General features: G+C 34.8%; 4 protein-coding genes, 1 long non-coding RNA gene and 2 pseudogenes across 5 annotated transcripts in view; 3 read left to right on the forward strand and 4 right to left on the reverse strand.

Moving 5' to 3' along the window:
• The first annotated feature begins 2,030 nt into the window (after positions 1-2,030).
• LOC113715929 (TMV resistance protein N-like) lies at positions 2,031-8,629 on the forward strand. Its single transcript, XM_072064162.1, has 5 exons — positions 2,031-2,717; positions 4,836-5,922; positions 6,049-6,324; positions 6,456-7,538; positions 7,683-8,629. Exons 1-5 carry the CDS (start codon positions 2,194-2,196, stop codon positions 8,205-8,207), a joined length of 3,495 nt encoding a protein of 1,164 aa, XP_071920263.1. The 5' UTR covers positions 2,031-2,193; the 3' UTR covers positions 8,208-8,629.
• Positions 8,630-14,522: 5,893 nt separating this feature from the next.
• Positions 14,523-50,564, forward strand: LOC113704686 (TMV resistance protein N-like; annotated as a pseudogene).
• A 6,276-nt stretch (positions 50,565-56,840) lies between these two features.
• Positions 56,841-60,403, reverse strand: LOC140013258 (uncharacterized). Its single transcript, XR_011820339.1, has 4 exons — positions 60,296-60,403; positions 59,403-59,465; positions 58,362-58,425; positions 56,841-57,093 (listed from the first exon to the last, which is right to left on the reverse strand). It is a non-coding gene; the product is annotated as an uncharacterized lncRNA (long non-coding RNA).
• A 4,297-nt stretch (positions 60,404-64,700) lies between these two features.
• On the reverse strand, positions 64,701-99,450 carry LOC113705979 (TMV resistance protein N-like). The gene is made up of 5 exons (XM_027227877.2): positions 98,765-99,450; positions 67,219-68,305; positions 66,816-67,091; positions 65,889-66,692; positions 64,701-65,744 (listed from the first exon to the last, which is right to left on the reverse strand). The coding sequence occupies exons 1-5, from the start codon at positions 99,265-99,267 to the stop codon at positions 64,869-64,871; spliced, it is 3,546 nt and encodes a 1,181-aa protein (XP_027083678.1). The 5' UTR covers positions 99,268-99,450; the 3' UTR covers positions 64,701-64,868.
• Positions 99,451-106,879: 7,429 nt separating this feature from the next.
• Positions 106,880-107,425, reverse strand: LOC140013466 (toll/interleukin-1 receptor-like protein). The gene has a single exon (XM_072062752.1). The coding sequence runs from the start codon at positions 107,423-107,425 to the stop codon at positions 106,880-106,882; it is 546 nt and encodes a 181-aa protein (XP_071918853.1).
• A 19,288-nt stretch (positions 107,426-126,713) lies between these two features.
• On the forward strand, positions 126,714-134,578 carry LOC113705978 (TMV resistance protein N-like; annotated as a pseudogene).
• A 6,230-nt stretch (positions 134,579-140,808) lies between these two features.
• LOC113705977 (TMV resistance protein N-like) overlaps positions 140,809-144,179 on the reverse strand; it is a 6,427-nt gene continuing 3,056 nt past the window's right edge. The window contains exons 2-5 of the mRNA XM_027227876.2: positions 143,204-144,179; positions 142,799-143,074; positions 141,579-142,667; positions 140,809-141,435 (exon numbers count right to left, since the gene is read on the reverse strand). The exon at positions 143,204-144,179 is cut by the window's right edge and continues 111 nt beyond it. Of these exons, the coding sequence (XP_027083677.2) occupies positions 140,809-141,435; positions 141,579-142,667; positions 142,799-143,074; positions 143,204-144,179 (2,968 nt within the window). The remainder of the gene's footprint in view (positions 141,436-141,578; positions 142,668-142,798; positions 143,075-143,203) is intronic.

Below are 144,179 nucleotides of genomic sequence, written 5' to 3' on the forward strand. Positions count from 1 at the left end.
CACATTAAAATTAATTGTTGAATCAAGAGCAGAGTTTGATGGTTGAATCAAGAATCTCACCATCATGAATAAGCAAGTAATTACTGCAAGTTCGAAATTTCTCCACTAAAAAAGAGGAAAGTAAACACGAAGAGATTGAAAGGAGTTTGATGGCTTTTACCTCATCTTTTTCCCCACTTCTTTCCTCTGTCCTTTGATAAGTAGGGTATCTGTGTTGGCAAAAGTTGACAAGTCACTTTAGTCCCTCCCCTCACATCAAGAAAGACTAAAAAATGTAGCAAAAACAAGAAAAGGTTAGAAGCGACTGTTTTTAGGCGGTGTTTTAAAAACCGGACAGGATCGGCCGGTTCAATCGATCGGACCGCAAATCGGCCTTAACTCCGGTCCGATTCATAGTTTGGGTTGATTATACTTAAAAACCGGATTAAACTGTTCAAACAGTGTGAACCGAATTGAACCGTTGAACCGATAGTTTTTTGTTTTTGTCTATTAAATTGAAATTTTTTTTAAAAAAGAATATATTTTCCTTAATCCTAAAGACTAATTATTAAATGTCACATTCACTTACTTTCTTCTCATTTATTGTCTCTTATCAAGTTTGCATTTTTATTTTCTATTTTCTTGACTTTCTCCAAACTCTAAACTTCTTTTTTTTTAAGTTGCAATATCTAAATATAAAAAATTTGAATTAAAATTTAATCTCGCAATGTCTAATTCTCATAGACGTGAATTTTATATAATTTCAAAATATTATAATATTTTTGAGTTGGATTTAAGATTAATTTTTTGGTAAATTCAATTAAGATTGCGATGAAATTTATTTATTTCAACTTATAATTTAAAAAATTTATTTGTGAAAATCCAAGTTCTTTGAAAATATTAATTTTTTTCATCATATAAAGTCTTAAATTAGTCCAATGCATGTCTTATTTTGTGCATTTATATTTATATAAATTATTTTTTAAAAAAATCATTGAATCAGGGTTGAACCGATCCGATCAATTGAATCTCGACCCGAACACCTTATCAATTCAATTAACGGTTCGAATTTCAAAACATTGCTTTTAGGACGCTCATAACCAGGAAAAGCAAAATTGCAAACGGAAGAAGATTTAATTGACTTTCTGGTTCATTTCATTGAACTTTCTAGTTTCTACCCCACATCTACAGTCCATTGTCGTACTGCATACTGCGTAAAAGGAACCGGTAAACATTGCCCTCTTCTTCTTCTTCTTCTGCTTCTTCAACTCCTAAATGGATTTGTGAAGTTTTGTTGAGCAAGAAATGAGAAACATTGCCTCTTCTTCTTCTTTTTCTCCTTCTTCTTCTTCTGCTTCTGCTTCCACTCCTAAATGGACTTATGATGTTTTCTTGAGCTTTAGGGGTGAAGATGTCCGAAAGAACTTTGTCGACTTCCTTTACAGTGCTCTACAACAAAGGGCAATTAAAGAGTTTCCCCTTTAAGAAGTTTGGGACATTTTTTTCCCTTTTTGGCTGCAAATATAGGATTGAGAAATTTGAAGATTGATGAATGATAAAATGACAACAAAAAAATTTTGGTCTTGAAGGAAGACTGCTCTTTATATGCAACGGATGGGGGCATCTTCATTAGAAAATTTTAACATTTTAATTGGGTTCCTTTAGTCTACTGAAGTGTTTCACCGGATTGTCAGAGGGGATAAATTGCTAAAAAGTTAACATTGCGGTAAAATTTTAACATTTTAATTGGGTTCATTTAGTCTACTGAAGTGTTTCACCGGATTGTCAGAGGGGATAAATTGCTAAAAAGTTAACATTGGGGGTAAAGTGAAAAATGGAGTACAAAACTTGCGGGGAGTTTTCGTGATTTTCCCTAAAATTTACTACAAGTTCCGAATGTCAGCCATAACCAAAATAAATAAATATATAAATAAAAGGAAAGAAACGAGAATACATCCGCTTCATAGGAAAGCAGAGGGATATCTGTGTATTTAGTGGCAAAAGTTGACTGGTCACTTTAGTCGCTCCCGTTAAGAAGGGCATCTTAGGATCAAACGTAGAAAAGAGAAATTAAGAGCCACTGCTTTTAGTACGCTCATAACAAGGAAAAGCAGAATTGCAAGCAGAAGTTTTATTGCATTGAGTTTTCCACCCCACATCTAGAGTCCATTATTGTACTGCATCCTCTTCTTCTCCTTCTTCTTCCACTCCTAAATGGACTCGCGAAGTTTTGTTGAGCACGAAATGAGAAACATTGCCTCTTCTTATTCTTCTTCTTCTAAATGGACTTATGATGTTTTCTTGAGCTTTAGGGGTGAAGATGTCCGAAAGGGCATTGTCGACCACCTGTATAGTGCTCTGGAACAAAAGGGAATTCACACCTTCAAAGACGATGAAAAGCTTGAAAGAGGAAGATCCATTTCACCTACACTACTCCAAGCTATTAAAGAGTCAAGAATTGCAGTTATAATATTCTCAGAAAACTATGCCACTTCTTCATGGTGTTTAGATGAGCTCGCAGAGATCATTGACTGCAAGCATGTGTTGGGACAAACTGTTCTGCCGGTTTTTTATTACGTGGATCCATCTGTGGTACGGAGACAGAAAGGCAGCTTTGATCGAGCTTTTGTCAAACATGAAGACGAAATAGAGGACAAGGAAAGGATTCAAAAGTGGAGAGCAGCTCTTACTGAAGCTGCTTCTATCTCTGGCTGGGATGTTCCAAAAACTGCTGATGGGTAAATTCACTGACTCTGATCTTTAAAAATATGAACTAGCATCCCTTCTTTTTGGGCAAATAGTTGGCTATTCCGTTAAGTATCATTTTTGAATTGTAATAAGCTGTTAGCTTCTCTCTCTTTCGGGTATTTGTTTTCCTATGGGTCAACGATCCTTTTCTTGGTGCTTTTTTTTTTTTGTGGTTAACTACTCTATCAATTTGGCGGTTTTAAGTGGATTGTTAATGATCTTGGCTAAAAGAAATTAGATCTGAGGTTGACTTGACCAATCCCATGACACCAATCCTGATACTGAAGTACCTCTGACGCTATTTATAATTTATTTCTTGACTGTTTTCCTCTAGCACTAAGTTTTCTTGGAGGGGTTGGGGAACGGGAGAAAACAGGATTCTGAACCATTAACTGATATATAACTGCATCGATTTCTCTATCAAAGCAATGTGTTATTCAGAAAAGGACAAAATTATACAGAGAATTCAGTAATAAAGAATAGTGACGACCACACAAAAATGTTTAGTATCTTGTCTTTTCAATTGGTGCTAGATCAATTTTGAGGGTTCAACTTGAAATTGATCACCTGTTTTCATGCAAACTACTTTTCAATTGGTGCTAGATCATGTTATGGATAAATTGCGAAGAGTTTTTCCAGAAGTAAACAACCAAGTTGGTATAGTCATAAGTATAATCTATTACCCTGAAGCGTGGATGATTGTTTATAGTTTTCGTCATAAGAATAATCTATTACCCTGAAGCGTCTAACGCCTGAAATTTCGCCAGAGCAGTGTTTTTTTTTTGGTTGAATTTTTGTTACATGCATTAGCACGTTTTCAGAGAACGTACTATATACTTGCTTGTCACACGTCATGCTTGGTTGAATTTCTGCAGCACGTCATTTTGTATTTTGTGGGATGTGTGTCAATAAAATTGCCATCAGTTTAACATTCTCAATGAACCGAGCAAAATTATTGTTTTATTATCATTTTTTTAAAAAAATTAAATGTATCTATTTTTTAGCTTGCATTTTAAGCTGACATGTTCCAAGCTTTAGCTTTTCATATAACCAAAATTAGATATGTATCATGTGAATATATTCATGCTTTCACTCCGGCAGAATTTGGCTAGTGTTCTTTTCAACTTTTCAGTTTAGTTTTAGAAGGATCCTTCCCATTGATTCTTGAGTTTTTTCTAAGAAGGATCCTTCATTAAATGCTTGCAATCCAATTATTGACTTCATGTCATTTCTTTCTGATTAGATGCGTATAGGATTATGAAACAGAAATGAAGAAATAACAAATTCCGACCTTTAACTTTTTCTGTACTATCATTGATGTCTGCATTCCTATGAGGAGTTGATAGTACACAAAAGAAGATAAGTAGCAACCAGGTGACTCAAGTCCTGTTATCATATCATGTCAAACTTAGGATTCAAATAAATCGAATCCTTCTCATTTAACTACATGAAATTGTTTTTAAGAACTTAGTAAGTCACCCATAGTGAATAACAAGAACATATTTGACCACTAAACCAGTCCATAATGAATAAGTCAAAAACTATTGGTTTCTATCAGTACATATATGTTGTCTTTGTGAATGTTTCTTTCCCATGAGTTCTCACTTTTGGAAAGGTTTTATCCATGCTATCATTTCTTCTGCATTTGACATGTTTCCCACACATTTTTTGATCAGTCTTCCTTTCTGAAATTTCCTTTGTTGCAGTTCTGTTACTTTAATACCACCCTTAGTGGTCTTTGTCTTGATGATATGTGTCCATATGTTTATCAATTTCCCAAGGAACATATTTTTCTGCTTTCCATGTATTGCTATTTTACTAGTAACATCCTCAATACTTGTGGTTCCGAGGCCAACATATTGTATCAAAAATCCAATATTGAGAACATAGAGGCGAAGACAGACAATGATGTTGTTCAGTACTGCAGCATATATCCCATTGAAGTATCTAACTATCATATTGAGGCATCTATTTTGTAGAAGCATTTATTAGTGTTTTTTTCAAAATTAGCATTTGTTAGATCTATCTATTTTGAGAATATGGTTAACAAATGCATCTCCTCGTGCATGATTTTTTCTTACCTTTTATTTTTCTTTTTTCATGGATAGGCATGAGTCTAAATGCATCCAAGAAATTGTTGAATATGTTGTGACTAAATTGGAGAGAGTTGTCGCAATTGAAGCAAAAAACCAAGTTGGTATTGATTCTCGAGTTCAGAGAGTAAATGCATTGCTGAATTTGGGGTCTGGTAAGGTTCAGTTTATAGGGATTTGGGGAATGAGTGGAATAGGTAAAACAACCATAGCATGGGCTGTTTTTAACCGAATATCCACTCATTTTGAAGGTGCTATCTTTCTCGAAGATGTCAGAAAACAATCAGAAAGTCTGAAAAATTTGCAAGAGGAGATTCTTTCAAAAATCCTTTGCTTGAAAGATTTGAGAATCAGCAGTGTTCTTGAAGGGTCAAAGATGATTCAGACAAGACTATGCTGTAAAAAAGTCCTTATTGTTCTTGATGATGTTGACCACCTAAGTCAATTAGAAGCTTTAGCTGGAATGCATGAATGGTTCGGTGATGGTAGTAGAATTATCATAACCACAAAAAATAAGCATTTGCTTGTTACACATGGAGTAGATAAAATGCACAAAATGAAGGTGTTGAATGAATATGAAGCTAATCAGCTGTTTAGTTGGCATGCTTTTAAGAAGGACTATCCTGCAAAAGATTATGAGGAGCTTTCGATTGAAATAGTGCATTATGCAGGTTGCCTTCCCTTAGCTCTAAAAGTTTTAGGTAGCTTTCTGTATGGCAGAGAGATGGCTGAATGGAGAAGTGAAGTGGAAAGGTTAAAAAGAATTCCAGAAGATGAAATTATGGAAAAGCTCAAAGTAAGTTTTAATGGACTCAAAGAAGTTGAAAAAGAAATTTTCTTGGATATTGCATGTTTCTTTGAAGGGAAGAAGAAAGACTACATCAGAAGAGTACTTGATAGTTTCAATTTCTGTCCTGATATACACATAAATGTTCTCATCCAGAAATCTCTGATAACTCTTTCCAGAGGAAGGATTCTGATGCATTGTTTAATACAAGAAATGGGTTGGAATATTGTTCGCGAAAAGGCTCCAGATGAGCCAGGAAAGCACAGCAGGCTCTGGGTAGCAGAGGAAATTTGTGACGTTTTGGCTAGAGACAAGGTTAGCAATCTCCCACCTCTAAGTTAATTTCATTCCACCTTGAAGAATATTTCAATTATATTTCTCGAATATGTGTTTATGCAATTTCTTCTTTTCTTCTTCTCCTTGTAACCTGTTTCCTGGCAGGCGACAGAAAATATTGTGGGCATGTGGCTGGACTTGCCTTCCCCGCAAGATGTTGTAATTAAGAATGAAGCCTTTGAAAAGATGAAGAAACTAAGGCTACTCAAAATCAATAATGCTTGTGTTTCTTGTTGCCCAAATTGCATACCAAATGAGATACGGTGGCTTAACTGGCATGGGTACCCTTCAAAATCCCTTCCAGAGAGTTTCCAACCTGAAAAACTCGTAGGACTCAAGCTGCAATATAGCCGCGTCATACAACTATGGAAGGGGATAAAGGTACCACCTTGAACTCTGATTTATTGTTGTTTCCTGATGAATCTTTCTTGAACCTGTATGATGTCCCCCCCCCCCCCCCCCCCTCTTCTTTTTTGTGTCATTTTCTTCATTTTGCCAAAAACCTTTGACAGTTGCTGGACAAATTGAAATACATGAACCTGAGCTATTCCCAGAAGTTAATAAGGACGCCAGATTTCACAGGGATACCTAATCTTAAGAGATTGATCCTTGAAGGCTGTTCAAGTCTTACTGAGATACATCCATCAGCTGGGTATCTGAAAAGGCTCCAAAAATTCAATCTGAGGAATTGCACAAATCTTAGGAGCCTTCCAAAAAAAATTATCTGGGAAAGTCTCGAAGTAATGATTCTCTCAGGATGTTCAAAAGTTGGAGAATTTCCAGAAATCTTGGGTACTATGGATCATTTAAAAGCGGTGTATTTGGAAGCTACTGCCATAAAAGAACTACCACCATCAATTGAGCACCTAACAAGCCTTGTTTTGTTAAATCTAAGCTACTGTGAAAGTCTCACAAGTCTGCCAAGTGGCCTCTGCAGATTGAAATGTCTTGAAGCTCTTGTTCTTTCTGGCTGCTCAAAACTTGACAGGTTACCAGAAGAGCTAGGACATGTACTGAGCTTAGAAGAGCTTTATGTTGATGAAACTGCCATCTCCGAGCCACCATCCTCTATCGTACTTTTGAAAAACCTAAAAACATTGTCTTTCAGAGGATGTAAAGCAATGGCATCTCGTAAATGTAGAGCATCCTTGCCCTCTTGGTTGCTGGGTCAAAAAAGTCAAGATTCAACTGGCTTGGTTTTTCCATCTGTTTCAGGATTAAATTCCCTAGCAAAACTAGATCTTAGTGATTGCAATCTGTCAGACAAAGGATTACCTTGCGATTTAGGGAGCTTATCCCTAGTAGAATTAAATCTTGGCAAGAACAACTTTACTAGTATCTCTGCCGCAAATATCAAGAACCTCAGTCGCCTTCGAATCCTTGAATTAGTTGGCTGCAAGAGACTTGAGATACTTCCAGAGCTTCCACCTTGCATAGAAGAAGTGTATGCAGATAATTGTACATCATTGCAGAGTGCAACTGATTTGACAAAGCATGGGTTGTTACACAGGATTTCATTCAGTAATTGTTTTAAGCTGCTTCAGGATGAACGAACTTCCAGCATGATATATGCAACTTGGAACCACATGCTAAAGGTATTTTCTTTTTTACAATATACATACAACTCCCAGCGCCCAAAAAACTTTTTGTGACGGAGGGACTACTAGTTTAGATGTGCTTCACAAACTAAAACTTCTTGTTTTGTTACTGAGAGAGAGGCCTAATTTCTTGCTGTGTAGGAATTTTCACTTAGAAATGGTAGCTTTAGCATCTGTCTTCCTGGAGGGAGCATTCCATCCTGGTTCACCCACCAGAATTCAGGGCCTTCAATAACAATTGAGCTTCCTCCAAATTGGTACAACAATGAGTTCATGGGATTCGCAGTTTGTGTTGTTTCTGATTTGATAAGGACCCCATTTTTGTTGGAATTACTTCAGAAAATTCCAGGTTTTCCTGTCCAGTTTACTCTCATAGATAAGGAGATGAATCTCTTTTGCTACGTATTCACCATGGCTTTTGTGGGGGCCGAAAACAACATTGGTTCAGAACATACTTGTCTAGGATATCTTCCATTTCATTATATTTTGGATGTGCATGCGTGGTCAATAGAGCGTAAGAGGTCTTTGTGGGCAAATAGCGTACGCAGCCCAAATGATTGGACTTGCATTGAGGCGTCTGCTCATGTTGATGTTAAGGAATGTTTGGTTTTCAAAGAATGGGGAATCAGTCTTGTATACAAGAACGATGTTAGGCAGAATTCCTAAATCGCCTGGAGGTGAAGCCCAGCTGTTGGATCCAGTGTGGAGATCTACGTGCTTTAAGGATCCGCCGTAGATGGCTTCTTGTGCTGCGGCAACGGTGGTGGAGCTCCGGTGACTGTGGCGGTGATAATATTATTGGTGGTTTTGCTTCTGCTTTGGACAGGAGATTATTTAAAATATTTATTTGAAATAATTATAATAATTTTATATGATACGATAGATAAAAAAGTGATTAAAAAAATAAAAAATATGTTGAAATTTATGTTTATAATGCGCATAAATTATTTTTTTTTCAAATCATTCATATCCAAACAACTTCGACGCTCCTAAATGGACTTTCGAAGTTTTCTTGAGCAAGAAATGAGAAACAATTTGTTTGGATGGATAGTTATACAGTATGTTGAGAGTGACCTTTATTACAAAAATGTTGGCCTTGTTTGGCAGTCAAATTTTTTGCCAAGTTTGTTTGTTTAAAAAAACTTTAACTACAGTAATTTCAAAAAACTTCTCAAAATTTTTAAATTATACATTTCAAAATACTCAAAAAAAAACACACTTTAAAAATTTTTTTAAAAATTTTTATAGTAAACTACAATAAAATTTTAAACAAACATTCAAAAAACTCACTTGTCAAACAGGATTAGACTGACAAAACCACTTATAAAAACAGTCACTTGAGACATATGTTAATGTTAACTTAGTCACGTATGTCTAGAGACATGTTGGTAAACTTGGCCCATGTTTATTTGTGTTTGAAGTCCTTTTCTTTTTGGGTTGTACTTAACAAATTCTTTTTTTTTTTATAAAATATTATTTTATTTTATTGATAGGAGCAAATTTTACACACTAAGAAAGACCAATTCGAAGTACAGCAATCGACTGAAAAGGTAATAAATCAAACACAAAACCTCCATGTCTCATTCAACCGCATATTAGCTCCAGTTGTCCTTTGTTCTCAGCCCTTCATACGCTTACTTTTTCGAATTGAAGGCATTCCTAATCTATCAAGTCGAATGGCCCCACGAGCCATAGTTGGGAACGAATTAAAGGCCTCGTAAAGCTTGACTTGATGCTCTGGTGATAGAACGGTTATTTGGCATATTTTGCACTGTTATTTTGTCCTAATTTTGACTAATCACGGTGCTAAGAATTGGAATTTCACTCATATTCGATATTTGTGTGAATTGTAGGTGGTAGGCATGAAAAATGATCTCGCAGGGTAAATTTCCAGAAGACTTTTGGTCTCAGGGCGTGGCCACGCCTTAGAAGGTGGACGAAACCGAAAGCCGGATTGCGGTCCACGTGAACCGCGAGAAGCACAGGATTAAAACTCCAAAGGCTTCAATTAAAAAGCAAAGAAAGGGCCAGACGTTTTTGGGCTTCTGCTTGACTTTCTTGGGCGGCGCTACAAATACAATAGGAAGAAGCGAGATTCAGGGGATCGACGGTAGCGATAGTTTTAGTTTCATTTTTGTTCCCTAGCCGTCAGACGTCAGAGACCCTTTTCGTTTTCGCTCTTGGTTTGGGCGCTTTTGACTCTTTTGTTTTTACTTTGGCTCTGTACAATTTCCGTTGGCTTGTGCGTATACTTTTGGGGTTTCAGTACAAACATCAGAGCGGAGACAAGGAAGACTTTTTCCTTTTTCTTTCTTCGGTACTTCAGCGTTTCAAATTCTGTGATGTTTGCGCGGGTGTTTTCAATTAAACCACGCGGGATTGACACGATGAGGAGCGGCTAATTTCCTCCTCTACCCAAAGGTTAACGCGAAGGCGCGGTCCATAATATCTGTGAGATCTAATCGAATCTTCATTATTTCTTCCATTTTATTGCTATTCGTGCGTTTCCTGAATTAATTGTTCATGGGTATTTTATTAATTGAATATCAACGGCCGGGTATTTGATTTAATTTAATAGCCTACTGCCACGTTAATTAAATAGAATCCGTAATTGTTCATTTAGTTAACACCCCGTGGCAACCACCATAATTGGCTTTATGATGGGGTAACGCAATATCTAATTTAAATAAACCCTCTTAGCGTGTTTATTGGTTAGGGTTGGGTTCTTCTAGTTTTAATGCAAGTGGGTAATTAAATTCCTACGGTCGTACCTAGGGTTGTTATCTGGTTAGAGAAGCAGTCAATGGTCGTACCTTGACTGTCGAAAAAGTAAGGAAGAACTGATTGTCAGAGCTTATTGATAACTATAACCAACCTAGCAAGGAATAGATGAAATATCTTTGCATCGATGATCATTTAATTGGACCGTGCCTGAGCAGTTGATCCTTTGGGTAGAATTCTATTAATTGCTATTTTTAGTGAATTGTGCTTTGTGAGTTAGTTTTGAATTTTGTTTGTTTTATTTTTATTTTTATTTTTATTTGCCTCCCATTGAAAATTCCCCAATTTCGTTCTGCTAATTTGGAAAGAAATAATTTCCTACCCGCTCCCTGTGGAATCGACCCTACTTGCCATTGTATGCAAAATTAATATTTTTATAGACAAATCTGGTATATCGGATCAAGCAAACTCTTCGGGAACAGGGTGAATCAAGTAACCCATTGCACACCTAGGGTCCCTGCTCCAGTGCTTGGATTTGTTTTATAATCATTTAATTGAGGTGGTAATTAGGACTTTTTAGTAATTATTATTGTACATGTTCGGCACCTGTCATCTGGATGAAATACGCCCACATTGGACAGCGCATCAGCAACTTTGTTAGCTTCCCTATAGCAATGCGAAAAACGATCAGGATCTTTCACCAACTGCCAAATCTGCCTAATCTCTCGTCGAATCTTCCAGGGGCATTGAATGCGATTCTGAAGAATTCCAACTAATAATAAAGAATCCGATTGAACATAGAGATTTTGAAAACCCCTATGTACACAAGTTTGAAGACCAATAAGGAGTGCCCGAACCTCTGCACATAGACTTGTAGTTTCCCCAAGATATGCCGAAAAGCCAATCAAAGGTATACCATTTGAATCCCGAAGAACCCCACCGCCTCCACTCACTCCTGGATTGCCCTTAGAACAGCCATCCGTATTTAATATGAACCGATCGGATTCCTTTGCTTCCCAACGAACAAGTTTGTATGTAACCTCAGTATGAGAAGAATATGACCAATCATACAAATGATGAAATGACTGTACTCTGAACACTTGTTTGAAATGAATTCCCACCATGGTCTGGATTTCCGAGAAAATGGCACGACAAATGGCAAGCGGCCTCATCTGAACATCCTCAAACATTGCTTTATTCCTTGCTTTCCAAATCTGCCAACAGACAATGCTGGGTAGAATGTGCCCAATAAATCGTTGTATTTCAGAATCATATGAGCTGAGACACCAACCCACTATACGGGGCCTCAAAGATGACCCTGGAAAGGACAAACCACATGAAGCTCCAAAATAGTGCCAAACTGTCGACGCTATATGGCCATTAGAAAATAAATGTTCAATTGATTCCTCAGATGCCGAAGCACAACAAAAACACTTTGAGGGTAAATGTAAACCAAGTTTACATAACCGATCTGGAACCGGCAGTCTCCCCAGCAACAATCGTAGCATGAAGAATGAAACTTTGAAAGGGAGCTGAGAATGCCAAATTGTATTAAAGACCATAGACTTGTTGCGGGCCTGCCTAATATCCCGAAATGCCGAAGCTATAGAGAAGTTTCCAGATGTTGTGAGCGTCCAAATGACTTCAGATTCATCCCCTTCTTCTGGAATCGGGTGCTCTAAAATAGAGGGCACCATTTCCCTCGGCAGTATTGTACTTAACAAATTCTTATTAAACTACAGCTTATATTTTAAAGTTGTAACAAATACCTAGTTATATTACATACATTAGGGTTAAAAACTGACAAATTACAAACATAGCTTTGTTTGTCAGATTGATCGAAATTTAGGAGAATTATGAATAAAAAAATGTTGAGTTACTGATATTTGTATGGGACATATAGAAGACCAAATTATTATTGTAATTTTACTACTATTTATATGGTTCATAGAATAACATAAAATTGGATTTGTAATAACCAACCAAACCATATTTGTCAACCACATTCCAAATAAATAAAAGTGTCCTATGAATTGGTTTCTGTGAATAACGATGTCAATAAGAGGATGTCAGGATCAAACACTTACCATTACACCAAAAGCTATAGCTGTTAACGAAGGCGCAACTTTATTTTCTTAACCACAATGGCAGCGCAAAGCACCGTACCATGCTCGGCTAGCATGAGGGGCTGCACGCCTGGGTGCCACGGGGTGGGCGGTTAGTCTCTTCGAGCCGGGATCTGAGGGATGTTACTAATTAGGCCAACAAAGGATATATTAAAACCTTTGAGTGACAATTACTAGTTTGTATCTATTAAAATCCTTGACCCTTGAGTTTGTATGTATAAAAATCCTTGATTTAATTAATAATGTTTATGAAGGTTATAAATATTAAAAATGGTAAGTTAACCTTATTACGAAGAAACTGCAAAATCAAGGGGACTTTGGTCATTATAATAGCAATCCTATTTTTCCTAATTCCCAACCAAACACATTATAGCATTTTTAGAATTTGATAATTTGAAATTGGGTATTTGGTAATTTGGTACAAAAGCGGTATTTACCAAATTGACCGAAATCTAATATGGTACGAAATAGGTAATGAGATTATGAATTTGGTAATAGTCGATTTCGAATTCAAATTCGGTAAGATGAAACGGGGTATCATATTCACACATTCGAATATCAAATCGGTTTATAAAATCATATAATATATAGGTAAATACTATTTAGTATTGATATATACTACTAATATATTATTATATTATTACTATGGTAAATGCTATTAATAATAGTGAGTACATGGTATTATCATGTACTTATGATGATAAAATATATAAAGATGTACAATATACCATTTTAGTATTTGTTAATTATTATATCACTATAATAATACAAATATACAACAATACATAACATAACTGTAATACCTATCATTTTATACATGACTAGAATTAGATAGTAATTAAAAAGTATAGGTTTAATACTAAATATTAAACAATAAACATAATTAGTAATTGAAATTTAGATATTGACAGTTTGGTACATCATTCATGTTTGAATTATTAAATATTTGAATGCATAACTTGTAACTTGCAAGTATTGATGTGCTCTGATATTACATTACATATTTAATATGAAAATTCTTATTCTCTATTTACTAATTTTAAGGGTTTAAGCATAGAGAACAAATAAACTAAGCAGTTTAAGTGAATGCATATGAATTGCACATCAACATATTAGTGCGAGTGATTTCACTATTAAAAGCAATTAAGTCACTATTGTAATTTGTAACTAATATTACTTATTATTAATCATTGTAAACTATAAACTTGAAACTTATCACTAATTATTGTATAGTCTAAGGTGTATTGTAGTTTAAATTAATCACTTTTTACTTGTTCCTTAAATCATTGATTAAGGATTCAAGATATAACTAGCTATACGTGATCAAATGAATACCAATTAAAGTACAAAATGATTAAAACATGAGTACTGTATTAACTTATAAATAAAGTTGGGGATCAAACCAGCAATAAAATTTAAATAATTGAGGAGCATAATGAATGTATAATAATTTAGTGCCCCAATTCGACAGTGAAATGAATTTAGGTATCTCCAATTCAAATTTGAGAGCGATTTATGTTTCAATTGAGTCCAATAACAGAATTTACCGAATTCATATATTGAAGAATTACCGCATTTGCACAATTTGCTGACCCCTATGAATGACGTCATCAGTAAGGGGATGTATTAAAACCGTTAAGTGACAATTACTAGTTTGTATATATTAAAATTCTTGATTTAATTTTTAATGTTAACGAAGGTTATAAATATTAAAAATGGTAAGCTAAGCTTATTAGGAATGCAGGTTATAAATATTAAAAATGGTAAATTAACCTTATTAGGAAGAAATTGCAAAATAAAGGGTTCTTTGATCATTATAATAGCAATCCTATCATACCCGAATTCCCAACCAAACACAATTATAGCATTTTTTTTGGGGATATATCCTATCTACTCCTTAACCAACCAAATATTAGATAACCTGCAATATACAATTCCGAGTATCCCCCATTGTTTTACTAACTTCATTTTGATGTTGACTATTACATAGTATCAATTTCGGCCTCTAGTTATATTTCTAATGACAATGGTAAGTACGATTTGTCTATTTGATTTTTGGGTATCTAATTTTGCTTGTATTCCAATTCAAATTTGAATAACAAAGCCATACTAGAATGAGTTATTATCAAATCAAATGCTCACACCACTTAAGAGAACAAATAAAACGCAAGTATCCATTGTGGATCCATCTGTAGTGAGAAAACAGAAAGGCAGTTTTGGTAAAGCTTTTGTCAAACTTGAAGATGAAGTAGAGGACAAGGAAGGGGTTCAAAAGTGGAGGGCAGCTCTTGCTGAAGCTTCTTCTACCTCTGGCTGGGATGTTCCCAAAACTGCCAGTGGGTAAAGTCACTAGCTTTGTTCTTTAAAAATTTGAACTAGCATCCCTTCTTTTTTGGCCAGTGGTTGGCTATTTGGTTATGATTTTTTCATTGTAATAATTAAGGCGTTAGATTTTTTTTTTTTTTTTGGTTTGGTATTTTTTTCCTCTAGGTCATCGATCCTTTTGTTGGTGAACTTTCTCTGGTTCACTCCTCTCTCAATTTGGTGGTTTTAAGTGAAGTGTTAATGATCTTGGTTAAAAGAAATTAGATCTGAGTTTGACTTGACCAATCCCATGATTCCGATCCTGCCACCGATCCATAAATCAAGCACCGCAGAGGATATATATATATATATATATATATATGTATGTATATAGACACGCACATACACACATTTTTTCGAGAAAAAAAAGTTCTGTACCATTAACTGATAAATAACTAAATCGATTTTTCTATGAAATCAATGTGTGTCTCAGAAAAAGACAAAATTGTACACAGGGTTCAGCAATAAAGAATAGTGACGACCTCAAAAATGTTTGGTTATATTGTCTTTTCCATTGGTGCTAGTTCCAACCTGAAATTGATTACCTGTTTTCATGCAAACTACTGGTAATGGAGCTCAGAGGCGTGGATAATTGTTTCTAGTTTTTGTCAAAAGTATGCTCTATTTGAATTAGCTATTTTTTAGAGTGTTTTTAAAAAATTTAGTAAAATTTTTTGAAAGTTTTGATATATTATATGGATAAGATGTTTTTTGAGTTAGTATGTATTACTGTATCATTACATTTAAAAAACTTATTTTTTAAAACTTTCATGAAGTGTCTAACGCCTGAAATTTTGCCAAAGTAGTGTTTTTTTTAGGGGTTGTCACACCTGAATTTCTGTGGCACGTCATTTTGTGTTTGTGGGATGTGTGTCAATAAAATTGCCATTAGTTTTAATTTATCAATGAACCCAGTAAAATTATTGTTTTATCATCAGTTCTTTTTAAAAAGTTTTCCTTTCTCTTTCTTCAGAATCTAAATGTATCTCTTTTCTAGCTTGCATTTTAAGTTGACATGTTGTTCCAAGCTTTAGCTCTGCATATAATCAAAATTAGTATCATGTGAATATATTCATGCCTTCACTCTGGCAGAATTTGGCTTTCAACTTTTCATTTTAGTTTTATAAGGATCCTTGCCTTCATTCTCGAGTTTATTCTAAGAAGGATACTTCATTTCATGCTTTAAATCGAATTATTGAGTCATGTCATTTCTTTCTAATTAGATACGTAAAAGGTTATGAAACAGAAATGAAGAAATAACTAATTCCAACCTAAACTTTTTCTGTACTTTCATTGATGTCTGCATTCCTGTTAGGAGTTAAGTCATTGTACACAAAAGAAGACAAGTAGCAACCAGGCGCCTCAAGTCCGATTGTCATATCATGTCAAACTTAGGATGTAAACAAATCGAATCCTTCTCATTTTACTAAATGAAATTGTTTTTAAGAACATTGTAAGTAACGCATAATGAGTAACAGACCATATTTGACCTCTAAACCAGTCCATAATGAGCAAGTCAAAAACTATTCTTCTGTATTTTTCAACAGGTCAAACACTATCATCTGTCATCCTCGTTCTCTATCAGTATACATATGTTGTCTTTGTGAACGTTTCTTTCCCATGAGTTCTCACTTTCATTTCAATTTTGGAAAGGTTTCATCCATGCTATCTTCTCTTCTGCATTTGACATGTTTCCGACAATTTTTTTTCTTTGTCTTCCTTTCTAAATTTTCTTTTTGTCACCTCTTCTCATTTGGCAATGGTTTTTCCCACAAAAAACAAAAGTACTCTATGTTTCATTTATTACAGTTCTGTTACTTTATTTACCACCCTTAGTAGTCTTTGTCTCGTTGATATCTATTTGCTATCGCCTTTGGCCCGGTGGTCACCACCAAGCCTTTTTTTGATGGTGCGGAAGGTCAATGGTTCAATGGTCACCAAAAAGTTGCCTTCCATAAAAAATTGTCACAATATACGATGACCTTAATTGGTCATTTTCGATGGAATTTTTACTTACATCGAATCCTCCTCCCACTCACCTTAGATTATGCTAGATTAGGTTATAGAAATTCTATTGTTGCGACAAAAAAAAATCTATTCATCTATTTATCAATTTTCCAAGAAACATGTTTTTCTGCTTTCCATGTACTGGTATTCTACTAGTAGCATCCTCAATACTTGTGATTCCGAGGCCGACATAAGTATTGTGTCAAAAATAAATATTGATAATGTATGCACGATGACAAACATGATGTTGCTTATTATTGCAGCATACATTACATTGAAGTATCTATCTATCAGATTCGGGTGTGTGCTCTGTGGGAGCATTTATTAGTGTTTTTTCCAAATTAGCATTTGTGAGATCTATCTATTTTGAGAATATGGTTATGCAGCTCTCGTGCATGATCTTTTCTCACCTTTTATTTTCTTTTTTCATGCATAGGCATGAGTGTAAATGCATCCAAGAAATTGTTGGAGATGTTATGGCTAAATTGGGAAGAGTTATTGCAGTTGAAGGAAAAAACCAAGTTGGTATTGATTCTCGAGTTCACAAAGTAAATGCAATGCTGAATTTGCGGTCTGATGAGGTTCACTTTATAGGGATTTGGGGAATGAGAGGAATTGCTAAACAACCATAGCAAGGGCTGTTTTTGACCGAATATCCATTCATTTTGAAGGTGCCATCTTTCTCTATGAAGTTAGAGAACAATCAAAAAGTCTGGAAATTTTACAAGAGAAGATTCGTTCAAAAATTCTTTGCTTAAAAGAATTGAGGATCAACAGTGTTTTTGATGGGTCAAATATGATTAGGAGAAGACTGTGCTATAAAAAAGTCCTTATCGTTCTTGATGATGTTGACCACCTAGATCAATTAGAAGCTTTGGCTGGAAAACATCATTTGCTTGTTACATGTGAAGTAGATAGAATGTACAAGGTGGAGTTGTTGAATGAATATGAAGCGTTTCAACTGTTTAGTTGGTATGCTTTCAAGGAGGACTATCCTGCAGAAGATTTTGAGGAGCTTTCAATTGAAATAGCACGTTATGCTGGTTGCCTTCCCTTAGCTCTAAAAGTTTTAGGTAGGTTTCTGTATGGCAGAGGCATGGATGAATGGAGAAGAAGTGGAAAGGTTAAAAAGAATTCCAGAAGATGAAATTATGGAAAAGCTCAAAGTAAGTTTTAATGGACTCAAAGAAGTAGAAAAGAAATTTTCTTGGATATTGCTTGTTTCTTGGATATTGTAACTGTTTCTGGAGGAAGGATTGTGATGCATTGTTTAATAAAAGAAATGCGCCAAAAGGCTCCAGAAGAGCCAGGAAAACACAGCAGGTAAATGATCTTCCGCTTCTAAGTTAATCTCATTCCAGCAAGAAGAATATTTCAATTATATTTCTCGAATATGTTTCTCCTCCATCTAACATGTTTCCTGGCAGGCGACAGAGAATGGTTGGACTTTTCTACCCCAAAAGATGTTGTAATTAAGAATGAAGCCTTTGAAAAGATGAAGAAACGAAGGCTACTCAAAATCAATAATGCATACCGAATGAGATACAGTGGCTTAACCAGTTTGGATACCCTTCAAAATCCCTTCCATAGAGTTTCCAACCTGAAAAACTTGTAGGACTCAAGCTACAGTATAGCCACGTCATTCAATTATGGAAGGGGATAAAGGTACCATCTTGAACTTGGATTTATTGTTGTTTCCTAATGAATCTTGCTTGAACCTATATGATGTCTTTTCTTTTTCCCTTTTTTCCTGTCATTTCTTCATTTTGCCAAAAACCTTCTGACAGTTGCTGGACAAATTGAAATACATCAACCTTAGCTATTCCCAGAAGCTATTCACAGGGATACCTAATCTTGAGAGATTGATCTTTGAAGATTGTTCAAGTCTTACTGAGATACATCCGTCAGCTGGCTATCTGAAAAGGCTCCAACTATTCAATCCGAGGAACTGCACAAGTCTAAGGAGCCTTCCAAAACAAATTATCTTAGAAAGTCTCGAAGTAATGATTCTCTCAGGATGTTCAAAAGTTGGGGAATTTCCAAAAAACTTGGGTGCTATGGATCATTTAAAAGCTGTGTATTTGGAAGATACTGCCATAAAAGAACTACCACCATCAATTGAGCACCTTACAAGCCTTGTTTTGTTGAATCTAAGCTACTGTAAAAGTCTCACTAGGACATGTATTAAACCAAGTAGCCTTTGCAGATTGAAATGTCTTAAATCTTGTATTCTTTTTGGCTGCTCAAAACTTGACAAGTTACCAGAAGAGCTAGGACACGTACTAAGCTTAGAAGAGCTTTATGTTGATGAAACTGCCATCTCCAAGCCACCATCCTCTATCGTACTTTTGAAAAACCTAAAAGCTTTATCTTTCAGAGGATGTAAAGCAATGGCATCTCGTACATGGAGAGCATTGTCATCTTCTTGGTTGCCAGGTCAAAAAAGTCAGGATTCAACGGGTTTGGTTCTTCCATCTGTTTCAGGATTAAATGGCCTAGCAAAACTAGATCTTAGTAATTGCAATCTGTTAGATGGAGGATTCCTTTGCGATTTGGGGAGCTTAAGCTCCCTGATAGAATTAAATTATCATTGGTCTATAATTATCATTGGTGACTTATTTTTATCCAATCGGATATTGCCATATGTCACGTACACTTGGAAAATTGGTTCTTGAATGGCCAATTGTACTTTGCCACGTGTCAAGTTGAGGTGTTCAAAATCAACTCAAATTGCTGGGATATCTACACCAACTAAATCATATCATGTTACATGTCTATTGGATAAATACCTAAGTATTTATTTCTTGTTAAAAGAGATAATATTTAGAGTCGTTTAATCCATATATACTTCTTATATATTACAATAGCGTGTCAAATCAAATGGCGCTACGTCATGTGTCCCTACAAGTTCAACCACTCAAGGAGTTACTTATTGGTATTATCTCTTTATTAGCAAATATAAAATAAAGACATAATATTTAGCCGGCACAGTCCTAATATGACTGTACGTCTTGCAAGGCAAGTAGAGTGGTATCCATGCTTTCAACCTCTACCTCTTGCTATAACTATAAATAGAGGTCTCTCTACCAAATCAAGGACACACACACAGAGATACACAGAGAGACTTCAAGAGGTATCTCATACACTCAAGTATTGAAACTTCAAGCTACGAAGGGTTGGATCTTCAAGTTCTCCAAATCTTTCGCATATCAAGGCTTGAGCTTCCAAATATTTTCAAATTCTTCAAATCTTCCATATCAAGATTTGAAAGAGTCGGTGGTGGATCCAAGAACAAGCTGCAAAGCCCTTGGATTGGCGTTCGAGGAGAAGAATCGAAGGAAGCTCTCCATAAGCTCGAGAAACTTTCAGAGATTATACCTACATATTTTTCTAAATTTATATATCACATATTTGTCGTGTATTTGTTTTTCTTGTTGTTTTGCAGACTTGAAAAATTTATCGCGTACAAATTTTTGGCACGCCTGGTGGGACCATCTCTGCCTTCCATCTTTTCTCCTCGAATATTCAACTACGTATATCACCAATGGCACCAAAGAGCAACAAAATCATGATTGCACGTTCCAAGGCTACTGATGCTAAGCCTGTGCAGGAAGCTGCACATGTTGCCACCAATACCCGGGCTATTGGTCCGTGACAAGGAGTATGATGAGAGCCTCCACCCAAAGTAGCATGGAAGCTCCATCGGCGCCAACTCCCGTCTTCGGATCAACATCACCAATGAGCTATTCTTCCACGATGGGAATCCAAGACGGTCCTGCATCGATTGAGAAGGCTCTTGCCATGCTTGAATTTGGATCCGAATCCAAATTTTCTAAGCATGACAATGATTCATCAAGCACTGGATCAACCTCTTCACATGAAACTCTTCATTCAAGATTTTCTATTGAAGATTCTGCTGCTTCTTCTATTGCAATGCCTGCCATGATGACAAATATTTTAAGTCTCGAAAAACAAGTTTCGAACATGTCCAAGATGATGGAAACCGTGATGAAACACATCAAGGACCAAGATGCTCTCATTGCTCAACTGCTCACTCAGAAAGATCACGCTGCTGAAGGAAGTCATGTGAATTCTAAGGAGCACCAAGAGCGTGAAATTTCCTCATCTAAAGGTAAGGACAAGGTGAAGGAAGTATATGTGACTGCCGATGGAACTATCCCCGTGGAACAACTGAAGGAACTTGTTGAAGGCGTAATCAAAGATAAAAGGGAGGGTGGTTCAAAGTCAAGTTTTACCTATTGTAAGCCTTACACTGCTAGAATCGACAACCTCGCAATGCCTGCTGGATATCAACGCCTAAATTTCAACAGTTCGATGGGAAAGGTAGTCCAAAGCAACATGTGGCTCATTTTGTCGAAACCTGCAATAACGCTGGAACCTATGGTGACCTGCTAGTCAAACAGTTCGTCCGATCCTTGAAGGGCAACACATTTGATTGGTACACTGATCTCACTCCGGGGTCCATCGACAGTTGGGAACAGCTAGAACAAGAGTTTTTGAATCGCTTCTACAGCACTAGAAGAACCGTTAGTATGTTGGAGTTGACTAACACTCGTCAATGGAAGGATGAACCTGTGGTCAACTACATTGATAGGTGGAGAAGTCTGAGTCTCAACTGCAACGATAGACTGTCTGAACCCTCTGCCATAGAAATGTGCATCCGAGGAATGCATTGGAGCCTGAACTATATTCTACAGGGTATACGTCCAAATACGTTTGAAGAATTAGCTACTCGTGCTCATGATATGGAGTTAAGCATCACGGCCAATGCAACTGATGGGCTTCCCATTCAAGCTCCGCGAGTACAGCCGCCTCATCAAAGTAATGAAAGGCAAGAAAATAAAAAGGGGGCAAACCTCCTTCAAAATTCATTAATAAAGAGTCCATGGCAATAAACACAGCTCCCATGAAGATTGCTACCAAGGTGAGTCGAAAAATCACCGAAAAAGTAGACTCTCCTCAAAATAAGTCGGTAAGAAGACCTGCTCTAAAAGAAATGCAAGAAAAGGAATACCCCTTCCTCGAATCCGATTTACAAGGAATGTTTGATGATCTTTTCAAGGAGAAACTCCTTGAACTTCCCGACATGAAGTGCCCAGAGGAAACTGGTCAATTCAATGATCCAAATTATTGCTGTTATCATTGCTTAATTGGCCACCCTCTCACTAAATGCTTTGTCTTTAAAGACAAAATTATGGAATTGGCCCGTCAAGGGAAAATCCTTCTCGAGAAAGATAAAGCATCGACAAACCAAACAACAATAATGTTTGGATCTGTGTGTTGTCCGATAGAAGTTTTATCCACAACAAGCAGTGCTTCGTCCAAGGAGTTTGAAAAATCCTCAATTAAAGATGTTATTGAAGATGACAACGAAGGATGGATTTTAGTCACTCAAAAGAGGACTTGCAAGCCAAAAATAAAGAAGTACATCTTTTCGAAAAGCATTCGTTCGACAAATCCTGAAGTGACAATGAAACGACGAAATGCAACAAAAAAACAAAAGGGAGTGGCCACAAAACCAATTCCTTCAGATTTTCAGCTCTTTCAAGAGGTTCGACAGCCCGTGACACTGAGAGAATTTATGCCTAAGGGGTATTTAAGTGACGATACTGATAACTCCACCTCTTGTAATGTCGTCAAAACTGAAAATTCTCAAGTCACACAAATTGACACGGAATTTGAGAAAAAACTCAAAATCGATGATAAATCACCAGTGGATTGCGCAACGACTATCATTTTTGATGATGACGATTTAACTGTTGAGTTCAAAACCCACAATCGACCTTTGTTTATTAGTACGTATGTCCGAGAGCAAAAGATGAATCGGATACTCATTGATGGAGGATCTGCTGTCAATATCATGTCCGTGTTTGCTATGAAAGAGTTAGGAATCTCAACCGATAAACTCTCCCAAAGCCGTCTCATGATCCAAGGATTTAACCAAGGGGGGCAAAGAGCAATTGGTCTCATAAGGCTTGAATTGCTCATTGGCGAATTGTCTTCAAGTGCATTATTTCATATCATTGAAGCCAAAACCTCTTATAACATGCTCTTGGGAAGACCCTGGATTCACGAGAATGAAATTATACCATCTACGCTAGATCAATGTTTCAAATATTGTCGAGACGGTATAGTTAAGAAGGTTGTTGCCGATGATAAATCTTTCACTGAGGCCGAATCTCACTTTGCCGACGCCAAATTTTACCTTCAGAAAGAAGCAAAAAGAAAAAAATCAGTAAAAGAATAAAATCAAGATTTCAAGGTACCCATTTTGCGGTATATTCCAAAATCAAAGAGAGAAGAAGGTCAATCCTCTTTTATCAGGAATGATACATTAATTGTTCTGCTCACCAAAATAAAGCCTATTAAGGGTGAGAAAGTAAGCTTGCAAGGATTTGTTCGTCCCAAAGAAGAACCGGCAGTAGAACATTACTCACTACCAACTAATCGGACTCAAGAAGATTTTGATCCAAACGCATATAGATTTCTTGTTAAGGCCGGTTATAACCCAAATGAGAAGCATACATTGGGAAAACTCCCTCCTGAGGTGACTGGCGAGAAAACTCATGGATTAACACCTACGCAGAAAATGTTGAAAGAAAAATGCTATAATGTTGAAAGTTCATCAATGGGTATTGGTTATCAACCACCTTCTCCAGTGCGTATAATGATCAAAAGGGCAAGTTGTAACTACGTGAACGAAGAAATGGAGGTTACAAGCCAAAAGAGATCTGTGTTTGATAGGTTAGGGAACAAGTCAAAGCGTACTTCTGTATTTGACAGGTTTGGCCCGCAGCCGAAAATTTTGAAACCGCCTGTCTATAAGAGATTAAGTAGTAAAAAGTAAGAGTTCCAAGTTGCCAAGGAAGAAAGTCTTACTCTAATAAGGAAGAACGGACCAAGAAAGTGAGTCTCCAATTTCTTCATGCACTATGGAGAATTATTCAATGTAAGAATTGAAACTATTTTTGAAGAACAGGGTCAAGTATGGATTCCTGTCATCATATTACGATCAGTGATCTTGAAGAGGAAGAAAAAGATGCAGACGACGCTCCCGCTGAATTTGAACAAGGAGTAAAGAATTCAGTCGATGCGCTAAAGGAGATTAATCTTGGCACAAGTGACGACCCTCGCCCAATTTACATAAGTTCTTGTATGACTCTTGAAGAAGAGAAAGAGTATGTTGATTTGCTGCTCGAGTTCAAAGATGTCTTTGCCTGGAATTACTCAGAAATGCCCGATTTGGATCCTAGAGTCGCTGTTCATAATTTATCTGTCAAGCGAGGAACAAAACCTATCAAGTAAATTCAAAGGCGCTTTCGGCCCGAATTGATCCCTCTTATAGAAAATGAGATAAATCGATTGATTGAAACCGGATTCATACGAGAAGTAAAATATCCAACATGAATTTCAAGTATTGTCCCTGTAAGGAAGAAGAATGGGCAAATTCGAGTTTGTGTTGATTTTTGAGACTTAAATGAGACTTGCCTCAAAGATGATTTTCCTCTCCCCATCACAGAATTGACGGTAGATGCTACAACTGGGCATGAAGCACTATCTTTTTTCGACGGATCGTCTGGTTACAATCAAATACGTATGGTGCCTGAGGATGAGGCACCATACCCCCAAGGGAATTTACTGTTATAGAGTAATGTCGTTTGGCTTGAAAAACGCTAAAGCAACATATCAAAGGGTAATGCAAAGAATTTTTGATGATATGCTCCATAGGAATGTGGAGTGCTACGTCGATGACCTTGTGGTGAAATCAAAAGAGCGAGAGGATCATATTCAAGACCTTCGAAGAGTTTTCCAACGCCTTCGAGGATACCAATTGAAGATGAATCCTTTGAAATGCGCATTCGGAGTCACTTCTGGCAAGTTTCTCGGTTTCATCGTTCATCAACGGGGAATAAAGGTCGATCGATCTAAAATCGATACCATTGTGAACATGCTTGAATCGAGAAATATTCATGAATTGAAGAGCCTTCAAGGGAAGTTGGCATATATCCGGAGATTTATCTCTAATTTGGCCGGACGATACCAACCCTTCAGTCGACTGATGAAGAAAGGGGTGCCCTTCGAGTGGGATGAATCGTGTAAGAATGCCTTTATAAGTATCAAAACGTATCTCATGAATCCTCCAGTGTTGGCTGCACCCATCCCAGGAAAATCATTGATTCTCTATATTTTCGCTCAAGAACGGTCGGTTGGGGCCTTACTTGCTCAAGAAAATGATGAAAGTAAGGAGAATGCGCTGTATTACTTGAGTCGGATAATGACACCTAATGGGTTGAATTACTCACCCATCGAGAAATTGTGTTTGACACTTATATTTGTCATTCAGAAAGTAAAACATTATTTCAAGCATACACTATTCGACTCATATCTAAATCAAATCCCATTAAATATGTCATGGCAAAACCTGTACTGTCTGATCGACTCGCGAGATGGTACCCCCAGTTCCAACAATTCAAAATTATTTATGTACCTGCAAAGGCCGTCAAAGGACAAATATTGGCAGACTTTTTAGCCGATCATCCTATACCTGTCGAGTGGGAGTTGACTGATGAGCTTCCCGATGAGGAAGTGTTTATGGTCGAATCCCCGTGGTCGATGTATTTCGATGGAGCTGCTCACCGTGATGGAGCTGGTGCGGGAGTTGTCTTTTATACTCCCGAAACAGATATATTGCCATACTTTTCACTTTAACACGCCGGTGCTCAAACAATGTGGCCAAATATCAGGCGTTAATTCTTGGTCTTGAAACGGCTGTTGACATGAAGCAGTTGCATCTTAGAGTCTATGGTGATTCAAAATTGGTGGTAAATCAACTTCTTGGTATTTATGATGTCAAGAAATCTGAATTAATCCCGTATTATAAGTATGCAAGACAACTCATGGGATATTTAGATAGTGTCACTATAGAACATATTCCTAGAAATTTCAACCAACAAGCTGACTCTTTAGCAAGGCTGGCGTCCATGATCACTCTACCTTCTCATCGAATTCAAATTTCAATATGTCAAAATTGGGTCATACCTCCGATTTTGATGAAAAAGATGATGGTGAGGGAAAAAATACTTATCATATTTTTGTCCATGAGATCGAAAATGAGGATTGACGTCACCTCATCATTGATTACCTTAATCATGGGAAGTTACCAGAAGATTCTAAGAAAAGAGTTGATATACGTCATCGAGCACCACGTTTCATTTACTACAAAAGGACGCTTTACCGAAGGTCATTCGATGGGGTATTTTTATGATGTCTTGGAGAAGATGAGACCATGCAAGCAATGGAAGAGGCTCACTCTGGGATATGTGGTGCTCACCAGTCTGGCCTGAAATTACATTTTCTGTAAGGATCGAAGACAACCTAAGAGGGGGGGTGAATTAGGCTTTCAAAAACCTGCTAGTAAATATTCAACCTTTTTGGACAGACAGCCCTTCTTTTTCAAAATGCTTCTCAATGAACAAGATAATATAGTAGCACAGGTATTAGTGAGATGAGAAGAAGAGCAGTTTATATAGAAAAGCAGTAAATGAGAGTTAAGAACCAAACCAAGCTTCAAACACAACTGATGTTTGAACACCTCTATTATATACCAAGTTACTTCAAACTGAATAGACTTGCAACCAATCTTATGTGTACAAGGAAGGGATCACTTCCTTCTTGCCCCAAAACACACTTGGTCAAGCAAGGAAGTTTTACACACACTCGCAAACCCTTTCTATGCTACACTATTGAAGAAGCTATGTCACACTTGAAAAACAGCTGCACGAAGATTGCACATGCAAGGAATACAAATGTTTTTTTTGAGTATTCTACCACTTGAATCACTCACAATCTGATGTAGGCTTGATGTACAAAGTTATTCTGAGGTGATTGACTTTGTTCCTTTTATAGGAGACCAGAGAATTCCTCAATTAATGCTGTCAACGGGTAGAAGGCAGCTGAAGAGTCAACTAGCCGTTGGTGCTGTCGGACGTCCGATGGTTGGATTTTATGCGTCCGAACGAGATCAATGAGTTCTGGAAGTTTTCTTGAAATCCTTCGGACGGCCGATGCGTTCAGAGTGTTGTGTCCGAAGAGCAGCAATACTTGTCGGACGTCCGATACACAGATGTTGAGCGTCCGATCATGATTAGTAGTCATCGAACCTCTGGCTTGTCTTCTTCGGACGTCCGAGTCTGAGTTCTTTACTCGTCCGAAGATGCTCAAAGGATATCGGACGTCCGATACTTTCCTTTTGTGCGTCCGACATCATCCTCAGCAATCTTCATACTTTTTGATCTCCTTTTTCTGCTTTAAAGCCTCAGACCTGTTTGGTTCATTTCTGAAAAGGATTTCTACAAGAGCTATTAGAAATATCCATTTGTTTTGTAATCATCAAAAGATATGAGTTAAGATAAACAATCTCCCCCTTTTTGATGATAACAAAACAATTGGATAGAGCAAAAAAAAATATAGCAACTCCCCCTGAGACTGACTCCCCCTAACGAGGTGCATAAGTAAATTTAACACAACTCCCCCTGAGACTGACTCCCCCTAACTAGTTGCTCTACACCACCAGTGTTAAACCAAATCCAATTCCAATTCTCCCCCTTTTTGTCATCACACAATATACAGAAGCAATATTAGAATCAATATCATCCCATCAGAAGCAATATCAGTATACACAGTAACAATATTCAACACAATTTGGAATCAATTAGAAACATTCAAACATAAACACATAACCAACTATAACACACATTCATAACAAAACAGAAAATATTGCTAGATATTACAGACCAGGTGTTCAGCACTTGATACAAAAGTGCAATGCAAAAAGATGAACCATAATCCTAGATAAAGGTGCAGTGACCTAGTAGTGCCTAGATGGTGATTTTAGATGATCCAGACCTTCTCCTGGCCAGACGATACTGTGCAGGATCCTCTTCTTCCTCAGTTTCTTCATCACTATCTTCAGATGCTTCCTCAGTTACTGGAGCCTTGCCTTTATCCTTGGGCTGAGAACTAGAAGCTGGAGTAGTCTCATCACCAGTGGTTGGCCTTGTGGGCTCAGTTCTTGGTTCTTTCTGATGAGCAGCTTCATTTGTTTCAGGTATAGGGGGCACAAGAAGATTCCTTTTTTCAAGAAAGGAGGATTGTTGGGCAGAGGTCATGGTCATCATGAGACCATCTTCAAGAAGCATAACATGCTGTTTGAGGTCTTCAAGCAGGGAGATGACCTCAGAATTGGAAGAGAAGGACTTACTGGCAGACTTTCTGGGATGAATGGTGAAAGGAGATATATACCATGACTAATCATGGGGAGTTCTAGGAGTGACAGGGGTTTCATGCAAATTTTTTCTTCTAGACTCGGCTACAGTCTCTTTGTAGCACTAATGACCCTCAAAAAATTTTAGATTCTTTCTTTCAAAGTAAGCTTTGGAGAAAACTGAAGATGCACTTTCTTTTGGAGATTTGCCAGAAAAGGGTATGTCAAAATGAGCAAAAATGGGGGTCAGAAATCTGCCATAGGAAAGCTTCCTACGACTATCAGTGCTGATTTTGAGCAAAAATTTGCACATTACAAATCCAAAGTCAATGCGGATTTTTTCAACAAAGCAGTAGAAAAGATAGAGTTCCATTTTATTTGCATCTGTTCTGTGGCCATCAGTTGGCACCAACAGATTCGAGATGATAGTGAAGATGATCAGATTCTGAGGACTGAGTTCATCTAATCTTGCCTCAGCAGGGGTGTTGAATTTGGATTGAAAATAAGTCATGAGTTTAGCATTGTAAAAGTGATGATAGGCAGAAGGAAATTCCTCATATGAAAAGAAGTTTGCAATTTTTCCTTTGAAACTGGGTTCAATGCTGGTTTTCAAAATGGAGTTCACAATGTCAGGAGTTAACATGATGTCCACAGAATTGACCCTAGAGATGAGTTCAGTGTGTGATTTACCCTTTCTAAGATTAGCAAAGAATTGATATAGCATGTCAGGGTAAAAGACATTAGGAATGGTCAGAATATGGGTCCATTTCTGGAATTCAAACAGTTTGACAACAGATTCAAGATCAAGTTTACGGAATTCATAGGGAATGATAAGTCTTTGGGTGATAAAACCTTTTTGAGAGACCATCTCAAATCTGTCTCTGGCTTCATCATCAATGAATTTCGGAAGAGGAGTGGGTTCTTCAACTGGTTGAGACACAGGATCCTTTCCAGAGCGTTTCTTGCTTGAAGTTTGTGTGGCAGATGCTTCCACATTTTGAGCCTCAGATCTAGTCCTTGGAGACTTCCTGGTGGAAGGTTCAGGAGTCTTCTTACTCCCAGTAGTGTTCTCTTCATTCTGCTGATCATCAGTGGGATCAGCAGACTGTTTTTTCTTGGATTGAGGAGTGCTCTTCCTCTTAGCAGACCTCTTTCTTTTAGCAGAGGATTTTGTGACAGTTTTATCTCCCTGGTCAGCCTGTTCTGGTTCCTCATTTCTACCAACAATGTTCTCATCAGAGTTCTGCCCATCCAACTGTTCATCAGATGATTCAGCAGTTTGGGTATCCAGTTTTCTTTGGGCAGTCTGCTTCACCTTACCACTACGGGTTGCAGTCTTCTTTTTGGGTGCCACAGGAGGTGGTTCCAAAATTTCAATATCTTCATCCCTAAGCCTAAAGGATCGTCCGACACTAGAAGATCCTCCTCTCATTCTAACCATGATGCAATGTGGATATGTTTTTGGATAAGGAGTGTGGTGTACAAAGAAAGAGTGCAGTAAGAACCAACTGATGAATACTGAGAAGTCGCAAGGAGAGGGTTATATGATTTTAGGGTTTCGTATGTAAATTAGGAATTTTGGGGTAGTTGGGTGTTAGGAGTGCCTTTTATGAATGATTAATGAGCAGGAGAGGTGTAATGGAGTTGGTTGAGTCAATTTCTCGAAACTTGGTTTGAGGAGAGAGGAATTTGAATTTCAAATTTTAGAGAAACTGAAAGGTCGCGTCCGAGACTTATGAAGGAAAATGAATTGAGAAGAGTGGATAACTGTCTTATAGGACTCATTTTTTGAGTGTCGGACGTCCGAACGAAGTGATGCGTCCGACACAACTGTCCGAGCCAGGGATTTTCTGGACCTTGGATGAAGAACACTGTCGGACGTCCGTTCCAATTCATCGGACGTCCGATAAGGATTGACTGGAAATAAGACTCAGAACATTTTTTTCTGTAACACCCAATTTAGTTCTCAAAGACACAAATTGATCTAGCGGAAGAGCTTTTGTGAGTATATCAGCGATCTGTTCTTTAGAACAAACAAACTCAACACGGATTATCCCTTTTGAGACAAGATCGCGAATGAAATGATGCTTAATATCAATGTGCTTAGTCCTAGAGTGTTGAATGGGATTTTTTGTTAGATTAATTGCACTGGTGTTGTCACAGTACATGGGTACACATTCATACACTAAACCGAAATCATTTAGTGTGTTTTTCATCCACAACAATTGAGCACAACAAGCACCAGCAGCAACATACTCAGCTTCAGTAGTGGACAGTGAGATAGCATTTTGTTTTTTACTAAACCAAGAGACCAAGCAATTTCCAAGAAAGTTACATATACCAGTAGTACTTTTTCTATCTATTTTACAACCTCCAAAATCAGCATCAGAGAATCCACACAAAGGAAGTTCATAACATTTTGGATACCACAAGCCAAAATTTAAGGTTCCTTTAAGATATCTCAAGATTTTTTTTACTGCATTCAAGTGTGATTCCTTTGGACAGGATTGAAATCGAGCACATAAACACACAGCAAACATGATGTCAGGCCTACTAGCAGTTAAATAAAGTAAACTTCCAATCATACCTCTGTACTTCTTCTCCTCAACTTTAATGCCTTCCTCATCTTTGTCTAGTTTGGTAGAGGTGCACATAGGTGTCCCAACAGGCTTTGAATCCTCCATTCTGAATCTTTTCAGCAACTCCATGGTGTATTTTGTTTGATTTATAAATGTTCCATCATGGGTTTGAATCACTTGGAGTCCAAGGAAGAAATTCAGTTCTCCCATCATGCTCATTTCAAATTCTTTTTGCATGATTATGGAAAAATCTTTGCACAAATTTTCATTAGTAGCACCAAATATGATATCATCCACATATATTTGCACTATCAAAAGATCTTGTGAGCTTTGTTTTGTAAAAAGTGTAGTGTCTACAATGCCTCTTTTAAAACCATTTTCAATCAGAAATCCACTCAGACGTTCATACCATGCTCTAGGAGCTTGCTTTAATCCATATAAAGCTTTTGAGAGTTTAAACACGTGATTTGGATAAGATGCATTTTCAAAACCAGGTGGTTGGTCAACATAGACTTCTTGATCTATAAATCCATTTAAGAAAGCACTCTTAACATCCATTTGAAATAATTTAAAATTCTTGAAACATGCAAATGCTAAAAACATTCTTATGGATTCCAGCCTGGCTACTGGTGCAAAAGACTCATCAAAGTCTATTCCCTCTTCTTGAGTGTATCCTTTAGCCACCAGTCTAGCCTTATTTCTAACAATCTCCCCTTTATCATTCAATTTGTTTCTAAACACCCATTTTGTGCCAATGATAGGATGGCCTTGTGGTCTGGCAACCAGAGTCCAGACTTTGTTTCTTTCAAATTGGATTAACTCTTCTTCCATAGCTAAAATCCAGTGCTCATCATTCAAAGCATCAACAACATTTTTTGGTTCAATATGTGATACAAAAGCAAGATTATCTACCAGGTGTCTAGAGGAACGAGTCCTGACCTTTTCAGAAGGATCACCAATTATGAGCTCCCTGGGATGATTATGAGCAAATTTCCAGGCTCTTGGAAGATCATTAGGAGTAGTGGTATCTCTATTATACACTTCTTCAGCTGGACTGATCTGAGCATCATTATCCTTTGAATCAGTTTCTGGTGAAGCAGAGTCATGGTCATTGATTGCTAGTTTCTTTAGTCCTTCTTGAACACCTGTGTCATCATCTTCACCACAACTCATAGAAATGTCACCATTAGATTCATCAAAAGTAATGTGTATAGCCTCCTCTATAATCAATGTTCTACGATTATAAACTCTGAAACCTCTTTTGTTTTCACAATATCCCAAGAAAATTCCTTCATCAGATTTCTTGTCGAACTTTCCAAGATGTTCCTTGATATTCAAAATGAAACATTTACAACCAAATACTTTGAAGTAGCTGACTACTGGCTTTTTATCATACATGAGCTCATAGGAAGTTTTGTTCAAAATTGGTTTTAGAAGAAATCTATTCATGGTATAACAGGCTGTGTTTATGGCTTCAGCCCAAAAATATTTTGGTAAATTGCATTCACTAAGCATGGTTCTAGCAGCCTCTTGGAGAGTTCTATTTTTTCTTTCTACAACTCCATTCTGTTGAGGAACTCTAGCAATAGAGAATTCATGGGTAATACCATTGTGATCACAAAATTCTGGAAAACCACAGAACTTAAATTCTGTCCCATTATCACTTCTAATTCTAACAATTTTCAAGCCAAGCAGATTTTGTACTTTAGCAAATAATGAGGTAAAATTCTTAAAGGCATCATCTTTATGAGCAAGGAATAGTACCCAAGTATATCGAGAGTAGTCATCAACAATCACAAAACAATATCTCTTACCACCAAGGCTTGCAGTCTGTGTAGGGCCAAATAGATCAAGGTGCAGAAGTTCAAGTGGTTTTGAAGTGGAAACACATTTCTTAGGTTTAAAGGAGACCTTGACTTGTTTTCCAAATTGGCATGCATCACAGATTCTGTCTTTTTCAAATTTGATTTTTGGAAGACCTCTAACAAGTTCCTTTTTAGAAATTTCTTTCAGCAAGTCCATATTGAAGTGACACAACCTTCTATGCCATAACCATGGGTCCTCATTTGCTACTTTGAGACATTTGAGATATGAGGAATCAAAATTTTCAAGATACACAACATAGACATCATTAACTCTTTTTCCTTTGAAAATAATGTTGAACTTTGAGTCAAATATAAGACATTCAAGCTTTTTGAATAATACAAACAGATTCCTATCACACAATTGGCTAACACTTAACAGATTGTAGCTCAAATTATCAACAAGAAGAACGTTATGGATAAAAGTTTGATCATTCTTACCAACATCGCCAATGCCAACAGTTTTAGCTTTGTTATCATCTCCAAAAGTTACCTTTCCACTTGCTTTTTGCTTGAGTTTAATAAATTGTGATGCATCACCAGTCATATGTCTTGAACATCCACTATCAATGAACCATTTTGATCCTTTAGCACTGTAATTCTGGTTCACCTACACACAAACCCACAAGATAATACTTGGTACCCTTTACATGTTGGGTCCTTGAGAGTTAGTCTTATGTTTGACTATCCACATGCATCTCATCCCATTCCTCATATTTTTCTTAACATGACAGTTGCTGTACATGTGGCCAGATTGATAACAAAAGTTGCATATTGACATAGGATTAATCAAATGAACAGGTTTAATGAATCTGACTTGCCTTCTTCTGTGGATAGCAAACTCGTTTGTATTTTGGTTCAGTCTTATTCGATGAGTATTAACATAAGGTACAGTGTCAATTTTTTGAAGATGATTCTGTTTCACATGATGTAACAATTTACATAAATCATCCATCCTTTTTCTCAGGCTGCATTGCTCACTTTTGAGTAAGTCACAGTAATTTTTCTTTTTGTAAAGTTCAGCAAGCACATCAGTTTCAATCCTTTTCAGGTTATCATTTTCATGCTTAAGGCATTTGTTTTGTCGAAAAAGATTTGCATTGTCTTGTATTAGAAAGCTGGTTTTTTGCTTCAGTTCTTTGTTTTTAGCATAGGATTCTTTCAAGCTGTCATGCATTTTTTCTAGAAAAGAATTGACATCATCATCAGATTCACTATCACTATTGATTTGAGAGTTGCATTGTGTTACCTCTTCATCTTCAATGGCCATGAAAGCTACTTGAGCAGATTCCTCTTCTTCTTCAACTTCGCCTTCTGAGTTGCAATCATTCCAGGTAATCTGGAAATTGTTGAACTTTGGTTTTCGTTCAATCTTGTTTTCCTTCTTTTTCTTCATTGGACACTCATTTGCATAGTGTCCAGGTTGGCCACATTCAAAACATTTATCATTCTGCTTCTTGTTGAACTCTAGTTTCCCTCTATTCCTGAAGTCATTAGTCTGATTCTGGAAGGAGTTGCTGGATCCGCCTTTCCTGAATCTTCTCTTATTGAGAAATCTTTTGAAGCCTCTTGTGATGAGTGCAATGTCACTATCATCACCTTCCAAGTCATTTTCATCCAGTGAGGCTATTTCATCTTCATCTTGTGAAGTTTTCAGAGCAATACTCTTCCTTCCTTTTGTGTCTTCTTCTTCCTGCAACTTAGATTTAATTTCAGTTCGTAGGAGGTTAGAGAGTTAATCAGAGATTCAATGGATAAGGAATTTAAATCCTTAGCTTCCTCTATAGCAGTCACTTTGCTTTCCCAATCTTTTGATAGAGCATTCAGAATTTTTCTGTTCTTTTCACCTAGAGAGTATTCCTTCTCGAGTACCTCTAAATCCTTGATCAGATCATTGAATCTACAATACATTTTGTCGATGTTCTCATGAGGCTCCATCTTAAAAGATTCATACTTGGTGACCAGAATGGACTTTTTCTGTTCTCTTACGTTGTCACTGCCCTCATGGATTTCTCTTAACTTATCCCACATTTCTTTGGCAGATTTACACCCTTTTACTCTAATTGATTCATTTGAGTCTAAGGCATTGTAAAGAACATTCATGGCTTTGGCATTCAATGTGAGATTGGTTCTGTCTTGAGCATTCATCTCAGCTCTCGTTTTTGGCCGCAACAAACCTGTTTCTGCATCAAGAAAGTTAGCATCATGCGGTCCTTCATTCACAATAAACCACAGCTCAATATCAATGGATTGCAAGAAGATAATCATTCTTTCTTTCCAGCTAACATAATTGGAACCAGTAAACATGGGAGGCCTAGTAACAGATTGCCCCTCAACAAACATAGCATGACTGGTTGTCATCTTACTCCAAGCCGCTTGAGCTTAATCTCTAGGAGACCAAGCTCTGATACCAATTGTAAGGATCGAAGACAACCTAAGAGGGGGGGTGAATTAGGCTTTCAAAAATCTGCTAGTAAATATTCAACCTTTTTGGACAGACAGCCCTTCTTTTTCAAAATGCTTCTCAATGAACAAGATAATATAGTAGCACAGGTATTAGTGAGATGAGGAGAAGAGCAGTTTATATAGAAAAGCAGTAAATGAGAGTTAAGAACCAAACCAAGCTTCAAACACAACTGATGTTTGAACACCTCTATTATATACCAAGTTACTTCAAGCTGAATAGACTTGCAACCAATCTTATGTGTACAAGGAAGGGATCACTTCCTTCTTGCCCCAAAACACACTTGGTCAAGTAAGGAAGTTTTACACACACTCGCAAACCCTCTCTATGCTACACTATTGAAGAAGCTATGCCACACTTGAAAAACAGCTGCACGAAGATTGCACATGCAAGGAATACAAATATTTCTTTTGAGTATTCTACCACTTGAATCACTCACAATCTGATGTAGGCTTGATGTACAAAGTTATTCTGAGGTGATTGACTTTGTTCCTTTTATAGGAGACCAGAGAATTCCTCAATTAATGCTGTCAACGGGTAGAAGGCAGCTGAAGAGTCAACTAGCCGTTGGTGCTGTCGGACGTCCGATGGTTGGATTTTATGCGTCCGAACGAGATCAATGAGTTCTGGAAGTTTTCTTGAAATCCTTCGGACGGCCGATGCGTTCAGAGTGTTGTGTCCGAAGAGCAGCAATACTTGTCGGACGTCCGATACACAGATGTTGAGCGTCCGATCATGATTAGTAGTCATCGAACCTCTGGCTTGTCTTCTTCGGACGTCCGAGTCTGAGTTCTTTACTCGTCCGAAGATGCTCAAAGGATATCGGACGTCCGATACTTTCCTTTTGTGCGTCCGACATCATCCTCAGCAATCTTCATACTTTTTGATCTCCTTTTTCTGCTTTAAAGCCTCAGACCTGTTTGGTTCATTTCTGAAAAGGATTTCTACAAGAGGTATTAGAAATATCCATTTGTTTTGTAATCATCAAAAGATATGAGTTGAGATAAACATTTTCGCATTAAAAGAATGGGATACTATTGGCCAACAATGGTGAAGGACTGCATTGACTTTGCTAGGAGATGTCAAGCATGTCAATTCCATGGGAATTTCATCCATCAACCTCCTAAACCATTGCACCCAACTGTGGCTTCTTGGCCTTTCGATACTTGGGGTTTGGATATAGTTGGACCACTTCCAAAGTCTTCTGGCAGACATATTTTTATTTTGGCGGCGACCGATTACTTTTCAAAGTGGGATGAAGCGATCCCTCTAAGAGGGGTCAAAAAGGAGAATGTAGTAGATTTCATTCGCTTGCACATCATTTATCGGTATGGAGTTCCGTGTTATATTATCACCGATAATGGTAAGCCTTTTTGCAATGTAGCAATGAGCAAACTTTGCGAAAAGTTTCATTTCAAACAATACAATTCGTCCATGTACTACGCTGCCGCAAATGGATTCGTTGAAACATTCAATAAGACCTTATGTAATCTGTTGAAGAAAATCATGAATAAATCAAGAAGGGATTGGCATTTTCGAATTGGAGAAGCACTTTAGGCATACCGAACTACTTTTCGAACTCTTACGCAAGCAACCCCATACGCGCTTATTTACGATGTTGAAGCTGTTCTTCCACTTGAGTGTCAAATACCTTCGCTAAGAATCACAATTCAAGAAGGGCTCAGTGAAGAAGATAATGTTCGTCTTCGCCTTGAGGAGTTAAAAGTACTTGACGAAATAAGATTGGAAACTCAGCAACGAATTGAGTGCTATCAGGCTCGCCTTTCAAAAGCATTTAATAAGCATGTTCGGCCACACTCCTTTCAAATCGGAGAGTTAGTACTCGCTGTTCGGAGACCAATCATTCTCACTCATGGCGGACAAAGAAAGTTTACTTCTAAGTGGGATGGTCCATATGTTGTTCGGAAAATGTATACAAATGGCTCATACAAGTTGGTTGCTGAAGACGGATTAAGGGTTGGTCCCATCAATGGCAAGTACCTAAAAAGGTACTATGCGTAATCGGAACCGCGCAAGGCTCCTGGCCCGCATGAGCTAAAACTGTGGATGACAACCACCAATAGTGTAGTATGTGGTTAAACTACTGAAACACTCCACCAAATCTAAGGTGGTAAACAAATAATACTCCTGACCCGCATGAGGTTAAAATGTGAACGGCAGGAACTACGTGTGACTTGATTCCCTTGTTGGGATACGTAGGCAGCTTGGAGGGCAACTTTTAAGTTCAGTTACACCACTCCAAATCAAATCCTTATCCCTTGCAAAAAAAAAAAAAGAAAAAAAAGGGAAAAGAATTTTCTTTCCAAAAAAAATATATATAAATAAATAAATAAAACGCTCCATTTGAGTTCTTTTCTCTTAAAAAAAATAAGAGATAAGAAATGAAAAGCGTTTTATTATTAAAAAAATTCATTACATGAAAAAAATGAATGACAAAAGAATTCAGGAAAAAGTAGAATATGGTGGAAAGCCTAAATATCAAATTTGTATTCCACTACAGCTACTTTATATGATTCAAGTGCAAACTTCATGTCTTCAAGTTCCTTCACAGCGTCATCAGTCAAGATGCTGATATTTTCAATGGAAGATAGCTCATCATGCGCTTGGGTTATTTTGATCTGGATCTCTTTGAAAGTCTCATACTTTTGATCGATAGTCGAGCTAATTTCCAGGCTTTGTTTCTCCAAATTGATAAGTTCCTGTTGCAATACTTTCTTCCTGTCTTCGATAGACTACAACTTTTCTTCAAGACCTTGCAGATGACAAGTTAGTTTTCTTCCTTTGCCTTAACTCTTGATAGCGTGTTAATTGTTAGTAATTTTATTGTTAATTTTTCCCTTTGTCCTTGCCAAATATTGTTTTAATTATTAATATTTACTTATATTTGGTATTGAGACTTAATTTCAGGGAATGGAGCAGAAAATTACGAAAAAGGGGATAATTTCTGGAGAAAAGGGAGACTTCTAAAACACTTCACAAACCTGGCCTAGGTTGTTGAGAAGAAACAGACTTTCAGCTCCCTTTTGCTGACTAGGAGTCTGACTATGAAGAAGAAACGAAAAAGAAGGACATTCCGACTTTTTGTCTTTTCTTTTCCTTATCTTCGGCAGAAACGAACGGAAATAATGGGAGGCTGAGTAGCATTTGGAAACGAAAAGAATAGGGAGAAAACAATTCGTCAGAGCCCCATTTTTCCTTGTACTCTTGCTCAATTCGGTAGGGACTCACGGGCTAGGGAGCATTAGTGATTCTTTTGGCTTTAAAAAGGGGAAGAAACGTACAGACGACGCTAGTTTTAGCTTATAGTTTAGTTTTTTTTCTTTCTTAGTTCCTTTGATGGCCTGAATCTCAGTTAAATTACTTGGAGATTTTCTCATGAGGTGTGGCTAAGTTTCTTTTCTAGTCGAAGGCCAACTTGAAGGATCGGTTCCAAATATCTGTGAGATTGAATTAATTTTATTTATTTATTTTATTTATTGGTATTTGTGCGTTTCCTGATTTAATTGCTTATGCTTATTATGTTATTTGAATGTCAAGGGCCCGATATTCGAATTAACTTAATGATCTAATGCCAAATTAATTGATTGAATCTGTAATTGTTCAATTGATTAACACCAGTGGCGACTAGCGTGATTGGTTTCATGTTAGAGAAATGTATGATCTAACTTAAATAAACCCTCGTAGCGTGTTTGTTAGTTAGGGTTGGGATTTTCTAATTTTTAATGCAATCGAGTAATTAAATCCTACGGTCGTATCTAGGGTTATTTCTTGGTTAGAGAAATAATTAACAGTCGTACCTTAACTATCGAGAAATTAAGGAAAGGCTGGTTGTTTATCGCGTGTATGACAACGATAACCAATATAGTAATGAGTAATTGAATTATCTTTGCATCGATGATCAGTTGAATGGACCGTGTCTGAAAAGTTACACCTTTGGCTAGAGTCATATTGGTTATTGATTAATTTCTATTAGTTGTTTTATTAGTTAGTTAATTAGTTACTTTATTTTCTCCAAAAACCCCCCATGCGTTGAATTCTAGAAGAAACGAATTATCCCCACTCCCTGTGGATTCGACCCTGCTCACCGCTATATACATAATTTATATTTTTCTTGAGTAGGTAATTATTATTGCACAGGCTCGACACCCTGTCAATTTTTGGCGCCGTTGCCGGGGACTAGTGCCAGATTAATTTGTTTCTTTTTGAGTTCATCTTGTTTTATTTTTTTAATTTATTTTTCTCTTATTTTTTTATATAGTTTATGGCTTCTAACACTCCGTATTTTGGTGATGGACTGGATTTTGTTTCCAGGGAAGGCAATGAGGCTTATTTTTTTGCTAAGTTTGCATATTCAGAGGCACTAAACTCTATTAGAGAAAGAATGGCTACTGTAACCTGTAAAATTTGTTATGCCAGGGATCATTCAATCGGTATGTGCCCTGAATATCAAGATAATCTGAGTGTCCCACTCAATAATTATGGAGATTTTTCACTCTGGTCTCAAACGTGGTACCTAATCCAAACGGGTATGATCAAGGATGGTGTGATAACTCCAGTTATAATTATACAACAGTGCCAATGAATTTTCAGCAGTATGAGTCTCAAGAATCATCATTTATGTCAGGTATGTCTCTTGAAAAAATAGTTGAATCAATAGCTACTAATACATATCAATTCCAACAGGAGACACAAATGAGAAATGGGATGATGATGGATGCAATGAGTAATCTGGCAGATCAAATATGTCTATTGACATCCAGAATAAATCGATTGGCTTCTCAAATTAAAGAATTGCCCTCGAAAACCATTGTTGATTTTGAAGAAAATGAGAGTGCAATTTGCTTGACTAGTGATGAGGAGATGCAAGAGTGTCAAAATGAGAGATCTACAGATGCAGTTGAAAAAGAAGCCGAAAAGGAAGAAATGGAACCCCAACCGCAACCCATTCAAGTGAAGAATCATCAAATGTGGTGGCACCACCTCCATTCCCTAACCCGCATTTTCCTAACTCTTACTTTATGATTTCTGTTAATGAGATTGACTTTGTTATACCGAAAGTGTTTGAGTCTCATTGCAGAAATGAATTAAGAGTAGCTATGATCAAATATCTTGAACCGTTGAGTGCTCTTGATGGAGGAGTGGATGAAGAATTGAAATCACTGCTTGATTATTTGGCGCCATCTACTAGTCCAAGGAAAACCGTAGCTCGTGTGCTCAAGGATTACTATATTTACGAGGGTTATCAGGACTATATAGAGGATGAATCACTGAAACGAGCCACAAGATTTTATCCTCCATGAATAAATATGGCAATGTCTAGCCAAAGACATTAAAAAAAGGCGCTTTTTGGGAGGCAATCCAAATATTGATTTTATTATTTTTCGTTGTTCATTTCTTTCGTTTTTTGTTTCTCGGTTGAGTAGTAATCGGTCTGCATGTTTTTATCCACTGTGGCAGGAAGTGCAATCTTGGCGTGCCCACGCGGTGTTTGTATCTCCTGAGATCAGCGGACGTTTATCAATCTTGGCGTACCCACGTGGTGTTTGACGACCCAAAAACAAAGGAAATAATTTTTCACTTTTAAAAAAAAATAAAAATTTAAAATTTAAAAAAATAAAAGTAATTTCCTTTTTCATTTTTAGTTTTGGTATTCAAAAATCAAATTTTTCAATCTCAATTCTAAAAAAAAAAATCCCAAAAAAAAAATTTTTTTCTTTTTTTTTCTTTCTTCCTTCTTCCCCGCTGCCCCTATTTCCCTTTTTCTTCTTTTTTTTCTTTCGGCTGCCGATCTTTCTACGCACACCGTCGCTGTCCGCCGCTCAGTCGCCCGGTACGCTGTCCGTCTCTCTTCTCCACGCCGCCCACTATCATCGCGCGCCTCAACCTTGTGCGCGCGTCACCCTCGCGGCCAAGCCGCGCCTCCAGGCCGCCGTCGCGCGCCACGAGCTCCACCACGCGCGACCACCACTAGCTTTCCTCCAGCTTCGTCCGCGACCAGAGCCACCGACGCGCGCTGCTCGCGCGCACGAAGCTTCGTCCACCGCCTCTTCACCAGCTCGCCACCTCTCCGCGCGCAACTCCAAGCGCGCCGCTGCCTCCTGAGCTCGCGCCACCAACAGTTCGCCCAAGCTCCGCGAACTGCCACCACCTCCCTCTGCTCTCTCTCCACTTCGTCACCAACTCACGGCCAACAGCTTCTCCGCTGCTCCACCACCCATGGCCATCTGCTTGGTGTCTCTGGTATGAAGCGGAGGTATTTGTTTTTCCCAATTTATTGGCCCAACTTTCTAAGGTAAATTGCTTATATTTGGAGTACTATTTCCGGGATAGATTTCTAGATTGAATTTGGCACAGACTTTGGGTTCTATGTTGAATTTTGGTTTTCGGGGCCCTGCTAAATTATTTTGCTGAATTCTTGATGCCCTATGACTGTTGATTTAAGTAGCTAAAGTATTTGGGCCTCTGCTGAATTGTAGTTGGCAGAGTTGTGCATTTATTTGTTCAATCCAACGACTATAATACTTCGTGCATTGATTGCTGATTTCATGGCCATAGTTACTATCCCAATTCATTTGTTTGGGATTTCTTTTCGCCCTTGAGATTGATATTTTCTAGACCCTCTGATAGCTATGTAATTTGAAAGTTATTGGGAGTTGATTTTGGGGGTTCGCTGCTTTCGTTGGGCGTTTGTTGCAGTTTTGGGTTGGGCATTTAGGTGCCACTTCTGTGTAACATTGGTTGCAATTTGTAAGAAGTTCTTGTGGCTGCTTTAATTTTTGCTCTGCTTTAAGTTTTTGTTATGCACCATTGACTGTTAGGCTTTTGTGCTGAAAGTGTTGCTCCTATTAGTCTCCGAACTACTGTTGCTGGAATTTCCCTTTTCTTGGGTCATTTACTGATTCTGGTAGGTTGAGTTGGGTATTTGACTGTCCAATTGGAGACAGTTGTTGAGTCTGTGGGTGGAATTGTGTCCAATTGCTGAAATTTGTTATTTTGATTAGCACTAGCACCGCTCTTAGTTTGTTCGACTTGTTGTTTTGGTGCATTGTTGGGAGCTGTGCTCTGGTATTGTGGGGTACTTTCTGCGTCTGTTTGTTGAATTGGAAGGCTACTGTGTCCCTTCCTTTGCTTATTGCTGATCGATTGTGTCTAATTGACTTGTTGGGAGTACTCTATCTATTGATTTCAATTGCTAAATCTTTGGAGCATTTGTTGCACTTTTGGCCTGCCTTGTTCCTGCATTTGACCTAATTGGGGCCACCAGTGAGTATTGATTAAAATTGCTGTATTGTTGGGATATTTGTATAGTCTCTAGGTGCCTGGGTTGTGCATTTTGTTGATTGGGTTGTCTACGAGGGAGGCACCAGTGGCTATTAAATTGTTATTGTTTTGAATTTGCTAAGTGGCCTCTCCCACCGATAGCCTCTGATGCTAAGTGGCGCCACTTCCGAGATCAGGTTCACCACGCGGATGAGCGAGTAATGCATATCGCCAACCAGGTGGCGCCAATCCCTAAGAACCTGGCGGCGTACTTCCACCATGTCTGCTTCACTCCCCCGTTCCCGCCTATCCCGTGGCCACTTGAGAGCGAAGTTTCGATTTTCTCTTCGCTTTAATTGCTATATTACCTCCATCGAGGGCAATGTCGGACTTAGGTGTGGGGGGGACAGCTGTGGTACAGCTAGTATTTCTAATTTTTAGTTTTTACATGTTTTCCTTTATTTTTGTTATTTGTTCTATTTTTCATTTATTTCCTTTTCTTTCTTTTTAGTGGTCAGCTCTTCTTTTTGTTGCCTCTAATTCTGCTATTGCCAAGTTTTATTAATAAAAGGGTATTAAGTTAATGTGGTTGAGTTCAGGAATATCTCTTTGGTGAATATCGGTAATTGCTTGACTTTTTCAATTTTTGGTTAACTTTTCTAAGTATAGGGAATGATTGTTGGCATTTTTCATGTGAATTGGTCCAATTATTAATTTTAATTCTCCATGTTTGAAAATTTGAGGCTGGTTGCTATTATTTTTTTTGGTGTTATTTTTAGTTATTGTGCTATATGGTTGTAAATAAGAGTTGACTGTACTCCGCTAGTGGTTACTACTGAGTAACCGGGGATTTTCACCTAAAGTGTCGATTTTTGCGTCATAAGGTAGTAGTTGCTATGAGTGCGTGGTCTTGTAGCGATTGGAGCTGAGTAACCGGGCTCCTCCATCTGTCAAATGTTGGAGTTCGCGTCAAAAGGCTCTAAGGGCTATAGACTAAGTCTTTTATTATTCAAAAAAAAGAACAAAAAAAAAGGGAAAAAAAGAAGTAAAGTAAAGATTGTGTTCGTATATGAAAAGTCAGCTTGCCGATTTGTGATCTTAATATCGAGATTTTGGTTAATAGTTGGACCGTTTGCTGATAAATGTGAGCAACCATTCCTTTTCTTAGATTAGTTTGCTTTAAATTGGAGGAGTTGGTGGTTGGGAAGCTAACCGGGGTGGTTTCTCTTGGATCTTAACTTGTGATACTTGATATATGTTTTTCTGGGTATCTTGGCAATACGGTAGTTGGAGCAACGGCCAGTGTCAAATTTTGGTGTTCAATTGCTATTCTCATACTTGAGAGCAAGCATGATTCAAGTGTGGGGAAAATTGATAGCGTGTTAATTGTTAGTAATTTTATTGTTAATTTTTCCCTTTGTCCTTGCCAAATATTGTTTTAATTATTAATATTTACTTATATTTGGTATTGGGACTTAATTTCAGGGAATGGAGCAGGAAATTACGAAAAAAGGGATAATTTCTGGAGAAAAGGGAGACTTCTAAAACACTTCACAAACCTGGCCTACGTTGTTGAGAAGAAACGGACTTTCAGCTCCCTTTTGCTGACTAGGAGTCTGACTATGAAGAAGAAACGAAAAAGAAGGACATTGAGACTTTTTGTCTTTTCTTTTCCTTATCTTCGGCAGAAACGAACGGAAATAGTAGGAGGCTGAGTAGCATTTGGAAACGAAAAGAATAGGGAGAAAACAATTCGTCAGAGCCCCACTTTTCCTTGTACTCTTGCTCAATTCGGTAGGGACCCACGGACTAGGGAGCATTAGTGATTCTTTTGGCTTTAAAAAGGGGAAGAAACGTACAAACAGCGCTAGTTTTAGCTTATAGTTTAGTTTTTTTCTTTCTTAGTTCCTTTGATGGCCTGGACCTCAGTTAAATTACTTGGAGATTTTCTCATGAGGAGTGGCTAAGTTTCTTTTCTAGTCGAAGGCCAACTTGAAGGATCGGTTCCAAATATCTGTGAGATCGAATTAATTTTATTTATTTCTTTTATTTATTGGTATTTGTGCGTTTTCTGATTTAATTGCTTATGCTTGTTATGTTATTTGAATGTCAAGGGCCCGATATTCGAATTAACTTAATGATCTAATGCCAAATTAATTGATTGAATCCGTAATTGTTCAATTGATTAACACCAGTGGCGACTAGCGTGATTGGTTTCATGTTAGGGAAACGTATGATCTAATTTAAACAAACCCTAGTAGCGTGTTTGTTAGTTAGGGTTGGGATTTTCTAATTTTTAATGCAATCGAGTAATTAAATCCTACGGTCGTACCTAGGGTTATTTCTTGGTTAGAGAAATAGTTAACGGTCGTACCTTAACTATCGAGAAATTAAGGAAAGGCTGGTTGTTTATCGCGTGTATGGAAACTATAACCAATCTAGTAATAAGTAATTGAATTATCTTTGAATCGATGATCAGTTGAATGGACCGTGTCTGAAAAGTTACACCTTTGGCTAGAGTCATATTGGTTATTGATTAATTTCTATTTATTTCTATTAGTTGTTTTATTAGTTAGTTAATTAGTTATTTTATTTTCTCCAAAAACCCCCCATGCGTTGAACTCTAGAAGAAACGAATTATCCCCAGTCCTTGTGGATTCGACCCTGCTCACCGCTATATACAGAATTTGTATTTTTCTTGAGTAGGTAATTATTATTGCACAGGCTTGACACCCTGTCAACTCTCTCGAGTTGGACGGTCGCTTTGGAAAGAAGTTCTGCATGTGTTTCTTTACTCATCCTTTCCCACGATGAAGGTGCCAGAACATCATACGCCTCCGCCTTGGCAAACAATTCCGTCAAGTGATCTTTTAAAGGGAGACCATTGGTGGGATCCGTTCTTGTGATTTCTGCAATGATTTTCTCAGCACACTCTTTTAAAGAAGAGATCTGCTCAATTGGAGTGTCAAGAATCTGTCCTCGAAAATCCACCCACAAACTCTGCAAGTACTTTCTTCGATGTGCCTGAATCAACTTTTGGCCATGAAATTCTGAAACCAGTACTACCTTAGGTCTTTTTCGGATTTCGTGTGAACTAGTCAGCTCTTTCTTATGCATTGACGAGGTATCTCCACTGGGGGCAGATTATTTTGGGGTACTAATAGCTATTTCGTCACTTTGATTGTTTGAAATTATATCATCAGTTTCGAGCTCGGGTGGTGAGTTGTTACCAACACCTTCTTGATGGAATTCAAGGAACGGGGGCTGAAAAAGGGAAAACAATTTTACAAAAAAAATGGAGATATGATTACCTTAAGTGGCGACACTCCAACCGATGGTGGTGTAAAGGAAACTACCTCCAAATCAGAAGATGTCCTCTTCTTTGATTTGTTTCAGTGACGGTCTTAACTACTACTACCACTAGCCAACGAATGTGCTCCTCCTTGGGTAGATCCGACGCCCTGAATTTGAGTCCCTTCCTTTTCTATAGCCTCAATAGAATCACGATCATCCACCGTTTCAATTTCGACATCTTCTTCAGTGCGAGTCGCCGATACGGATTTTGAAACTTTGGGCGGCGTTTTCTTTGTTGGAATCACTGGCTGCACCTCATTGATGGCTTGTCGAGAGTCCTTGGAAGACTTATTTCTTGCGACAATGTTTTTCGAGGGACTGCTAGTAATTCTGTTCTTTCGAAAGGTGGATGAGGTAAGACCCGTTACAATCTCTATAGCTCCATCATGATGCACGGGCTTGTTGGCAGGGGTAATCCTACCCTTCTTCGATGATTGCTGAGGGATTTTAACGATGAATTTAAAGGAAGTTGAAGAGACACTATTTGATCAGGTCGACCACCAGACGTCATAGTCTTTTGTGATCAATGGATGCTTCCTGTGCGTAGGTATAGTCATCCGAGATCGCGTCTGCCTGCGAACTGAGGAATCCCATAGTTGAATAGCCTCACCCAAAGTATAAGTGTGAGTGATTCCTTTCAGGTTGTTGGGAATGTCTTGACAAAAGCCGAATTGTCTGCTCAACCTGCAAGGATTATATTTCTCAATGATGAAAGTATTGTCCTTACGTAGAGTTAAATGGCAAGAGCGTTGGCTAATGAAGTAGCTCGTGAGTCTTGATGATAAGGATCCATCATCGATCAACACTTTTTCTTCATTCTCAGTCCAACACAACTTACGAAGCATCAAAGGATTCACCTCCTTGAAGATTTCCTCAGCTTCTGATCGGCCATAAAATATTGTCATTTTCTCATCGCTAAATCTCGTCATGTGCGTATGGTGGCCACTCACTTGATTATTCTCGTGATATGCGTCAAAATATTGGCCAATCCAAGCATAGACGTAATGGATTGAAAAAGTTACCCCGCATTCTTCAAGGTTAGGGGCGTGGACGATCTCCCTCAACTCATGATATATGCTCGCAAGAACGGGAATTGCAAGGCAAAATCTTTTTCCTGTGGCCATTAAGCATGCAACCTTGAAGACACTTGGGCGAATACGATCGACCTTTTTGCTTGGCAAAAGGAACTTGCAAATCCAACACGCTATGAATGCCGCAATATAGGTTTCCTTTCTTAAAGACCCTGGGATACCTAGTGTGTCGAAAGGGACGTTGAAGTCCTTTGTATCAGCAAGGTCGTGAGGCTCTACGTTTCCAGAAGGGTTGAAAGTCATTTTCGGTTTAGATGCGGTCTTTCTTCTATTCGCTCTGCTTGGAGGGGCCCTATACCTAGCATCTCCTTTGAACCAGAAACGGATCCAGTCTTTCATCCACACACCTTGGTCATTCGTCCAAAGGTGGTAGTAAGCGGAAAAGAGGTGCCGGCAGCTCTCAGGGAGAAATGGCTTCCCTTCTTTGTCACGAGTAAGAAGCTCCTGCGCCGAAGGAACAACTTCATCAAAGAACGAGCCATCGATCGAAAGGCCGCCAAGTCGATAAAGGTCCCAAAGTGTGATGGACAACTCCCCGACGGGCGTATGAAGTGTGTTTGTCGAGGGACACCAATATTTGAAGAAGTCTCGCAAGATATTTTCACAGCGGTCGTAGGAATATCTTGACGCGTAGACAGCTTCAAATATGCCAGTGCGTGTGAGTACCTCTTTATACCTTCCAAGAATGTCCTCGACCCACTCCCAATAATAGGAGGTGAAGCACGCCTCACCAAAGAAGGACGAAGGGATCTTCCATGTAGTTTTATCAATATTGAATTCCACGAACGGAAGTGTGAATTTGGCTATTTCTGGGTCTCCATTATGGAGTGACGAGTTTAGTACGACCACTTCCTCTTCCCTCGACGTAGTAGAGAAAGTCGATGGTGCCACCACTTCCTTAGTACACTTGCTAGTCCAATTTTCGAGATGAAAGCATCCTTCAAGGGGTATAAAAGATTCGGCGAGCGCCCCGATTGCTGGTTTATACATATGTAGCGACAAACTCTTTGATTGAGACCCTCCCCTTTCATCAGTCAATGAGATATGGGGCAATGGCGTGGCGTAGTCCTTGATTTGCATGCTTGCTGAAATTGTGTAAGATAAAATATTAGGTGACGAAGGGAAATCCTTACAAGACTTTGGTAATTAAATTACCTAATTGGTTGCTTTCTTCAAATCCCCAAAATGGTTTCAAGCTCCTTTTCAGGCACGAGGTGGGTTGTCTACAAGAGGGCAAGTTGGTGAAGTTGGGATATTGACATGGGCTGGTGCAAAAAAAAAAAATGGGTCGGAGTTCTAGCAAAAAAAAAAAAAAACTTTTGCTCAAATATCATATTTAGTGTTAAGGGAAAAAAGGGGGGGTTCAAATATCATATTTGGTATTACCCTAGTAAATGAGCAAAACAAAAAAAAACAAACAAAAAAAACAAAACAAAAAGGGCTCAAATATCATAGTTGGTGTTATCCTGGTGGTTGGGAAAAAAAAGTGTATCCTCAGGATGTGTATAGCAGGTGGCATCAACCTGGTAGAATCAGCCGTCAAATATTCCTACTCTGAAGCAAGAAAAAGGGGTGCCATCGATATGAAGGGGTACGAATATTTATGAGCAAGAATTGGAGGTAATTACCTTCAAAATTGTGGTGGAAGCAAAGACCAGATTTTGCAGACGGCTTGCACGAGGACAATGCAGAAGAAACAAGTCACGAGGAACGAGCAGTAGCCTGATAACACTAGCAGAAAAATAAGAGACGGTTCGCCTTTGGAGTGTGGGTAAATTAATGCCTCAAACCATCAGGTATATATAGCAGATATGCGGTCCATATTCAAGGAGGATTCTGGTAAAAGGTGTTTCAATTTGAGGTGACAAAGGGCTTGTTATTTGCTGCTCAGCAAGTTATTATGTCAAAGCCGAGAGAGTTGACTCACAAAAGAAATTGGTTTCTTCCTGTTTAGTACAGTGGGACAATGAGAAAGAAAGGGACGTACAGTTCCGACTCAAAAGGGCTTTGGAGAAGAATTGTTTTTGCAATAAACTTCCTCTGCGAGTTGGGTTTCTGAATAATTGTGTCAAACGGTTCCTCGGGTTTCGAATGTGTTCAGTGGGGAAGTTAATTGGTTAGTCCATCAATGATTAAGTACCACAAAAGTATGAAATTGGTCTAAGATAGCAAATGTGAAGCTACTACGTAAATTGATTCGGCCTTGGGAAATTGAAATCACTGGAGCATGCAATCATCATTCTATGTTATCAATTAAGAGCTGTGAAGCTTCATACATTAGTGGGTGTGAGTTGGAGATTAATAGGACAACCGAATTAAGCCAAGAAGAAACAAAGAAATCGAAACTCGTTCACTCAAAGCCTGCTTTAATTTTTTTTTCGTGAACAAATTTCGAGGGGGCATTTGTAGACAATGAAATTTTAATTAATTGTTAAAATTATCATTGGTCTATAAATTATTTTTGGTGACTTATTTTTATCCAATCGGATATTGCCATATGTCACGTACACTTGGAAAATTGGTTCTTGAATGGCCAATTATACTTTGCCACGTGTCAAGTTGAGGTGTTCAAAATCAACTCAAATTGCTGGGATATCTACACCAACTAAATCATATCATGTTACATGTCTATTGGATAAATACCTAAGTATTTATTTCTTGTTAAAAGAGATAATATTTAGAGTCGTTTAATCCATATATACTTCTTATATATTACAATAGCCTGTCAAATCAAATGGCGCTACGTCATGTGTCCCTACAAGTTCAACCAATCAAGGAGTTACTTATTGGTATTATCTCTTTATTAGCAAATATAAAATAAAGAGATAATATTTAGCCGGCACAGTCCTAATATGACTGTACGTGTTGCAAGGCAAGTAGAGTGGTATCCATGCTTTCAACCTCTACCTCTTGCTACAACTATAAATAGAGGTCTCTCTACCAAATCAAGGACACACACACAGAGATACACAGAGAGACTTCAAGAGGTATCTCATACACTCAAGTATTGAAGCTTCAAGCTACGAAGGGTTGGATCTTCAAGTTCTCCAAGTCTTTCGCATATCAAGGCTTGAGATTCCAAATATTTTCAAATTCTTCAAATCTTCCATATCAAGATTTGAAAGAGTCGGTGGTGGATCCAAGAACAAGCTGCAAAGCCCTTGGATTGGCGTTCGAGGAGAAGAATCGAAGGAAGCTCTCCATAAGCTCGAGAAACTTCCAGAGATTGTACCTACATATTTTTCTAAGTTTATATATCACATATTTGTCGTGTATTTCTTTTTCTTGTCGTTTTGCAGACTTGAAAAATTTATTGCGTACAGACAAGTTACCAGAAGAGCTAGGACATGTACTAAGCTTAGAAGAGCTTTATGTTGATGAAACTGCCATCTCCAAGCCACCATCCTCTATCGTACTTTTGAAAAACCTAAAAGCTTTATCTTTCAAAGGATGTAAAGCAATGGCATCTCGTACATGGAGAGCATTGTCATCTTCTTGGTTGCCAGGTCAAAAAAGTCAGGATTCAACGGGTTTGGTTCTTCCATCTGTTTCAGGATTAAATGGCCTAGCAAAACTAGATCTTAGTAATTGCAATCTGTTAGATGGTGGATTCCTTTGCGATTTGGGGAGCTTAAGCTCCCTGATAGAATTAAATCTTGGCAAAAACAACTTTATCAAGAGCTTCAATCGCCTTCAAATCCCCGAATTAGTTGGATGCAAGAGACTTGAGATACTTCCAGAGCTTCCACTGAGTATAGAAGAAGTGCATGCAGATAATTGTACATCATTGCAGAGTACAACTGATTTATTGACAAAGTCTGGGAAGTTACACTGGGCTTCATTTAGTAATTGTTTCCAGATGCTTCAGGACAAACAAACTTCCAGCATGATATGTGCAACTTGGAATCATCTACTAAAGTTTATTAAATTGTTAAGTACTAAATCTGATACATTTAAGTGTATATCACATTAAATGATAAATGAATAGGTTATTACTTATTTTTAAGAACATGTTTTACCTCAAAAATTCAGTATTACTTAATTAATTTAAATGTTTAATTTTTGGTTATGCAACGCATCTGAACATGTTAAGATATGAATCCATTAACTTTAAGTGCTAAATTGAGTTATCAAACAATGCATATTGTGTTGGGCAAAAATAAATGCACTAAAGTAGCATTCATGAGAAAAGTTTTAAATAATATTAGCAAAACCAATGTTTTAAATAGAGATGTCAAAATGGGTAAGTTGGAGGGATTTGAACGGATTATAATTAGATAATTGGTATAATTAGGTCAACTCATTTATACTCATTTAAATAAATGGGTATAAATAGGCATCCATTTATACCTATTTAATAAATGGATATGAATATAACCAATTACCCATTTATGAGTCACTTAAAATTCTACTTAATTTTTTTTATTTTTTCGCATGTTGTTTGACAAGAAATAATGGTATTTTATTGTTATTAAATTAGTAAGAAATTCATATTTATTTGCTTAACACTCACTAAAAATTGAGTTTAAATGTATAATTATTTTTAAATGATTATAAATGGGTGAATCGGGTAAACCCACTATCTACCAATTAAGAAGGCGTTTGGTAAAAGAGTTTCGGAATGGGGAATTGGAATAAACTCCATGATTCATGTTTGGTTCACTACTATCGGAATTGAAATTTTGGAATGATATCTAAAAATTTAGCATTCCACCATTCCTTAGTAAATTGGTGGGTTTTGGGGTGATTCCCAAATCTTATAATTACATAATATTTAGTATAATTAATATTTATATATTATATATATATATTATATATTTATATTTACATTATAATATATACATATATAATATATTATAATTATAATATTTTGTTATAATTATATATTTTATTATAATATTAGTATATTATATAAATATATATTATAATTATTTAGTTAAATATAATTACATTTATATAATATATATTATAAATTTATTAGTATTATATAATAATATATTTATAATATATATGTATATTTATAAATGCATATTATATGTGCGTATAATTATAATATATACATGTATATAATATTAATAAATTATATATTTATATTTATATTTATTATAAATATAATTATAACTATATTTAATATGTAATATACATTATATTTATATAAAATATTAGTATAATTAATATTTAAATATTATATAATTATAATTATATATTTATATTATAACATTTGTATAATTATATTTAATTATATATATAATATTTAATTTAATTAGTTACAAACTTATAATAATGATATTATTATATTTTATATTATAATTATTTAGTTACATATAATTATATTTATATAATATATATTATAAATTTATTAATATTATATAATAATATATTTATAATATATATGTATATTTATAAATGTATATTATATGTGCATATAATTATAAAATATACATGTATATAATATTAATAAATTATATAATTATAATTATAATTATTATTTTAAATATAACAATATATAATAATAACTATATTTAATATGTAATATATATTATATTTATATAAAATATTTGTATAATTAATATTTGTATATATTATATAATTATAATTATATATTTATATTATAACATTTGTATATTTATATTTAATTATATATATAATATTTAATTTAATTATTTACAAACTTATAATAATATTATTATTAGTTATATGTATTATATAATGTATATTAATCTATGTAATATAATTGATATTATCAATTATACTAATAAATATACATGTTTACTAATAGAAATTATTAATTAGTTACACTAAATTTACTAATACATTTATACTAATATATTTAATTAGTGAAATTTCTCATATTCCATTTACAAAGAGCCAACGAACCAAACATCAACTATAGTAATGATATATATTCCTGGTACTGAACCAAACAAATGTATTGTAATGATTGATTCCATTTCAAATCCAGAATGCATGATTTCGAATCCGAATCCGATTCCAACATGCGAACCAAAAATGAGTTTAATTAGGTACGCATTTAGACTCACTCAAAATTAATGGGCAGGTTTGGGCTGGTTATTGGTGGTTGGATTTCGGCGAATTAACAGAATTGGATTGTGATTGACACTCTAGTTTTGAAGACCAGAGTCAGATGTCACCATAATACATCAGTTGTAAGAAGGTGGTCTTTTCCAGTTTTGTACTATAAGCGAGCTAAGCATATTAGATCATGAATGGAGGTCATACTGCAGGTAGCAATTATGCAGAGGCAATATAGTAGATGCAAGTATTCCCACAGTTTGCATAAGATAGCAAAAATTTTTGTTTTCCCGCTAAATAGCAACAAAGCAGTTGCCTCCAATTTGATATCTTAAATCAAAATTCTCTAAGGAATTGCTCATTAGTAGTGGAACCATTATATTGGACAATAATTCTCATGAGGTGAAGACGTATTTTTTGTTACTCCGATGCACTACATATACGAATAAACTTTCTTTCTTTCCCGATTTTCAACACATTCAGACGGCACATAAGAAAGAAATTGCAACAACACTACTTTTGCGAGAGACAAAAGAATAAGCTATTAGTTAGCCAGCACCATAACCTCATGAAATAATTGATCATAGCTATTAGTTTTAGCATTAGACTCATTTTTTTCTTTTTATCTTCGCCCAAATGCTGTCTAATACTAACCCATACTCAAAACACCAGAGTAACTGAAAGAGAAGTCATGCAAAATATAAAAGTCACAGCACTAATACTGAGCAGAGAAGAGAAAGACAAAACCCAAAGTTCTTTTTCCTATTGTTTTTGCTAAAAGGCAAGCCAAGCAATATTCCTGACGAAATCTACATTATATCATGTCGACAACAGGGTGGGAGGAATCTATATGTTTCCTCCCTGGATCTCTTACCTTAAAATTATTCGTTAAGGGGAAAAATTCACTAAGAAATGTTTAAACTCTCATCTTCATCACCAAATCACGTTCACGATAATTAATAAATACAATAGCAAGCAAGTTCACATACATACCATGTTTAAACCCAACCCAAAATCACTTAGTTGGCAGAAAACAAAATAATAACTAAAAAAAATGGCCATATTGACATCTGGATGCCTTAGAACACTGGAGACCACACATTGAAAGTTGCACTTAATACTAAGAAACATCACCAATAGTTTATCATAAAAAGTAGAGAAAACATTATACACCTGAGGCTAAGAAAAACTAACCTCCAGGGAAATTCCTTTCTTAAAGCTTTTCTCCTTCGGTAAGAAGCTCTGTATCTATGTTTCTCCTCTTTTGTTTGGTCATATGTGAACCTCTATTTTTACAGATATACTGGACAAAATGAAAAAAAGAAAAGATGCTAAGAATTTCTCAACAAACAGTAGGAAAGGAAAAGTGAAAGAACTGCTCATCAAATCAAATCCTGCCAGCTAAAATTTCAATGATGGGTTTTCTGCAAAAATCTGATGGTTACAAATTCAATGATGGGTTTCATCCCCGCAAGTACAATCACTAATGCTCTATTTGGTTCTAGGAAACCAGTAAGGAAAGTAAAGCGAGCAAATGGAAGGTAAATTCCTTGTGAAAACCTAATCCTTTCTCTTGTTTGGAAACAAAATAAAGTAGTAGGGAAATGGAAAAAAATTCCACAGAAATTCTTTTCTTTGAATCATGGATTTTGTGAAAGAAATGGGATTGGAAAACATGAAAAGAAAAGAAAATTCATCTTAAATCAATCATAATCAATTTTGTTGAACCTGCACTTGGATGAACGATGATTCTCACTCTTAAACTTGCCTAACAATTGTATCGTACTTTAATTTACTTTAATTAAAGTGGACAACCATGGTTAAGTTCTAAATGGTGGACAACATTGAGAATTCATTTGATTCTATAAACAATTCTATTGTGACTAAGCTAGTAAGAGAATTGTATTGTTACAAAACTAAGTTCAAAAGCAAGCTTGAATCCCCAAAACTCCATAAAATTGAAACGAGTAATGGATTCATAAAACTGAAAAACAACCAATATTTTAATGCAAAGAATTCAAAAAAAATAAAAAAATTGTAAAATTCACCTAAAAAAATAGCTCTCTTTATTCCCAAAAAAAGGCCTAATAATCTAAAATTACATCAAAATCCACTACCTCATATATTTATGGTAAAATATCAACCGAATAATGGTCTATTTGCTTTTTGGAGAAACAAAAGAATGAAAAGTAAACTTTGTAGTTGCAACTACTGCATAGAAGGCAGTTTATATGAACTATTTCAAAGTTAAAAGGTTGAAAAAAGATAAAGGGTACAACTTTTCTATGCATAATAGTAATGCTTTTTATTACTGAGTCATTTGCTATTGCAGATCTATAACCATATCCTAGTCTGAAGCAGCAAGGCCACAAAAGACATTTTATTAATACATTGGCTGCTCAATTATGCCTCCAACATTTAAACAGATACATTTTGTCATTATGGCATGGGAGTACACTTCAGAGCCTCTATTTGCGACTAGTATATCTTCTTAGCACATTCGATTATCTTAGGACAGAAGATTCTACTAAGGGAAAAGAACCATGTCTTCCATTATGATTCTGTCACATACCTATCTTCTTGGAACATTGCATTCACTTTCAATTTTTTGCACATGCTCTAGAAACTCATCATTGGCATCTGATCAACAATAGCATGAACAACCACATTTTAACAAAGAAATCTCATTTTGCAGTAACATTGCTGAATTTTTGTTGAAACTCAAATATCTTACGCTAGCCATGGTCGAAATTACATAAAATGAGATTGAGTCGAGGCAAATTCAGGAGTCCACTGGACAGAATTCAACCATGAATAGCTTATAGAAATCCAACCTGCAATACCCTTATAAACAATAAATAATTGTCAGTTTGGTTATTTAACATCACAAATATCTTAACTTTATCGATGTCATGAGTTAGTTAGAGGTTTCAAGAATTTCACATACCATTCCTTGTAGATTACACAATATGATGACATGTCACATATGGTTGGTTCCTATTTCTGGGCTAAACTGATGAAGTTCAGTTCTTTTCTGTATCTTAGTGATAATGACAAATATTTTCCTAAGGTTAAACTGCTAATTTAATAATATTCTAAAAGGATTCTGATCATCCCCGTTTTACTCCTGATGGCCATGTATTGTTAAGAATCTCTAACTTGCCTGCAAGGTTGTGATTCAGAAAATTCAAAGAATATATCAATTAAATGTTGGTAAGATCAAGATTAGCTGTGACTTTAGTGCTTATTTGTAGGTAACTTAAGTTAGTTTGAACAGATACAGAACAAGTTAAAATTCATCTCTTGATACAACCAATGCATGTATCATTTAATAGACATAAAAATTTATGCAGACTCATATACAAATTCCTAATGCCATGAATCAGGAATACTATACATACCAACCTGCATTACGGGTATTCCCACGAAAATCATCATCGTCAAACGGTTTGAGGGATTGAATAGTTTGGAATGGTACTAACATAGTCTACTCGCAACACCAATGCGAAAAAATAAAAATCAGTTAACCTTAATACAAATATATAATAGGTACAAAATCTCCTGAATGAACAGAAAAACCAGTTTCTATGTGAATCGAAACAGAAGAAAAGCAACAGAATTAAAAGAAAAAAGGGCTCAAAGTCTCCAAGGGGCAAACCTATGCCAAAATAGAGAAATTCGAGGTGATTTTGCACTTCCCCAGAGCCTTTCATCACCCTTGCTCTAAAATTGGCAACGACGACTGCCGGAAGCCATGTCGGAGAAGATTTAATTTGACCCGATTTCTCTTATAGCCCCGTTTGGATCTACATTTTGTCCGGTCCTTTGATATTTTTATCCAAACTAGGAGAGGATCACCGCACTATGTGCGGTGTGAAGTTACAAGTTCAATATGCCCAGTGGAATTTTACTTGGCTAATATGCCCATAGCCCTCATTGGCTGTATTTTTCCAATCAAAAATTATTTTTTTTATCATTTTCTATATGTGGTAGATAATGAAGCATTTTGTCGATATTTCAATTAAGAAAAGAAATAATACTAATAAAGTTGAAGAGCATAATAACATATAATTGAGGTAAACTCTCCAGTTGTACGATGTATCTCATTACCTGTGAAAAGTTACAATTAAGATATAAGATACATTCATCCAAAAGTACAGACTACTATATCTATAATTGCCTCTCGTCTTTTCTTATCTAGCGTTGCGTTCAATCAGCCAATTCTAGTGGAACTATGTATTAGTGGTGAAGAACCAAAAAAAAAAATCATCTATACTATAACAAGTGGCTGTTGAAGTAAATAAAACAAAGCATCAAGCATTCATGACAAAACTCCATGAGCTTCCATTTGCTTCCAAGTTGCAGCTATCTAAATATCAATCAGATCTGCCAAGAATGAATTATATTAGGATTTAATAACATTTTGTATAAATAGTAGAATGGCAATCTTGTTAAATCACAGGTCACAGGTAATGTACCCGCAGTTTTTGCCACACTTCATTGCAAAATTTTAAGGAAATACTAAAGCATGAAATATAAAACAAAGTTGTCAAGAACACATTCCCTACTCCTAAGTTTGAGCCACCATTATATTTTGAATAATACCTCTTGCCATCCAACTTTTTCTCAAACATTAATGTTGGATATATAAATAAAGAATAGAAAGCTAATAAACAACAGATGCATTCTGAGCCACCATCATATTTGGATAAATACCTCTTGCCAACCAATTTTTTCTCAAACATGAATTCTAGGTAAATAAATAAAGAACAGAAAGCCAAAAACAACATATTCATTTTAGCCTATAAATCATGTAGATATATTTCATTCATGCCACATTTTCACCCAGACAACATGAATGAACATAGGACATCAATTTAAACTAAAAGAAAATTTTCTCTTCTTTCTTAAAAAGCACCAAAACATTCAAGCAAAAGCTACAAAAAAATTTTAATATATTAGTTTGGCATTTGTTAGAGTTTATTTTTTAAATCCTGAAAAGCAATTTTATTCTCTTTGTAATTCTGAGATTTTAATTTTCTTTTTTACATAAAGGTGTTGGAAAATTCTAGTTGTCTAATTGAGAAAAGGTGGAGAAGCTAAGGGGTAATCACCACCATTTTGATCATTCCCCAGTTATACACAATTGGGCTAGAAATTTAGGGCGGCACTATTTAAACTTACAACTGCGATGCAGCACATGAACATTCTTTTTCTATATACAAAGAACTTATCTTAGAGGTTCTTTTAGCCATTTCAGTTACATCATTCCGAGGATAGGACAGGAGTAACAAAAGCTACAATCAGTCAATGTACATCATTTTCTTAGAAATTACTACGTCTAAAGAGTAATTCAAAAATGACACCATCAAAGCAGAGAAAAAATTTATAATGATTTCATCAGTAATCATAACTTTCAATGAAATAGGGTGAAAGCAAATGCTATTAAACCTCGACTTGCAACCTCTTATTGATGAATTTACTAAAATCGGTAAAATATTAAAGAAACTGACTCTAAATCTAAAGGAAACGTGGTGCCTTCACAAAATTTCATACTCCGAGAATGGTAATTTAAATATTGTAATGCGGTCAATGACCACTCCAAGCATAAATGCATAATTTAATACTTCTAAAAAAAATGGTACTTTACTTACCCCTTCCTAGCCTGTACCAAAAATCTAATATTTGGTACTTCTCCTTCGGCAAATATTTTACTACCTACAAGCATCAAAACCATTTATATTAGTCGTATTAAGCAAAAACTGCCCTTAGGCAGAAAGCAATTGGTTAGTTTGTACAACAAAGATTCATAAGATAGATATTGATAAGTCCTATCAAGAAAAATACTAAATCAAATTAGATTAACTTTTTCTCAGGGGGTGAAAACAAAGAACCTAAATAAAGGTGCACTTTGAAAAAAGAATTTCTCCAATCCTTTGTACTTTGTTGCATATCTTAATATCTTGTAATAAACATTTGGAACATATTAGAGCATAAAAGATAATTATAATTAATATATTGGACCATCAAATTTAGCATAGGGTATGTGAAAACACAATATGAAGCAAAACAATAGCAACAAAGCCTGAGGATTAGCAGGAACCGAAGAATTTGTTATGCCAAACCATAAATGGCATTAAGCACTAAACATATGAATGCATTTCCAAAGTTTCACATCCAGTTCATATCAATGCATTAGGGCAACCCCTAGTCCCTAATGTGACTTTTAGAAGTTACCAAAAAAAAAGTAATTTGCAATGTCAGAAGACATAAAATGATCTAAAACTCAAAATAGCAAATAGTTAAACTCAAAAAGAAAAACTTTTAAAGCTAATTTTATTGCATGCCAGGTGAATCTGAGAAAGGATTTGGGCCACTATATGCTGTCTACAAAAGGAAATATACAATCACATTGAAATAGGTAATATGAAGTCATTCATTGGTCTTTTTCTCAAGCATGGAACTATATCTGCAATCACAAAAGATTGAAATAGGTAAGATGAATTAAATTGAAATAGGTCAGCGAAGTAAAGATAAGATTTTAATTCACTTTTTAATGGAAGCAAAAGTAAGAAATTATCCAGCTAATTAGTGCAAAATAACAAGGGGCAAAACTATAGCTATGCAGTAACTTGATCCATTTTCTAGTTAATGATATGATTTAAAGTCTTTAATCAAATTGTTAATTTACTCACTGCTTCAAGCCACTGCCCAGCATCTGATAGAGATTTTGTATCCTTGGGCAAACCTTTGACTGCCTACAAACACAAAAAATCAATTAAAATTGCTATTATAACCAAAAAAATTGCAGAAAGAACTTCGATCATTTATCAACTTGAGATTCACTATATAAACTGTCAACAAATTTTACTAACAGACTTATAATTTTTTGTACTATAAGAACAATTATTAACAAATAGTCATTAAAATACGTACCATCACAAGATGCCTTTGGTAACTCGAAACTTTGACCAATGATCAATTTCACATATGAGTTCATGATTGTTCAAGAAGACATGCAAATTGTATTTAATTAGCATAAGATAAGCAAATATGCACTACAATAGACATGCATGCATGCACTATTAGTCTAGCTTAATCAAGCAAATTGATTAAGAAACCAAAATTAAAGAAAACGCCAACTGAAAAAACCAGAAAAGGGAAAAGAAAAACAAATCCAGATTTTTTTATCAAAAAAAAAAACCATCAAATTCTGCATATGATGAATTCCAACCAGCTAAACCTCTCTTTCTTTTGGATAGTTCTGTCTAAACAGTATGCAAAACATAAAGGAGGACCGAGATTGGAACCTGAACTATTAAAATCTCTAAAAACATCAACTGGAAATGCAAACTGCATATTCGAACCTGAAATATAATGCAAATGCATCAAGTACACTATGCCCAGATTGTTAAGAACACGTTTTGGAACAGATTGGTAGATAATTTTTTTACCTAGAAACAAAGAATAACGGAGACATGGGGTTCCAAGATTTTTTTTTTCCCAGATTTTTTCTGAAAGATCCTAGATCTCTTGGAGCATATTAGTTAAAACATCAAGACACGAGATGGGGTTCCAAAATTCTAACCTTAGGATTTATGCAAAATCTTGACGGTAAGAGCTTCTTTAGATCTCAAAATCTAACCTGAAAGCTCTTCCAACATATACATTCCAGAGGATTCCACTAACAGTTGCTGAAAAATCAGGCAATAACTTAGGAAGAAAATAGAAAAACAAAAGAGACTCACTTTATAAAAAAGGGAAAAAGGTTACACAACCTTACTCTCATTGAGATGCCGGAGGCTGAAAGACATTTCCAATTTTTTGCACCTGCAACATCAAAGATATATACAAATTAATATATAAAAATTTGACTGCTAAACCCCTCACAAAAAAGGATCCAAATGGCTAGAGAGAGAAAGAAGAAGAGATTACAAACCCAAAAAAAATCCCAACCATCCTCCTTGTTGTAGTTGTTCTCAGTCAAAAGCGAAAAAAGAATAGATGAAAACGAAGAGAAGAGAGGATGAGCGTTTTCTGAAGAAAGAAAAAGAAAGAGATGACGATTGAGAAAGGAGATTGACGGACAGAGAGAGGAAAGGAAGTTCCTCTGAAGCATCGAGCCCAATGCAATTCACGCGTGGGAATTCACACGGGCTGGAGGGCTGGATGACCATCGATTCGAAATTCCCATGGGCCGGACGACCACCAATCAACCAATGCAAGCAAGCCACGTCAGCAATTGAAGCCCAATTGAAAACTTCTCCATTCCCCAATAGACTAGATATGTTAATAAAGTCCGCTGCGTTGACCCGGTTTTCAGTGATTTCTTCCATTTCCTCATATTTTAGTAAGGAAATGTGTTGTAATTGAGTCAAGATGAACAACAATTTCCTCGCTACTTTCCCGAAATTGCTTTCCTTTGTGGCTCCTTTTAAAGAACCAAACAGGGCCTAAGTAAAGCAAGAATTCTATAGTAGAAATGGGAAGCAAATTTCTCGGATTGTCAGCCAAAAATGAGGAAGACTTCTCTGTCTCTTTTGATTTCTTTTGTTTTCTTTTGATAATAAAATAGAACAATTTTATTAACCATGAGATCAAATTATTCGCAACAAGTGCAGAACTAATAAAAAGATTGAGAAAAGTTTTTCTTTCTACAAGAATCTAAAAAATTAATAGTATACTACACAAGGTTATGAGCAAAAACATTAAACAATTTAAGAATCCATGAAACTTCCCAACACATGAAATCTTGACATAAGATAATAGCATTTTTAATCAACAAACCACGTGATGAATCATCAGATGAATTTTGTGCAATTTAGAAACACATTTAGTTATAGTTATAATCCAAAAAGGTCCTTCGGTCCTAAATTAACCAAAGATCCAAGCATTTAGTTATAGTTATAATCTAAAAAGATCCTTCGGTCTAGAGTAATTGGTCCTAAGTTCACCGAAATCCAAGAACAAAAAATGTGACACACAAACTCCATCCACGCTAAAACAATTCAGCCATCAAAACAAAATTTCCCTCATGAGCAGGAACTATTTAACCACTTTGGTTGTAAATTGGAGGTTCGAACAATATCTGTAATGAAAAAAATTTAAAAGAGATGTCAGAATACCCTTTTAGTTTAGTCGAATCTGTATAGTTGTTAATTTTTTATACATGCTCTTTAGACTTCCCTCCCAGTAATAAGATAGATTATGTCATAGTAACATTATCGTTGTGACAGGAAAAAAAGAGAGTAAGGAATTGTTTGGACCTTTTTTTAACGCTTAGGGGCTAAATACGAACCTACCAGTGCTAAAGACAAAAATACCTCTCAACAATTACTTACTATTTGGAACAAGAGTGCAAACCTGAAGGACGTAATTGACAATATGTACATTTTTAGCATAGCTCCTCCCTTCTCCTTTTGATATGTGGCGCAATGTGAGTTAAGAGGGTTGTATTTTTATCTATTTGGTAGTTATTGGAACACACTTCTAAGAAAAGTTTCTCATTATCTCATGGAAAAATTGGTTATAAATTACAAACATTCAAGGAAAAACTGGGGCAAGTGACATAAAATTTTGAATCAAAAGCAGAGTTTGACAGTTGAATCAATAATCTCACCATTATGAATAGGCAAGTAATATAAGATTTACTGCAAGTTCCAAATTTCTCCAATAAAAAAAAGAGGAAAATAAACGTGAAAAGATTGAAAGGAATTAAAATCTAGGACGATCTACACTTGATAAGTAGAGGTATTCGTGTTGGCAAAAGTTGACAGCGACAGGTTACTTTAGTCACTCCCCTTACATCAAGAAAGACTCCAAAAAATGCAGCAAAGACAAGAAAAGGTTAGGAGCGACTGATTTTATTTGGTAAATTCTGTAGTGTATTCAGCTAATTCAAGACAGGTATGGAAAGGTAAAGAATATGGCAAAGAAGTTGGCACGTTGCAAGCTGACATGTACGGACGATGAAGGGAATATTTCTACAAAAGCAAGTGGTGACCTATAACAGACGCGGGCGGTTTGGAAATGTTGCGTACTGCAGAAGCTGGAAATGTATTGGGGTGTCACGGAATTAACATAAATATAATGGGTCTAGGAATAAAACACCGAAGAGGAAGCATAAGCAGTACTAAACACAGCAATGCTTGGCTTTGAAGCAACATATGGTCATTATTGAATAACGAGTTGAGAGCCTTTAAGAAGTGAAACTTAAGAAAATAAATATTTGAAATATTAAGTTTTTTAATTATGTAATCTATTTTGATTATAGTTATTCTAATATATAGTCATTTGGAGGACTTCTAAAGCTGAAGTACTGAATTCTTTTTAGACTTTTAAAAAATTTGATTTATTTTTCTTTTGGTTTCTCACTTTTCTACCAACTTTTATCAAACCTGCTAAATTTGAATTATTGAAATTGATTTTAATTGTTATATTAGCAAAATATTAACATTTGTGGAAACTGGGTTCATGGGAAGACAGATTGTTGCCTGTTTCACATTTAATTCAATACAAATATCTCTACTTTACATAAAGCGTCCAAGGCTGAGGAACAGTGGATTCCAATTGATTCTCTCGATTATGGGCATTACATCAACAAAATACTATCTATTTATGGGCATTTTACTCTGAATCATTACATTTATGTAAAATATATAAATGTTTGTAACTAAAATTGAAAAACTGTTACACTAATATTTTTATGAAAGGTAAACTGATTGTCCTGTATTTAACATAAACTGATTTTTGTGAAAGTAAAAAACATATTGCCCATAACATACCTGCTCTTTATGATTTTTTTTTTTTTACATTATATCCACAAAATATTAGTTATTTATGGACATTTTACTCTGAATCATTACATTTATGTAAAATACATAAATATTTGTAACTAAAATTGAAAAAGTGTTACACTAATATTTTTACGAAAAGGAAACTAGTAAATTTTGTATTTAACAAATTTTAAATATGTGAAAGTAAAAAAGTTTTTGCCCATAACATACCAACTCTTTATGTGTTTTTTGTATTACATCAACAAAATACTAGCTATTTATGGACATTTTACTCTGAATCATTACATTTATGTAAAATACATAAATGTTTGTAACTAAAATTGAAAAAGTGTTATACTTATATTTTTACGAAAGGAAAACTGGTAGATTTTGTATTTAACAAATTTTAAATATGTGAAAGTAAAAAAGATTGTGCCCATAACATGCCAGCTCTTTATGGGTTTTTTGCATTACATCAACAAAATACTAGCTATTTATGGGTATTTTACTCTGAATCATTATATTTATATAAAATACATAAATGTATGTAACTAAAATTGAAAAAGTGTTACACTTATATTTTGTGTCGAGGAAATTCACTCCAACAACGTATGCAATCATAGCATACCATATCCAAGCCATCCAAGCATGTAACATGTTCAAGCAAGCAAGATGTACAAGTGTTCAAATTCAAGATGTTCATATCGGAGAGAACGAGTGCGATAAAGTACACCCTCACTTGGCATTGGGGTACGTCACGGCGGTCACGATTGACATGGGGTTTTTGGTGGAAGCACAGTCGGGAGATGAGTTGCCGGAGAAGCTGTTCGGGGCAATGGAGATGTCGTCAGCTACTTACTCGGAGAATAGTAGCAATGCGGTGTCGTTTAAGAGGGTGCTCCACAGTGGGCACGCTAACGGTCGTAATAGTAATAGTAAGTGGAGTAATGAGTAAAAGTAAAGTGCAGGCTGACGAGGGCAGTAACAATTGAAATCTGGGCTGCTTGCGCTATTTGGGCTCCGAACACTTCCAGAGACAAAAGCGAGTTTATTTTTATAAAATAATATAGTTTGATTACAATAGCGACAATAGCCCTAATGATATGCATATTTATACACTACAAAAGTTTAAACTAAAATGGAAACAAATAACATTGCAAACTTCTAAACAAACCCAACGCATCCTTGTGCTACACTTGGGATTCTCGGTGACATGTTTTCTATGCCAACCCAATGTCACCTATAATATTGTGCCAAGTGTCATGTTATTATTTACATTTGTGTTAAACCAAACCAAATTGAATTATTAAAAAATTAAAGTGTAAATAATAATGGGACACTTAACGTAATACTATAGGTGGCATTGGATTGGCATAGAAAAACATGTCACCAAGGATACCAAGCGCCTTGTGCTAGACACAAATAACGCCCTGGGTTTGTTATTGTATCGCATCCTCCAATGCTTCCATGTACGTGATGTACATTAGACATTAGGCTGGGAAGATCAGTCGCTACTGTGCTAAATAGATGGACACCGTCAACGCGGATGGGTCTCCGAACTGAGGGGTCCCCGATCTGAGTCAATTCTGATGGAAAACTTGGCAAAGCTTCAGGACCTCTTCTTCTCCTCCTGCTGGATTTCAGTCTATTGACAATCACATTGGATGAGAATCTCCTTTCTCCCAACTCAGAGCTTTGTGGGATCATCAAAAGTTCGGAATTCTGCCTAACATCGTTCTCGTATACAAGACTGATTCCCCATTCTTTGAAAACCAAACATTCCTTAGCATCAGCATGAGCAGACGCCTCAATGCAAGTCCAATCATTTGGGCTGCGTAAGCTATTTGACCACAAAGATGGCAAAGACCCATTACGCCGTCTTGTAAACGCAAGCGCATCCAAAATATTATCAAATGGAAGATATCCTAGACAAGTATGTTCTGAATCAATGTTGTTTTCGGCCCCCACAAAAGCCATGGTGAATACGTAGCAAAAGCGATTCATCTCCTTATCTATGAGAGTAAACTGGACAGGAAAACCTGGAATTTTCTGTAGAAGCTCACGCCATTGTAATTCCAACAAAAATGGGGTCCTTATCAAATCAGAAACAACACAAACTGCGAATCCCATGAACTCATTGTTGTACCAATTTGGAGGAAGCTCAATTGTTATTGAAGGCCCTGAATTCTGGTAGGTGAACCAGGATGGAATGCTCCCTCCAGGAAGACAGATGCTAAAGCTACCATCTACAAGTGAAAATTTCTACACAGCAAGAAATTAGGCCTCTCTCTCAGTAACAAAACAAGAAGTTTTAGTTTGTGAAGCACATCTAAACTAGTAGTCCCTCCGTCACAAAAAGTTTTTTGGGCGCCGGGAGTTGTATGTATATTGTAAAAAAGAAAATACCTTTAGCATGTGGTTCCAAGTTGCATATATCATGCTGGAAGTTCGTTCATCCTGAAGCAGCTTGAAACAATTACTGAATGAAACCCTGTGTAACAACCCATGCTTTGTCAAATCAGTTGCACTCTGCAATGATGTACAATTATCTGCATACACTTCTTCTATACAAGGTGGAAGCTCTGGAAGTATCTCAAGTCTCTTGCAGCCAACTAATTCAAGGATTCGAAGGCGACTGAGGTTCTTGATACTTGCGGCAGAGATACTAGTAAAGTTGTTCTTGCCAAGATTTAATTCTACTAGGAAGGATAAGCTCCCTAAATCGCAAGGTAATCCTTTGTCTGACAGATTGCAATCACTAAGATCTAGTTTTGCTAGGGAATTTAATCCTGAAACAGATGGAAAAACCAAGCCAGTTGAATTTTGACTTTTTTGACCCCGCAACCAGGAGGGCGAGAATGCTCTACATTTACGAGATGCCTTTGCTTTACATCCTCTGAAAGACAATGTTTTTAGGTTTTTCAAAAGTACGATAGAGGATGGTAGCTTGGAGATGGCAGTTCCATCAACATAAAGCTCTTTTAAGCTCAGTGCATGTCCTAGCTCGTCTGGTAACTTGTCAAGTTTTGAGCACCCAGAAAGAATAAGAGCTTCAAGACATTTCAATCTGCAGAGGCTACTTGGCAGACTTGTGAGACTTGAACAGCCTTCAAGGATCAATCTCTCAAGATTTGGTATCCCTGTGAAGTCTGGCGTCCTTATTAACTTCTGGGAATAGCTCAGGTCGATGTATTTCAATTTGTCCAGCGACTGTCAAAAGTTTTTTTGGCAAAATGAAGAAAATGACAGAAAGAAAGGGGAAGAAAAAGACATCATATAGGTTCAAGCAAGATTCATTAGGAAACAACAATAAACCAGAGTTCAAGATGGTACCTTTATCCCTTTCCATAGATGTATGATGCGGCTATATTGTAGGTTAAGTCCTACGAGCTTTTCAGCTTGGAAACTCTGTGGAAGGGATTTTGAAGGGTATCCATGCCAGTTAAGCCACCGTATCCCATTCGGTATGCAATTCGGGCAGCGAGAAACACAAGCATTATTGATTTTGAGTAGCCTTAGTTTCTTCATCTTTTCAAAGGCTTCATTCTTAATTACAACATCTTTTGCGGTAGACAAGTCCAGCCACATGCCCACAATATTTTCTGTCGCCTGCCAGGACACAGGTTACAAGGAGAAGAAGAAAAGGAGAAATTGCATAAACAAAATATTCGAGAAATATAATTGGAATATTCTTCTAGGTGGAATGAAATTAACTTAGAGGTGGAAGATTGCTAACCGTGTCTCTAGCCAAAATGTCACAAATTTCCTCTGCTACCCAGAGCCTGCTGTGCTTTCCTGGCTCATCTGGAGCCTTTTGGCGAACAATATGCCAACCCATTTCTTGTATTAAACAATGCATCAGAATCTTTCCTCCAAAAACGGTTACGAGAGATTTCTCGATGAGAACCTTTATGCCTATATCAGGATAGAAATCGAAACTATCAAGTACTCTTCTTATGTATTCTTCCTTCTTCCCGTTAAAGAAACACGCAATATCCAAGAAAATTTCTTTTTCAACTTCTCTGAGTCCATTAAAACTTACTTTGAGCTTTTCCATAATTTCATCTTCTGGAATTCTTTTTAATCTCTCCACTTCACTTCTCCATTCAGCCATGTCTCTGCCATACAGAAAGCTACCTAAAACTTTTAGAGCTAAGGGAAGGCAACCAGCATAATGCACTATTTCATTTGAAAGCTCCTCATAATCTCTTGCAGGATAGTCCTTCTTAAAAGCATGCCGACTAAACAGCTGAATAGCTTCAGATTGATTCAACAACTCCACCTTGTGCATTTTATCTACTCCATGTGTAACAAGCAAATGCTTATTTTTTGTGGTAATGATAATTCGACTACCAGCACCGAACCAATGATGTTTTCCAGCTAAAGCTTCTAATTGATCTAGGTGGTCAACATCGTCAAGAACAATAAGGACTTTTTTATAGCATAGTCTTCTCAGAATCATATTTGACCCTTCAAAAACACTGCTGATCCTCAAATCTTTTAAGCAAAGAATTTTTGAAAGAATCTTCTCTTGCAAAATTTCCAGACTTTTTGATTGTTCTCTAACTTCATGCAGAAAGATGGCACCTTCAAAATGAGTGGATATTCGGTCAAAAACAGCCCTTGCTATGGTTGTTTTACCAATTCCACTCATTCCCCAAATCCCTAAAAAGTGAACCGCATCAGACCCCAAATTCAGCAATGCATTTACTTTATGAACTCTAGAATCAATACCAACTTGGTTTTTTTCTTCAACTGCAATAACTCTTCCCAATTTAGCCGTAACATCTCCAACAATTTCTTGGATGCATTTAGACTCATGCCTATGCATGAAAAAAGAAAATAAAAGGTAAGAAAAGATCATGCACCAGAGATGCATAACCATATTCTCAAAATAGATAGATCTAACAAATGATTATTTGGAAAAAAACACTAATAAATGCTCCAATAGAGCAGATGCCTCAATCTGATAGATAGATACTTCAATGTAATGTATGCTGCAGTACAAAGTAACATCATTGTTTGTTATCATGTACACGTTATCAATATTTATTTTTGATACAATACTTATGTTGGCATCAGACTCACAAGTATTGAGGATGCTACTAGTAAATACCCGTACATGGAAAGCAGAAAAATATGTTCCTTGGAAAATTGTTAAATAGATGAACAGATATCAACGAGACAAAGACTACTAAGGGTGATAAATAAAGTAACAGAACTGTAATAAATGAAATACAGAGTTTTTATTTTTCGGAGGGGAGAGGGGAGGGGAAGGGCGGAGAGTTGGGGGGGGAGAGAGATAGGAAAAACCATTGCCAAACGAGAAGAGGTGACAAGAAGAAAATTTTGAAAGGAAGACAAACAAAAAAGAAAATGTCGGAAACATGTCAAATGCAGAAGAGAAGATAACATGGATGAAACCTTTCCAAAATTGAAATGAGAGTGAGAACTCATGGGAAAGAAACGTTCACAAAGACAACATACATATACTGATAGAGACCAAGGATGACAGGTGATAGTGTTTGACCTGTTGAAGTATACAGAAGACTGGTTTTTGACTTACTCATCATGGTCTGCTTTAGGGGTCAAATATGGTCTTATTACTCATTACGCGTTACTTGTTAAGTTCTTAAAAACAATTTCATGATATGACAATCAGACTTGAGTCACCTGGTTGCTACTTATCTTCTTTTGTGTACAATTAACTTCTAATAGGAATGCAGACATCAATAAAAGTACAGAAAAAGTTTAGGTCGGAATAAGTTATTTCTTCATTTCTGTTTCATAACCTTAAACGCATCTAATTAGAAAGAAATGACATGATTCAATTTAAAGCATGAAATGATCCTTCCTAGAATAAGGTCAAGAATGAAGGCAAGGATCCTTCTAAAACTAAAATGAAAAGTTGAAAAGAGCACTAGCCAAATGCTGCCGGAGCGAAAGCATGAACATATTCACATGATACTAATTTTGATTATATGCAGAGCTAAAGTGACAAGGGTTTATTTTACGTATTTTTAGTGTGTTTTATTAGTTAATTTTGGTTTGATTATTTAGTTTTATAACTAAAATAACTAAGGTTTTGGTAAAAAACTACATTTTATGTTAAAATAGCTAAACATTGCATTTTATTGATTTTTATGGTAAAAACTTCATATTTTGTAGGTTTAATGATTCAATCATCAAATGAAGTGCATTGAGAAGATATTTGGATGATTGAAGATGGATTAAAGTGGTGAAAATAAAATATGAAGTGTAAAAGGAAAAATGCAAGAAATATCAGCTTTGACAACTCTGACACATTTTGGTATTTTGACTATATCTGGAGCTAAACAGGTCGGATCAAGGTGATCTTGGTACCATTTTGAAGCTAAGAGATAGATCTACATTTGGTATGAAGACATCAAAGTCCAATTCGGCCGTTTTCAAAGTCCAAAAGTCGAAATACCATAATTCAACACTGCTGTCCAAAGTTGAAAACAGGGATTTGACCAGGTGTTAGTATTTCAGTCATATCTCAGGCTACAAATCTCCAAATTAGATGATTCTTGAAGAATTGGAAAGCTAACTCGAAGGGCTACAACTTTTGTGTTTTGCACAAAAGCCAGTTCGGCCTTTATGATAGAGAAAATTGCAGATAAAGTAAGGCCAAAGTGAATACGCGAGTACACAAAACGTGACTTGTAACCGCGTTTTGTGTAGGCGCGTTTTCTGGCCGAAATTCTGCAATTTGTTCAGTCAATACTCTTGTGTTCAGACTACTTTCCAGCTATAAGTTGCAAGTGAATTCGGTGCACATGCTTCAGAAGACAAAAAGAGCATACAATATGGCTTATTCCAAGTCAAAAGTCATTGTTTTTGACTTCCTTAACAAATGGAGAATTGAGAATCATTAGAGCAGAAATTTTGGACTAGAGAGGAGATTTTCATCAGCTTATATGCAGAGACATTTGGGGAAGTCTGATATTCATTCATTCATTCATTCATCATACGGGAGAGAACTTGAAGTGCAGAAATGTAGTTCTTTCATTTCCTTAGTGTAGGATAGTGTAGTAAGTGTAGTTAATCCATTCTTGTATAATAGCTAGATTAGGATGAAGATGGAGATGAAGAAGGAGGAGTTGAAGCTAAAGTGACATGGGTTATCTCTACTCCAATTCTTTATCTTTTGTATTGGATTCTTAACTATGGTTATAATGCAAGTTCTGGAATTTATGTTTATTATTTGTTTCTAAAGTTTATGCCTTGGGTTTGGTTGAACTTCCTATGATTGTTAGTGTTTATTATTTGGCTATTTGATTGCTAGTATTTGAGCAAGTTATTTAGCACTTTGGCTCTTTAAATCATGATTAATCTGGTACCATTAATTGTGATTATCTAAGGTGTTATTTCTGCAATGAAAATTGAGATTTAACATTAGTTCAATAAGTGCTAAACATGGGGAGTACACTCACGAGAGTAGAGGTGCACCTATGGGGTTTTGGTGATTAATTTCATGTAATTTCATTGAAGAAATGAACTTGTAACTAATTTCATAACCATGAGAATAGGTATGGATTGGTTATTAGTATAATTGATTCACTACGAAAGTAGGATTCAAATGCATAAGGAAATTACACCATAACTAGCTTAGATGTAGTACTCAATGATCCAAATATAACACTTGCATGAGTAGTTAGGGATACCACAACCTAAGGAGCTTTTATTTGTTATTTTGTATAATTTCAGTAGGTTAAATTTCTTATAATTCATTGATAGTCTAAATAATAGAGAAGCTTTAGTAATACCGGTAATTGTTCACTCTTCCTTGTGGGATCGACCCGATATATACCCTAAACTACTAGTTGATCTGTATACTTGCAGTGAACGGGTGTAATTCGGTATTTTTTAGCTTGCACGTATGTAAAATACCCGTCAAGTTTTTGGCGCCGCTGCCGGGGAAGATTTGGCAATATCGGTGTGAAGAGCAACTTTATTAGTTTAGACATTTTATTAGTTATAGTGTGAATGTTGTTTTCTGTTATTTTAGTGTTTTAAATGTGTATGTGTTTTATCACCTATTCTTTTTACTAATCTTGCTCTTAAGTTGTTTAAAGGCAATTTTAGGTGATGAGGAGGATAGGTCAAGTTGGAGGACAATGCTTGAGAAATGGAAGATTGGCAATGGATGGTTACCAAGTGCAAAACTCCTTCAATAGAGATTACCAAGAAATTACCAAAGGTATGTCTTTTGAAGATGGTTTGAAGTGCTTAAAAACTAAATTTGATGTTATGATGTTGCAAGTTCAAATGGATACAATTATGCATGAAATTGAGCAAGGGAGGAATTTTAATGCTTTTAATTCTTATCATGTGATTTGTGACTTGTGTGGAGGTTATCATGCAACTAATACATGTATGCAAGCACAAAATGTGGATTACTATGATGAATTAGAGCATTACAATCCTTGTTTTGATCAACATAGTGCTAATGGGAGCAATTTTTGTGCTTATGGTTGGGATAATCATGGTACTTATAGTGATTCTTCATATTTTTATAATTACCAACCTGCATGTGTCCAATATGAATCAAAACCATCTTGGGAGTTGGCAATTGAAATGGTAGCTAATGATTCTAAGCCATCTTGGGAGTTAGCTTTAGAAAAATTAGCTAATGCAACTTCTGACCATTTTGATAGGATTGAGGAAAGAATAGATGAATTAGCTTCTCACTTTGGTAGAATACAAGAGAAAGTGCATGCATTGTGTGAAGTTATTTCCTCTAATAAATTGCAAAATGATCCTAGCATGAATGGTGGGAATGTTGTATGTGAAAATGGGTTGCATTTTGATAAAAATGATGAATCTCAAGTGTGTTTTAATGAGCAAATATCCATTTCACATGATAATATCTTTGGAACTAACTTTGAGTCTCAAGAGGTGAGTTTTAATGACTCATTTTTCACCCCTCTTGAGGAGTGCATTGAAAGTATAGGTTCTAAGGGTATTGCTGCCCAAGATACTCTCATGACATTTCCTTTGGTAAGTTCTCAAGTGATGCATATTCAAGGTAATATTTATGAAACACTTGGAATATGTAAGTCACTTTCATTTCTCACATCATTAGATTATGTGGCTTTCGCGATAAAGCCACCTTTTAATGATCCACCACGACCTAAAATGGTGGATTATTCTTTAACCAAACCTCCTTGAAAAATGAGGTACAATAGTCGAGCCAACGACTATAAATAAAAGCGCTTATTGGGAGGCAACCCAATGTTTTGGCTATTTCTGTTATTTTTGTGTGATTTTATGTTTGGAGTATGTGTTTGAGTTATTTCATTATTTTTCATTTATAGGTATCGGAAATGAAAGCAAAAGTGACCAAATGAGGTGAAAAAGACGAAATTTGATCAAGGAACTCAACCCCTCGATTTGAGTAATTGTTGTTTTTGATTCGTTACAAGGGGTTAAAATGCACATTTTGATCATTTTACATGTGCATGCATTGAGAATTTTAGCAAACAAATGATCTATGATGCATTTTGGAAATTTGGGGTATCATTTGTAATTATTCTTAAGTTAAATTTCTGCTAAATTTTGCAGCAGAAAATGCGTTTTTTCTAAAAAAACGCGCCACTGAATCGCGTTTTCATAGAATCGCGTTTTCAATTCTGCGCCCATAATGAAGAAAACGCGCCTTCAAAACGCGACTGGAAGTCGCGTTTTCTACCAAGTCGCGTTTTCCAGCCTGTTCAGAAACTAGGAACGCGCCTTCAAATACGCGACTTAAAGTCGCGTTTTCTCACAGAACCGCGTTTTCAGTACTGCAACTTTTGGGAAGAAACGCGCCTTCAAAACCGCGAGTTAAAGGCGCGTTTCTACTCACGTTTTCTGAGCATTTTTTTTGAAAGAAAAAATGCAGGTTCCTTGGTTCTCTTTTTCTTCTTTTCCTCATATATTTTCTTGTACCTTGAGTTGCTTATTGTGTATTTTTTTATAGGTACATCACCAAAACAAGGGCTTGAAGTTACGGATAGCCGTTTTGATGTCTTAAGCCTTTGTTATCACTTTGGTTTCTCATTTTCCATTCTTAGGTTTATATCACTAATGGTTATCCAATGGAACTCATGAAGTGATGAAGACCGGCGAACAACATACCTTGAAGCTTCATATTCAATCACAACAATAGGGGAGTATTATTTTTCTTTATCTTCATTTTCCTTTTTACACATTGAGGACAATGTGCATGTTAAGTGTGGGGGGAGAATTGAGATTATATACATTGTATGTGATTAACTTATTAGTTGCAAATATTGGACTTGTGTTAAGATTCAAATTTTTCTACAATCTTGTCCAAAATTGCAAACTTGCCCCAAAAAGTTTCAATTTTTTCGATTTTATCCAAAGGGGTAACAAGTTTCGTACCATTAGTAGTTCAAATTTCTTCTACATTTGAGATAAATATATGTGATTTAAGCACTTCTTTTCTCATTTAACTTGGAAATGACTATTATGTGATTATAATTTTTGCATTTGTAGGAAAGTATATCTTTTAAAGTGGAGAAAATTATGCCTATATTTTTTTGCATATTTGATGAAATTTCTTCGCTTTATTTGATTTTATAAGTTAAGTGATAAATATGGTCAATAAGTGCAATACTCTTCTCATGATTATTCTTTTGAGGAATTTATTATTATCTTTGCTGTAAAAAAAAAAAAAAAAGTGAAAAAAAAGAAGAAAAAAAAATTTTTATTTATTCTACTCCAATGATTCTTGTACTTAGTAACCGGGAGTCTTCATCTACAAATGTCGACTTTCGCGTAAAACGGTACTTGAATTAAGAGTATGCAAAGCAACTTGAGTATGTGAAATGTTGAGTAACCGGTGATCTTCATCTAAAAATGTTGATCCTCGCGTAAAAATATACTTTCACAACTTAAGTAATATTAGCTATATTATATAAATAAATCCCTCTTTAAGTTAAATAAGAACATGATCATGGGTTTAGAAAGCATATTATTGACCATATGAGTTACTTACTAGTAAGATTGGGTAAGGATGAAAAATGGATTTGAACCTGTTATAATTACGGTATAATTGGCTCTCCTTTACTTGATATTATGAGTACTTGAACTTAATTGAATAATTGCATAATGGTTATTTACTTTGTTTTGAGGAAATGAAGTTGAAATGCTACATATGTTTATTTTCAACTTTTGGATCATTGTTGGTTTGTATTTCTTATTGCTTGAGGACAAGCAATGATTCAAGTGTGGGGGTATTTGACAAGGGTTTATTTTACGTATTTTTAGTGTGTTTTATTAGTTAATTTTGGTTTGATTATTTAGTTTTATAACTAAAATAACTAAGGTTTTGGTAAAAAACTACATTTTATGTTAAAATAGCTAAACATTGCATTTTATTGATTTTTATGGTAAAAACTTCATATTTTGTAGGTTTAATGATTCAATCATCAAATGAAGTGCATTGAGAAGATATTTGGATGATTGAAGATGGATTAAAGTGGTGAAAATAAAATATGAAGTGTAAAAGGAAAAATGCAAGAAATATCAGCTTTGACAACTCTGACACGTTTTGGTATTTTGACTATATCTGGAGCTAAACAGGTCGGATCAAGGTGATCTTGGTACCATTTTGAAGCTAAGAGATAGATCTACATTTGGTATGAAGACATCAAAGTCCAATTCGGCCGTTTTCAAAGTCCAAAAGTCGAAATACCATAATTCAACACTGCTGTCCAAAGTTGAAAACAGGGATTTGACCAGGTGTTAGTATTTCAGTCATATCTCAGGCTACAAATCTCCAAATTAGATGATTCTTGAAGAATTGGAAAGCTAACTCGAAGGGCTACAACTTTTATGTTTTGCACAAAAGCCAGTTCGGCCTTTATGATAGAGAAAATTGCAGATAAAGTAAGGCCAAAGTGAATACGCGAGTACACAAAACGTGACTTGTAACCGCGTTTTGTGTAGGCGCGTTTTCTGGCCGAAATTCTGCAATTTGTTCAGTCAATACTCTTGTGTTCAGACTACTTTCCAGCTATAAGTTGCAAGTGAATTCGGTGCACATGCTTCAGAAGACAAAAAGAGCATACAATATGGCTTATTCCAAGTCAAAAGTCATTGTTTTTGACTTCCTTAACAAATGGAGAATTGAGAATCATTAGAGCAGAAATTTTGGACTAGAGAGGAGATTTTCATCAGCTTATATGCAGAGACATTTGGGGAAGTCTGATATTCATTCATTCATTCATTCATCATACGGGAGAGAACTTGAAGTGCAGAAATGTAGTTCTTTCATTTCCTTAGTGTAGGATAGTGTAGTAAGTGTAGTTAATCCATTCTTGTATAATAGCTAGATTAGGATGAAGATGGAGATGAAGAAGGAGGAGTTGAAGCTAAAGTGACATGGGTTATCTCTACTCCAATTCTTTATCTTTTGTATTGGATTCTTAACTATGGTTATAATGCAAGTTCTGGAATTTATGTTTATTATTTGTTTCTAAAGTTTATGCCTTGGGTTTGGTTGAACTTCCTATGATTGTTAGTGTTTATTATTTGGCTATTTGATTGCTAGTATTTGAGCAAGTTATTTAGCACTTTGGCTCTTTAAATCATGATTAATCTGGTACCATTAATTGTGATTATCTAAGGTGTTATTTCTGCAATGAAAATTGAGATTTAACATTAGTTCAATAAGTGCTAAACATGGGGAGTACACTCACGAGAGTAGAGGTGCACCTATGGGGTTTTGGTGATTAATTTCATGTAATTTCATTGAAGAAATGAACTTGTAACTAATTTCATAACCATGAGAATAGGTATGGATTGGTTATTAGTATAATTGATTCACTACGAAAGTAGGATTCAAATGCATAAGGAAATTACACCATAACTAGCTTAGATGTAGTACTCAATGATCCAAATATAACACTTGCATGAGTAGTTAGGGATACCACAACCTAAGGAGCTTTTATTTGTTATTTTGTATAATTTCAGTAGGTTAAATTTCTTATAATTCATTGATAGTCTAAATAATAGAGAAGCTTTAGTAATACCGGTAATTGTTCACTCTTCCTTGTGGGATCGACCCGATATATACCCTAAACTACTAGTTGATCTGTATACTTGCAGTGAACGGGTGTAATTCGGTATTTTTTAGCTTGCACGTATGTAAAATACCCGTCAAGTTTTTGGCGCCGCTGCCGGGGAAGATTTGGCAATATCGGTGTGAAGAGCAACTTTATTAGTTTAGACATTTTATTAGTTATAGTGTGAATGTTGTTTTCTGTTATTTTAGTGTTTTAAATGTGTATGTGTTTTATCACCTATTCTTTTTACTAATCTTGCTCTTAAGTTGTTTAAAGGCAATTTTAGGTGATGAGGAGGATAGGTCAAGTTGGAGGACAATGCTTGAGAAATGGAAGATTGGCAATGGATGGTTACCAAGTGCAAAACTCCTTCAATAGAGATTACCAAGAAATTACCAAAGGTATGTCTTTTGAAGATGGTTTGAAGTGCTTAAAAACTAAATTTGATGTTATGATGTTGCAAGTTCAAATGGATACAATTATGCATGAAATTGAGCAAGGGAGGAATTTTAATGCTTTTAATTCTTATCATGTGATTTGTGACTTGTGTGGAGGTTATCATGCAACTAATACATGTATGCAAGCACAAAATGTGGATTACTATGATGAATTAGAGCATTACAATCCTTGTTTTGATCAACATAGTGCTAATTGGAGCAATTTTTGTGCTTATGGTTGGGATAATCATGGTACTTATAGTGATTCTTCATATTTTTATAATTACCAACCTGCATGTGTCCAATATGAATCAAAACCATCTTGGGAGTTGGCAATTGAAATGGTAGCTAATGATTCTAAGCCATCTTGGGAGTTAGCTTTAGAAAAATTAGCTAATGCAACTTCTGACCATTTTGATAGGATTGAGGAAAGAATAGATGAATTAGCTTCTCACTTTGGTAGAATACAAGAGAAAGTGCATGCATTGTGTGAAGTTATTTCCTCTAATAAATTGCAAAATGATCCTAGCATGAATGGTGGGAATGTTGTATGTGAAAATGGGTTGCATTTTGATAAAAATGATGAATCTCAAGTGTGTTTTAATGAGCAAATATCCATTTCACATGATAATATCTTTGGAACTAACTTTGAGCCTCAAGAGGTGAGTTTTAATGACTCATTTTTCACCCCTCTTGAGGAGTGCATTGAAAGTATAGGTTCTAAGGGTATTGCTGCCCAAGATACTCTCATGACATTTCCTTTGGTAAGTTCTCAAGTGGTGCATATTCAAGGTAATATTTATGAAACACTTGGAATATGTAAGTCACTTTCATTTCTCACATCATTAGATTATGTGGCTTTCGCGATAAAGCCACCTTTTAATGATCCACCACGACCTAAAATGGTGGATTATTCTTTAACCAAACCTCCTTGAAAAATGAGGTACAATAGTCGAGCCAACGACTATAAATAAAAGCGCTTATTGGGAGGCAACCCAATGTTTTGGCTATTTCTGTTATTTTTGTGTGATTTTATGTTTGGAGTATGTGTTTGAGTTATTTCATTATTTTTCATTTATAGGTATCGGAAATGAAAGCAAAAGTGACCAAATGAGGTGAAAAAGACGAAATTTGATCAAGGAACTCAACCCCTCGATTTGAGTAATTGTTGTTTTTGATTCGTTACAAGGGGTTAAAATGCACATTTTGATCATTTTACATGTGCATGCATTGAGAATTTTAGCAAACAAATGATCTATGATGCATTTTGGAAATTTGGGGTATCATTTGTAATTATTCTTAAGTTAAATTTCTGCTAAATTTTGCAGCAGAAAATGCGTTTTTTCTAAAAAAACGCGCCACTGAATCGCGTTTTCATAGAATCGCGTTTTCAATTCTGCGCCCATAATGAAGAAAACGCGCCTTCAAAACGCGACTGGAAGTCGCGTTTTCTACCAAGTCGCGTTTTCCAGCCTGTTCAGAAACTAGGAACGCGCCTTCAAATACGCGACTTAAAGTCGCGTTTTCTCACAGAACCGCGTTTTCAGTACTGCAACTTTTGGGAAGAAACGCGCCTTCAAAACCGCGAGTTAAAGGCGCGTTTCTACTCACGTTTTCTGAGCATTTTTTTTGAAAGAAAAAATGCAGGTTCCTTGGTTCTCTTTTTCTTCTTTTCCTCATATATTTTCTTGTACCTTGAGTTGCTTATTGTGTATTTTTTTATAGGTACATCACCAAAACAAGGGCTTGAAGTTACGGATAGCCGTTTTGATGTCTTAAGCCTTTGTTATCACTTTGGTTTCTCATTTTCCATTCTTAGGTTTATATCACTAATGGTTATCCAATGGAACTCATGAAGTGATGAAGACCGGCGAACAACATACCTTGAAGCTTCATATTCAATCACAACAATAGGGGAGTATTATTTTTCTTTATCTTCATTTTCCTTTTTACACATTGAGGACAATGTGCATGTTAAGTGTGGGGGGAGAATTGAGATTATATACATTGTATGTGATTAACTTATTAGTTGCAAATATTGGACTTGTGTTAAGATTCAAATTTTTCTACAATCTTGTCCAAAATTGCAAACTTGCCCCAAAAAGTTTCAATTTTTTCGATTTTATCCAAAGGGGTAACAAGTTTCGTACCATTAGTAGTTCAAATTTCTTCTACATTTGAGATAAATATATGTGATTTAAGCACTTCTTTTCTCATTTAACTTGGAAATGACTATTATGTGATTATAATTTTTGCATTTGTAGGAAAGTATATCTTTTAAAGTGGAGAAAATTATGCCTATATTTTTTTGCATATTTGATGAAATTTCTTCGCTTTATTTGATTTTATAAGTTAAGTGATAAATATGGTCAATAAGTGCAATACTCTTCTCATGATTATTCTTTTGAGGAATTTATTATTATCTTTGCTGTAAAAAAAAAAAAAAAAGTGAAAAAAAAGAAGAAAAAAAAATTTTTATTTATTCTACTCCAATGATTCTTGTACTTAGTAACCGGGAGTCTTCATCTACAAATGTCGACTTTCGCGTAAAACGGTACTTGAATTAAGAGTATGCAAAGCAACTTGAGTATGTGAAATGTTGAGTAACCGGTGATCTTCATCTAAAAATGTTGATCCTCGCGTAAAAATATACTTTCACAACTTAAGTAATATTAGCTATATTATATAAATAAATCCCTCTTTAAGTTAAATAAGAACATGATCATGGGTTTAGAAAGCATATTATTGACCATATGAGTTACTTACTAGTAAGATTGGGTAAGGATGAAAAATGGATTTGAACCTGTTATAATTACGGTATAATTGGCTCTCCTTTACTTGATATTATGAGTACTTGAACTTAATTGAATAATTGCATAATGGTTATTTACTTTGTTTTGAGGAAATGAAGTTGAAATGCTACATATGTTTATTTTCAACTTTTGGATCATTGTTGGTTTGTATTTCTTATTGCTTGAGGACAAGCAATGATTCAAGTGTGGGGGTATTTGACAAGGGTTTATTTTACGTATTTTTAGTGTGTTTTATTAGTTAATTTTGGTTTGATTATTTAGTTTTATAACTAAAATAACTAAGGTTTTGGTAAAAAACTACATTTTATGTTAAAATAGCTAAACATTGCATTTTATTGATTTTTATGGTAAAAACTTCATATTTTGTAGGTTTAATGATTCAATCATCAAATGAAGTGCATTGAGAAGATATTTGGATGATTGAAGATGGATTAAAGTGGTGAAAATAAAATATGAAGTGTAAAAGGAAAAATGCAAGAAATATCAGCTTTGACAACTCTGACACGTTTTGGTATTTTGACTATATCTGGAGCTAAACAGGTCGGATCAAGGTGATCTTGGTACCATTTTGAAGCTAAGAGATAGATCTACATTTGGTATGAAGACATCAAAGTCCAATTCGGCCGTTTTCAAAGTCCAAAAGTCGAAATACCATAATTCAACACTGCTGTCCAAAGTTGAAAACAGGGATTTGACCAGGTGTTAGTATTTCAGTCATATCTCAGGCTACAAATCTCCAAATTAGATGATTCTTGAAGAATTGGAAAGCTAACTCGAAGGGCTACAACTTTTGTGTTTTGCACAAAAGCCAGTTCGGCCTTTATGATAGAGAAAATTGCAGATAAAGTAAGGCCAAAGTGAATACGCGAGTACACAAAACGTGACTTGTAACCGCGTTTTGTGTAGGCGCGTTTTCTGGCCGAAATTCTGCAATTTGTTCAGTCAATACTCTTGTGTTCAGACTACTTTCCAGCTATAAGTTGCAAGTGAATTCGGTGCACATGCTTCAGAAGACAAAAAGAGCATACAATATGGCTTATTCCAAGTCAAAAGTCATTGTTTTTGACTTCCTTAACAAATGGAGAATTGAGAATCATTAGAGCAGAAATTTTGGACTAGAGAGGAGATTTTCATCAGCTTATATGCAGAGACATTTGGGGAAGTCTGATATTCATTCATTCATTCATTCATCATACGGGAGAGAACTTGAAGTGCAGAAATGTAGTTCTTTCATTTCCTTAGTGTAGGATAGTGTAGTAAGTGTAGTTAATCCATTCTTGTATAATAGCTAGATTAGGATGAAGATGGAGATGAAGAAGGAGGAGTTGAAGCTAAAGTGACATGGGTTATCTCTACTCCAATTCTTTATCTTTTGTATTGGATTCTTAACTATGGTTATAATGCAAGTTCTGGAATTTATGTTTATTATTTGTTTCTAAAGTTTATGCCTTGGGTTTGGTTGAACTTCCTATGATTGTTAGTGTTTATTATTTGGCTATTTGATTGCTAGTATTTGAGCAAGTTATTTAGCACTTTGGCTCTTTAAATCATGATTAATCTGGTACCATTAATTGTGATTATCTAAGGTGTTATTTCTGCAATGAAAATTGAGATTTAACATTAGTTCAATAAGTGCTAAACATGGGGAGTACACTCACGAGAGTAGAGGTGCACCTATGGGGTTTTGGTGATTAATTTCATGTAATTTCATTGAAGAAATGAACTTGTAACTAATTTCATAACCATGAGAATAGGTATGGATTGGTTATTAGTATAATTGATTCACTACGAAAGTAGGATTCAAATGCATAAGGAAATTACACCATAACTAGCTTAGATGTAGTACTCAATGATCCAAATATAACACTTGCATGAGTAGTTAGGGATACCACAACCTAAGGAGCTTTTATTTGTTATTTTGTATAATTTCAGTAGGTTAAATTTCTTATAATTCATTGATAGTCTAAATAATAGAGAAGCTTTAGTAATACCGGTAATTGTTCACTCTTCCTTGTGGGATCGACCCGATATATACCCTAAACTACTAGTTGATCTGTATACTTGCAGTGAACGGGTGTAATTCGGTATTTTTTAGCTTGCACGTATGTAAAATACCCGTCAAGTTTTTGGCGCCGCTGCCGGGGAAGATTTGGCAATATCGGTGTGAAGAGCAACTTTATTAGTTTAGACATTTTATTAGTTATAGTGTGAATGTTGTTTTCTGTTATTTTAGTGTTTTAAATGTGTATGTGTTTTATCACCTATTCTTTTTACTAATCTTGCTCTTAAGTTGTTTAAAGGCAATTTTAGGTGATGAGGAGGATAGGTCAAGTTGGAGGACAATGCTTGAGAAATGGAAGATTGGCAATGGATGGTTACCAAGTGCAAAACTCCTTCAATAGAGATTACCAAGAAATTACCAAAGGTATGTCTTTTGAAGATGGTTTGAAGTGCTTAAAAACTAAATTTGATGTTATGATGTTGCAAGTTCAAATGGATACAATTATGCATGAAATTGAGCAAGGGAGGAATTTTAATGCTTTTAATTCTTATCATGTGATTTGTGACTTGTGTGGAGGTTATCATGCAACTAATACATGTATGCAAGCACAAAATGTGGATTACTATGATGAATTAGAGCATTACAATCCTTGTTTTGATCAACATAGTGCTAATTGGAGCAATTTTTGTGCTTATGGTTGGGATAATCATGGTACTTATAGTGATTCTTCATATTTTTATAATTACCAACCTGCATGTGTCCAATATGAATCAAAACCATCTTGGGAGTTGGCAATTGAAATGGTAGCTAATGATTCTAAGCCATCTTGGGAGTTAGCTTTAGAAAAATTAGCTAATGCAACTTCTGACCATTTTGATAGGATTGAGGAAAGAATAGATGAATTAGCTTCTCACTTTGGTAGAATACAAGAGAAAGTGCATGCATTGTGTGAAGTTATTTCCTCTAATAAATTGCAAAATGATCCTAGCATGAATGGTGGGAATGTTGTATGTGAAAATGGGTTGCATTTTGATAAAAATGATGAATCTCAAGTGTGTTTTAATGAGCAAATATCCATTTCACATGATAATATCTTTGGAACTAACTTTGAGCCTCAAGAGGTGAGTTTTAATGACTCATTTTTCACCCCTCTTGAGGAGTGCATTGAAAGTATAGGTTCTAAGGGTATTGCTGCCCAAGATACTCTCATGACATTTCCTTTGGTAAGTTCTCAAGTGGTGCATATTCAAGGTAATATTTATGAAACACTTGGAATATGTAAGTCACTTTCATTTCTCACATCATTAGATTATGTGGCTTTCGCGATAAAGCCACCTTTTAATGATCCACCACGACCTAAAATGGTGGATTATTCTTTAACCAAACCTCCTTGAAAAATGAGGTACAATAGTCGAGCCAACGACTATAAATAAAAGCGCTTATTGGGAGGCAACCCAATGTTTTGGCTATTTCTGTTATTTTTGTGTGATTTTATGTTTGGAGTATGTGTTTGAGTTATTTCATTATTTTTCATTTATAGGTATCGGAAATGAAAGCAAAAGTGACCAAATGAGGTGAAAAAGACGAAATTTGATCAAGGAACTCAACCCCTCGATTTGAGTAATTGTTGTTTTTGATTCGTTACAAGGGGTTAAAATGCACATTTTGATCATTTTACATGTGCATGCATTGAGAATTTTAGCAAACAAATGATCTATGATGCATTTTGGAAATTTGGGGTATCATTTGTAATTATTCTTAAGTTAAATTTCTGCTAAATTTTGCAGCAGAAAATGCGTTTTTTCTAAAAAAACGCGCCACTGAATCGCGTTTTCATAGAATCGCGTTTTCAATTCTGCGCCCATAATGAAGAAAACGCGCCTTCAAAACGCGACTGGAAGTCGCGTTTTCTACCAAGTCGCGTTTTCCAGCCTGTTCAGAAACTAGGAACGCGCCTTCAAATACGCGACTTAAAGTCGCGTTTTCTCACAGAACCGCGTTTTCAGTACTGCAACTTTTGGGAAGAAACGCGCCTTCAAAACCGCGAGTTAAAGGCGCGTTTCTACTCACGTTTTCTGAGCATTTTTTTTGAAAGAAAAAATGCAGGTTCCTTGGTTCTCTTTTTCTTCTTTTCCTCATATATTTTCTTGTACCTTGAGTTGCTTATTGTGTATTTTTTTATAGGTACATCACCAAAACAAGGGCTTGAAGTTACGGATAGCCGTTTTGATGTCTTAAGCCTTTGTTATCACTTTGGTTTCTCATTTTCCATTCTTAGGTTTATATCACTAATGGTTATCCAATGGAACTCATGAAGTGATGAAGACCGGCGAACAACATACCTTGAAGCTTCATATTCAATCACAACAATAGGGGAGTATTATTTTTCTTTATCTTCATTTTCCTTTTTACACATTGAGGACAATGTGCATGTTAAGTGTGGGGGGAGAATTGAGATTATATACATTGTATGTGATTAACTTATTAGTTGCAAATATTGGACTTGTGTTAAGATTCAAATTTTTCTACAATCTTGTCCAAAATTGCAAACTTGCCCCAAAAAGTTTCAATTTTTTCGATTTTATCCAAAGGGGTAACAAGTTTCGTACCATTAGTAGTTCAAATTTCTTCTACATTTGAGATAAATATATGTGATTTAAGCACTTCTTTTCTCATTTAACTTGGAAATGACTATTATGTGATTATAATTTTTGCATTTGTAGGAAAGTATATCTTTTAAAGTGGAGAAAATTATGCCTATATTTTTTTGCATATTTGATGAAATTTCTTCGCTTTATTTGATTTTATAAGTTAAGTGATAAATATGGTCAATAAGTGCAATACTCTTCTCATGATTATTCTTTTGAGGAATTTATTATTATCTTTGCTGTAAAAAAAAAAAAAAAAGTGAAAAAAAAGAAGAAAAAAAAATTTTTATTTATTCTACTCCAATGATTCTTGTACTTAGTAACCGGGAGTCTTCATCTACAAATGTCGACTTTCGCGTAAAACGGTACTTGAATTAAGAGTATGCAAAGCAACTTGAGTATGTGAAATGTTGAGTAACCGGTGATCTTCATCTAAAAATGTTGATCCTCGCGTAAAAATATACTTTCACAACTTAAGTAATATTAGCTATATTATATAAATAAATCCCTCTTTAAGTTAAATAAGAACATGATCATGGGTTTAGAAAGCATATTATTGACCATATGAGTTACTTACTAGTAAGATTGGGTAAGGATGAAAAATGGATTTGAACCTGTTATAATTACGGTATAATTGGCTCTCCTTTACTTGATATTATGAGTACTTGAACTTAATTGAATAATTGCATAATGGTTATTTACTTTGTTTTGAGGAAATGAAGTTGAAATGCTACATATGTTTATTTTCAACTTTTGGATCATTGTTGGTTTGTATTTCTTATTGCTTGAGGACAAGCAATGATTCAAGTGTGGGGGTATTTGACAAGGGTTTATTTTACGTATTTTTAGTGTGTTTTATTAGTTAATTTTGGTTTGATTATTTAGTTTTATAACTAAAATAACTAAGGTTTTGGTAAAAAACTACATTTTATGTTAAAATAGCTAAACATTGCATTTTATTGATTTTTATGGTAAAAACTTCATATTTTGTAGGTTTAATGATTCAATCATCAAATGAAGTGCATTGAGAAGATATTTGGATGATTGAAGATGGATTAAAGTGGTGAAAATAAAATATGAAGTGTAAAAGGAAAAATGCAAGAAATATCAGCTTTGACAACTCTGACACGTTTTGGTATTTTGACTATATCTGGAGCTAAACAGGTCGGATCAAGGTGATCTTGGTACCATTTTGAAGCTAAGAGATAGATCTACATTTGGTATGAAGACATCAAAGTCCAATTCGGCCGTTTTCAAAGTCCAAAAGTCGAAATACCATAATTCAACACTGCTGTCCAAAGTTGAAAACAGGGATTTGACCAGGTGTTAGTATTTCAGTCATATCTCAGGCTACAAATCTCCAAATTAGATGATTCTTGAAGAATTGGAAAGCTAACTCGAAGGGCTACAACTTTTGTGTTTTGCACAAAAGCCAGTTCGGCCTTTATGATAGAGAAAATTGCAGATAAAGTAAGGCCAAAGTGAATACGCGAGTACACAAAACGTGACTTGTAACCGCGTTTTGTGTAGGCGCGTTTTCTGGCCGAAATTCTGCAATTTGTTCAGTCAATACTCTTGTGTTCAGACTACTTTCCAGCTATAAGTTGCAAGTGAATTCGGTGCACATGCTTCAGAAGACAAAAAGAGCATACAATATGGCTTATTCCAAGTCAAAAGTCATTGTTTTTGACTTCCTTAACAAATGGAGAATTGAGAATCATTAGAGCAGAAATTTTGGACTAGAGAGGAGATTTTCATCAGCTTATATGCAGAGACATTTGGGGAAGTCTGATATTCATTCATTCATTCATTCATCATACGGGAGAGAACTTGAAGTGCAGAAATGTAGTTCTTTCATTTCCTTAGTGTAGGATAGTGTAGTAAGTGTAGTTAATCCATTCTTGTATAATAGCTAGATTAGGATGAAGATGGAGATGAAGAAGGAGGAGTTGAAGCTAAAGTGACATGGGTTATCTCTACTCCAATTCTTTATCTTTTGTATTGGATTCTTAACTATGGTTATAATGCAAGTTCTGGAATTTATGTTTATTATTTGTTTCTAAAGTTTATGCCTTGGGTTTGGTTGAACTTCCTATGATTGTTAGTGTTTATTATTTGGCTATTTGATTGCTAGTATTTGAGCAAGTTATTTAGCACTTTGGCTCTTTAAATCATGATTAATCTGGTACCATTAATTGTGATTATCTAAGGTGTTATTTCTGCAATGAAAATTGAGATTTAACATTAGTTCAATAAGTGCTAAACATGGGGAGTACACTCACGAGAGTAGAGGTGCACCTATGGGGTTTTGGTGATTAATTTCATGTAATTTCATTGAAGAAATGAACTTGTAACTAATTTCATAACCATGAGAATAGGTATGGATTGGTTATTAGTATAATTGATTCACTACGAAAGTAGGATTCAAATGCATAAGGAAATTACACCATAACTAGCTTAGATGTAGTACTCAATGATCCAAATATAACACTTGCATGAGTAGTTAGGGATACCACAACCTAAGGAGCTTTTATTTGTTATTTTGTATAATTTCAGTAGGTTAAATTTCTTATAATTCATTGATAGTCTAAATAATAGAGAAGCTTTAGTAATACCGGTAATTGTTCACTCTTCCTTGTGGGATCGACCCGATATATACCCTAAACTACTAGTTGATCTGTATACTTGCAGTGAACGGGTGTAATTCGGTATTTTTTAGCTTGCACGTATGTAAAATACCCGTCAAGTTTTTGGCGCCGCTGCCGGGGAAGATTTGGCAATATCGGTGTGAAGAGCAACTTTATTAGTTTAGACATTTTATTAGTTATAGTGTGAATGTTGTTTTCTGTTATTTTAGTGTTTTAAATGTGTATGTGTTTTATCACCTATTCTTTTTACTAATCTTGCTCTTAAGTTGTTTAAAGGCAATTTTAGGTGATGAGGAGGATAGGTCAAGTTGGAGGACAATGCTTGAGAAATGGAAGATTGGCAATGGATGGTTACCAAGTGCAAAACTCCTTCAATAGAGATTACCAAGAAATTACCAAAGGTATGTCTTTTGAAGATGGTTTGAAGTGCTTAAAAACTAAATTTGATGTTATGATGTTGCAAGTTCAAATGGATACAATTATGCATGAAATTGAGCAAGGGAGGAATTTTAATGCTTTTAATTCTTATCATGTGATTTGTGACTTGTGTGGAGGTTATCATGCAACTAATACATGTATGCAAGCACAAAATGTGGATTACTATGATGAATTAGAGCATTACAATCCTTGTTTTGATCAACATAGTGCTAATTGGAGCAATTTTTGTGCTTATGGTTGGGATAATCATGGTACTTATAGTGATTCTTCATATTTTTATAATTACCAACCTGCATGTGTCCAATATGAATCAAAACCATCTTGGGAGTTGGCAATTGAAATGGTAGCTAATGATTCTAAGCCATCTTGGGAGTTAGCTTTAGAAAAATTAGCTAATGCAACTTCTGACCATTTTGATAGGATTGAGGAAAGAATAGATGAATTAGCTTCTCACTTTGGTAGAATACAAGAGAAAGTGCATGCATTGTGTGAAGTTATTTCCTCTAATAAATTGCAAAATGATCCTAGCATGAATGGTGGGAATGTTGTATGTGAAAATGGGTTGCATTTTGATAAAAATGATGAATCTCAAGTGTGTTTTAATGAGCAAATATCCATTTCACATGATAATATCTTTGGAACTAACTTTGAGCCTCAAGAGGTGAGTTTTAATGACTCATTTTTCACCCCTCTTGAGGAGTGCATTGAAAGTATAGGTTCTAAGGGTATTGCTGCCCAAGATACTCTCATGACATTTCCTTTGGTAAGTTCTCAAGTGGTGCATATTCAAGGTAATATTTATGAAACACTTGGAATATGTAAGTCACTTTCATTTCTCACATCATTAGATTATGTGGCTTTCGCGATAAAGCCACCTTTTAATGATCCACCACGACCTAAAATGGTGGATTATTCTTTAACCAAACCTCCTTGAAAAATGAGGTACAATAGTCGAGCCAACGACTATAAATAAAAGCGCTTATTGGGAGGCAACCCAATGTTTTGGCTATTTCTGTTATTTTTGTGTGATTTTATGTTTGGAGTATGTGTTTGAGTTATTTCATTATTTTTCATTTATAGGTATCGGAAATGAAAGCAAAAGTGACCAAATGAGGTGAAAAAGACGAAATTTGATCAAGGAACTCAACCCCTCGATTTGAGTAATTGTTGTTTTTGATTCGTTACAAGGGGTTAAAATGCACATTTTGATCATTTTACATGTGCATGCATTGAGAATTTTAGCAAACAAATGATCTATGATGCATTTTGGAAATTTGGGGTATCATTTGTAATTATTCTTAAGTTAAATTTCTGCTAAATTTTGCAGCAGAAAATGCGTTTTTTCTAAAAAAACGCGCCACTGAATCGCGTTTTCATAGAATCGCGTTTTCAATTCTGCGCCCATAATGAAGAAAACGCGCCTTCAAAACGCGACTGGAAGTCGCGTTTTCTACCAAGTCGCGTTTTCCAGCCTGTTCAGAAACTAGGAACGCGCCTTCAAATACGCGACTTAAAGTCGCGTTTTCTCACAGAACCGCGTTTTCAGTACTGCAACTTTTGGGAAGAAACGCGCCTTCAAAACCGCGAGTTAAAGGCGCGTTTCTACTCACGTTTTCTGAGCATTTTTTTTGAAAGAAAAAATGCAGGTTCCTTGGTTCTCTTTTTCTTCTTTTCCTCATATATTTTCTTGTACCTTGAGTTGCTTATTGTGTATTTTTTTATAGGTACATCACCAAAACAAGGGCTTGAAGTTACGGATAGCCGTTTTGATGTCTTAAGCCTTTGTTATCACTTTGGTTTCTCATTTTCCATTCTTAGGTTTATATCACTAATGGTTATCCAATGGAACTCATGAAGTGATGAAGACCGGCGAACAACATACCTTGAAGCTTCATATTCAATCACAACAATAGGGGAGTATTATTTTTCTTTATCTTCATTTTCCTTTTTACACATTGAGGACAATGTGCATGTTAAGTGTGGGGGGAGAATTGAGATTATATACATTGTATGTGATTAACTTATTAGTTGCAAATATTGGACTTGTGTTAAGATTCAAATTTTTCTACAATCTTGTCCAAAATTGCAAACTTGCCCCAAAAAGTTTCAATTTTTTCGATTTTATCCAAAGGGGTAACAAGTTTCGTACCATTAGTAGTTCAAATTTCTTCTACATTTGAGATAAATATATGTGATTTAAGCACTTCTTTTCTCATTTAACTTGGAAATGACTATTATGTGATTATAATTTTTGCATTTGTAGGAAAGTATATCTTTTAAAGTGGAGAAAATTATGCCTATATTTTTTTGCATATTTGATGAAATTTCTTCGCTTTATTTGATTTTATAAGTTAAGTGATAAATATGGTCAATAAGTGCAATACTCTTCTCATGATTATTCTTTTGAGGAATTTATTATTATCTTTGCTGTAAAAAAAAAAAAAAAAGTGAAAAAAAAGAAGAAAAAAAAATTTTTATTTATTCTACTCCAATGATTCTTGTACTTAGTAACCGGGAGTCTTCATCTACAAATGTCGACTTTCGCGTAAAACGGTACTTGAATTAAGAGTATGCAAAGCAACTTGAGTATGTGAAATGTTGAGTAACCGGTGATCTTCATCTAAAAATGTTGATCCTCGCGTAAAAATATACTTTCACAACTTAAGTAATATTAGCTATATTATATAAATAAATCCCTCTTTAAGTTAAATAAGAACATGATCATGGGTTTAGAAAGCATATTATTGACCATATGAGTTACTTACTAGTAAGATTGGGTAAGGATGAAAAATGGATTTGAACCTGTTATAATTACGGTATAATTGGCTCTCCTTTACTTGATATTATGAGTACTTGAACTTAATTGAATAATTGCATAATGGTTATTTACTTTGTTTTGAGGAAATGAAGTTGAAATGCTACATATGTTTATTTTCAACTTTTGGATCATTGTTGGTTTGTATTTCTTATTGCTTGAGGACAAGCAATGATTCAAGTGTGGGGGTATTTGACAAGGGTTTATTTTACGTATTTTTAGTGTGTTTTATTAGTTAATTTTGGTTTGATTATTTAGTTTTATAACTAAAATAACTAAGGTTTTGGTAAAAAACTACATTTTATGTTAAAATAGCTAAACATTGCATTTTATTGATTTTTATGGTAAAAACTTCATATTTTGTAGGTTTAATGATTCAATCATCAAATGAAGTGCATTGAGAAGATATTTGGATGATTGAAGATGGATTAAAGTGGTGAAAATAAAATATGAAGTGTAAAAGGAAAAATGCAAGAAATATCAGCTTTGACAACTCTGACACGTTTTGGTATTTTGACTATATCTGGAGCTAAACAGGTCGGATCAAGGTGATCTTGGTACCATTTTGAAGCTAAGAGATAGATCTACATTTGGTATGAAGACATCAAAGTCCAATTCGGCCGTTTTCAAAGTCCAAAAGTCGAAATACCATAATTCAACACTGCTGTCCAAAGTTGAAAACAGGGATTTGACCAGGTGTTAGTATTTCAGTCATATCTCAGGCTACAAATCTCCAAATTAGATGATTCTTGAAGAATTGGAAAGCTAACTCGAAGGGCTACAACTTTTGTGTTTTGCACAAAAGCCAGTTCGGCCTTTATGATAGAGAAAATTGCAGATAAAGTAAGGCCAAAGTGAATACGCGAGTACACAAAACGTGACTTGTAACCGCGTTTTGTGTAGGCGCGTTTTCTGGCCGAAATTCTGCAATTTGTTCAGTCAATACTCTTGTGTTCAGACTACTTTCCAGCTATAAGTTGCAAGTGAATTCGGTGCACATGCTTCAGAAGACAAAAAGAGCATACAATATGGCTTATTCCAAGTCAAAAGTCATTGTTTTTGACTTCCTTAACAAATGGAGAATTGAGAATCATTAGAGCAGAAATTTTGGACTAGAGAGGAGATTTTCATCAGCTTATATGCAGAGACATTTGGGGAAGTCTGATATTCATTCATTCATTCATTCATCATACGGGAGAGAACTTGAAGTGCAGAAATGTAGTTCTTTCATTTCCTTAGTGTAGGATAGTGTAGTAAGTGTAGTTAATCCATTCTTGTATAATAGCTAGATTAGGATGAAGATGGAGATGAAGAAGGAGGAGTTGAAGCTAAAGTGACATGGGTTATCTCTACTCCAATTCTTTATCTTTTGTATTGGATTCTTAACTATGGTTATAATGCAAGTTCTGGAATTTATGTTTATTATTTGTTTCTAAAGTTTATGCCTTGGGTTTGGTTGAACTTCCTATGATTGTTAGTGTTTATTATTTGGCTATTTGATTGCTAGTATTTGAGCAAGTTATTTAGCACTTTGGCTCTTTAAATCATGATTAATCTGGTACCATTAATTGTGATTATCTAAGGTGTTATTTCTGCAATGAAAATTGAGATTTAACATTAGTTCAATAAGTGCTAAACATGGGGAGTACACTCACGAGAGTAGAGGTGCACCTATGGGGTTTTGGTGATTAATTTCATGTAATTTCATTGAAGAAATGAACTTGTAACTAATTTCATAACCATGAGAATAGGTATGGATTGGTTATTAGTATAATTGATTCACTACGAAAGTAGGATTCAAATGCATAAGGAAATTACACCATAACTAGCTTAGATGTAGTACTCAATGATCCAAATATAACACTTGCATGAGTAGTTAGGGATACCACAACCTAAGGAGCTTTTATTTGTTATTTTGTATAATTTCAGTAGGTTAAATTTCTTATAATTCATTGATAGTCTAAATAATAGAGAAGCTTTAGTAATACCGGTAATTGTTCACTCTTCCTTGTGGGATCGACCCGATATATACCCTAAACTACTAGTTGATCTGTATACTTGCAGTGAACGGGTGTAATTCGGTATTTTTTAGCTTGCACGTATGTAAAATACCCGTCAAGTTTTTGGCGCCGCTGCCGGGGAAGATTTGGCAATATCGGTGTGAAGAGCAACTTTATTAGTTTAGACATTTTATTAGTTATAGTGTGAATGTTGTTTTCTGTTATTTTAGTGTTTTAAATGTGTATGTGTTTTATCACCTATTCTTTTTACTAATCTTGCTCTTAAGTTGTTTAAAGGCAATTTTAGGTGATGAGGAGGATAGGTCAAGTTGGAGGACAATGCTTGAGAAATGGAAGATTGGCAATGGATGGTTACCAAGTGCAAAACTCCTTCAATAGAGATTACCAAGAAATTACCAAAGGTATGTCTTTTGAAGATGGTTTGAAGTGCTTAAAAACTAAATTTGATGTTATGATGTTGCAAGTTCAAATGGATACAATTATGCATGAAATTGAGCAAGGGAGGAATTTTAATGCTTTTAATTCTTATCATGTGATTTGTGACTTGTGTGGAGGTTATCATGCAACTAATACATGTATGCAAGCACAAAATGTGGATTACTATGATGAATTAGAGCATTACAATCCTTGTTTTGATCAACATAGTGCTAATTGGAGCAATTTTTGTGCTTATGGTTGGGATAATCATGGTACTTATAGTGATTCTTCATATTTTTATAATTACCAACCTGCATGTGTCCAATATGAATCAAAACCATCTTGGGAGTTGGCAATTGAAATGGTAGCTAATGATTCTAAGCCATCTTGGGAGTTAGCTTTAGAAAAATTAGCTAATGCAACTTCTGACCATTTTGATAGGATTGAGGAAAGAATAGATGAATTAGCTTCTCACTTTGGTAGAATACAAGAGAAAGTGCATGCATTGTGTGAAGTTATTTCCTCTAATAAATTGCAAAATGATCCTAGCATGAATGGTGGGAATGTTGTATGTGAAAATGGGTTGCATTTTGATAAAAATGATGAATCTCAAGTGTGTTTTAATGAGCAAATATCCATTTCACATGATAATATCTTTGGAACTAACTTTGAGCCTCAAGAGGTGAGTTTTAATGACTCATTTTTCACCCCTCTTGAGGAGTGCATTGAAAGTATAGGTTCTAAGGGTATTGCTGCCCAAGATACTCTCATGACATTTCCTTTGGTAAGTTCTCAAGTGGTGCATATTCAAGGTAATATTTATGAAACACTTGGAATATGTAAGTCACTTTCATTTCTCACATCATTAGATTATGTGGCTTTCGCGATAAAGCCACCTTTTAATGATCCACCACGACCTAAAATGGTGGATTATTCTTTAACCAAACCTCCTTGAAAAATGAGGTACAATAGTCGAGCCAACGACTATAAATAAAAGCGCTTATTGGGAGGCAACCCAATGTTTTGGCTATTTCTGTTATTTTTGTGTGATTTTATGTTTGGAGTATGTGTTTGAGTTATTTCATTATTTTTCATTTATAGGTATCGGAAATGAAAGCAAAAGTGACCAAATGAGGTGAAAAAGACGAAATTTGATCAAGGAACTCAACCCCTCGATTTGAGTAATTGTTGTTTTTGATTCGTTACAAGGGGTTAAAATGCACATTTTGATCATTTTACATGTGCATGCATTGAGAATTTTAGCAAACAAATGATCTATGATGCATTTTGGAAATTTGGGGTATCATTTGTAATTATTCTTAAGTTAAATTTCTGCTAAATTTTGCAGCAGAAAATGCGTTTTTTCTAAAAAAACGCGCCACTGAATCGCGTTTTCATAGAATCGCGTTTTCAATTCTGCGCCCATAATGAAGAAAACGCGCCTTCAAAACGCGACTGGAAGTCGCGTTTTCTACCAAGTCGCGTTTTCCAGCCTGTTCAGAAACTAGGAACGCGCCTTCAAATACGCGACTTAAAGTCGCGTTTTCTCACAGAACCGCGTTTTCAGTACTGCAACTTTTGGGAAGAAACGCGCCTTCAAAACCGCGAGTTAAAGGCGCGTTTCTACTCACGTTTTCTGAGCATTTTTTTTGAAAGAAAAAATGCAGGTTCCTTGGTTCTCTTTTTCTTCTTTTCCTCATATATTTTCTTGTACCTTGAGTTGCTTATTGTGTATTTTTTTATAGGTACATCACCAAAACAAGGGCTTGAAGTTACGGATAGCCGTTTTGATGTCTTAAGCCTTTGTTATCACTTTGGTTTCTCATTTTCCATTCTTAGGTTTATATCACTAATGGTTATCCAATGGAACTCATGAAGTGATGAAGACCGGCGAACAACATACCTTGAAGCTTCATATTCAATCACAACAATAGGGGAGTATTATTTTTCTTTATCTTCATTTTCCTTTTTACACATTGAGGACAATGTGCATGTTAAGTGTGGGGGGAGAATTGAGATTATATACATTGTATGTGATTAACTTATTAGTTGCAAATATTGGACTTGTGTTAAGATTCAAATTTTTCTACAATCTTGTCCAAAATTGCAAACTTGCCCCAAAAAGTTTCAATTTTTTCGATTTTATCCAAAGGGGTAACAAGTTTCGTACCATTAGTAGTTCAAATTTCTTCTACATTTGAGATAAATATATGTGATTTAAGCACTTCTTTTCTCATTTAACTTGGAAATGACTATTATGTGATTATAATTTTTGCATTTGTAGGAAAGTATATCTTTTAAAGTGGAGAAAATTATGCCTATATTTTTTTGCATATTTGATGAAATTTCTTCGCTTTATTTGATTTTATAAGTTAAGTGATAAATATGGTCAATAAGTGCAATACTCTTCTCATGATTATTCTTTTGAGGAATTTATTATTATCTTTGCTGTAAAAAAAAAAAAAAAAGTGAAAAAAAAGAAGAAAAAAAAATTTTTATTTATTCTACTCCAATGATTCTTGTACTTAGTAACCGGGAGTCTTCATCTACAAATGTCGACTTTCGCGTAAAACGGTACTTGAATTAAGAGTATGCAAAGCAACTTGAGTATGTGAAATGTTGAGTAACCGGTGATCTTCATCTAAAAATGTTGATCCTCGCGTAAAAATATACTTTCACAACTTAAGTAATATTAGCTATATTATATAAATAAATCCCTCTTTAAGTTAAATAAGAACATGATCATGGGTTTAGAAAGCATATTATTGACCATATGAGTTACTTACTAGTAAGATTGGGTAAGGATGAAAAATGGATTTGAACCTGTTATAATTACGGTATAATTGGCTCTCCTTTACTTGATATTATGAGTACTTGAACTTAATTGAATAATTGCATAATGGTTATTTACTTTGTTTTGAGGAAATGAAGTTGAAATGCTACATATGTTTATTTTCAACTTTTGGATCATTGTTGGTTTGTATTTCTTATTGCTTGAGGACAAGCAATGATTCAAGTGTGGGGGTATTTGACAAGGGTTTATTTTACGTATTTTTAGTGTGTTTTATTAGTTAATTTTGGTTTGATTATTTAGTTTTATAACTAAAATAACTAAGGTTTTGGTAAAAAACTACATTTTATGTTAAAATAGCTAAACATTGCATTTTATTGATTTTTATGGTAAAAACTTCATATTTTGTAGGTTTAATGATTCAATCATCAAATGAAGTGCATTGAGAAGATATTTGGATGATTGAAGATGGATTAAAGTGGTGAAAATAAAATATGAAGTGTAAAAGGAAAAATGCAAGAAATATCAGCTTTGACAACTCTGACACGTTTTGGTATTTTGACTATATCTGGAGCTAAACAGGTCGGATCAAGGTGATCTTGGTACCATTTTGAAGCTAAGAGATAGATCTACATTTGGTATGAAGACATCAAAGTCCAATTCGGCCGTTTTCAAAGTCCAAAAGTCGAAATACCATAATTCAACACTGCTGTCCAAAGTTGAAAACAGGGATTTGACCAGGTGTTAGTATTTCAGTCATATCTCAGGCTACAAATCTCCAAATTAGATGATTCTTGAAGAATTGGAAAGCTAACTCGAAGGGCTACAACTTTTATGTTTTGCACAAAAGCCAGTTCGGCCTTTATGATAGAGAAAATTGCAGATAAAGTAAGGCCAAAGTGAATACGCGAGTACACAAAACGTGACTTGTAACCGCGTTTTGTGTAGGCGCGTTTTCTGGCCGAAATTCTGCAATTTGTTCAGTCAATACTCTTGTGTTCAGACTACTTTCCAGCTATAAGTTGCAAGTGAATTCGGTGCACATGCTTCAGAAGACAAAAAGAGCATACAATATGGCTTATTCCAAGTCAAAAGTCATTGTTTTTGACTTCCTTAACAAATGGAGAATTGAGAATCATTAGAGCAGAAATTTTGGACTAGAGAGGAGATTTTCATCAGCTTATATGCAGAGACATTTGGGGAAGTCTGATATTCATTCAGTCATTCATTCATCATACGGGAGAGAACTTGAAGTGCAGAAATGTAGTTCTTTCATTTCCTTAGTGTAAGATAGTGTAGTAAGTGTAGTTAATCCATTCTTGTATAATAGCTAGATTAGGATGAAGATGGAGATGAAGAAGGAGGAGTTGAAGCTAAAGTGACATGGGTTATCTCTACTCCAATTCTTTATCTTTTGTATTGGATTCTTAACTATGGTTATAATGCAAGTTCTGGAATTTATGTTTATTATTTGTTTCTAAAGTTTATGCCTTGGGTTTGGTTGAACTTCCTATGATTGTTAGTGTTTATTATTTGGCTATTTGATTGCTAGTATTTGAGCAAGTTATTTAGCACTTTGGCTCTTTAAATCATGATTAATCTGGTACCATTAATTGTGATTATCTAAGGTGTTATTTCTGCAATGAAAATTGAGATTTAACATTAGTTCAATAAGTGCTAAACATGGGGAGTACACTCACGAGAGTAGAGGTGCACCTATGGGGTTTTGGTGATTAATTTCATGTAATTTCATTGAAGAAATGAACTTGTAACTAATTTCATAACCATGAGAATAGGTATGGATTGGTTATTAGTATAATTGATTCACTACGAAAGTAGGATTCAAATGCATAAGGAAATTACACCATAACTAGCTTAGATGTAGTACTCAATGATCCAAATATAACACTTGCATGAGTAGTTAGGGATACCACAACCTAAGGAGCTTTTATTTGTTATTTTGTATAATTTCAGTAGGTTAAATTTCTTATAATTCATTGATAGTCTAAATAATAGAGAAGCTTTAGTAATACCGGTAATTGTTCACTCTTCCTTGTGGGATCGACCCGATATATACCCTAAACTACTAGTTGATCTGTATACTTGCAGTGAACGGGTGTAATTCGGTATTTTTTAGCTTGCACGTATGTAAAATACCCGTCATAAAGCTTGGAACAGCATGCCAACTTAAAATGCAAGCAAGAAAAGAGATACATTTAGATTCTGAAGAAAGTGAAAGGAAATATTTTTGAAAAAGAACTGATGATAAAACGATAATTTACTCAGTTCATTGAGAAGTTAAAACTGATGGTAATTTTATTGACACACATCCCACAAAATTCAAAATGACGTGCTGCAGAAATTGGGGTGTGACAAGCAAGTATAGGGTACGTTCTCTGAAAACGTGCTAATGCATGTAACAAAAATTCAACCAAAAAAAAAAAAAACAGCACTGCTTTGGCGAAATTTCAGGCGCTAGACACTTCATGATAATAGATTATATTTTGACGAAAACTAGGACCAATTATCCACGCCTCTGAGCTCCATTACCAGTAGTTTGCATGAAAAAAGGTGATCAATTTTAAGTTGAACCCTCAAAATTGATCTAGCACCAATTGAAAAGACAAGATACTAAACATTTTTGCGTGGTCGTCACTATTCTTTATTACTGAATCTCTGTATAACTTTGTCCTTTTCTGAATAACACATTGCTTTGATAGAGAAATGGATGCAGTTATATATCAGTTAATGGTTCAGAATCCTGTTTTCTCCCGTTCCCCAACCCCTCCAAGAAAACTGAGTGCTCGAGGAAAACAGTGAACAAATAAATTATAAATAACCTCAGAGGTGCTTGATTGGTGCTTCAGTATCAGGATTGGTGTCATGGGATTGGTCAAGTCAACCACAGATCTAATTTCTTTTAGCCAAGATCATTAACAATCCACCGAAAGCCGCCAAATTGATAGAGTAGTTAACCACAAAAAAAGAGCACCAAGAAAAGGATCGATGACCCATTGGAAAACAAATACCCGAAAGAGAGAGAAGCTAACAGCTTATTACAATTCAAAAATGATACTTAACCGAATAGTCAACTATTTGCCCAAAAAGAAGGGATGCTAGTTCATATTTTTAAAGATCAGAGTCAGTGAATTTACCCATCAGCAGTGTTGGGAACATCCCAGCCAGCGACAGAAGCAGCTTCAGTAAGAGCTGCTCTCCACTTTTGAATCCTTTCCTTGTCCTCTATTTCGTCTTCATGTTTGACAAAAGCTCGATCAAAGCTGCCTTTCTGTCTCCGTACCACAGATGAATCCACGTAATAAAAAACCGGCAGAACAGTTTGTCCCAACACATGCTTGCAGTCAATGATCTCTGCGAGCTCATCTAAACACCATGAAGAAGTGGCGTAGTTTTCTGAGAATATTATAACTGCAATTCTTGACTCTTTAATAGCTTGGAGTAGTGCAGGTGAAATGGATCTTCCTCTTTCAAGCTTTTCGTCGTCTTTGAAGGTGTAAATTCCCTTTTGTTGCAGAGCACTGTAGAGGAAGTCGACAAAGCTCTTTCGGACATCTTCACCCCTAAAGCTCAAGAAAACATCATAAGTCCATTTAGGAGTGGAAGCAGATGAAGAAGAAGAAGAGGCAATGTTTCTCATTTCGTGCTTAACAAAACTTCGCAAGTCGCATAGGAGTGGAAGAAGAAGAAGAAAAAGAGGGCAATGTTTACCACCTCCTTTTACGCGGTATGCACTATGCAGTACAACAATGAACTGTAGATGTGGGGTGGAAGGTGGAAACTAGAAAGTTCAATTGAATGAGTCAGAGAGTCAATAAATCTACTTCCGTTTGCAACTCTGCTTTTCCTGGGTATGAGCATCCCAGAAGCAGTTGCACCTAACCTTGTTTTTACTGCATTTTTTAGAGTCTTTCTTGATGTAAGGGAAGTGACTAAAGTGATATGTCGACTTTTTGCTGCATATTTTAGAGTTGTTCTTGATGTAATGGGGTGACTAAAGTGACCTGTCAATTTTGGCCAACACGGATTCGATTTTTTTGAATCCTAAGTTGGACATGATATGATAATAGGACTTGAGTCACCTGGTTGCTACTTATCTTCTTTTGTGTACTATCAACTCCTCATAGGAATGCAGACATCAATGAAAGTACAAAAAATGTTAAGGTCGGAATTTGTTATTTCTTCATTTCTGTTTCATAATCTTATACACATCTAATCAGAAAGAAATGACATGAAGTCAATACTTGGATTGCAAGCATGTAATGAAGGATCCTTCTTAGAATAAACTCAAGAATGAAGGGGATGGATCCTTCTAAAACTAAACTGAAATGTTGAAAAGAACACTAGCCAAATTCTGCCAGAGTGAAAGCATGAATATATTCACATGATACATATCTAATTTTGATTATATGCAAAGCTAAAGCTTGGAACAACATGTCAGCTTAAAATGCAAGCTAAAAAAGAGATACATTTAATTTTTTAAAAAAAATGATGATAAAACAATAATTTGGCTCGGTTCATTGAGAATGTTAAAACTGATGGCAATTTTATTGACACATCCCACAAAATACAAAATGACGTGCTGCAGAAATTCAGGTGTGACAACCAAATATAGAGTACGTTCTCTGAAAACGTGCTAATGCGTGTAACAAAAATTCAACCAAAAAAAAAACACTGCTTTGACGAAATTTCAGGCGTTAGACACTTCATGATAATAGATTATACTTTTGACGAAAACGAGAAACAATTATCCCCGCCTCTGAGCTCCATTACCAGCAGTTTGCATGAAAACAGGTGACCAATTTCAAGTTGAACCCTCAAAATTGATCTAGCACCAGTTGAAAAGAAAAGATACCAAACATTTTTGTGTGGTCGTCACTATTCTTTATTACTGAATTCTCTGTACGATTTTGTCTTTTTTTTTTTTAACAACACATTGATTTGATAGAGAAATCGATGTAGTTATTTATTGTAGAAATTAAACCAAGCAAATATTAATTGGTTAGTTTAGTTAGCCGCGTGGTGTTAGTTTATTGGTTAGTAATGTTGGTTTCATTGTTAGGACATAAGGGTGGTCACATTGGATAAAATCCCATATTAGTTGTACTAATAAGTGTACAAGTCCGTAGGATACACTAGGAGAATGATAGACTCTGTGTCATTGGGTTTTATTTTTTCGTTTTGCATGTTGTCCTCCTTGTACCGTCAGTAGCGCAGCTTTTTGAATAGTTGAAGAAATTCCATTACCTCTGTATCATTTTTCTTGATTGTTTCTATAGATTTATGTGTGTTTATTTATTTGGCTTCATCATTTATCAGTTAATGGTCCAGAATCCTGTTTTCTCCCCTTCCCAAACCCCTCCAAGAAAACTGAGTGCTAGAGGAAAACAGTCAAGAAATAAATTATAAATAACCTCGGAGGTGCTTGATTGGTACTTCAGTATCAGGATTGGTGTCATGGAATTAGTCAAGTCAACCTCAGATCTAATTTCTTTTAGCCAAGATCATAAACAATCCTCCTAAAACCGCCAAATTGATAGAGTAGCGCACCAAGAAAAGGATCGATGACCCCTAGGAAAACAAATACCGAGAGAGAGAGAGAGAGAAAAGCTGACAGCTTATTACAATTCAAAAATGATACTTAACCGAATAGCCAACTATTTGCCCAAAAAGAAGGGATGCTAGTTCATATTTTGAAGGGAAAAATGCACTTTTTATCCTCAAAGTTTGCGGGTTGACCAATTTCATCCTCAATGTTTAACCCCAAACACATTTCATCCTCAAAGTTCCGTAATTTTGACCAATTAAGGACAATTGACGGGAATTGGAGGATAAATCAAATATTGGGACGGAACTTTGCACGTGAGAAGCACAATTCGTCAGATCCAACTTTATACCCAACATAACTGGATCAAACCGAATGGATCCACTTTTTCTAACAGACAAAAAACACAAAATAGCAAAAGGAAAAAAGCTCCTGTCTTCTCCTTCTTTCTTCTCCGTTCTCAGCTCTAAAAATTTTTTTTGCCAATCGTTTCATCCATTTTTCGAGCATCTGCTGGCAAGAAGGAAGGAATAGACGGCATTCGTGGAACATTTTAGGTGAAGAAAAAAATGGCATTGCGGAAGAAAGAGTTCCACATTTGTCCACCTCCAAATTACGGTATTTATACCCAAAATCAACAACTACATTGCATAAAGATATCTGTTTTTTTGGAGAAGGAAACCTGATATGTGGTCCCTTGTGTTTGTACTTTTTCCCCACTACAATTTACGGCTATTTTTTTTCCAGATCTGGCCATTTGCATGAGGTATAAATAAATCCAAAAATTTGTCTTGGTTTGATTATTATAGTGTGAATGCGGTCCCTTATGTCTGATGATAGTTGCCGCTTGACTATAAATTTGTGATAAGAGTGATTAATAAACAATAACACTTGGTATATTTTGCCGGCCATGTGTATCTGACCATGTGTATGGAAAAAGTGCAAGTGGTCCTTGTTTGGTAGTTTTTGTGTGGGTCAACAGTTTGTTGTGCTGAAATAATGAAGCTTTTTTTTTTTTCCTAAAGAGTCTGATCTATATTATTTTCTTTAACCAGAAACGGGAAGCATATTTATTACATTAAGATGTCACCATGGAGGCCTCATTTCATATACTCCTGATCCCCATTATGAAGGTGGAGATTTGTGTGTTTTTGACTATGTTGAGAGTATAGGTCTAAGTGTTTTCGAAATGGATAGATTAACTGAGAGTACTGGTGTATATGGTCATAAGGTGTGCTATGGTTGGGAAAATAACACCTTTAGGAGGATAGAAAGCAGTAGGGAGTTGAATGGTTATGTTAAGGGGGAGGTTGGGCCAACTAAGGAAGTTAACTTATATCTTGAAGTATCTTTTCATGAAATTTTAGTACAACAACTTGGTTATGATCCGTATGAGGTAGATGAGACAGAAAATGAACTCCAAAATGGTGATGGTAACAATAAGATTAGGGATGAAGGGCAAGGAAGGTGTGCTGCTAATAATTGTGATAATGATTCCAACGCAAGTGATGAGACTTTTTTTTCAGCTATTGATTCAGATTATGAAATAGGCGATGATGCTGATGATGGTATATTTCATGATAATGTTGACAAAAATGCTGAATGGTTGGGAGTAGACAATCACAGGAAAGAAAATGCGGTTCCTGATCCTTTGAATGAAATAGAGAAGGTTCCTGATTCTGATGAAACAGAACAGGTTCCTGATTCTGAATCTGATTTTGAAAGCATTCATGAGTCTGATGATGAAGAGTCTAAATTGAGGTCTCGTACTTTTGATCCTAAGCATATTGATAATCCAAAATTAGAACTGTACATGTCCTTTACAAGTCTGAAACTTTTCAAGACTGCTGTACATAATTATAGTGTGAAACAAGGCAGGCCTTGTAAGTTTGTGAAACAAGATAGAGTGAGGGTGAGGGCTAGATGCAGAAATAGTGAATGTAATTGGGTTATATATGCTAGAAAATTAAGTGGGGATGGAACTATTCAAATAAGAACATTTGAAGATAATCACACATGTGGTTTTACATATGATAACCCTCTTGTGCATTCTGGATGGGTAGCTAAGAAGTACTGTGAAGAGTTTAGGTGTAATCCTAAATTAGATTTGGAGCATTTTAGGAAGACAGTAATGAAAGAAAATAGGTGCTCCTTCACAAAAAATCAAACATATAGGACAAGGAGAAAAGCAATGAAAATTGTTCAGGGCAGTGAAAAAGACCAGTACAGCAAATTAGGAGTTTATATGCATGAAATTCTAAGATCCAACCCTGGTAGCACTGTTATATTGAAAACTATTGATGGTTTTAGAGACTCAAAAGCAGGGAAAGGCAGATTTGAGAGGCTATACATCTGTTTTGCTGGAGTGAAGCATGGTTTCCTAACTGGATGTAGGCAGTTTATTAGAGTAGATGGTACTTTTTTGAAAGGATCAGTAGGAGGAGTTTTGCTAGCAGCTGTTGGAGTTGATGCCAATAATGGCATTTTTCCAATAGCATATGCTGCAGCAGAGGGTGAAAGTAAGGACTCATGGTGCTGGTTCTTCAAATTATTGAAAGAAGATTTGAAGATTGAAAAGGATTATGAGTGGACAATAATGAGTGACAAACAAAAAGGTCTAATTGAAGCATGTGATATGATTTTCCCAAATGCAGCCCACAGATTTTGTGTGAAACACTTGCACAATAACTTTTCATCTGCTGGGTTCAAAGGAGAAGGTTTGAGGAGAGCATTATGGACTGTTGCCAAAGCAACAACACCAGCCCAATTCATTAGCAGAATGGAAGCAATGGCTGAAATTGATATGGAGGCAGCCAAGTGGTTTGATGACAAACCACCAAGTCAATGGAGCAGAGCTTATTTTAGCACTCATCCTAAATGTGCTATGTTATTGAATAACATCTGTGAGTGCTTCAACAACAAAATTCTTGATGCTAAGGAGAAGCCAATAATTGAGATGTTTGAAGCAATACGGTTGTATATGATGCAGAGAATGCAAAAAAATAGGGATCTGGCCAAAGAGAAGTGGCAGACTTATCCTTACTGCCCCAGAATTCTTCACATTATGCAGAAAAATATAGATAGAGCACCTGACTGTTTTCCATTCAAGTCAAATAATGATCTTTATGAAGTCAGTTGCCCATATGGTGACCAATATGTAGTGAACATCAAGGAACAAACATGCTCTTGCAGAAAATGGGAACTAACAGGTATTCCCTATCCCCATGCCATTGCTGCATTGTGGATGGCTAAAAAGGATCCTCTGCTATATGTTTCAAAATGGTATACAGTGGAGACATATATGAAGTGCTATGAAGGATCAGTGTGTCCCATGAATGGAGAAAGTGAATGGGGGCTTACTGATGTTGGTGAAGGTCCTTTTCCACCCTTATATGGGAGAGCACCTGGAAGGGCTAAGAAGCTGAGAAGGAGAAGTGCAGAGGAGGTTCAACAAGCCAAGAAAAAAACTAAGAAGAAGGTGACAAGAGTGGGACAAATTAACAAGTGTAGATACTGTCATCAAAGGGGACATAATATGAGATCCTGCAAGCTTCTCAAAGATGCTCAAGATCCTGCAGTTGCAGAAACTGATATTAGTTCAAGCCAAGTTGCTGCTTCTACCAACAATCCAACTAGCCAAGATGGAAAAAAAGTTGTAAGTTGTTTTGATGACTTGTTACAACTATCTTTGCTATTTGGTATACAAATGACATGTTTTCCTTTTAAACTGTAGGGAACAAAGAAAACCAAGAAGCCTGCTGCTGCCACTTCAAATAAAAGGGTAGAAAAACCTGCTACATCTTTTGATTTTTTTGTCTTTATGCAATTTGACTTTTGCTACCTCATTGTTTTGTGCAGAAGAGACATAGACGTACAAGAAGAGTTGCAGTTGCAGTTTGTAATGATGATTCAAACACTGAACATCAACAGAATGCTGAGCCACTGATTGAGATTGAGATAACATCCTCTGCCCCAGATCAAGTAGACCAGGATATGTACGAAGTGTTTGGGCTGTCAAGGTCTCAAGTGAAATATAACACCAAGGAAGCCAGAACACAAACTAAAGAACAAGTACAGATGCCCTTCAGAATTAGAGATGTTCATATGCATGTTGCTGCTGCTGCCAAGGCAGATTTAAGTGTTCCTAGTTCATCTAGATCGAAGGGAAAGGAGAAACTACTGTGATAGGAGAAACAACATGCTGAATTTTCTTCAAGCCAAGCTGCTTTTGTTCAAGCCAAGTTGCTGCTTTTGTAATTAGTGAATGACTTTTGTTGTTTCAACTTTTGCCTTGCCTAGTAATGATGGAAGTGCAGGTTGTAATGTGATAGCTGACTTTATTTCATTTATGGACCCATGTTCAACAATAGTCATGTAGTTTGCTTTATTTCATTTGGAATGCACTTTAATTGTATTGAAGTTATGATATACATATATGGCAGCTGTTTTCATGTTCATCTGTTTGTATTATTTGCATTTATTTTTCAACTTGGTTTTTCAGTACATGTGGGACAATCTTGGTTTATCAGCTTAGTTGCCAGCTTGGTTTATTTGCATTTGTTTTCCAGCGTGGTTTATTTGCATCTGTTTGTATTATCAGTACATGTGGTTTATCAGTTCATGGCCATTTTATATATATGATATGAACAACACTTTGACAAGGACCATTTTCTTACACTCAACGCATAGCTTTACAAACAAAATAAATTGCAGAGTTCATTTGGAGCCTTTGTACAAACAAAATAAGTCCCTTTCTATACCTTGCAATTGGATATTACTTCATAGGAAAAAATGCAACTCTCGTTCCAACAACAAACACAGCCAGCTTCAAAATGTTCTTCTGCAATTTTAGCAAAATCACTCCAATGTTAGTAGCAACTTGCCTCCCTTTACTTTTCCCTTGCCTTTACTGCTCCAACTCAGTACTAGCAAAACCACCAAAAGCACAATTATCGTAATAAAAAATTTCTCCCTCTTACGCATTCTTTCAACTTGTTCTTCCATTTTGTTAATCTTTTTCAGCAAACCAGGAATGAGAACTCTCCCTCTTGAACAAATTGGCTCATCAACCCATTCAAAGTACCTGCATCTCTCGGGTCTCTGCTATAACAATAATGACATTTCAAAGAAATTAGTTAGCTAAATTAACACATTGAAGGACCAACATTTTTAGATAAATATTTCTTACCGGCCACAGAGAGCAACCAAGGAATCTTCTTCCCGGATTCTCGCCGCGCCAACAGGTGCTCATTTTTGTTCTTAACCCACAGTTGCAGAATGGAGTCGATGAACCACTGGAGACTTCAGAACTTCTGCTCCTCATTTAGGCAAAAATGAGAGCACAGGGAGCTCCACTGCCAAATGCTCTAAGGATGAAATGTTTAAAGCTGCAAAGATTGGCAAAAAAATTTTGGGGTTCAAAGGCAGAGGGAAAAAGGACAACATTGGAGCTTTTCGTCCGTCCGTTGCATTTGTTCCTTTAAAGTTAGCTCCATTCAGTTTTACCCATTTTTTGTTGGGTAAAACCATTGGTTGTAACGGTCAATTGAATATTTCCCGTCAATTGTCCTTAATTGGTCAAAATTACGAAACTTTGAGGATAAAATGTGTTTGGGGTTAAACTTTGAGGATGAAATTGGTCAACCCCGCAAACTTTGAGGATGAAAAGTGGATTTTTCCCTATTTTTAAAGATCAGAGTCAATGAATTTACCCATCAGCAGTGTTGGGAACATCCCAGCCAGAGATAGAAGCAGCTTCAGCAAGAGCTGCTCTCCACTTTTGAATCCTTTCCTTGTCCTCTATTTCGTCTTCATGTTTGACAAAAGCTCGACCAAAGCTGCCTTTCTGTCTCCGTACCACAGATGGATCCACGTCAAAAAAAACCGGCAGAACAGTTTGTCCCAACACATGCTTGCAGCCAATGATCTCTGCGAGCTCATCTAAACACCATGAAGAAGTGGCATAGTTTTCTAAGAATATTATAACTGCAATTCTTGACTCTTTAATAGCTTGGATTAGTGCAGGTGAAATGGATCTTCCTCTTTCAAGCTTTTCATCGTCTTTGAAGGTGTAAATTCCCGTTTGTTGCAGAGCATTATAAAGGAAGTCGACAAAGTTCTTCCGAACATCCTCACCCCTAAAGCTCAAGAAAACATCATAAGTCCATTTAGGAGTGGAAGCAGAAGAACAAGATGAAGAAGAGGCAATGTTTCTCATTCCTTGGCCTTGCTCAAGAAAACTTTGCAAGTCCATTTAGGAGTGGAAGAAGAAGGAGAAGAAGAGGATGCAGTACAACAATGGGCTGTAGATGTGGAGTAGAAAACTCAATGAAATGAACCAGAAGTCAATAAAACTTCTGCTTGCAATTCTGCTTTTCCTTGTTATGACTTATGAGCATCCTAAAAGCAGTGGCTCTTAATTTCTCTTTTCTACGTTTGATCCTAAGATGCCTTTCTTAACGGGAGCGACTAAAGTGACCAGTCAACTTTTGCCACTAAATACACAGATATCCCTCTCCTTTCCCATGAAGCGTAGTTCGTACTTCATGCCGGATGTATTCTCTTTTCTTTCCTTTTATTTATATATTTATTTATTTTGGCTATGGCCGACATTCGGAACTTGTAGTAAATTTTAGGGAAAATCACGAAAACTCCCCACAAGTTTTGTACTCCATTTTTCACTTTACCCCCAATGTTAACTTTTTAGCAATTTATCCCCTCTGACAATCCAGATCAACAAAGAATCCGGTGAAACACTTCAGTAGACTAAAATGAACCCAATTAAAATGTTAAAATTTTCTAATGAAGATGCCCCCATCTGTTGCATATAAAGAAAAGTCTTCCTTCAAGACCAAAATTTTTTTGTTATCATTTTATCATTCATCAATCTTCAAATTTCTCAATCCTATATTTGCAGCAAAAAAGGGGGAAAAATGTCCCAAACTTCTTAAAGGGGAAACTCTTTAATTGCCCTTTGTTGCATAGCACTGTAAAGGAAGTCGACAAAGTTCCTTCGGACATCTTCACCCTAAAGCTCAAGAAAACATCATAAGTCCATTTAGGAGTGGAAGCAGAAGAAGAAGAAGAAGAAGAGGCAATGTTTCTCATTTCTTGCTCAACAAAACTTCACAAGTCCATTTAGGAGTTGAAGAAGAAGAAGAGGGCAATGTTTACCAGTTCTTTTTACGCGGTATGCAGTACGACAATGGACTGAAGATGTGGGGTAGAAACTAGATAGTTCAATGGAATGAACCAGAAAGTCAATTAAATCTTCTTCCGTTTGCAATTTTGCGTTTCTTGGTTATGAGCGTCCTAAAAGCAATGTTTTGAAACTCGGACCGTTAATTGAACTGATGAGGTGTTCGAGTCGAGATTTAATCGATCGGACCAGTTCAACTCTAGTTCAATAAATTTTTTTAAAAATAATTTATATAAATATAAATGCACAAAATAAGACATGCATTGGCTAATTTAAGACTTTATATGCTGAAAAAAATTAATATTTTCAAAGAACTTGAATTTTCACAAATAAATTTTTTAAATTATAAGTTGAAATAAATAAATTTTATCTCAATCTTAATTGAATTTACCAAAAAATTAATCTTAAATCCAACTCAAAAATACCATAATATTTTGAAATTATACAAAATTCACATCTATGAGAATTAGACATTGCGAGTTTAAATTTTAATTCAAGTTTTTGATATTTAGATATTGCAACTTAAAAAAAAGTTTAGAATTTGGAGAAAGTCAAGAAAATAGAAAATAAAAATACAAACTTGATAAGAGACAATAAATGAGAAGAAAGTGAGTGAATGTGATATTTAATAATTAGTCTTTAGAATTAAGGAAAATATATTCTGTTTTTTTAAAAAAATTCAATTTAATAGACAAAAACAAAAAATCGTAGGTATTCAATCCGGTTTTTAAGTATAATCAATCCAAAACATGAACCGGACCGAAGCTAAGGCCGGCCCGGTCCGGTTTTTAAAACACCGCCTAAAAGTGGTCGCTTCTAACCTTTTCTTGTTTTTGCTGCATTTTTTAGTCTTTCTTGATGTGAGGGGAGGGACTAAAGTGACCTATCAACTTTTGCCAACACAGATACCTCTATTTGTCAAAGGACGGAGGAGAGAAGTGGGGAAGAAGATGGGGTAAAAGCCATCAAACTCCTTTCAATCTCTTCGCGTTTACTTTCCTCTTTTTTTATTGGAGAAATTTCGAACTTGCAGTAATTACTTGCTTATTCATGATGGTGAGATTCTTGATTCAACCATCAAACTCTACTCTTGATTCAAAATTTTATATCACTTGCCATAGTATTTAGGATTCAACCCTCAAGTTAGGTTTGTTTGGATTGAGGATTATTTGTCAAAATTTATTTGCTTACATCATCATTACAATTTCCAACACACCTTTTTATCTTCCCAATTACTTTTTTATCTCACATACATCACATCACAAAAAGTGTTACAGTAAAAATATCTCAAATAATTTATAACCAATTTTTCCATGAGATAATTAGAAACTTTTCTTTGAAGTGTGTCCCAATATCTACCAAATAGATTGAAAATACAACCCTCTTAGCTCACATTGTGCCACATATCAAAAGGATAAGGGAGGAGTTGTGCTAAAAATGTACAGATTGCCAATTAGATCCTTTAGGTTTGCACTCTTGTTCCAAATAGTACTTAATTGTTGAGAGGTATTTTTGTCTTTGGTACTGCTAGATTCGTATTTAGCCCTTAAGCGATAATAAAAGGTCCAAATAATTCCTTACTTTTTTTTCATTACAACGATAACGTTTTTATAACTTAATCTATCTTATTATAGGGAGAAGAGTTTAAAGAGCCTTTATAAGGGATTAATAGATCTACATATTCGACCAAAATAAAAGAGTACTCTAACACTTTTTTATTTGAAAATTTTTCACTGTATGGTTCAAACTTCCAATCTACAACCAAAGCGGTTAAATAGTTCCTTACTCATGAGGGGTATTTTGTTTTGACGGTTGAATTGTTTTAGGTTCTATTTGATAAAACTGGATCTAAATTCTGAAGTCTGAATTCTGAAATGTGAATACTGAAATAATTAATTTACTGAATTTTAAGCACTGAAAAGAAATATATGAATGTCTGAATTTTAATGTTAAATCTAGTTATACTGTTTGATAAATATTTATAACTAAATGCTTAATAAGTTTAATTTGACAATTTTGCCTTTATATCTTTTCATTCAAAAAAGAAATAGAACTTATGATTTAATTAGTTTAAAATTATTAGGTATGAAAACGATAATATTTATTTTTAAATCAAATTAATATAAAAGATGAAATATATTATATGAGGAGTATGGAGAAGATGTGAAAGTCATTAAAAATGGAGAAAAAAGAAACATAAAACTGTTAGATCGAAAACATCAAGTTGTTTAATTAGATAAGAATTTTGAATATAATTAACAAATAATGGTAGTTTTGATAGATAAGATAAGATAGTTGAAGTAATTCTATTGATTCTTATCAGAATTAAACATTTAGTTAGGATTCTTATGCTAAAAAAATACATACAAATTCAGCACTACTTAACATGTTCAGCAGATGAATTTTTATTTATTAAACAATCAAAACATCTAAATGACTGAAAATGTTCAATTTCAGCACTTTTTTATGTTACCAATAGATTCTTAGTATAGATGGAGTGTGTGTGTCACATTTTTTGTCCTTGGATCTTCGGTGAACTTAGGACCAATTACTCTAGACAGAAGGATTTTTTTAGATTATAACTATAACTAAATGCTTGGATCTTTGGTTAATTTAGGCCGAAGGATCTTTTTAGATTATAACTATAACTAAATGTGTTTCTAAATTGCACAAAACTCATCCAATGATTCATTATGTGGGTTTGTTTGGATTGAGATGATTTTAGATAAAATAATTTGCTTCACAAATTCCAATCATCTTTTTATCTTTTCAATCACCTTTTTATCTTACATATATCACATCACAAAAAGTGCTACAATAATTATTTCAAATAAACTCCTATCCAAACAAAATGATAGAAAATGCTATTATCTTATGTCAAGATTTCATGTGATGGGAAGTTTCATATTAAGTATGTTGTTAATCTTTTAGATTCTTTTGCATACGAAAAAACTTTTCTCTATCTTTTGTTAGTTCTGCACTTGCTGCAAATAATTTGATCTCATGATTAATAAAATTATTCTATTTTATTATCAAAAGAAAATTGCACAAAACTCTGAGTAGACATTTTTGTGGATGTGGTTAGCTTTTCTTTTCTCTCTCCTATACGAAGAAATGAAATGAAATGAAATGAAAAGAGGCAGAGGGGTCTTCCTCATTTTTCGCTGACAGTCCGAGAAATTTGCTTCTCATTTCTACTTTAGAATTCTTGCATTAGTTGGGCCCTGTTTGGTTCTATAAAAGGAACCACAAACGAAAGCAATTCCGGGTAAGTAGCGAGGAAATTGCGGTTCATCATGGCTCAATTACAGCACATTTCCTTGCGAAAATACGAGGAAATGGAAGAAATCATTGAAAATCGGGTCAACACAGCGGACTTTATTTGGGTAAAAGTATCAAACGTTCGGACCAAATGTGGATCCTAACTGGGTTATAAGAGAAATCGGGTCAAATTAAATTTTCTCCAACATGGTTTCCGGCAATCTTCATTGCCAATTTTAGAGCAAGGGTGATGAAAGGCTCTGGGGAAGTGCAAAATCGACATGAATTTCTCTTTTTGGCATAGCTATGCTCCTTGGAGATTTTCAGCCCTTTTTCCTTTTAATTCTGTTGCTTTTCTTCTGTTTCGATTCGCATAGAAACTGTTTTTTCTATTCATTCAGGAAATTTTATACCTATTATATGTTTGTATTAAGGTTAAGGGTAAAATACATAAAATTCCCCTGTGGTTAAGGAAATTGACACGAAACTTTCTCATTGTTTAGAAACACCCACTTAACCCCCCTGTGCTTTGGACTTCTTAGGATTTTACTTGTTAACCGGTTGGGAAGCTAGCGAGTGATATTGACGCGAGCTAATGGTAACTTGTGACTAGAAGAAACTTGTTTCATTCCAATTTTGCCCTCCATGTCTCTTACAAATGAAACCCACCATAGTTGTAGTTCTGCAAATGAAACCATTTGTCAGAGAAATGCAAAACGAAGACCCAAAAGCGTAAGAGCTTAGCAGCTTTGGATGGGAGAAAAAGAGCTTTGGAGGGGCTAAATCAGCTATCATTTCAAGGGAGAACCCAAAAATGTCAAGCTCCCAAAATTTTGGCGGTGGATCGAGGGACCTAAGGTACCAAACCCGGCGATGTTTCTGCAACAATAAAGCAAAAATTAAGGTCGTAGAATCTGAAAAACCATCAAAAGGTATGTTGTATTATGTATGTGAAACTGGTGCTTGTTCATTTTGGGCATGGTGCAACCCAATTAGTAGGGAGGGAGGCACTAATGGATCATCTTGCCAAAGTCCATACGTGGAAGGGGTTTCACCAATTGGACCTGCAACAGCGGAAAGATTTATCATATGTGGGCAAGGAATGGAAAGTAATAACTATAACATCATTATGGAATTACAATCGAAGATTCACAATGTCGAAGCAACGATGGGGTTGATGAAGATGATGATGATGCTGACTGTACTTGCGTCTCTTTTGTCACTGGTTGTTATATGTTTGAGATGAATTTTGGGCAAAAATTGTAATGTAAAAGTAGTGTAATAGAATCTAGAGTTGGGACAAATTGCAGTGCAAAAATCACATCCTGGTTTCAATCTGGAGTTGATTTTCATGTTTCAATTATAATTGAGCGAATGAAGCTGCTTTTGTTGAGGACATTGAAAAAAGCTGTTTTTATTCAGGACCTAAGGTAAAGGCCCTGAGATTTAAATGCAATGAAGTTGTTAGATCAAGTCATTAGAGTGTCTCAAGTAATATTGCCATCCATAAACACTTAGAAGTAATATTAGTCCTCTTAAGATGTTGCCATCCTGAAAGACATCTCAAAGACGCAAGTACAGTAATCTCAAAGACGCAAGTCTGTTTGGTTGGAAGTAAAATGTTTTCCTTGGGAAAATATTTTCCGTGGAAGTAATTTTTCATGAAAATCATTTCCCTTTCATCATTTTCAGGTGTTTGGTTAGCTTATTGAAAATATTTTCTTACTTCATTTTTCTGGTGTTTGTTTAACTTTTGAAATATTTTCACTTTTATCTCTATCTTTACTTTCTACACATTATAACTACATACTTCTTCCCATGCAAAATAAGAAAATTTATCTCATTGTTTAACTTTAAAAAATCTTGGAGAAAGGTATATATGAATAAAAAATATCTCCTTAAGCAAATAAATAAATTGTTGGCCATTTAGTGTCAAATATCAATCACATGCAATGCTTATTGTGACATATATCTTGCACTCTCACTGCTGAAAGTTTCTCTAGAAAAGAATGTCCCTATTATACATAATTAATTACTAGCATAGGATGAGCAGGATGAGGTTTTTTTTTTTATTTTGAATATACTAGGGGGAGGGTTGGGTGGTACGGGGGAGGGAGTGTAAGGAAGAGGTCTTGGGTTCGAGTCTTCCTGTTTACACTAAAAAAAAAAGAAAGAACATACTGCAAGATGATTTCAGTAAGTTTGGAACATACTACAGGCAAGATGCGTGCATTTCGGAAAATAACTTCAAGAAGTTGGGAAGGGAAGTTGTTTTCCATAAGATGAGTGAAAATATTTTACATAGGAAAATGTTTTCAGTAACTTTTGTGCAACCAAACACGGGAAATTAGGAAAATATTTTCCTAGAAAACATTTTCACCCGAAACAAACGGACCCTTAATTCTGTTGCTTTTCTTCTGTTTCGATTCACATAGAAACTGTTTTTTCTATTCATTCAGGAGATTTTATACCTATTATATGTTTGTATTAAGGTTAACTGATTTTTATTTTTTCACATTGGTGTTGCGAGTAGACTATATGTTAGTACCATTCCAAACTAGTCAATCCCTCAAACCGTTTGACGAGGATGATTTTCATGGCAATACCCGTAATGTAGGTTGGTATGTATAGTATTCCTGATTCATGGCATTAGGACTTTGTATATGGGTCTGCATAAATTTTTATGTACGATACATGCATTGGTTGGATCAAGAGATGAACTTTAACTTGTTCTGTATCTGTTCAAACTAACTTAAGTTACCTACAAATAAGCACTAAAGTCACAGCTAATCTTGATCTTACCAACATTTAATTGATATATTCTTTGAATTTTCTGAATTACAACCTTGCAGGCAAGTTAGAGATTCTTAATAATACATGGCCATCAGGAGTAAAACGGGGATGATCAGAATCCTTTTAGAATATTATTAAATTAGCAGTTTAACCTTAGTAAAATATTTGTCATTATCACTAAGATACAGAAAAGAATTGAACTTCATCAGTTTAGCCCAGAAATAGGAACCAACCATATGTGACATGTCATCATATTGTGTAATCTACAAGGAATGATATGTGAAATTCTTGAAACCTCTAACTAACTCATGACATCTATAAAGTTAAGATATTTGTGATGTTAAATAACCAAACTGACAATTATTTACCGTTTATAAGGGTATTGCAGGTTGGATTTTTATAAGTTATTCATGGTTGAATTCTGTCCAGTGGACTCCTGAATTTGCCTTGACTCAATCTCATTTTATGTAATTTCGACCATGGCAAGTGTAAGATATTTGGGTTTCGACAAAAATTCAGCAATGTTACTGCAAAATGAGATTTCTTTCTTAAAATGTGGTTGTACATGCTATTGTTGATCAGATGCCAATGATGAGTTTGTAGAGCATGTGCAAAAAATTGAAAGTGGATGCAGTGTTCCAAGAAGATAGGTACGTGACAGAATCATAATGGAAGACATGGTTCTCTTTCCTTAGTAGAATCTTCTATCCTAAGATAATCGAATGTGCTAAGAAGATGTACTAATCGCAGATGAAGGCTCTGAAGTGTACTCCCATGCCATAATGACAAATGTATCTGTTTAAATGTTGGAGGCATAATTGAGCAGCCAATGTATTAATAAAATGTCTTTTGTGGCCTTGCTGCTTCAGACTAGGATATGGTTATAGATCTGCAATAGCAAATGACTCAGTAATAAAAAGCATTACTATTATGCATAGGAAAGTTGTACCCTTTATCTTTTTTCAACCTTTTAACTTTGAAATAGTTCATATAAACTGCCTTATATGCAGTAATTGCAACTACAAAGTTTACTTTTCATTCTTTTGTTTCTCCAAAAAGCAAATAGACCATTATTCGGTTGATATTTTACCATAAATATATGAGGTAGTGGATTTTGATGTAATTTTAGATTATTAGGCCTTTTTTTGGGAATAAAGAGAGCGATTTTTTTAGTTGAATTTTACAATTTTTTTTATTTCTTTTGAATTCTTTGCATTAAAATATTGGTTGTTTTTCAGTTTTATGAATACATTACTCGTTTCAATTTTATGGAGTTTTGGGGATTCAAGCTTGCTTTTGAACTTAGTTTTGTAACAATACAATTCTCTTACTATCTTAGTCACAATAGAATTGTTTATAGAATCTAATGAATTCTCAATGTTGTCCACCATTTAGAACTTAACCATGGTTGTCCACTTTAATTAAAGTAAATTAAAGTACGATACAATTGTTAGGCAAGTTTAAGAGTGAGAATCATCGTTCATCCAAGTGCAGGTTCAACAAAATTGATTATGATTGATTTAAGATGAATTTTCTTTTCTTTTCATGTTTTCCAATCCCATTTCTTTCACAAAATCCATGATTCAAAGAAAAGAATTTCTGTGGAATTTTTTTCCATTTCCCTACTACTTTATTTTGTTTCCCAAACAAGAGAAAGGATTAGGTTTTCACAAGGAATTTACCTTCCATTTGCTCACTTTACTTTCCTCCTTGGTTTCCTAGAACCAAATAGGGCCTTAGTGATGTACTTGTGGGGATGAAACCCACATAATTGTACAGAGATTAGGTATTACCCAAAACTCAGGGATTTTTTTACCCAAAAAAATGTTTGGCCGTTTGACTTATTGGAGTTGTAACCATCAGATTTTTGCAGAAAACCCATCATTGAAAATTTTGGTTTGCAGGATTTGATTTGATGAGTAGTTCTTCACTCTTCCTTTCCTCCTGTTTATTGAGAAATTCTTACCATCTTTTCTTTTTTTCATTTTGTCCAGTATATCTGTAAAAATAGAGGTTCACAATGACCAAACAAAAGAGGAGAAACATAGATACAGAGCTTCTTACTGAAGGAGAAAAGGTTTAAGAAAGGATTTTGCCTGGAGATTAGTTTTTCTTGCTCTGGATCATTAATGTGCTAGATCTTTGGTATTATGTATTAGAGGAGATTCCAAATTTCCGTTTCTTAGCCTCATGTGTCTATAATTTTCTCTAGTTTTTATGATAAACTATTGGTGATGTTTCTTAGTATTAAGTGCAACTGTCAGTGGTTGTCTCCAATGTTCCAAGGCATGCAGATGTCAATATGGCCATTTTTTTCAGTTATTATTTTGTTTTCTGCCAACCAAGTGATTTTGGGTTGGGTTTAAACTTGGTATGTATGTGAACTTGCTTGCTATTGTATTTATTAATTATCGTGAACGTGATTTGGTGATGAAGATGGGAGTTGATAATCATTTCTTAGTGAATTTTTCCCCTTAACGAATAATTTTAAGGATAAGAGATCCAGGGAGGAAACATATAGGTTCCTCCCACCCTGTTCTCTGGTTTCTCTAGAAAAACAAAACACCACAAGTAGAGGCTTTCTCTCTATTTTCAGCTACTTTGTTAAGAATTTAGTTTTCAAATTTTTTACTTTTTCTGTTCCTTTTCCTTCTGCAGAACCATTCTCTGACAAAGATAGCTATTTCTTGTTTGTCTACATGGCTTTATAGGGTTGGAGCAATCAACAGAAAAGGAAAAGTAGTTCGAGTATCTCTGTGTTAAGGTCAGCCAATAATTTTTGCAAAAGTTGCTTGCTTTCTGCTTGATCATTTGCCTGTGAATACATCTTAACCTTAAGATTAGATTATGTTTGTGTATCAGTGCTACATTATGTTTGTGTATACTTGCAAAATTTCTCTACCACTTGATTCATTTACAAAAGAATGATTTTATTACATTAGAGAAAAATGATGGGACTTGATGGCAGCTTTTGTATATTTATTTTCTTTCTCTTTTTTTTTTTTCAAATAAGAATGAGAAAGTAGTTGTCTCCTCCTTCCCCTATCCTACCTCTTTCAATGGCTTCCTAGCTTCCCTGCGAAAAGGAAAGGAAGGCTTATCTCTTGCTACTTCTCTATCATAAGTCTTTTGGTAAGTATTTGCTTTTCAATTTTTCCTCTAGGTTGGTAGCTAAAAAACTAGAGAAAGTTAAGAATGCTAGAATTCATAATCAAATGGACAAACGATACCCAAATGCACCTAACGAAGCAGCAACTATTCAACACTAGACCACAATACAGCTTCTTGTCCCCACTTCTTATCTGTATCGTATCCGAATTTGTAATATGATATGTTTTGTGTGATTTGCTCCTAGGACCACTTTTGTCATGGCTAAACTCATGGGGCATGACTTTGTTTTATTTTAATTGATTATTAATGTCCTTGTTGACCTTAAAATCGTGATGCATGCTACTTTTTTTTTTTGCATTACTTGCTTATATATGCCCTTGCTAGGTTTGAATAATATATATATATATATATATATATTACGTTACTTACTTATATAATGCCCTTGTCAAGCTAAAAACACTACAATAGAATTGAACTTTTGATTCACCTACAAGTGTAGCAAAAAAATATTTCTTGATGTAGTTTTAATTTAGATACGGTCATTTAAGTGTTATCTAAAAAGTCATAACAAAATCTTTTTGCAACACTTTAGAGTGAGAGTGTTATAAAAGATTTCATACATCATGACAAGTAAAAGTATAGTTAGAGATTTGATGTAGAATCAATTGAAACCATTACATAAATTTTCAAAAACAAATTAAAATGCATCACAATGCAATAGAAAGTGTTATATTACATGTATCTAGATGCACTTTTGAATGTCATTTATAGTTGTCTTAGATGCACTTTCAAATAATATTTGTATATTTTGTAGGTGCACTTACTACCAAACTATTTACCCAACTATAACATCACTTTTACATGTATAAAGACACATTTTAAACAATAGTTTTAAGTCTTCCATTTTTAGCTATTGATACACTCAAGGATCATTGATCTATTGCATCATTTTTTTCTATATTTCTATAAAAGACGGCAATTATAGCTTCTAAATCTAATTTTAAAATCGTCAAGTTTCCAAGTACTGTAACAACAAAAAGGTAATGAAATAAAAAAAAACTTCTTAAGGTTGCAATTTTCTTCTAAATATTTCCTACTATGAACTAAATACCCTTATTGTCTTAATGATTACAATGTGAAATATCATCCACAAAAGAAATCATCTTCAGCCTTTAAATGAAGACATTTTGGAGCTTGATTTCATGATCTTCCAGAACATGTAGCTGTCTTCAAAAGTCATTCTCATGTACGATTTGCATTCAGACGGCGTAGTTGATTTATTACTAATTTTGCTTACAAAAGATACCTTAAAATAAAGGTAGAAAGATTATGTCAACAAATGAAATCTATATAGGAGAACTAGCTAATGCAATAGACGAACCAAAAGAGTCCCTAATTGTCTTGAAAAATCCATAGGATCTTTTCAGCATTTCATTTCTTTTGATAGGAATTGGAACTTGGACCTCAAACGAATTTGAACCTATAGGATCTTTCCAACATTTCATTTTCAAGATCTTCTCCTTCAACTTGTGCATAAGAATCCATGCTCTAAATAAATCTTTTTATAATTTTGTTCCATGGAGTCAATAATGCTCTTAAGAAGAACAATACTACCAACCTATAATGATGAGAATATAAGTTCAGTAAACTTACTACTCTTACATTAGTCAACACATTATAAAAGTGAATTCCAAACACATATTAGTACAAGAAAAGAGCATTGTTAGATTAATATTTCATACTGATAACAAATTATGAGTAAATGTATACACTTACTCGAAGAGGTGGAAGTTGGTTCCCTGTTTATGAGGTTGAAATCCTTTGGACATAAGAAGATGGCATATGTGGACCATTTGATTGTTCATCGGGAATCCCCACAATTTGCTGCACTAATATTTCTTTTAATTTAGCAACTTTTTGAGTAGAAGTTTTTTCCATTTGTCACATTTATTCTTTATACTCTATAACCATGCAATAACAAGTCTTATGGCTTGGCACGTCACCATAAATGTCTATTGAAGTAATACCTAGCCCGTATGTACATAATCGTCCATATTTTTTTACACCCATAATTTGTGCAAAGTTTCCATTTAGCCTAGTTGTATCTTGTGAAGGATATAAGAGGTTACTACTTATATCCTTCATTTTTTCCAACATGAATTAGATACATCTTATTAAGTCATACTCTACGTGATTAGAATGTTTGCTTTATGTAATACTAATATCGAGAAAAATACAAAAAGATCACACAGACATTTAAAAGATGACAGAGCCTCCCTCAAATTAAGAGCATTTCCAATTTTCAAATCTCAATTTAGCCATAACACAATAATATAGGCTCAGTCTTTAATTCATCCATATCAAACTTAGTCTTTAATTTATGGATCACTAGTAACAACATACTAAGTCAAAGTCAAAATAAATGCAAATAAAGATGACGTAGAAGTTATAAAATAGCCATATCTTAACTTGTGCAATCACAGAAGATGAATCACCATTCTCATCATTAGGGAAGCAACTATCAAACATCTTGTATCTTGTTGGAGGGTAACACAATTCTTTTTCCTTCACATGGAAAAAGTTAGTCCGATAACAAATTCCCATTCTTACATGTGAAATTTTTAAAAAATAATACATGTGAAATATAAATTAGTTTACCTTCTCACGATCAATTTGAGCATAATTTGTTTGCTCGTTTTTATGAGTCATTATCCTTTTATTCTTTTTCTTTGAATTTCTATTACTTGTAACCTAAAAAATCAAGTCTTAGCCAATTTACTTTTGAAATTACACAAAAATGTTTGCCATGCTAGAAAATTTGCAGGATGTCTCATTTTTCTATTTTTAATATGATGGTCAGTGTGTCATCTCATAAAGGATGCCATTTTACATGGCATACATAGTCATTGCAATATTGGCTTCAATGAGAAGCGCCATAGGACCTTTGCTGCTGCACCATTTTTAGATGATTTCTTACCATTACCATATTCAGTTGTTGTCCATCTAGGCTCGTTGCATAACTTTTTGAGGCATACTTCCACGAAAAGTTTGTATTTATCTCAAGAGAAAATCGGTTATAAATTTTAGACATTCACGAAAAAAAATGAGGGCAAATAATATAAAATTTTATATCAGATGGTTGAATCAAGAATCTCACCATCATAAACAAATAATATAAAACTAGGGGGAAAAGTCCGCGCACTAGTGCCTATAATTAAAGATGTTTAATAATTATTATTTGGTATTTTGTAGTATAAGAATTGAAATATGACAATTTTATTATGCGATATTAAACAAAAAAATCATAAGTTACATATTGAGTCAAAAAATATAATATGCAATGAAACATAATTATAAGATACGATCAACCACTTTGCGTCTAACCTAGTAAAATAAAAGACCTACTTATATGTGCTTATGCACTTTAGGGATATTAAAATTTGCCATTTAGTTTGAATTTAATCTTGATATGAGGGCAATCTACCACATTATCTTGTCATATAAGTGAGATTTGAACAATTAGCATACTTAAAGAAATCATTGCTAGTGGAATTTCAGTTCTTGCAAGCCAAATTCTTGAATTTATATTGATTCCAAGGACATCATCATGAGGCGTCCACCTTAACCAATCATTCAATTATTATTTATTGTATGATTTAGGACATATGGCAAAACATCTCCTTCTTGATAGGAGTTACAATCATGAAATATCAATTTTTGAGTTAGTTACAAATACATACAACAATTAACACGTTAATTTAGAGGAATAATTACCTCAAAAAAATATTAAAGCATATTAATCCACTCAATTCAATAAAATATTTAAAAGCAATGGAGTGCATACTTTAGATTTGCAGCCAAATAGTTTTAAGCATATAGTTAAACATATTGACAAATCAAATGAAGTGAAAAAATTGCCTAAATGGAATTGTCAATAAAGTAGCAAACGATTTGAAAATTTCCATAACTAATAGTTAAAACAACAAAAGAAGTAGATGCAATCTATAAATGGGAAAATTTATGATGATAAACTTATTTTAAACCACAAATAATAATTAACAAATGTGATCTCCTTCCTATCAAGCCTATCTAACATGGACAATTGAATTAAAACACTAAAAAATTATTGCACATACAACCTGCAAGATTACAAATTTCTTATAACCAAAAAATAGATTGGTTAAAGAAAACATACCTATTGAGAAAAGGTGTTGCAAAATGGGGAAGAAAAGTAGCTAATGTAGCAACATTTGAATTCAATAGGCTGCATGATTGTAATGGAACAAAGCTATAAGTAAACGAAATGAATTTGAACAGATGGGGGTTACTATGGTAACGACCAAGAAACCAAACGTCTCTACTAATTGGCATAAACTGTCTTAAGATCTATATATCATAAGTTTGTAAATAATTAATGAGAAAGGCTTTAGGAAATTAAGAGACTTGGATGTTAATACAATTAAATGATTAGAAGCGTTCAGTTGTACCCAATGTTCAATCAGATATTGAATATTGTCACATGTCAAACTTGCTCCTAGCATTAAATGTTTGAAAGGACATCTAAGTAATTACAACAAAACTAAATTAGCTATAATGACTTGTATTCAATACTCCAATTGCACTTCAAACACTTTCACATTCTCAAAATAATCCCACCCTTACGGTTGAAATTCAAAAACCATCTTTGCCCTAAACTCATTCTTATATAGTATAAGGATTTCATGTACAAAAAGAATGATGGCTATAGGGGGTCATCTGATGGCTGTTATTGGTAGAGACAATAACAACCAAATGTTCCCAATTGCAATAGCTCTTGCAGAGTCCAAATATAAAGACAACAGAAGTTGGTTTTTAAATACTTCAACTGATGCTATTGGCACTCCATTTGAGAAAGGCTCGATATTCCTCTCAAACAGGCAAAAGGTCAGCATTACTTTAACTTATTTTCTGCATTCTTTATTTATTTACTAACTGCTAATATATTTATTCATTGTTTTATATTGAATAATGGCCCTTTTTCTGGGTTAAGATTTTGGAATAGATTGGGGGTACTAAAATGCAAAGACATTTATTCCAAATGAACCATATCAGGTTACATATACTGCATCTACCAATACATCACCACCAACTCAAGTGGTAAGAAATATTTTCTTAGTATTAATAGTAAGTATTCGTTCCTAATATATTGTTTTCAATAATTTACAATGGACAAATACGAAGAATATTATTGTTGATAAAGTTGCTTGGAATACTCCTACTACTGGTCCTAGATCTAAAAGATGAAATGCAAGCTCAAGTGTTGTTGCTACTACAACTTGGAATAGCAATCCAACGTCGTCTAATACTGGAGTAGTTAGTCAACCTATGCATTTTCCTAATAGGCATTATGTGACTAAATACAATTTATTTCTAATGATATTTAATCACAACATAGGTTCAAATGAAGAAGCACAGTTTTGGAGATGATATTTTCTCTACTCAAGGATCTAGGACTGGTCCCTCGCAAGTTTCTCATACATAAGAATGTGTTGTTCAGTAGCATTTTGTGGAACTTGGTGAAACTGGTTCATATGCATGGTTTGCTCTTAATGCTACAACTCCTTAGATTTTGTCAGTTTTTTGTTCAGTGGACTGGGTATTGGAGATTTTGCCAGCTTTTTGTTCAGTGGATTGGGTTTGCTCTCAATGTTGTAACTCATTAGAATTTATGTACTCAGTATGTTGGTATGTCTTTCATTCAAGGACTGTATGGATGACAACAATAATGTGTTAACTTGGTTCTAGACCTCATTAATGCAAGAATGCTCAATAACATTTCATATTGCATTAGGTTTCATTTCCCTACAATAGGCTATGGTAGATACAATTTGTTCTTGTTCATCCTTTTTTCTGGCCAACTAGAGCAAATGTAGCTAGTGAAAGCTACTATAAGCATAAGAACTAGTAGTCTTCTCCATGTTGGGTTTCGAGAAGACTGCCTGGCTTGGATATTGGTCAACCGTTGCTGCAGATCTTGTTTCTCAACTTGCAAAATCGCATTTTCAATTTGTACAACTTCATACTTTTGCTTTAGTCTTGAATGTTTCACTTTCAATTCTTCATGTTCTATTTGTAAATACTTTAACTTCTCTATTTTCTCCATAGTTCTTGATTGTAATATAGTACAAATTTCTCTTTCTTTGTCACAAAACTAGGGGTCTACCCACTTAAAATAATCACATGCTTGACGATTCTAGAAAAATACAAAAAATAAGAAATTATTTTGTCTAAAAGTTAACAAAAAAATTAATTTATTCTACAAATCATACCTTATAATTTGAGCATCCAAGAAATTTCCTTCCGGGATTTTTCAGTGTCCATGACTTTCTTAAGAATGTTAATTTACCGCATCCACAGGTTTTTTGTCTTGGTTCTTATGTATGTTGTGATGAACAACATCTAGATGAAGAGCAACGAAATGAATTTTAAGAAGTTTGGGACATTTTTTTCTCCTTTTGTGGCTACAAATATAGGATTGAGAGGTTTGAAGATTGATGAATGATAAAATGATAACAAAAAAAAAAATTTTGGTCTTGAAGGAAGACTTCTCTTTGTATAAAACAGATTGGGGCATGTTCGTTAGAAAATTTTAATGTTTTAATTGGGATCATTTTAGTCTACTAAAGTATTTCAACACATTCTTTGTTGAGCTAGATTGTCAAAGGCGATAAATTGCTAAAAAGTTAATGTTAGGGGGTAAAGTGAAAAATGCCACAAAACTTATGGGAAGTTTTCGTGATTTTTCCTAAAATTTACTACAAGTTCCGAATGTCGCCCATAACCAAAATAAGTAAATGAGTTGCCTGAATGAACAGCAAAACAATGTCTTCGTTGGTTATTTCGGTATTGGTTGATATGTTTGGGCTACTACGGTCCATTTGTATCAGTCCCTTGGTGGTTCATCATGTGATTAGGATTAGCCTTGATAGTTCTTCATTTTTTGGTAATGCCATTTGTCGTTTCTCCCTTGTTCAGGATACCGGAGGATGCATGTTATAGTTGTGTGGTTCCTTTGTAATTTATCTGTTCTTTGTTCCTCTTTTGTTTGTGTCATTGTTGACTCGTGTGATCCATAGAGGTGGGCCACCTTAGCTATTCATGAGTATTACTTTAGCCTTAGGTATGTCTTATTTTCTAGTTATGCCATTCATTTTTCCCATCATTCAAAATGTGTGCTATAGCTTTGTAATTTTGTTGTTTTTTTTTTTCCCTAATTTTTGTTGACTTATTGTTCTCTTTTGTGGACCATATAGATAGGTCACTTTTTGTTTTTATGCTTCTTTGAAGTAGGGCTGCAGCTCGCAAGCTACTCGGTCAGCAATCGAGCTCGAGCTGCTTGATAGAAGTCTCGAGTCGAGCTCGAGTTTCAACATTTTGTACTCAAAAGCTCGACGAGTCTAATCGAAATTTTTATAATATAATTTTTATTTTTATTATTGTGAAATGTCAATAATATCCTTTATTTAAAATTATAATTATAATTATAATTATAATTTTTATTATGTGAGCTTGATTAGGCTTGATTGAGTTCGATTGAACTTAATTTGAATTGATTATACTTAATTAAACTCGAGCTCGAATAACATAAATTGATGTCGAGCTCGAGCTCGAGCTCGAATTCTAAAAGCTCAATGAGCTTGAGCTCGAGTTTAGTTATTTTTACACTACTCGAACTCGACTCGACTCGACTCTAATACAGCCTTACTTTCAAGGCCACATCTTCTTCATTGGAAAATTCTGGCTTTGTTTGTATATTAAATTTTTTTTCAAATAATATTTTGTTTGCATCATAAACACATTTCTTAACCCATTTTTTTATATTTTCAATCATTTTTTTATCTTACATACATTATATCGTAAAAAGTGTTATAGTAATTATTCCAAATAATATTTTAAATAATACTCTACCCAACTTTGCACTTTTTTTGTTTCCCACTAATACTGTTACTATTCCTCCAGCATTAAATGCTGATTGTCCTTTCAAACAACACTAGTTTTGTTTGGATTTTGACATACAAAAAAAAATCACACAAGTTTACTTTAATCATCTATCTTATCATCCTGCAGGAACTCCAAGCCAAAGATACTGCTCATATATTGCCAAATAAAAATAACATAATCATCTTTTATTGCCAACACAGATGTTGGGACATCAAAGTTGAAGATAATCTTTTAACCTGTGGTTAGAAAATATGCTATGATACCATGTTATTAGAACATGCTATATTCTCATAATTTCCCATTTAGGAATGAACGAATATCGGATGCACATATTCGATGATGAACTTGTAGAAGTTTTTCCAATATAAAATAACTATAAAAATTACACTTTCACCCTGCAATACTATTCTCATATTCTGTTACTTCAACACATATATGCTATATTTTTGTTCAACATTAAACTACATTTTATACAGTAACCTACAAACAATTCTTTTCAATTATCCTCATTTAATAAAAAATAATTAGCTCACAATTATTTTGCATATTGTAAAATTATTTCCTACATCAATACTTACAAAATAAACTTTACAAAATATTACCAGACAAACAGTGGGTTTGTTTGGATAGTGAAATTATCCTAAATATTATTTCGCCTGTATCATAAACATATTTCTTAATCCATCTTTTTATATTTTGAATCACTTTTTTATCTTATATATCTTATATCACAAAAAATACTACAGTAATTATTTTAAATAATAATCTATTTAAACAAACCCACTATCAACACGGGTCGCATTTGCTCATCCAGCGCGTAGCTCAGGGCCCTGGACTAGTATATAAATAAAAGGAAAGAAAACGAGAAGACATCCAGTAGGAACTACACTTCCTAGGAAAGCAGAGGCATATATGTGTATTTATTGGCAAAAGTTGACAGGTCACTTTAGTCACTCCCATTAAGAAAGGCATCCAAGGATCAAACGTAGAAAAGAAATTAAGAGCTAGATGCAGGGAAAAGCAGAATTGCAAGCAGAAGTTTATTGACTTCTGGTTCATTTCATTGGAGTTTTCTACCCCACATCTACAGTCCATTGATGTACTGCATATTGCATAAAAAGAAATGGCAGACATTGCCCTCTTCTTCTCCTTCTTCTTCCACTCCTAAATGGACTTGTGAAGTTGTCTTGAGCAAGGAATGAGAAACATTGCCTCTTCTTCTTTATCTTGTTCTTCTTCTTCCACTCCTAAATGGACTTATGATGTTTTCTTGAGCTTTAGGGGTGAGGATGTTCGGAAGAACTTTGTCGACTTCCTCTATAGTTCTCTGCAACAAAAGGGAATTTACACCTTCAAAGACGATGAAAAGCTCGAAAGAGGAAGATCCATTTCATCGGCATTACGGCAAGCTATTAAAGAGTCAAGAATTGCAGTTATCATATTCTCAGAAAACTCTGCTGCTTCTTCATGGTGTTTAGATGAGCTTGCAGAGATCATTGACTGCAACCAAGCGCTGGGACAAACTATTCTGACGGTTTTTTATTATGTGGATCCTTCTGTGGTACGGAAACAGAAATGCAGCTTTGGTCAAGCTTTTGTCAAACATGAAGATGAAATAGAGGACAAGGAAAGGATTCGAAGGTGGAGGGCAGCTCTTGCTGAAGCTGCTTCTATCTCTGGCTGGGATGTTCCCAGCATTGCTGATGGGTTCGCTTCCTTGGTCTTTCGACAATTGAACTTGCCTTTCCTTTTTAACGTGCATATACTTTGCTTTCTGCTATATTGATCTTCTTAACGTATGCATACCTATAGTTATGGTAACGAAATTAAGGAAACCTACTATTATAGGTTTCTATTACCTTTAGTGACAGATCAAGTTTTTTAGTGACTTTTTAAATATTATATTAAACTAATTAATATTAACTTTAATAAGTTTTTAATTAAAACTAGTAAGTATATGCCTGAAACTAGTAAGTTTTGATGATTAACCAAAATTATTATTCTATCAACAAGATTTACTATTAATCTATAAAAACTTACTATTACTTGAACTAAACTTACTCTCCAAAAAGTAAGTTTCGAATATAGAGTATCAATTTATTTTTTAAAAAAAGTAACTTTCATTTTTATTTCGATTTACTTTTTGAGACATAAATAGGATAACACTTATATGACCATTTTTTATTTATTTTTGATTTACTTTTAACGACCATTTGATTATTTGATAGGCCTATCCACCTAAATAGGATAACACTTAAAAATAAGAAAGTAAGTTTTCCATCTAAAATAATAAGTTAACAGTAATAAATTAGTAACTTTTATACTTCAAAATGTAAATTGGAATAAATATTAAACTTACTTTTTACATAAATAAATTACTACTTTATATCTCAAACTTACTTTTTAGAGAGTAAGTTTAATTCAAATAATAGCAAGTTTTTATACATAAATAGTAATTCTTACTGATAACATGGTAAAATTGATAAATAATCAAAACTTACTGATTTATGGGACACATGTACTATTTTACTTTAAAACATATTTCAAACTAGTATTAGGAAATTTATTTGAAATAACGATAAGATGTTTTATTAATGATTAATTCTTAGTACCTTAGTTGGTAAGTACTCATAATATACCTGTATAATACATGATTATAGGTATAATTTAAAAAAATTATTTATATATTTTAAAATACTATGAAAAATAGTGTGACTTTTCACATAATCTTGTAAAATATGTGATAAAATTTTGTCGTATTATAAGTTTTTAATCATTTTCAATTTTTGAAAAGTTTGAAAGTTTGGATAACAATAACAACAAATCTTCCTAGTTATATATAGAATATTACTTGTTTATATATCAAAATTTTTATAATTTAACACCTATGAATATAATAAGATGATAAAGTTTTAATAAATTTACATTTGAGACACAAGAAATAATAAGAGTAAAAGCCTAAAACAAAGAGAAATAATATAATAATAAAAATGACAAAATTAGTATAACAATTAATATAAGAAAATCAGTATGATCTGGATTTTTTCCCTGGGGAGATTTTTCATAAGAATAGGATCCAAAAATTATAAATGAAAATCACATGCATATATAATCTATTGTATAATTTAAATTAAATTTAGTTCACGTATAAAATGGTCCTAAAATAATTAGTACACTATGATACAATGTTATTTTAACAACAAAATTTTTTTTACTAAAAGTCTGAAATATCCATGACACATGTATGAGGGATATTTTACCATATGTGTATCTCACATCTAATCATGAAAGTTAATTTGAGAAAAATATTTTTGACAATAGAATTATTTTGAATTTAGTCAACAAGTTGAGATTTTTTAAACAATAAAAGTGAAATATTTTGGGAACTTAGTTGTTTATTTTCCCATAATTAAAAATTGCTATATTTTAGCAATTGTTGCCATTGACTTTTCATTCTGTAGACTAATTTTTATCAATGCAATATTAGTTTTATTAACAATAATTGAAGTTCCATTGATCCGAGGATTGGCATTTTATTGCTATTATTTTATATGTAAATATTTAACCTAAGGAATAAAATAAATAATAGCTACTTAAAAAAAAAGAAAATTGGTGCTCAATTGATTGTGGTGTAAAAATGGTTTAATAATTTTCTATTACGCATAACTACTGCATACAAAAAGAAAAGATATTTGATTTTATTTTGCTTTGATTAGAAGAACTTGTACTAGTAATAAAGGAAATTTCAATTCAACAATCAACATGCACATGATTACAGTAATTTTTTAGTCATTTAGACTAACATATGCCATAAAGTAGTCAGATTTAGTCGTTTGTGAATTCATAATTTTAACAATTTACATAAAATTCATCTATAAAAAATTATGATTATTATAAAATGACATTTTATAATAATCTACTTACCATTTGCCAATAAAAAAAGAGTTTGATAGAAAACATATGGATACAAATCCATAATGTAAACGATACAAAGTATGTTTGAAAGTCACAGAACTTAACATATGGATAATTTTACTACAATTTTCAAAGATTATGCTATGTTAATACAACTTTAATTTTTATACTTGTGACCCAGAAAATAAATTTATTAAGATTTTACCATTTTATTAAATTCATAAGCATTAATCTATGAAAATCGTGTACCATTTTATTATATTCATAGGTGTCAATATATGGAAATTGTGATGTTTAGATAAGTGCAATTCTATATATAACTCGAAAGATTTGTTGTTACTGTCATCCAAACTTTCTAACCTTTCACAAATTCAACAATAATTCAAAATTTATAATATGACAAATTACTCTTACATATTTTATAAGGTCATATGCAAAAAAAAAAAGGTTTTCATAGTATATTTAAAATGCTTAAAACATATAACATTTATAAATGATACGTACAATTGTGTATCATGCATTTACATTACGAGTAATTACTAACTATAATACTAAGCTTCAATTATGCCACAAAAATCTTCAATTAAGCTTCAATTATTAATAAAAAATCTTAGCATTATTTCAAATAAACTTCCTAATGCTTGTTTCATATAAGTTTCTTTAAGTAAAATAGTAAATTTATGCCACAAACTAGTAAGTTTTGATGATTAACCAAATTTACTATTCTATCAACAATATTTATTATTAATCTATAAAAACTTACTATTACTTGAACTAAACTTACTCTCCAAAAACTAAGTTTTAGATATAGAGTAGTAATTTACTTCAAAAAAAAAAAAGTAAGTTCCATATTTATTCAAATTTACTTTTTGAGACATAAAAGTTACTAATTTATTGAGTTAACTTACTATTTTTTATGTAAAACTTACTAACCATAATTTTAGGTACTATCTTATTTAGATGACCAGTACAATAGGTAATCAAATAGTCGCTAAAAGTGTTTTTACCTGTTATATCAGGTAAAAACAGTTTTGTTACCATAACGATCGTTACTTCAGACTTTTCCTGTAATAAGACCCAGCATCCTCTAAAGTACTATTTTCTGATTCGCAAAGAAAACTTTTATGATTTTGACCAAGAAATTTGATCTTAGGAATGGATAGACATATCACATATTTCCAATCCTAATGTTGAAGTGCCAGATCCGGGGCCAGGCAGGCCTTGAATGATAACCGTTGTCAGTTGGTGGTCTAAATTAGGCCGTGTTATTTGCAGTAGTTCTAGATCTAAGTTGCTAATTTCAATTTCAAAATATATATAGTTCTGCCCACGTAATCATTCTAGCCCTAATTTCGAAGAAACAGAATGGGAACTGATGTCTTAACTTGTTTATTTTTCTAACTATTCTTTTTTTAAGAAGACAAATGGGAAATTTGAGAATTTAGGCCCCAGTTCAAAAAAATGAGGAAAACAGATTTACAAGCATTTAGCCATCATGAACTTAGTCGGTCGACTGAACTTCATCTCCAGTAAGAGAAAGAACAATTTTATGGGAAATTCAGTAGTTAATGGGCTTCAACTTGAAATTCATGATCAAACTTTCATGAGAACTACAGTTAATAGAGAACAGACAGCATTCTCCGCATAGCATTTTAAATTCAATCATGGTTTCTTAAGAGTGTTCTTTAGCATAGATATATTAGCTCTGTCTATCTTGAGAATATTGTTGACAACTGCAACTCCTGCATGATTTTTTCTTACCTAGTTTCTTGCTCTGTGTTTTTCCTTTCTTCTATAGGCACGAGTCTAAATGCATCCAGCAAATTGTTGAAGATGTCGTGGGTAAATTGAAAAATTTTGTAGAAGATGGTGAAGAAAACCACGTTGTTATTCATTCTCGAGTGCAGAAAATAAATGCATTTCTAAATTTGGTGGCTGATGAGGTTCGCTTTGTAGGTATTTGGGGAATGAGTGGAATAGGTAAGACTACCTTAGCAAGGGCTGTTTTTGACAGAATTTCCACTCATTTTGAAGGTGCTATCTTTCTTCATGAAGTCAGAGAACATTCTAAAAGATATGGTCTGGAAAATTTGCAAGAGAAGATTCTTTCTGAAATTCTGCACATGAAAGAATTGAGGATCAGCAATGTTTTTGAAGAATCAAATATGATAAAGAAAAGACTATGCCACAAAAAAGTCCTCATTGTTCTTGATGATATTGACCATCTCGATCAGTTAGAAGCTTTAGCTGGAAAGCATGATTGGTTCGGTACAGGTAGTAGAATTATCATAACAACGAAAGATAAGCATTTGCTTGTTAAACATGACATAGACAGAATGTACAAGGTGGAAGTGTTGGATAAGTATGAAGCTGTTCAGCTGTTTAGTTGGAATGCTTTTAAGAAGAACTGTCCAGCAAAAGGCTATGAGGAGCTTTCATTACAAATAGTGCATTATGCTGGTGGCCTTCCCTTGGCTCTAAAGATTTTGGGTAGCTTTCTGTATGGCAGAGACATGACTGAATGGAGAAGTGAAGTGGAGAGACTAAAAAAAATTCCAGAAGATGATCTTATGAAAAAACTCATGGTAAGTTTCAATGGACTTAAAAGAATTGAAAAAGAAATTTTCTTAGACATTGCATGTTTCTTTAAAGGGAAGAAGAAAGAAAACATAGCAAGAGTACTGGATAGTTTCAATTTCTACCCTCATATAGGCATCAAGGTTCTCATTGAGAAATGTTTCCAAAGGAAGGATTCTGATGCATCCTTTAATACAAGAAATGGGTTGGCAAATTGTTCGTGAAAAGCCTCCAGAAGAGCCAGGTAAACACAGCAGGCTATGGGTTGATGAGGATATTTGTGACGTTTTGGCTAGAGACAGGGTAAGTGATCTACAAATTCTAAGGCCTATCCAGTTTATGATTTCTTTTTTTGGGCTGGCTTCTTTCTAATCTGCCTCATTTCATGGCAGGTTACAGAAAATGTTGAAGGCTTGTGGTTGCACTTGTCTACGCCGAAATATGTAGCAATTAAGAATGAAGCCTTTGAAAAAATGATTAAACTAAGGTTACTCAAAATCCACAATGCTTATGTTTCTCGAGGCCCTAATCACTTGCCGAATGAGATAAGGTGGCTAAACTGGCATGGTTACCCTTCAAATTCCCTTCCAGATAGTTTTCAAGCTGAAAAACTTGTAGGAATCAAGTTACAAAATAGCCGAATCATTGAGCTGTGGAAGGGAATAAAGGTGCCATCTTAAATCACATTTTAATATTATTACCTAATAAAGCTTGTTTGATCATACAATATTGTCTTTCTTATTTTTGTCTTACAATCTTCTGACTTTTGACAGTTTCTGAACAAACTGAAATTCATCAACCTTAGCCATTCCCAGAAGTTAATAAGGACTCCAGATTTCACAGGGATCCCCTCTCTTGAGAGATTGGTTCTTGAAAATTGTTCAAGTCTAATTGAGATCCACTCTTCAGCAGGATATCTCAAAAGTCTTAAATTACTCAATCTGCGGAACTGCACAAGTCTAAGGAGGCTTCCTAAGCAAATTCTCTTGGAAAGTCTGGAGGTAATTATTCTTTCTGGCTGTTCAAAAGTTGATGAGTTCCCAGAAATCTTGGGTCCCATGAATCATTTAAGAGCTGTATATTGGGAAGCTACCGCAGTAAAAGAACTACCACCTTCAATTGAAAACCTAACAGCTCTTGTCGTATTGAATCTAAGCTACTGTAAAAGTCTTGCAAGTTTGCCAAGTAGTATCTCTAAACTACAATGCCTTAAAGCACTTATTCTTTCTGGCTGCTCAAAGCTTGGCAGATTGCCGGAAGAGCTAGGGTACATAGAGAGCTTGGAAGAAATTTATGGTGATGAAACTGCCATCTCACAGCCACCATCCTCTATCATATTGCTAAAGAACCTCAGAACTTTATCTTTCAGAGGATGTCAAGCAATGGCTCTTTCATGGAGAGCACGGTTATCTTCTTTGGTGCTACATGCAAGAGGTCAAGATTCAAGGGGTTTTGTTTTTCCATCTGTGTCAGGATTAAATTCATTAGCAATTCTAGATCTTAGTGACTGCAGTATGTTAGATGAAGGATTGCCTTGTGATCTGGGGAGCTTATCCTCTCTACAGGAGTTAAATCTTGGTAGAAACAACTTCTCCAGTATCTCCGCTTCAAGTATCAGAAACCTCAGCCGCCTTGGAATCCTCGAATTGATTGGATGCAAGAGACTTCAGATACTTCCAGAGCTTCCACGGAGTATAGAGCAAGTGTACGCAGATGATTGTACAATATTGCAGGGTGAAACTAATCTGTTGACAAAATCTCAAAAATTAAACACGGTTTCATTCACCAATTGTTTTCAAATGCTTCAGGGTCTTCAAACTTCCAAAATGGTATATGCAACATGGAAGAACATGCTAAAGGTATCTTATTAACTTGTATGATTCATACATGCTTGCACAATCCAAAACTTTTTGAAATCTTACTGATCGTAGAGGCCTAACTTTTGTGTGACAGGAATTACCAGTCCTACATACTGAGTTCAGTATCTGCAGTCCTGGACAAAATATTCCAGCCTGGTTCACCTACCAGGATACAGGGCATTCGATTTCAGTTCAGCTTCCTCCAAATTGGTACTGCAACGAGTTCATGGGGATGGCAATTTGTATTGTTTTTGGCTTGAAAACGCCCGTTATGGTAGTTAGAAATGTTAACCGAGAGAATACTGCAGTCATTCCTGTCCAATATAGGTACAAGGGCCGAGATAAGTTGTCCCCCCCGGCAGTGATTTCTGTAGGCGCTATTGCAATTGAAACAAATGTTGATTCAGAACATACTTGTCTTGCATACCTACCTTGTAGGATGCTTAGCCAGATCCCGCAAAATTGGAGGTCTAATGATTGGACCTGCATTGAGCTATCCTCGTATACTCCACGATTCATGGAATTCAAAGCATGGGGTGTCCGACTAGTGTACCAGAAAGATGTTGGAGAAATTGATAATGTCCACTGGGATTTTCAACTGATTGAATGACATTAGCTAAACAAGTTGCAATTGACAGAGGAAATCCCAACTTGATAGCTTCCAAGTTTTGATTGACTGGAATTTAATTTTTGACTGAGTAGTGCTTTAGGAATTCAGATTCAGGTATCTTGGGACGGGAGTGGTGGTCAGACATAACAGGGGCTCTTTCACAGCGTCTCGCGCGTAGAATGGAGAGTTCGCTTGAGGACGTCCTTCACTTTAGGTCGTCTTTGTTGAAGACATCGAGACTTCAGGTTAGAAGTCTCAAATATTGCACGGGTCAAGAGATGTAACAATAATATGGTAACACATGCGATTAAGCCTAAATCTATTTGTAGCAATGTTCGTTCTCCACCACACCCTGTGAAGCCATTAGCAGTATCTTTGAAGGTTAAGGAAAACTTCTATTTTTTGTAAAAAGAAAAAAAAATAAAGAACTCTATAGAACTGTACTACGGTAAGTAGTACCAAAAAAATAAAGTATTATGTTGCACTAAAGATGACTATGTTGATAGGTGTTTTGAGAAAAGGGATGAATTGAGTGATACGGGGGAAGGGAGTGTAAATGAAGGGTTTTGTTCGAGATTTCTTACTTATACTTAAAAAAAATGTTGATATGTTCTTTTACTTGGTGCCCTAAATTGCAAAACTTTCAGAAGAAATTTATCCTTTCATCAAAAGAATAGCATTAGGTTCACTTCTCATTGTGAGTCCTTAAAACATCACATAGACGAATCCTTGTATTTAATTCAAGGATTTGACCAGCAAGTGCCTCGTAGACACTTTTAATGTGGTCATAAATATATATTTTTTTTGGCAAAAGTGAAAGTTAATTTGGGAAATGTCTAATAAAAGGGTGCAGTGTTTGTGATGTACACATTCCCATGATAACTTAGATATAATTTAAGTGTACCAACGAATGTTTATTGGAAATCAATTAGAAAAATTCTAATTTGATCGACAATATTTTTATCACTTAGGATAGAAAGTAAAAGTTCAAATATAAAAAATGCAACTGTAATAAGATTCAAGTTTACTTATTTAGAAGGGGAAAGTTGGGTTGGGTGGTAAGGTGGAAGAAATTGTAAATATGAGGTCTTGGGTTAAAAACCTCAACTGCCAAAAAAAAAAAGTTTACTTATTTGGAGAAATGTGATATTGGTCCTTGATATTTGGCCTATAAGCCAAGCTGGTTCATAATATTTTGATCAAAACGAATAGAGTCCCAAAAGTTTCTGATTTTAGACAAATTTAATATAATCAATGAATAATCATAATAGTTAACAATTAAAATTAAATTGGCATTAATAAAGAATTTTGACTTTTCAATTATGATTTCCACCATTTCTTTCTCGTTTGTGGCTTTGGTGCTTTTCCTTTAAATTAAAAACATTTACAAAGAAAGATACACAACAACCCTTCTTTGTACACTGATTAATTGAATATGCTAGTGAATCTCTAACTATCTTATTTACCGGACCTCAATTCAATTTTTCTTTAAGGTTAAGTTGAAGTTTACAACACCCCCCACCTCCCCCCAACTTCATTGTAGCCACTTTGCCCTGCTTCATGCATGATATCTGGGGGTGAGCAAATTCGGTACATGCCGAATTCATAATCGAATTCAAATTCAATTTGGTAATTTGAAATCGGGTATTTGGTAATTGGTACAAATTCGGTACGTACCGAATTCACCGAATTCTAATATGGTATGAAATAGGTAATGAGATCATGAATTTGGTAATAATCGATTTGGCATTCAAATTCGGTAAAATGAAATAGGATACCGCATTACCGCATTCAAATACCAAATTAGTTTATAAAATTATATAATATATAGATAAATGCTATTTAGTATTAGTATATACTACTAATATATTATTATATTATATAGGTAAATGCTATTAATAATAGTTAGTACATGGTATTATCATGTACTTATAATAATAATAATATATAATAATGTACAATATATTTTAGTATTTGTTAATTGTTATATGACTATAATAATACAAATATATAGTAATACATAACAATATAACATAACTATAATACTTATTATTTTATACATGAGTAACATGACTAGAATTAGATAATAATTAATACATATATGTATAATACTAAATATTAAACAATAAACATAATTAGTAATTAGAATTTAGGTATTGGTAATTTTATACATCATTCATGTTTGAATTATTGAATATTTGAATGCGTAACCTGTAACTTGCAAGTATTAGTATGCTCTAAATTTACATTACATATTTAACATAAAAATTCATATTTTCTATTCACTAATCTTAAGGGTTTAAGTATAGACAAAACAACTAAGCAGTATAAGTGAATGCATATGAATTGCAAATCAATATATTAGTGTATTAACTTTCACAATAACATATGTAAGTAAATAAGTTTTATTTTGATTTGAAATAAATTATAAGTTTGTAACTAATATAACTTATCACTAATCATTGTAATTTGTAAGTTTGTAACTAATATTACTTATTATTAATCATTGCAAATTATAAATTCATAAATTATCACTACTCATTGTGCAGTCTAAGGTTTATTCTAGTTTAAATTAATCACTTTTTATGTGTTCCTTAAATCATAGACTAAGGATTCTAGGTATAAGTGATCAAATAAATGCCAATTAAACCACAAAATGATTAGGACATAAGTAATGTGTTAAATTATGAATAAATTTGGGGATCAAATCAGTAATAATTTTTAAATCATTGAGGAGCATAATGAATGTATTATAATTTAGGAGCCCCAATTTGTAAATTAAAAATTACACAATCATTTCCTTCAGGACCATAACAGGGTTATCTCATCAGTTTTTTTTATCTATATAAATGAATTCGGTTAGACCGAATTCATTACCATTTCCGAATTCGAAATCGGTTGCGAAATGAATTCGGTTATAGTCAATTTGAAATTGAAAGCGATTTAGATTTCTATAAGTCAAATAACCGAATTTCATTGAATTCAACTAATCGAATTACCGAATTTGTACCGTTTGTTCACCTCTAATGATATCCTTGGATGAAACTACCCCTTCCATCTTAATTATTTTTATTTTTCTTTTTTGCTTATCAATTTTTTTAGTTACTTATTTTTCTTTTCTTTTTTCTTTCTTTATCTCCCATGCTATGATTATTTGTATGTGTGGAATAATATTTTTTATTTTGTTTAACTTGGCATAATAGATTGATGGTATTGGGGGAGGGTTGGGATGAGTGGTACAGCGGGAGGAATTATAAATAAGAGATCCTAAATTCAAAGCCTCCTATTTAAAAAAAAAAAAGATTGATGGTACTTTCCTATCATAACAAGATGTATGTTTTCTACATTATGGAGTCTATTTCATCTAAAAAGTTGAATTGTTTAGATATAAATGAATAAAATAGAAAGATCAAATAAAGAATTATTCAATGTGAATGTGATACCGTTTATGTAAACAATTGAGTAATTTGAAGCTTAATTAGTTTTCATTGAATTTATATATTAAAAAAAATCTTTACAATGTAAGGTATATATTGCTTCTAGTAGTATAGGTTTATGACATATTATGAAGAGTGAACTTAGCAAATAAATAAATTACAAAAAAGGGTTAAAGAAAATTAAAAGATTAAGTGTGCATTTGATAAAATTGAAATATGAAAACTAAAATTTGAAGTTTGAAATTTGAAATTTGGGGTCTAAATCCATCAAATTAATAAATTGTTAAGTACTAAATGTAATATATTTGAATATATATCATATTTAACTAATAAGTGAATAGCTTATTACTTATTTTTTTGAGCAAGTTTTGTCTAAAAATTTTAGTGCCACTTAATTAATTTACATGTTCTATTTTTTGTTTTCAAATACGTTTGAATATGTTAAAATCTAAATTCATTAAATTTAAGTGCTAAATTGAGTTATCAAACAGGGTCTAAATTTAAGTAGTTTACTAATGGAAGGAAAGAATTACCTATTGACACAATAGAACACCAAAAAAAGAAGAAAAGAAAAGGAAAAAGAAAAGGGAGATAAAAAGAAAAAAAATGGAAAAGAGTAGCAAAATGAAAAAATTAATATAGCAAGGTTAGTTTTGTCCAAGTATATTATCAGGGCAAGCACAGTGTCTATAAAAGAAGTTGTAAGGAGTATATTATCAGGGCAAGCACATTGTCTATAAAAGAAGTTGTAAGGGGTAAACTGCAACTCAATGTACATTTCAGGGGGGTGTAGTGCATTTAATCAAGGCCGTACCAGAGAAGAAATAAACCAGGGAGAGAGGTCACCTGTATAAATTAGATGGCACATTTTTTGTTTACTTTTCTTCTGTTATTATTCTAGATTTTTTTTTTCTTATGCTTTGGAATAATGATAATCCAATTGACTTCAGCACTTATGTTGATCACCAGATATTGGCAATGGAATCAATAATATCTCACGATTCATTTTCGATGAATTTTATCTTGAATTTTCTTTTGGCCTCGAATTTTCTTCAACATCAGTTTGTAATTACTAAGAATAAATCTATAAATCTGACTTTATCCAGTGCTATTCGAATCTCAAACTATCTGTATTGAAAAAGTAACTCAGTTTAGTACTTGTACTCGATATACGCATTCTTTTTTCCGTAAGGAAAATGATTCAATTGCCCGATATCAATAATACATTATGATAGTGGTGAAAGCTATTTTGATTACCAACTTGGCTAAACACACTACATTAAAAGTTAGAATTTGAAAATTATGATTACGTCCTTATCGTGAATGATTGATCTGTTAGGAAATTGGTTTAGTTTTTTTCAGACAAGTTTCTTAGTTTGTTTAAGTTTAACAATTAGAAATTATTTCTTATCCTGTATGAGTTTAGGAATTAACAGTTATTTCATATTGTTATTTGGTTTTTAGCCAAAATAATATTTTTTATAAATAGGTGGATTGACATTCTTGATGTAAAACAAAAGGGTTGAGAGAGTTCTTTGGCGGAGGGCAGGGTGAGACTATGCAATGGTTGGATTTGGAATTCAAGTTGTATTCTTATAATGTTTTTCTCTCATAATAAAGATTGAGTTTTCTTTTTGTGAATGTAGGTTTGGTTATTAAATCGAACACGTTAAATCTTGTGTTTAGCTCACTATTCATGCTTGTTCTTTTTTCTTTTTAATTAAATTTGTTGACTTTTGCATATTTCAAATAGTTGCGAGACTTATCAACTACATCAAACAATTTTATCAGGGACATACATAGATGATTTAGGCTCCTTACTATGGTTAATCAAGACTTTGCTGCATGTGTGCTCAATAATGTGTTGGTTTTGGCGATTCCCACTTATCAAAAGAATCAATGGAACACCAAACTCATCCATATTTCCAAAGAAGCATTGCAACTTTTCTGCTATAAGAAGTTTCAATTTAACTATGTCTTGGACTTGATCTGTTATTACAGTTTTGGAGAACATCTGGAAATGGGGCTCCGACGTAAAAATCATGATGCATGTAGGCGTTGTCTTCAAACCAGTGCTGGTTTTTAGATTTCAGCACTGTTCTCTAACCTTCTTATTACTTTTAGGCTTAGTTTGATTTGCATTTTGAATAACATGTTAGAGGCCCAAGAGCAAGATTGAACCAAAAAGTAGACAAGATCCTTATGTAAACAGCATCTGACTATTGGTTAAGATTAAATCATCATGCAACAAATAAATGTTGTCAACTTAGAATTTATTAATAACTATAGAATGACTCAGTTGTCTGTTTTCTCTTGCAGAGATTTTCCAATTGTTTCTCAATCATTGAAAGCAAAACGTAGAAACACTCGAGCATAAATCAGGTTCCAGAAGAGAAGGAACTAACTGAATATTTGGAAATTGCAATCAACCACTATCTAGTGGTTTGAATAAAGGAGTGTAAATGATAAATCCGAATTCGAGTCATTTCAATTGTATTGTAGAAGATAATAGAACTCTCAAAATTTAGTGCATAAATTTGACGTCAATTTTGCTAAATACAGAGGAAACTTGGTTTTGATGCAATATCATGTGATGATATGAAAAACAATTTTCAATAGCAAGAGAAGGAGATCGTATTTTGTATACACATAATAAACTACGTAATTCGGTTCACAAATAACACATTTTTCCCATTTCTGGAGACGTGACATTTGAAGGAATTCCAACTTTGATCTCTTCTGTCCTGACTCATTATTCCCTGCTTCAGCAAGATTCCACTGTTTCTACTAAATTATGATAGTAGAAATGACTGGTAAATCAGCAGCTTGACAACTATGTACCCAAGCTACATCCTTCCTCGACCTTCTGAGCTCTTGTTCCTAGTATGATGGGACTTATTTTGGTGGGATCCTGGAAAAACCTTCACGACCTCGTCTTGTCTTTCTCATGGATTTCAATCCGTTGGCAAGCACACTGGACGACAATCCCCTTTCTCCCAACTCAGAGCTTTGTGGGATCATCGAAAGTTCAGTATTCTGCCAAACATCATCCTTGTATACAAGACTGATTCCCCATGCTTTGAAAACCATATATTTCTTGCTATAAACATCAGCAGACACCTCAATGCAAGTCCAGTCATTTGGGCTGCATACTTTATCAAAACACAGAAGCCAAATCTCATGAAATGAAAGATATGCTAGACAAGTATGTTCCGAGTTGATTATTTTTTCACTTCCTCCGCAACCTATGGTGAACATGCGGTTGCAGATCCTCTCCTCCTGATCTATCAGATTTAACTGGATACGAACACTGGGAATTTTCTGTAGCAAATCCCGCCACTTTAAAGTGGTCGTTATCAAATCAGAAACAGCACAAACTGCAAATCCCATGAACTCATCACTGTACCAATTAGAAGGAAGCTTAATTCTAATTGAATGCCCCCAATTCTGGTAGGTGAACCAGGATGGAATTCTCCCTCCAGGAAGACAGATGCTAAAGTTATCATCTACGAGTAAAAGTTCCTACATCACAAGAAGTTAGGTCTTTCTCAGCAAAATAGCGAAAAGCTTTAGCTTGTGAAGCACATCTAAGTTAGCAGTCACTTCGTCTCAAACAGTTTTAGTTTTCAGTTTTGGATGCAAGGAGTATATTGTGAAAAGGATACCTTTAGCATATGGTTCCAGGTTGCGTCTATCATGCTGGAAGTTTGTTCATCCTGAAGCAGCTGGAAACAATTGCTGAATGAAACCCTGTATAACTTCCCATACTTTGTCAATAAATCAGTTGCACTCTGCAATGATGTACAATTATCTGCGTACAATACCTCTATACTCGGTGGAAGCTCTGGAAGTATCTCAAGTCTCTTGCATCCAACTAATTCAAGGGTTTGAAGGCGACTGAGGTTCTTGATACTTGCGGCAGAGATACTAGTAAAGTTGTTTTTGCCAAGATTTAATTCTACCAGGGAGGATAAGCTACCCAAATCACAAGGGAATCCTCCATCTAACAGATTGCAATCACTAAGATCTAGTTTCGCTAGGCAATTTAATCCTGAAACAGATGGAAGAACCAAGCCCGTTGAATCTCCACTTTTTTGACCTAGCAACCAAGAAGACGAGAATGCTCTCCATGTACGACATGCCATTGCTTTACATCCTCTGAAAGATAAAGTTTTTAGGTTTTTCAAAAGTACGACAGAGGATGGTGGCTTGGAGATGGCAGTTTCATCAACATAAAGCTCTTCTAAGCTTAGTACATGTCCTAGCTCTTCTGGTAACTCGTCAAGTTTTGAGCAGCCAGAAAGAATAAGAACTTTAAGACATTTCAATCTGCAAAGGCTACTTGGCAGACTTGCGAGACTTTTACAGTAGCTTAGATTCAACAAAACAAGGCTTGTAAGGTGTTCAATTGATGGTGGTAGTTCTTTTATGGCAGTAGCTTCCAAATACACAGCTTTTAAATGATCCATAGCACCTAAGATTTTTGGAAATTCCCCAACTTTTGAACATCCTGAGAGAATCATTACTTCGAGACTTTCTAAGATAATTTGTTTTGGAAGGCTCCTAAGACTTGTGCAGTTCCTCAGATTGAATAGTTGGAGCCTTTTCAGATAGCCAGCTGACGGATGTACCTCAGTAAGACTTGAACAATCTTCAAGGATCAATCTCTCAAGATTAGGTATCCCTGTGAAATCTGGGGTCCTTATTAACTTCTGGGAATAGCTAAGGTTGATGTATTTCAATTTGTCCAGCAACTGTCAAAGGTTTTTGGCAAAATGAAGAAAATGACACAGAGAGGGAGAGAGGGGGGGGGGGGGGGGGACATCATATAGATTCAAGAAAGATTCATCAGGAAACAACAATAAATCAGAGTTCAAGGTGGCACCTTTATCCCCTTCCATAGTTGTACGACGTGGCTGTATTGCAGCTTGAGTCCTACGAGTTTTTCAGGTTGGAAACTCTCTGGAAGGGATGTTGAAGGGTATCCGTGCCAGTTAAGCCACCGTATCTCATTTGGAATGCAATTTGGGCAACGAGAAACACAAGCATTATTGATTTTGAGTAGCCTTAGCTGCTTCATCTTTTCAAAGGCTTCATTATTAATTAGTACATCCTTTGGGGTACACAGATCCAACCACATGCCTACAACATTTTCTGTCACCTGCCAGGAAATGGGATAAAAGGAGGAGAAAAAGAGGAGAAATTGCATGAACAAAATATTCGAGAAATATATAATTGGAATATTTTTCTAGGTGGAATGAAATTAACTTAGAAGTGGAAGATCGCTTACCTTGTCTCTAGCCAAAACATGACAAATTTCCTCTGCTACCCAGAGCCTGCTGTGTTTTCCTGGCTCATCTGGAGCCTTTTGGCGAACAATATGCCAACCCATTTCTTGTATTAAACAATGCATCAGAATCCTTCCTCCAGAAACAGTTACCAGAGATTTCTCGATGAGAACCTTTATGCCTATATCAGGATAGAAATTGAAACTATCAAGTACTCTTCTTATGTATTGTTTCTTCTTCCCTTTAAAGAAACATGCAATGTCCAAGAAAATTTCTTTTTCAACTTCTCTGAGTCCATTAAAACTTACTTTAAGCTTTTCCATGATTTCATCTTCTGGAATTCTTTTTAATCTCTCCACTTCACTTCTCCATTCAGTCATGTCTCTGCCATACAGAAAACTACCTAAAACTTTTAGACCTAAGGGAAGGCAACCAGCATAATGCACTATTTCAATTGAAAGCTCGTCATAATCTTCTGCAGGATAGTCCTTCTTGAAAGCATACCAACTAAACAGCTGAATAGCTTCATATTCATTCAATAACTCCACCTTGTACATTCTATCTACTTCATGTGTAACAAGCAAATGCTTATTTTTTGTGGTTATGATAATTCTACTACCAGCACCGAACCAATGATGTTTTCCAGCTAAAGCTTCTAATTGATCTAGGTGGTCAACATCATCAAGAACAATAAGGACTTTTTTATAGCATAGTCTTCTCCTAATCATATTTGACCCTTCAAAAACACTGCTGATCCTCAAATCTTTTAAGCAAAGAATTTTTGAAAGAATCTTCTCTTGCAAAATTTCCAGACATTTTGATTGTTCTCTAACTTCATGGAGAAAGATGGCACCTTCAAAATGAATGGATATTCGGTCAAAAACAGCCCTTGCTAAGGTTGTTTTACCAATTCCACTCATTCCCCAAATCCCTATAAAGTGAACCTCATCAGACCCCAAATTCAGCAATGCATTTACT

Source organism: Coffea arabica, chromosome 8c (genome assembly GCF_036785885.1).
Source record: "Coffea arabica cultivar ET-39 chromosome 8c, Coffea Arabica ET-39 HiFi, whole genome shotgun sequence".
In the NCBI taxonomy this organism is placed as follows: domain Eukaryota; kingdom Viridiplantae; phylum Streptophyta; class Magnoliopsida; order Gentianales; family Rubiaceae; genus Coffea; species Coffea arabica.

Excerpts from the sequence above, each read along its gene's own strand:
- LOC113705979 (XM_027227877.2), bottom strand. The coding sequence starts at position 99,267 with ATGAGAAACATTGCCTCTTCTTCTTCTTCATCTGCTTCCACTCCTAAA. Across the intron at positions 66,693-66,815 it reads ATCTATGGAAAGGGATAAAG|TCGCTGGACAAATTGAAATA; the intron begins GTACCATCTTGA and ends AACTTTTGACAG. Across the intron at positions 65,745-65,888 it reads CTTGGAACCACATGCTAAAG|AAATTTTCACTTGTAGATGG; the intron begins GTATTTTCTTTT and ends CTTGCTGTGTAG.
- LOC140013466 (XM_072062752.1), bottom strand. The coding sequence starts at position 107,425 with ATGGACTTGCAAAGTTTTCTTGAGCAAGGCCAAGGAATGAGAAACATT.
- LOC113715929 (XM_072064162.1), top strand. The coding sequence starts at position 2,194 with ATGGACTCGCGAAGTTTTGTTGAGCACGAAATGAGAAACATTGCCTCT. Across the intron at positions 5,923-6,048 it reads ACGTTTTGGCTAGAGACAAG|GCGACAGAAAATATTGTGGG; the intron begins GTTAGCAATCTC and ends GTTTCCTGGCAG. Across the intron at positions 6,325-6,455 it reads AACTATGGAAGGGGATAAAG|TTGCTGGACAAATTGAAATA; the intron begins GTACCACCTTGA and ends AACCTTTGACAG.